This window comes from Mesoplodon mirus (assembly GCF_964341445.2).
Source record: "Mesoplodon mirus genome assembly, chromosome: 3".
Taxonomy (NCBI): domain Eukaryota; kingdom Metazoa; phylum Chordata; class Mammalia; order Artiodactyla; family Ziphiidae; genus Mesoplodon; species Mesoplodon mirus.
In genome coordinates, this window is record NC_138978.1 from 177,089,674 (window position 1) to 177,233,852 (window position 144,179).

General features: G+C 44.6%; 2 protein-coding genes across 2 annotated transcripts; one reads left to right on the forward strand and one right to left on the reverse strand.

The window, feature by feature from the left end:
* Nucleotides 1-17,474: 17,474 nt before the first annotated feature.
* ACBD3 (acyl-CoA binding domain containing 3) lies at nt 17,475-53,899 on the forward strand. The gene is made up of 8 exons (XM_082616279.1): nt 17,475-17,835; nt 34,334-34,475; nt 35,121-35,261; nt 38,102-38,260; nt 40,003-40,177; nt 45,847-46,033; nt 47,942-48,226; nt 52,013-53,899. Exons 1-8 carry the CDS (start codon nt 17,550-17,552, stop codon nt 52,222-52,224), a joined length of 1,587 nt encoding a protein of 528 aa, XP_082472405.1. The 5' UTR covers nt 17,475-17,549; the 3' UTR covers nt 52,225-53,899.
* A 65,654-nt stretch (nt 53,900-119,553) lies between these two features.
* H3-3A (H3.3 histone A) lies at nt 119,554-127,747 on the reverse strand. Its single transcript, XM_082615456.1, has 4 exons — nt 127,644-127,747; nt 125,963-126,113; nt 124,582-124,735; nt 119,554-120,213 (listed from the first exon to the last, which is right to left on the reverse strand). The coding sequence occupies exons 2-4, from the start codon at nt 126,088-126,090 to the stop codon at nt 120,085-120,087; spliced, it is 411 nt and encodes a 136-aa protein (XP_082471582.1). The 5' UTR covers nt 126,091-126,113; nt 127,644-127,747; the 3' UTR covers nt 119,554-120,084.
* Nucleotides 127,748-144,179: the final 16,432 nt, after the last annotated feature.

Genomic DNA, 144,179 nt, shown 5'->3' on the forward strand with positions numbered 1-144,179 from the left:
TGTACTGTGCAGGGGCCTCCGGACTCAGGCCATCACCCCAGACACTTAAGGGAAATGGACAAAGAGCTAGTGCTGTGTTTGGAGTTGCAGGGACAGAGGGGACAGACAGAGGTGGCCAGATGCCCAGTGGGTTTTTCACTTGTACCAAGTTCTTTGGCACCTGGCCCCTCATGGTGCTAGGATCACCGTGTGCCCCCCTTGCTGATCCAGACACTCTCCCACCTCACTGTCTGAAGCTTTGTAGCAGGCCCTGAGTGCCGCTTTGGTTGTGCATCAGGCCCTACAACAAGGCCTGGCAGACAGGAGGCAACAACCCTCACCCCCACCCCTCTGTTGGGAGATCCAGCCATGGTCTTATCAGACTGCTAATAAAAACCCTTGGGACGCAACATACTGGGCTTTTACTACAAAATCGTTTCATGGCCTCTGACCAATAATGCACTTCACGTAGACCCATGTTAAACCCTCTTGTGAGACTTAGCTCTCTTACACATCTACTTAGAAACCAACGGAGACAGTACAATCCAGGGGGAGGAAGGAGTATGCATGCTGGGCCAGGCACTTTTCTAACTGCTCTGTGCATATAACCTTCGTCGTTTCCCCAATAATCCATTCTTCATGTGCCTTTTCTCCCATTTTACAGGTGGGGAAACTGAGGCTCTGAGAATGTAGATGATCAGCCCAAGTACCCACAGCTTGTATGTGGTGGGGAGGGGTCTGCCCACACCTCCAAACCCCATGCAGTTCCCACCACCACTCTGCGGCGCCCAGCACTCCCTTCTAGACGATGGGAAAGCCAGAGCCCTCTTCCTCTGCTTCCCTGCCCTCTTTCATCCACCTGGGAGCATCTAGGAATCAAGGTGTTCCCTCGCACAAACCCCAAAGGGACCGAGTCTTGAGATGACAACCTGGTCCTCAGACAACCAATTTGGGGACAAAACAGATGTTCCCTGGCTCTTCTGGAGCCTGCCATCTGGTCAGTGTGCCCTCCCTCCTGCCCCTTCTCGGCACACCCGCCTCAGAAGTTTAGGATTTCTGAACCCACAAGGCTCCTCGTGAGCCCCAGACACTCTCTGGCCCTGTCCCCACTCCCAGCATAAGTCTCATGGGAGACATTCTGGCCTTCCGACCTGACTCATCCAGAGGTGTTCCGGGGGCACCTAACATCAGTTCAGCACTGTCCCGGGCACTGGGAACACAGCAGTGAACCAAACAGCAAAACTCCTGACCCCCATGGGGCTCTGATTTAGAGGCGACAGACGATAAGCAAAATAAGTGATTCATTATGTAGGCATTTGGTATGATGTTAATTAACTACATAGTTTGGTTGAAGTGCTATAAAGAGTAGGGAAGGGGGCTTCCCTGGTGGTGCAGTCGTTGAGAGTCCAACTGCCGATGCAGGGGACACGGGTTCGTGCCCCGGTCTGGGAAGATCCCACATGCCGCAGAGCGGCTGGGCCCGTGAGCCATGGACGCTGAGCCTGCACGTCCGGAGCCTGTGCTCCGCAATGGGAGAGGCCACAACAGTGAGAGGCCCGCGTACCGAAAAAAAAAAAAAAATAGTAGGGAAGGAGGATAGGGTGGATATGACACTCTTAAATAGGACGGTCAGAGAGGCCTGGAGCAAACGCTGAAGGTGACGGCTGTGGAGGGAAAAGCTAATGCAAAGGTCCCAGGGTGGCAGTGTGCCTGGTGGGTTGCAGGAACCCCAAGTCCAGTGTGTGAAGCAGGGGAAGCAGTAGGAAAACAGGCCAGGGAGGTAATGGGCCCAGATTAGTTAGTAGACACAGCGTAATGACTTTGGCTTTTCTTGGGGGCCCAAGCCCTGGAAAGCTTTGCTCAGAGGAAGGACTTTGTAACCATAGCTGATAGTGAGTTCTTTTCTGTGCTGAGTTCTGCATTCAATGCTTTCTTGCTTTCTTTCTTTTTTTTCTGGTCACGCTGCCGCATAATGCAGTCTTTTTTTTTTTTTTTTAATATATTTTATTTATTTATTTATTTTGGCTGCGTTGAGTCTTCGTTGCTGTGCGTGGCTTTCTCTAGTTGAGACGAGCGGGGGCTACTCTTTATTGCGGTGCGCGGGCTTCTCATTGCCGTGGCTTCTCTTGTTGCGGAGCATGGGCTCTAGGTGCGCGGGCTTCAGTGGTTGTGGCACGCGGTCTCTAGAGCGTAGGCTCAGTAGTTGTGGCGCATGGGCTTAGTGACTCTGCAGCATGTGGCATCTTCCTGGACCAGGGCTCAAACCCGTGTTCCCTGAACTGGCAGGCAGATTCTTAACCACTGCGCCACCAGGGGAGTCCCCAGCATGCAGAGTCTTAACCACTGGACTGCCAGGGAAGTCTTAATGCTTTCTACAGTTTATCTCACTTCACTCTCATAGCCACCCTATGTGGTAAGTACAATCACTGTGACCATTTATTTTATTTAAGGAGTGAAATTCACAGAATACAAAACTAACCATTTCCAAGTGTACAATACAGTGCATTTAGTACGTATACAGTGTTGTGCAACTATCGCTTCTAGTTCCAAACGATTTCATCACCCTCAGGGAAGACGCCGTGTCCACTAAGGAGTTACTACTCCTTCTCGCCTCTCCCAGCCTCTGGTAACAACCAATCTACTTCCTTTCTCTCTGCATTTGCTTATTCTGGATATTTTATAAAAACAGAATCATCCCCTGTGTGATCTTTCACGTCTGGTTTCTTTCACTTAAGTGAAATATTTTAAAGTTCATCTAATGCTGTGGCATGTATCAGCACTTCATTCCTTTCTCACGGCTGGAAAGTATCCCATTGTATGGTTGTCACCAGTTATTTTATAGATAAAGAAACTGTGGCTTGGACTTCCCTGGTGGCCCAGTGGTTAAGAATCCACCTGCCAATGCAGGGGACACGGGTTCAAGCCCTGGTCCAGGAAGATCCCACATGCCACGGAACAAGTAAGCCTGTGCACCACAAATACTGAGCCTGCGCTCTAGAGCCTGTGCGCCACACCTACTGAGCCCGTGCACTTAGAGACCCTGCTTCGCACAAGAGAAGGCACTGCAATGAGAAGCCAGTGCACCGCAGCAAAGAGTAGCCCCTGTTCGCCACAACTGGAGAAAGCCTGTGCATAGCAACGAAGACCCAACGCAGCCCCCAAAAATTAATTAATTAATTAAAAAAAGAAACTGTGGCTTTGGGCACAGGACTCAAGACCTCCTTATCCAAGCTGCTTAGTGGCCCAGCCTGGACCCAAGCCCAGGTCTGCCAGACACCACAGTCTAAGCTCCTCACCATGACAAGCCTCCATCCCTCCCTTCTCTCAACTCCGGCACATTTATAATCTCCCAGCATAGCGATACACGGTCTCCTGTCTTTTTTTTTTTTTTTTTTTTAATTTTTTTGGTTGAGCCGCATGTGGGATCTTAGTTCCCCGACCAGGGATCAAACCTGTGCCCCCTACATTGGGAGCGCGGAGTCTTAACCACTGGACCACCAGGCAAGTCCCTCCTGTCATTCTTGATCTGTGTTTGCAGACGTTTGGTTTCCGGAGGACAGGAGCCGAGACGCACACTTCTGCCCTCCCCTCAGCAAGTGCTGCACACAGAAGGAAATACAGGCTGGTTGGTAACCTGACTCTTCTACAGTTGATTCGATTACAAACCAGCACCAGCAGACGATTGGCTGCATAAATTATGGTACATTCATAAGATATAACGTGATGCAAGCATTGAAAACTGTGATGCGAACTAACATTCATTGTCATGAGAAAATGAAATATTGCCCCCTTCCACAGAGGGTGAAAAGCAAGCTACATGACAAACAATATGGAAAATATACCATTTTCTAAAAATAAAAAAATACCCAAACATATATTCACAGAAAAGCTTCTCGAGGGGCATTTTCAAAAATATTAACTCTGCTTATTTTTAGTTAATGAGATCATAGGTTGTACTCACTTCCTAAATTTTGGGGGGAAATACTCCAAGAAATCCGTTATTTTAAAAATCCTTCAGACAGATGGATTCACTCCCCAAAGAAGCCACATCAAAGGCCACTTGCTGCCCTGACCCCCAGTTCTCCGTGAGGCACAAGAGGAGGCCCCTCTCAGCGGTTTTCAAAGGTGCTCCCAGGCCAGGAGGCTGGATGGTGGAGTGTGAGGCAGGGAGGGCCTGATACCATAGGGTGGGCTGGTGTGTCAGCTGGGCTGGGGGACTTTGGGTCAAGTATGGGATCTTCCACCAGCTGGCGGTGACTTGGGTCAACACAACCCTTCAGGTTTCTCATCCATACAGTGTGGGTACTGGACTCTTAGGTCCCTTGCTTTTCCAGGACTCAAATCCTTCCCCGGCCTGCAGTGGGAGAAGGGATAATGACACAGCACAGCCACCTTCTGGAATGCGGCCCCTCTGCACTTCCCCAGGTGAGCCTGAGAGACTGCATGGGTGAGTGCCTCTTGTCTGGTTTCCTGTGCCCTCCACCCTGCTTAAATAAACTGGGGTATGTTGGTTCAAAGGAGATCTAGACCCAAGCAGAAAGAATTTGTAGCTCTAAATGTACTATCTGGAAAGAGGTCCCCAAGATATTGTGAAATGAAAAAAGCAAATTGCCAAACAAGTTGTTACTCTAAGCACACGTGTATGTTTTTAAAGAAGCTCTGTACTGTATTTACATGTATATATTTGCATATGCATAGAAAAAATTTCATGGAAAGATACTTGAGAAACTCTGACCTCTAGGAAGTGGGACTGCGGAGTTTAGGAGAGGGGCAGGGGAATTTAACTTTTCACTTTATACCCTGCAGTGCTGTGTGAATATTTTTCACCACAAATCTGTGTCATTTTGTGATTAATTTAAAAGTAAATATATTAGAAAGAAGTCAATAGGAATAAAGAATATTCCTTTATTAAGAATGAATTATTATTGGTATTTATATAATTATATTAATGATTATATTATAACAATATGATATATTTATCTTTTATATTTAAAACATACACCATATATTGAAGGTTACAAATTATAATTAATGTTAGTAAGGATTAGTACATAAAATTCAGAAGGAGTAAAAATAATAAGAAGAAAATATTGCCTGGTCCCACTACCTTTTGACTATTGAAATGTTCTCTGGGCCTCTCGCCCTGTTACACACCCTGACACAAGAGCTGCCATAGCCCTGCTTTCCAGGCAGCTTTTTTAAAGTTTGCTTTTTTCTTTTCTTTTTTTTTTTTTTTTTTTTTTTACCTTTGGCCATGCCATGTGGCCTGCTGGATCCCAGCATCCCAACCAGGGATTGAACCTGGGCATGGCAGTGAAAACACGGAGTCCTAATCACTGGACCTCCAGGGAATCCCCCAAAAGTTTGCTTTTTAAAAAATAAGTAGATTGGGCTTCCCTGGTGGCGCGGTGGTTGAGAGTCCGCCTGCCGATGCAGGGGATACGGGTTCGTGCCCCGGTCTGGGAGGATCCCACATGCCGTGGAGCGGCTGGGCCCGTGAGCCATGGCCGCTGAGCCTGCGCGTCCAGAGCCTGTGCTCCGCAACGGGAGAGGCCACAGCAGTGAGAGGCCCACGTACTGCAAAAATAATAATAATAATAATAATAAGTAGATACAGCCTTGCACACAGCCCTGTGCCATGGGGGAGGGTGTAGCTGGCACACTCTTGGTACTTATTTTAAGGCCCTTTATAATGGGGGTTTTATTTGATTATCACCTTTATATCTGCCTCAGCCGGAATCCTGCTGTCTGGCACCTGGAAAGCCGACACCCTAGTCCCTGCTCTGGGGCTTGCACACCACATTTTTCCTGGGTGTCAGGACTTCCTGTTGTTTGAAGATATGCAGTGTGATTGGGCTGCTTCTGACTCTTCAGTTTCTGCCTCTGAAGCCTCCCGTGGCAGCCTCTGGACCTGGTATTCTTAGTATCTCCCCTCGAGCATTTCTGCTTTTCTCACCCATGGGGGCGATGAACCTGGCAATCCGTGGGCAGGGCAGGGACACTCGATGTCCTGCCACTCACGGGTCAGGTTACCCAATTCCCACGTCCCGCTGGATGGTCATAGAGACAAAAAGCCAGTCTGTAATTATCCAAGCACAGAACCTGAATTTTACAAAGAAACACAGTGAGTTTTTGCACTAAAATTTCCAGGGAAGTATCTATGTATGAACTAATTTTCTTTCTCAAGAGTTGTTCACAATTTCAAAAAGCACATTACCAACAGCAACAGCATTATCCATCTGCATTTATAGCAGATGTTTTCAAGGTGGTTCCATGTATGCATGCAAGCATCTGACCACTTCATTATTGCCCTAGAAGTCGTGCTCAAACAGCCACAGTTTTGTTATTAATTGCTTTTCCTGCATTTCTCCTTTATATTATATTTAGGACATTAAAAATGACTGTGTACATATGATGTTTTATCTATGGATTTCTTTTAGATAGGAAGAGGGATACTAAAAGTGATCTGTTTTATGAAGAGGCTCGGGGTCTGATAGGGTTGAGATCCATGGCCCTTGGACCTCTAGGTCCCTTAGAGCAGGGATCACATCTGTTTGCCCCTCCACCTGGAATACATGATAGGAGATCAATAAATATTTGTTGACTTAATAACTAGTTAGCTATGAAAATAATTTGGGGAAGTTAACACCAGCCCCTTGCTCTGCCTTTTGCATATAGTAAGTGAGCAATAAATATTTCCTGATTGAATGTGTGAAAATGTTTGAGCTTTTGGGTAGAAGAGGAAGGCTGCAAAGGTTACATTTAAGATAACCTGCTCTTCAGAGATTGTGGGAGGACTTCAGGGGCTGAGCTCTATGAGTACAGTGAATTGCCTCCAACAGATTCACCAAATTTATTCATCCACTGAATAATTTATTCTGTATCTACTATGTGCCAGGCATGAGGAAGGTTGGCAGTCCTGGTGGCCATAACGGGTGCCACCTCAAAAATTCCTAAATTAGGCTTTGAAAAAAGGTTAATTTTTTAAAATTTATTTTATTGAAGCATAGTTGACTTAACAATGTTGTGTTAACTTCTGCTGTACAGCAAAGTGATTCAGTGATACATATATATAAAAGGTTAATTTTAAAAATACAAAAATAGGGAATTTCCTGGCGGTCCAGTGGTTAGGACTCCGCTGCTGGGGGCCCAGGTTCGATCCCTGGTTGGGGAACTAAGATCCCACAAGCCGGAAAGCGTGGCCAAAAAAAAAGAGTATTTGTAATACAGGAATAGAAGATTCATGTGGTTTTTTTAATATAAGAATACACAATGAAAAGATTTTTAAAATTAGCTGTAACCCTTCCTTCCCAGATAATCCTCAGTGACATTTTTTTTTTTTTTTGGCTGCGGGGCTTGTGGGATCTTAGTACCCGGACCAGGAATAGAACCCGTGCCCCCTGCAGTGGAAGCGTGGAGTCCTAACCACTGGACTGCCACGGAATTCACTGTGATATTTTAAAATAACGCCCATATAAGATTAGAACATTCAAACAGTACAGAAAGGTAGAAAATGAAAGGTTAAAACCTCCCTCATATATCCCATATATATTGATTTCTTTAGCTATATAAATATTTTAACCTAAAAGAACCATACTATAAACGTGGCTCTGTAATATATATAATATATATATATATATATATTTTTTTTTTTTTTTTTTTTTTTGCGGTACACGGGCCTCTCACTGCTGTGGCCTCTCCCATTGCGGAGCACAGGCTCCGGACGTGCAGGCTCAGTGGCCATGGCTCCCGGGCCCAGCTGCTCCGCGGCACGTGGGATCCTCCCGGACTGGGGCACGAACCCGCGTCCCCCGCATCGGCAGGCGGACTCTCAACCACTGCGCCACCAGGGAAGCCCCACAGTAACATATTTTTGAGATCTTTCCATTTTGGGGCATTTTTTTAAAATAGCTACTAGAACTCCCTCGAATGGACGCACCATTATGTATGTTGCTTGCCTCTTACTGCTGGGCACTTTGGTTGCTACTAATTTTTTTTTCTATTATAAATGCTGTTTTAATAAACATTCCTGTGCCTATGTCTTAGTACCCTTTTGAGGGGCTCTGTGTCTCTTATCAAGAGGCCAGGCTCAGCCTACAGCCATACCACCCTGGGCATACCTCATCTCTTCTGATATTGGAAGGTAAGCAGGGTCGGACCTCATTAGTACCTGGATGGGAGGCCACGTTCAAATCTTGTCTCACCTGCCCTGCCCCAGGCAAAACAAGGAGACTGCAAAGGAGATTTTGTCTCTCAAATAGCAGCCTCTGCTGGGCTGGGTCAGGAGAGCCTGCCATTAGGAGATAATGCTAATACGGTTAATAGAACTTGTGTAATAGTGGTTCTCTGGGTGGCAGAATTTTGCCTGATTATTTCTTTATATTATTATATGTTGACAGAATTTTCTATAACAAACATGTACTTCTAAAGTTAAAAAAAAAAAAAAGCAACCTCGACTGTATCTTAAATAGTTTTATGGCCCATCCTGGAGGGATGTAGCAGTATCTTTGCTGCTTCTTTTTCAAATTTTTAAATTTATTTTGGTAGAGGTGTAGGTGGTTTACAATATTATTTTAGTTTCAAGTGTACAACACAGTGATTCAAAATGTTTGTAGATTATACTCCATTGAAAGTCATTATAAAATACAGCTGTATTCCCTGTGCTGTACAAAATATCCTTGCAGCTTATTTCTTTTATACATAGTAGTTTGTATCCCATAATCCCCTACACTTATCTTGCCCCTTCCCCCTTTCCTCTCCCCACTGGTAACCACCAGTTTGTGTTCTACGTTTTTTTTTTAGATTCCATATATAAGTGATAACATACAGCATTTTTCTCTGACTTATTTCACTAAGCATTATATCCTCTAGATCCATCCATTTTGTTGCAAAATGGCAAATTTTCATTCTTTTTTTTGGCTGAGTAGTATTCTAGTGTGTGAGTGTGTGTGTGTGCATCTTCTTTATCCATTCATCTGTTGATGGACATTTAGGTTGCATCCATATCTTGGCTATTGTAAATAATACTGTTATGAACATTGGGGTGCATGTATTTTTCCGAATTAATGTTTTCACTTTCTTCGGATATACACCCAGGAGTGGAATTGCTGGATCATATGATAGTTCTCTTTTTAGTTTTTCGGGGAACCTCCATACTGCTTTCAGTAGTGGCTGCACCAATTTACATTTCCATCAATAGTGCAAAAGTGTTCTCTTTTCTCCACATCCTCGCCAACATGTTATTTCTTCTTCTTTTTTTTTGTGGGTTGGGGGGCTGTGCCGCACGGCCTGTGTGATCCCAGTTCCCCCACCAGGGATTGAACCCCGGGTCATTGCAGTGAAAGCATCGAATCCTAACCACTAGACCGCCAGGGAACTCCCAACATTTGTTATTTCTTGCCTTTTTGGTAATAGCCACTCTGACAGGTGTGAGGCGGTATCTCCTTGTGGTTTTGATTTGCAAAACCCTGATAATTAGCGATGTTGAGCACCTTTTCCTGTACCTGTTGGCAGATCTTACCAGGCAGGGCCTCCTCAGGGGAAAGGCTGTGCATATTCTGCATATGAAATGCAAGGGCCTCACGGGTCAGCAAGATGCTTGAAGCACTGGCAAACCTTCAGGGTACGGTCAGCTGTGGCTTCGGGGTCAGACAGACCTGTCTGCAAATCAAGGCTCCTCCACTGGCTCTAAACGAGGGTTTGTGACTCTGTGTACGTAGCTTAACCTCTGTAACTCAGTTTCCTCATTTTTAAATGTGGACAATGATGCTTATTTCAAGCAGCTCCTGTAAGGCTTAAATGAGAAATGTACATAAAGAGTTTAGCCTAGTCCGTGACACATACAACATGTTCAGTAGCTATTATTGGTGTCCTCCAATCATAAGTTCTAATTTTTAGAAAGTTTTTCCTCTTATTGAGCTAAAATTTGTTCCTGTAACTTCCTTGCATTGCTATGAAATCTGCATGCTCTTTTTTTTTAAATTTCTTTATAATGTTCTTTATTTTTGCATGCTCTTTCATTCATTCAACAAACATGAATTGGTTGTTTCCCTCGTGCCAGGGGCTGGGCCAGGCCTGTGAGCACAACTGAGAATAAAGACCAGTCCCTGTATGTGGGAGAAGTACCCCTCGTCCACATGAGAGTCATTGGGTTATGTAAGGAGAACAATCACTGCTTCCTTGACATACTTCTTTCCCAGGCTCAGCCTCCCTCTCCCACATCCATTTAGCTGTACTTCTTGCTCTTGTTGCTTGTTGATTTTAATCAAGGCTCAAAATTATCCCTTCTCCAGGAAGTCTTCCCAAACCGCACTAAGCAACTGTGTCCCCCTGCCCCAGTTATCTTGTCAGCCCTTGGGGACCCAGTTTCCATTCTTCCTATTTGTTTGCACTTGACAATTTTTTGGTGTGTTCCCACTTTTTTGTAGAGCAACCCAAGGCTTCCAGGCACTGTGCAAGGAAACGGAAGACAGCAGTCCCGAGCCACAGCCAGTGTCCCTCAGGAAACCTCAGTCAGTCTTTTGCTTGGCCACCAGGGAGCTAAAGCGCACGTGCAGGTAAAGGAAGGTTGCGCGGCACGAGTGTGTGCTGGAGCTGGAAGGAAGCTCAGGCTGCATCCGAGACACAGGACCACAAGTGACCAAGCCAACCCGGAAGTCTGGTCTCCCGGCTTCAGTTCTATGCTCTTTGGAGAGCAGTCCTCCAGTACACCCAAGCAAGGGCACATCCAGGCCTGAAGCTTGTTCAGTTATGGGGGGAAGGGGAACTCTTAAAGAAAAAGGATAAAAAAATTAGGTACAAAAACGAATGCTTAATTATAATGAGAAATGAAACCACAATGAAGCACAAATGCTAAAAGAGCTGATTAGTGTGACGAAATTGAAATGACACAGTCGTAACAACAGCTATTACTGTTATTTGATTCCCCGATACATCTCTATGCTTATTTTTCTTCCTACATTTTTCTTGGCTGCATACTTCTTGTTCGCCATATGATACCAATTGCATAACTTAGTTTTCTACTGAGAGAATGGAAAGGTAATTCATTCTTTCCTCTAGCATGGCTGATCAAAATTTGGTTTTTATATTCATTTCGAAAATTTTCCTCATCTGGGCAAACCTGCCCAAAGCCCCAGGCTTCATCCTGGCTCTCCAGCTCCCAGGCGGGGCCCCAGCAGCTGCTCGTCTCGCTGCCCGCATCCCACTCCCCCGACCCAGGAGATGTCTACAGGGCCGTGGGGGCAGCGGCGAGCCTGGCAGTCCCAGGAGCACCCCGCGTGGAGAATGAGCCCGGCTGGGGCAGCGCTACCGCCTCCAGCCAGCAGGTGGGGCTGAAAAGCCCCTGAAGCAGAAGCCTTAGTCTCGGAGCATCTTTTGAATAGATCCTTGGAATCAGGGGCCTCCATTCCTAAACATTTAACTTCTTCTTACTGTAAGTGGAGGATATTACTTTATAATCATCATCATCGTTATTATTATATGAATATTATTATTTGCAATACAAATGAAAATTGTCTTTCATTGCTAATGTTGATTAGATCTCAGTAATGGGATTACAGAAGCGTTGTTTTTTAGATACAAATGTCTATGTCTTTGTGTGTGTGTGTGTGTGTGTGTGTGTTTGTTGGGTTTTTTTTTTGTGTGTGTGTCTATGTCTTTGACTTTTTTTTTTTACTATAATAAAGGAAGAATGCTCTTTTATTAATCTGATGTCCATTAAATATCTCTGCAGCTGTTACATTAATGTTAGGTGTCTGGTGCATAAATGTATACACACTGCTACAGTTGATAGATTTACACTGTACACTAGTCATCCCTGTCTGACTTCTTTTATTAGACTCACTTTTACTTTTGAACCTGAAGAAATATATATCATTTCATAATGGAAAGTGGCCCTTAAGAGTGTTTTGGATGTGAAGGCCTGAGAGGAATGATAACAGCAGCTATACTGATCATATCTTATCTGTTCAGGGATTTTACAGTTTCTAAAGCACTTTCACAGATATAAGTTAATTTAGGCCTTTCAACATCTTGTGATGGAACCAAGGCAGAAACAATTTCTACCTTTTATAGATAAAGAGATAGAGGTCCAGAAAATGGTCCTAAGGTCACAACACCTAAAAAGTGACAGGTTCAGTCTCTTGCCCTTACCTACTCTGGCTGGCTCTGTTGCACATCTCTTTGGAATCCATCTCTTCCTTGTCATCTCCCTATGCAGCTCCTCTTCTCCTGGGCTAACAACAGCTTCTTTCTGAGCTCCCTACTGCCAGCTTCCCCTCCAGATTCTCCTTCCACCACCACCCAAGTTATCTGTGAAACTCCCTTGCATAAAATCCTTCAATGGCTCTCCATCACCTTCAGGACCGTCTCTGGCCTACCCTTCTAAGCTCTGCACATCTGACCCCTCCTACGTCTTCAGGCTCATCTCCTGTCACTCCTCCAAGGCTAACCAAACATGCTGGTCTCTCTTAACCCTCAGGAAGTTAGCAAATGGTATTCCCTCTGCCTGGAATTCTACTTTCTTCAAATGTAAACATGCACAATGATCATACTTATCTCCTCTCTGAAGCCATCTCTAAACCTTCCTGGCGATATGCCATTCTCTTTCTTCTGCATTAGGGAGTTCCAAACACAAATGCCTACAGTGGCTAGGCAGGTAACAATATAAATAGAGTTGGTGTAAAATGATCACTAGCACCAGCTACAGGCCCATGATAAACATCAAGGACAGCATCTATCACAATGGGCTGGGGGGATTCTCGCAAACTCGAGAACACGTGTCCCTTCTTAAGAAGGCAGCCTCTGCATAATTCCAGCTCATGGATGTCTAGCATCAATGCCAGGCCCAGTGTCACCAAATTTCTTAATTTTTAAAGGTAACTCAGAAATCTGGACTCTTACATTAAAATTCCAGATTTGGGGGGAACTCCCTGGCGGTCCAGTGGTTAGGACTCGGCGCTTTCACTGCCATGGGCCTGGGTTCCATCCCTGGTCAGGGAACTAAGATCCCACAAGCCACGCAGCAAGGCCAAAAAATAAACAAATAAAATAAAGTAATAATTCTGTTAAAAAAAATTCCAGATTTTGAAATGCTAGCAACCCATTCAGATTTAAAGCACTACAGGGACCAACTCTTGCAAGCCAAGTAAAAGACATTAGTGGGCAGGGTTCATCCAGCGGGCCTCCAGTGTGCAATCTTTCTTCTACAACTTTTTGGCTGCGTGGCTTGCAGGATCTTACTTCCCCGACCAGGGTTTGAACCTGAGCCCTTGGTAGTGAAAGCGCGGAGCTGTAACCACAGGACCGCCAGGGAAATCCCTCTTGTCTACATTTTAATGGAACATTGTACATAACAGTGGCCAAAATGTACTAAACATTCACTATGTGCCTGGCAGTTCCTTTTCTAAGTGCTTTACGTGTATTCATGCATCCAGTCTTCCCAACAGCCTGAGAGGTGGTTACTATTATTATCCCCATTTTACAAAGGAGGAAGCAGAAGTTAAGTAACCTGCTCAGGGTCACTGAGTTGGTGAGTGCATTCCAGTACTGGCAGCCCACCTGTAATATAAATGCTTCTCTCGTGATCTCACCTACTGGACCATGATTCCTTTGTGGTCCACAGCCTCTCATCTGTGTATTTCCTACAATGTCTAGTATAGGGGGCACTCCCTAAATGTACGTTGAGCTGAACTGATATTGCATGTAATAGATGTAATTATACCTTCATTCATTCACTCAGTAAGACATTTGGAGTGCCTACCATGTTTCCTGTCCTGTGTTAGGGACTGTGGGAGTCCAGGGACATAGCCTTTGGTCTCCAGGTGCTTCCAGTCAAGGATCACAAAATAATTATCATTACCAAAGGGCAGTAATTATCATTACTAAATTAGACTCACTGCAGAATTTTACCAAGGACCGAATATGAATTCACAAGATAAAGCAGGGAACGTATAATTCAACCCACTCTCTGTCTGGTGATCTAACCGTATTTCAGAGATGAAAATATGTGGAGGGAACAAAGGGAAAGGTTGATTTTAGGGAAGAAACTTCAAAAGCATTTCAGCAATGGTAATACTTCATCTGGCAAATGACTGAAAGGGATGGAGCTTAACTGAAATTCACACAACAAAGTTGGTTGATTGAAAAGCACTCTCTTTTGTATAGGAACAGACTTGGGGAAGATATTTGAAAGGCTTCAGAAAATATACCTTTTTGCTGACTCTGTGTCTCCTCACATATAAAAGACAGGAGTGGGGATATAGAGGTAGCTTCTCTGAACTGTTTATAGAAATCAACTTCTACTGTGACAAACACATTCTAACAAATACCTATTGAGATGGCTTGAGGGAGGGAGGCATTACAGAAAGGGTGAAGGACATGTCATCTTGATTGTCTGACAGGTCTGACAGGTATACGTGTATGTTAAAACTCATCAAATTGTAAACTTCGAGTACTTGCAGTTTATTTGACGTCAGTCATACCTCCATAAAGCTGTGGAAGAAGTTTCCTAGACTCTTGCTGTTCAAAATGTGGTCTGTGGACAGCAGTATCAGCCCAGAAAGCTTATTAGAAATGCAGACTCTTAGGCCTCCCTCCTGAGTCAGAATCTGCAGTTTAACGATACCCTTGTGTGGTTCTCATACACATTAAATTTGACCTCTTATAGTGAATGTCTGGAACTCATTTCCTACCATGAGTTGTTAAAGAAAAATTATATTTCCTAATCTGTTTTAGGTCACTAAGAGCAACTACCTACAGGGCATTCTTTGATAGTTACGTTAGGAAGAGGTTTATGTGTTTGATCTAGAGGACGTGCAGATTTTTCAAGAATATTCAATATGTTAAACTCTAAAACAATAAAATGTCAATAATTACCACTGTATCATATTTTACCTGTCCATCTTCCTAGGTGTGTTCTGTAGGTTTTAATATTTACACTAAGCTAACAAAATTTTTTTTTCTGATTACAAAAGAAATGCTTATTGTAGAAAACTTGGAAAACAGAATCTATAATTCCAGGAAGTAGAGTTATATTTACCCATCTCATTATCACCCTCAAAAGTTATTGAGTACTAAAGATAGAATACAAACATGTAGGGTATTTATGACTTCTTGGAGGTTAGGCCTTGTGATATGCATATCTTTAAAGTAATTAGCGCTTCTCTGGTGGCGCAGTGGTTAAGAATCCGCCTGCCAATGCAGGGGACACGGGTTCAAGCCCTGGTCTGGGAAGATCCCACATGCCGCGGGGCAGCTAAGCCTGTGCACCACAACTACTGAGCCTGCGCTCTAGAGACCGTGCTTCACAACGAGAGAAGCCACCGCGGTGAGAAGCCTGTGCACCGCAGCAAAGAATAGCCCCCACTCACTGCAGCTAGAGAAAGCCTGCGCGCAGCAACGAAGACCCAACACAGCCAAAAATATAAAACATTAAAAAACATTAAAAAAAATAAAGTAATTAAAGTTAAATCTAAAGATCCAAGCTAAGTGAAAAAAAATCACTGGGCTTAGAGTACTAGAGTTTGTTTCGAGATGTGGGTTTACCATAGATCAATGAAGCTTAAGCTTCAGGGCCCCTCACTTGCACAGGCCACTTCCAAGGCCCTCGGAGAGGCCCTGGCAATATATTTACCAGATCAAATGTTTCTGTAAAAGTTTCTAAAGTAAGATATTTAAGACCACTGTCACATTGTATTCAGACTTCCATCACTTCTCTTCTGCATTAAGTGGTACAGGAATGGCCACTGGCTTTTTTGAGACCTGGCTAAGGGAACAATGATTGAATTAGGGATACATTTCATTTGGGTTTACTGGCGTGCATTTATGGTTTGCAGTCATTTCCGGCTACTGTTAAATTATTACTCACCGTGGGTGTAGGAATGGCTTTCTGGAATACACCTACTGCCCATTATGCCAGCTCAGCCAGCACCATGTCACAGAGGTGCAGGACTAGAGGGCAAAAGAACTCTGTGATGCCTGGCACAGGAATGTGATGCCATGGGCAGCAGAGGAGAAACAAGATTTGAAAGAAAAGGAGAAACTAGCCCATAGAAAATCCTTCCGACTATCAGAAGTAAAAAATCCTTCCGACTCTAAGTAGGGGATCAAATCTCTCAATGCCTAACCTAAAATGGAGGTTTTCACTCATCAGGAATCTAAGTAATGTCATATATACAATTATAAGTGCACCATACTTATTTTTGTTTGTATGGAATCGAATGGAATATATTAGAATTCTTGCATTTGTGGGACACAAACTTGCAGTTGTACTGTAGTGAGTCTTTATGTAAAGTCACATGTTTTGTTCATCTTAACGGAGGAGATTCTGTCTTAACATAGCAGATAAATCTTGTCCTGAAAATCGCTGGAGATCCAGTAAAAACCAGGCAAAAAATTGCCATTGAAGCAGCCAGACAGCCCTGAAATATTATAGCTCATAAGTGAGAGAAAATTGACACGTCTTCCCAAATTTGACAATAACCCTAAAAAAATACACAGTAATTCAGTAATAAGTTGTGAAGCTAAAATTTATAAGCAATTAATAATAAAAAAAGAAAGGATCACCATGCTAAAGACTGATTTTTCTATTTTCCTTATAGAAAACATTACAAAGTAATTATCATAGGAAAAGCTGATCAAAAGTATACAGCCAAAAAGTGTGGGGAAAATTATCATAAATGTTGCCCATAAAGTCTAGGAACACAGATAAATATACATAATGTTGTCAAGAGCTTTTTCAATCTTTAAAAAATAAATAAAATAATTATGTTCTGGATTTCTGGACGCCCTGTAGAAGTGTGTCAGGAAGTTAATAAAAATTTTATGGTTATCTGTGTGATGTTTGTGAGTTTTGTTAACTTTTCAAAATGTCACTTGTGAGTTCTTTCTCATTCTAAATATATATTCACTTTCCTACCTCTCTGCTCGTAATTTTTGTGTTTTTTACTTAATGAGGGCCCCACAAATAGTAGGAGCTTCAGTTCCCGAAAAAACCAGGATGTGCCCTTCCACGACAGTCTCAGGAGCCACGGAATTTCTCTGCAGTCTCAGTTTCTTCTTAAAAAAAAAAAAAAAAAAAAGGGCATTTGCTCGGCATTTCCTTAGAATTGCCAGAGTTCTGCCAACCATACAACTCTCTACAAATGCGGAGGGTCTGACCGGAGGGGTAGGGCGCTCACCAGCAGTCACCCTCCCGTCACAGACCTTACTCGGGGTCCCTCTGACCCCGCCCGACCCCTCCCCTGCCAGACACCGCGAGCCGCAGGAAAGAACGGCGGGGCGGGGGCCGCTGGGCCGTAGTACCCTCCCTCCGGGAGGAAAGAGGGCCGGAGGGGGACCGGGTGAAGGTGGGCGCGGGGCGCTCGGGACCCGCGGGGCTAGGGGTCGGGGCGAGTGGTGGCAGAGGGGGGCCGACCAACGGATGGGGAATGGGGGGCGGGGCACCATGCCCGGGAGCGCTAGATTCTACTCGGCGGCGGAAGTTCCGGTGTCGGTAGGCGGAGGTCAGAGGTCAGCAGGAAGTCGATACGTGGCCGCCGCCTGTCCCCGCCGAGGAGGTGCAGCAGGCGGAGATGGCGGCGGTGCTGAACGCAGAGCGACTCGAGGTGTCCGTCGACGGGCTCACGCTAAGCCCGGACCCCGAGGAGCGGCCCGGCGCGGAGGGCGCCCCGCTGCTGCCGCCGCCGCTGCCGCCGCCCTCGCCTCCCGGGTCCTGCCGGGGCCCGGGCGCCGCAGGGGAACAGCCGGAGCCCGGGGAGGCGGAGGCTGGGGGCGCGGCGGAGGAGGCGCGGCGGCTGGAGCAGCGTTGGGGCTTCGGCCTGGAGGAGCTGTATGGCCTGGCGCTGCGCTTCTTCAAAGGTAAGCCGAGCAGGCCCCACCCCCGCCGCCTCTGCCCGGCCCCGGGGAGACTGGACCCGTCTCGTCCTCACCCACCCGTGCGGGACCGCGGTGACCGGAGCTGGGCTCTGTCCTTGGGGTTACCCGAAGTTTGTCACTACCCGCTTGGCCACTAGGTCCCACCCGTAGGGGCCTGGAACCTTGGTTTAGCAGTCCGGGTCCCGCCTCCCTGAGGTTACCGGGGCATCTTACCTGATTTAGCTTCTCGGTTTTCCAGGAGACTGGGTGGAAGAATGAGCCCTCTCTTTCCCAGAGGTTCCCGTTCTGGGATTTTTTTTTTTTTAACTGTCGCATTCGTTTTCCTGTTTCTTATGGCTTGGCACGTCAGAACCACCGATTTTTGCCCTTTTTCCACAGTGAAAGAAATCTTCCCATGGGTTTCATACATACACTTTACATTCATTCTGGAGAGCCTAGGACTTGATCATCTGGCAGTATTGAGGTGGCAGAGAGAAAGAAGTAAAGTATTAATCCCCCTTGGCTTGTCAAACTCTGAAGAGAAGGGATGCTCACTGTGTAACTAGTAACTTCTAGATGGTTAAAATTTTACCTTATAAGCAATGTCCAAGAGTGAATTCTAAGATTAAGGCCTAAAAGTACCCTCTGTACTTCTCACAGAATTAATTGTAATACATCTTGTCTTAGAGCTAGATTGTGGTGTGTGGGTTTTTTTAATTGGGTGATTCACGTAGTCAGATGGTGGTGGTACCAGTCACATGACCTTGTCAGTGGGAAAAACTGATGAGAAGAGATGCTTAGATCTTGTGGGGTAGTTGAGCAAGGAGAAACATCGGCCAATGAAACTTTAGTGGTTGCTAGTTTCCGTATACATTCCAGAACAGCATATTTATGACACTTTTCCCAGAGGGAGTACCTTTTGGAGTACATATTTTACTAGCTGAAGTTGAGTCGTTGAAAGTAGTGATACATTTGAAAGTTATTTGTTTTCTCTGAAAATGAGTCTGTGCAAACTAATGAAAGTCTTTTATAAATTTTCCAGAATATTTGGTCATTCCCCTTCATTGCATTTTTTATTGAAAAGTTTACCCTTGAAATATTCATCGTCATTGCACGGTGAGTTCAGCTCTCCGTGCCAGCTTGGGGAATTGGTAATGGCTAATGGGTTTTGGATCACTTGACCCTTAGGTCACTGGCTTGAATTTAGAGTTTCCTGAGGTGATGATATACTACCACTTATGTAAAAATCTGGTGGTTTCTGTACAATTCATATAACTACATTTTACTTAAAATTTTTATTCTTGGAACTTACTTTTCCGGTGTACAATAAGATTAAAGTATATTATAGCAGAATAACGTGTAAGAATAGAAAAGAATGAACTTCTAACTTTCGCCATATAACTAACAAAAAAATAAATGGATAATTTTATCTTCTGAGCCTGTCTTATTTGAAAATGGTAGTAATGTCTTCTTTGAAAGATTAAAACACTCTTAATGTGCAGTAAATTTAGCATTGCTTGGGAGTCAGGAAGCTCTGGATTCTTTTTGGGGGGGGCTGTGCCGCGCAGCCTGCGTGATCCCAGTTCCCCGACCAGGGATTGAACCCGGGCCACGGCAGTGAAAGGGCCAGGTCCTAACCACTGGACCTCCAGGGAATCCCTCTGGATTCTATTTACCATGTACTCCTAGACAATTAACTTTTCCAGACTCAGTTTGTTTATATAGAGAGATATAATATGGCTGGATTAAATGAAATTTGACATCTCAGATTTAAGGTTTAGTGCTCTAAACCTAACATTTTAACATGTTTGTTGAGTGGCAGGACTCCTAGGGGAACCTGTCATTTGGGACCTAGTTATCAGTCACCTTAAAGAAAAAAGCTACATTGATACTTATGATTTACTCAGTTCCGAAGTTAAGCTCTCAAAGCAATATCCAAGTACTTAAAAGGAGAAATAACAGTCTAGCAATCAAAAGCTCCCTTTCTGCATGGATCATTACATGTTAGCAATGAAGAAGCTATTAGTATATGAGGTTCCTGAGTTGGGGTGGGGGGGAAGGATCTAAAAACAGAAGAATTATGGAAGGTAGGGTGAGTCAAGTGTTGGCTGCCTTTGTTTTAATGTGTGAATTTTTCCAGCATAATACTTGGCATTTTTATCAGTCTTGCAAGGACTTTAATAAATCACTGTTTTGTGGTTTTGTATCTCACATGAATTAGAAATAACATTACACTTTATCTTTTGCTGTGGAATAAATACGAATCTTGAAAGCATGGCTATCTTTTTCCATTGAAAATAACTTGGATTGGGAATTAGGAACCCTGTTTCTCATTCTGTCCCTGTCACAGTGATCACAGGCCAGTGACTGAACCCATTGTGTCAATTACCTAACCCTCTTAGTTTTTGAAGGTAAAAGTAAAATAATAGATGAAAATACTGGAAAATGTAAGTTAGCATTCTACCATCTAAGCTCCAGACATTGTTGAATCCTTATTATGGATCAAGTTTTATATAAGGTTACCACTGTAAATGAATAGTATATTCCCTTTTGCTATTATGGAACTTAGAGTCCAAAAGAGGAGTTAAAGACCCGGTGGCAACTGCAATACAATGTGGAGGATCCAGAGAGCAAATGCCATTCCAGAGAAGGGGGAAGGCCAAGAGCCATGAAAGGGCAAGGCATGTGTGTCGGGGAAATGGCAGATAGGAAGTAGGTACTGTAGTTTGATGGAGAGAGCTGGGAAGGTAAGTTGGTGTCAGATCCGTGGAAGGACTGGAATGCTATTGTAAATAGCCTTTTTGACAGCAGACAGTGAGGAACCATTGAAGGTTTTTAAAAGGAGGAGCAAAGTTGCCCAGTTCTACTTTAGGAAGATTAAGCTGGTTTTCTTATCTCTTTGGGTTAAGGAATGAATCAGCTGGCTTTATTGTAGCCTTTATACTTCTTGGATAGAGTTAACCTGGGGAGTTGTGTTTTGGTTTTTAGAGTTCTTGGGGGTGAGTTTTTCCTTCTCTAATACTTTGTTGCCTCACTCCATTAAGCTGGTAGATGGTTGCATTAATTTAAAATTCCAGAGTGATAATTGCCACCAGTTATTGAGCAGATGTTCACTAAATATCAGGTACTATTTTGAGAGCTGTATATATACTGTTTTGTTTAATCCTCTACAAGCCCTTCAGTGGGGGTGTCATCCTGGTTTCTTAGTTGAGAAACTTGCCCTATAGGCCCGTGAGTTATCAGTAGTAAGAGGCAGAGCGGGTCCTGGGTCTGTCTGATTCCAAAGGCAGTTCTTCCCGCTCTAGGAGATGAAAAGCAAATAGGAGCCTTGCTTTTTGATGGTGTTCCTAGGAAGATATTCAAAACTACCTACCTTGTTGCCTTATCACATTTTAGAACTTCTTTACTATATTTGCTTGAAAATATTAAGAGCTAATGGGAAGAGATTGTTTTTCTGCTCATGGTCACTTGATCGAGAATCTCTTCAGAGATCTGGAAAGGTAAAGTGTGGGAGAATCATCTGCTCTAAGTTCCCACATAACATTGTTACCCGGTTTCCAATTTTGGTGGTTATGAAAAAATCCCCTCCAAAGGACTGAAGTAAATGTGCCCATCAAAAATATTGATAAATGCTAAATCTCGTTGCTACTAATACATTATTAGACCTTTTGAGAGGCCTGCATTTAGCCAACATAATGATTGTGTTTTACTCTTGGTAAATTGAAAATGGATGTGTGATTCATTAGCAGTTGAAAAATGGTAATATTCTAATTGTCTTTCCTTCACTGTAATACTTTTCCTCACATGCTATTTGGTTTGGGGTACAGCTTAAATAAGAAAGAAAAGATAAATGCTTCTTTCCCATTATTAGGTTTCAAAATAATGAGTTGTTTCCCTTAGCAGCCTCAAAAGGTGACAGTTTTCAAAATGTTATATACTCATGCATGTAAACCTTTTTTTTTTTTTTTTTTTACTTAGGCTCTTATTATTGATGCTCAAATTGTACAATCTTTAGCAAGTGGTGGCCTCTTAAGATTGGCTCCTAAGTTCCTTTGACATGACTAGTAGTCTTTTATAGCTTCCTTGGTATCTGGTATGATGAGATGTTCCAGATTCATCTTATACATTTCCTGCCTCCATAGGAATCAGCCATTTCTCCAAAGAGACATGGTTCCTGTAGTGGGAAGTGGCATTTGAAGAGCCGTAATCTGGGTGTTAGCAGTGGACGCTCATTGCTACTGGATTGGTCGTTATTTCAGTAGACAGATCTAGGGTGTGTGTGTGTGAGGGGAGTGATAAGTTTTTGAGGCTGCGATATGTGAAAGGAAGCTGTAGTTGAATTTGGAGGAACTTAAGTCTAGGACTCAGTTTCTCTGTGGAATTGTTAATGTATTTCCACTAGCGTTGCTGTCGATGACACCGTGTTACATTGCTGATAGCAGAGAAGCAATCATATGGACACACTGAATAGTTCCATTTCCTTCTGTCCTCTTGAAACATATGCATCTCCAAGAACTTTTATAAATGGCTCCATTAATGTTTTAAAATACTGTACAACTGTAATTTATTCTTTGGTAACATAATAATTAGTGTGTGCCTCCTGGACTTAAGTGGACTAGCTTCAGATAATTTCAAGTTTAATTGTTACTATTGAATATCTATTAAATGTTGAGCTTATTTTTCCCTTCTTTCTTTATTTTCTTTATCTTTAGGTATACATGGATAGCGTAGGAGGATGTAATAGACCTAAGAGACACTTATAAGAAAGAAAATGATAGCCGCCAAGAATAGTAATGCCTTTTAAACATCTGCTTTTTTTATTTGCTATTTCATATTAGATTTGAGCTGAACTAAAATTTTCCTTTGATACTGGATTCAAGGATATGTTTATATATGTGTTTGTATGTGTGTATTTTTTGTATATATTTTGTATATGTGTATATTTTAGTGTAACTGATTTTAACATTTGCCTGAGGCCTCCCTTTTATTTACTGCACATGCAGAAAAGTACACAAATCATAAATGGCGCTTGATGAATTTTTACAAAGTGAGTACACTTTGGTAACCAACAACCAGAAGGAGGTAATGTTTACTTTTATCAGTTAGCTAAAACGAGAGCTACTCTGGCTCAGTATTTAAGGAAGTTGAGTTCTGGAGTGAACACTACCTGGGGTACTTTTTCCTAGTTTTGCCACTCAGTTGTTTAAAATCTGCCTTCCTTTACTCAAATTGTTGTAAGAATTTTAAGAATTGTGTGTGTATATATATATATATGTATATAAACTCTTAGCACAGTACCTAGCAATTGGTATTCTGTGACTGCTTCTGTTGTTGAAGAGGAGAGATTACCAAGAATTTATTAGAGAGTGTGTTGAATTAATGGGGGGGAAGATCAACTTTCATTAAGCACTTTGTACATGCTAGACAGTTTCCAGAGTTTCATACTCATTAACTCAGAAATACTGCATTTATTATACTTTCTTATAAGTAGTATAAGAATGTATCAGTCAGTTTTTTTCTCAATTGAACATGGACAAGATGTGGTTTTAATATTAATATTTCTAAAAGATGAATTTTATTCAAAGTGTATTCTCTGCCAGGCAACAGTGATAGGGCCATGAAAGAAAACAGATTTGAGCTTAGGCTGCTTTGGGGGAAATTCTGTATCTGGCATGAGAGAAGGGGGAGGTGGTCCTGCTATCTTCCACACAGTTCAGACAATCCCTGGATACTGCTTTCAGTTTGAGGCATCATTCTTTAGGATTGAAGACAAAATGGAGCTCATTCAGAAGAGAGCAACTTGTATAGTGTGGGAATTCGAATCCCTGCCATCATTATCATAATAGCTGCTGTTTAGTGAGTGTCTGCTCTACTCAGGCACTGTATCAAGACTTTGGAACACATTATTTCTAACCCTCACAAGAAATGTGAGAAGTTATTATCTCCATTTTATTGATGGCAAAACTGAGGCTAAGAAAGGTTATCTGTGTCTGTGTTATATACTTAGTAAATAGCAGAGCTGGGTCTTTAGGAGGTATGTATGAGTGAATAAGCTGGGAATATTTAGCCTAAAGAATAGAGAACTCAGGGCAAATATGATGTACAGTATTTTGTGGCTTTTTTTGAGGTCTGATCTGTTAGATGTGTTTTATTTAATGCCAAGGACTAGAAATAGACCCTGTGGATAAAATTGAGACAGATCTACTCAGAATAAAGAGCTAAAATAAAAGTCACAGCTATCCAAACATGGAATAGGCTGTTTGAGACAATGAATTCCCATCACCAGGAAGAGTTCAAGCATACGTTAGCAGTAACTAGGTGGGTATGCTTTGATTTCTTTATCTTAATCTTTTATGTATCTACTTCAGGTTTTTTCTTCGTTGTTACTGTGAGGCTTATATAATATAGTTATACTATAAAATACTATACTGTAGTATAAAAATATAGGTTAAGCTGATAACTTCCATAGCATACAGTAACTCTATTCTTTCACTTCTCCCTCCCTCACATTTTAGATTATTGATGTTACAATATACATCTTTTTATATAGTGTGTCCAGTAACAAATTATTGTAGAGCAAGTGGTTATGTAGAGAGGATTTGAACTTTGGTTGTGCATTTCAGTCGTCTATCTTTAATATCCTTTCCAACCCATAGATTTTATTGGCTTTCATTTCATCAAATAAAGGCTAGAAGGAACATTGAAATAATTTGTTACCTTCCTCTATCTTAACGTCCAGAGAGAAGAGAAAAATATTTCTCAGTAAACTTACTCTGACAGTTGACATGTGAGACTAATAACCTTTTGTTTAATTAATTTCAGATGGAAGGGTAATCTTTCAGAGCTTTGGGCTTGGTAACTGTGATTATAATGCTATTATCAAATTATTTATGCTGTCTTACTAGAACTGTAAAGTTAGATACTTATGAATTTAATAGAAATGTAATCTAGAAGCCATTTCTCTCTTTATTGAGAAAATGTGTTACCACAAATTTAGTGACTTAAAGCAACACATACTGTTTTATAGTTCTGGAGGTTAGAAGCTCAAAATGGGTCTCACGGGGTTAGAATCCAGGTGTCAGCAGAGCTCTGTTCCTTCTGGAGGCTCTAGGGGAGAATCTGTTGCCTTTTCCAGCTTCGGGAGGCCAGCTGCATGCTTTGGCTTGTGGCCCCTTCCTCCATCTTCAAATCTAGCAGCATAACGTCTTCAAATCTCCGTCTGACTCTTCTTGCTCTCCCTCCATTTATAAGGACTCTTGTGATTACTTTGGGCCCACGTGGGTAGTCCAGGATAAGGTCAGCTGCAATCTTTTTTTTTTTTTTTTTTTTTTTTTAAATTTTGCGGTACGCGGGGCCTCTCACTGTTGTGGCCTCTCCCGTTGCGGAGCACAGGCTCCGGACGCGCAGGCTCAGCGGCCACGGCTCACGGGCCCAGCCGCTCTGCGGCATGTGGGATCTTCCCGGACCGGGGCACGAACCCGCGTCCCCTGCATTGGCAGGCGGACTCTCAACCACTGCGCCACCAGGGAAGCCCCAGCTGCAATCTTAATTCCCCTTTTTCATGTAACCTGACATATTCACTGGGATGTAGATTCTGAGGATTAGATGTGGATATCTTTGGGGAGGGGGTGGTATTACTATACTTAGCACATGTTATAATGTCTTAAGAGCTGATTACTGAAATTGAGCATATGAGTTTACTCCTTTTACCTTTTTATCAAAGTGAAAACCAAGGCAATTTAAAAGGTCAAGTTGTACTATAAAATTTATAAGGAAAAATAGCTAACCCCATCTCTCTTTTTTCCCATCTCCAAGACCTTCTCCCCCAAGGCAACCACTTTCCATTATTTTAACTATTTCTTCTGGTATTTGTCTCCATTTTCCTGCTTCTTTTAATTAATTTATTTATTATTATTATTATTATTTAAATATTTATTTATTTGGCAGCACCAGGTCTTAGCTGTGGCACGAGGGATCTAGTTCCCTGACGAGGGATCAAACCCAGGCTCCCTGCATTGGGAATGTGGAGTCTGGACCACTAGGGATGTCCCTGCTTCTTTAATTTAAAAAAAAAAAGAAAAGAAAAAGAAAAAAGTAACTTATACATGTATGCCTCTCTCTTCCTCCTTCTCAAACTCTTAATTTTATAATATCACATTTGTGATTAAATCAGTGTCAGTTGTTTCTGTTTGTTTTATTCATACCTGAGACAGATCATACACTTTGATTATATTTTGGTTCCTATGCAAACTCTTTGTCTTTTGTGTAGTTAGAGGTAATTATCATTTTTTTCTCTGTCCTCAGGTAAACTCTTTTTTTTAAGAGACATTTCTCCTAGATATCCTTAAATTTTTGATTCAGTCTTAGCTTTCTACCTTCTGAGTCTCTGCCCACTGTCATCCTGAAAATTACCTTCACCTCTCTGTGGTGTTGGAATTCCTTCTCCTGGAATTCCGTATTTTCTTTTAGACTTTGTTTTTTCCTGTTGGAAATTTCTTTCAGCCTTTTTTTTTTCCCCATGTTGGGAGCTTTCTCAAATGTCCGGTGATCCTTGGGTATTCATTCTTGTTAAAGGGTGAGGCACTGGAGAGCCAATTGTAACCTCGAGTACAAGCTTTTATTGTAGGTAATGAGGCAGAAGTTCCATTGGGGAACCCTCGACATCAGTATCTTTCACACTAGTATGTGTAGGTCTTTCATTTTGGGCCAGTTTTTCATGAAAATATTCCTGTCTCCTGCCTGGAGTGTATGAACCTAGTTGGCCAGCATTTAGGCACTAGGCAGGAGAAGGGAGGGTGGGTGGAAGTTGTTTACCATTTACTAGCGTAACTTTCATTTCGTTTCTCTTTAGTCCTGCAGTTCACTCTCAGGCTGGTGTTCTCCTACCTGGAGTATCTGTGATTCATGTTCTCTAGGATACACATCCAGACCTCTGCTAAGTAGGGGCAAGGTAGCCATCTGCCTGCTTGGGGTTGCCAAACAAAATGGGAGGTAGGGGTACCTGCTTTTTAGATAGTTTTTATTTATATACATATATATGTGTGTGTTTATTTATTTGTTTGTTTGTTTTACTTCTTGGCCACGCCCCAAGGCATGTGGGATCTTAGTTCCCCAACCAGGAACGAATCCGAGCCCCCTGCATTAGAAGCATGGAGTCTTAACCACTGGACTGCCAGGGAGGTCCCTAGATAGTTTTTAAACCAAAACCCCTATTTTTATCTAGACTTCAGCTTTTAAAGAACCTGGTACCTTCAATTCCTGAGCCTTTCCAGGGTTCTCTGAATTGGCTTCCTTTTTCCTTTTAGTGGGGTTTCACTGAGGATCAGGTGTAATTGTGTGTGTTCAATTCACCATGTTTAATGGGAAGTTGAATTTTATGTTTTCAATCCTTTTAATTATATTCGAATTTTTTAAATATTTATAAATCATTTAGCTTTTGCATTTATTTCTTCCTTTAGTCCAGGGTCAGTAAACATTTTCAGTAAAGGGGCAGATAGTAAATATTTTAGGCATTAAGGACCGTATATGGTCTGTGTTCATATTCTTTGTTTTTTGTTCATCTATTTCTGCTTGTTGTTGTTTGACAATTCTTAAAAAAGATAAAAACCATTCTTAGCTCACAGGCCTTAAAAAACAACTGTGGGCAGAGTTGGTCTAGTTTGCCAATCCCTGCTTTAGTCTGTCTCCTTTAGGTAAAATAGATTTTTAACCTGACTTTTGGTCTTCAATTTTATAGAAAATAAACTTTTTAATATAATTGTTACTGGACAGATGCCAACAAGTGATCCCTTTTAGTCCATTTGATTGAAAACGACTAGCTTTGTCCTCACGCTTCTCCAGGTAGTAGAGGTGGTCATTTCCTGCTTTTCACTGCTGTGTTTTCACACACTTGAATAGCTCTGCCCCTTCTTTCCAGCATAATTTACATTTGTCTTTGAGGTTGCCATGGAAAGCGCTTTTCCAAATTGATTGAATTTAATGACTTTGTACTGATTAACTCTGTAAGTGCAGGGACCGAGGTTGATGCCTCTCTTCCTTACCGGCAGGACTGAAAGAGCTTTCCTTTGGGTATATGGTCTTGGCTAAAGATCTTTGAGTTTCAGCAAGGCTTTTCTGTCTATTGCAGTTATGGTAGTTATAACTTCTTTCCTGCTAACTATGTTTAATGCCCTTGGAACCAGAAATAATTTTAGGAGAGGGAATTCCCTGGCTGTTCAGTGGTTGGGACTTGGTGCTTTCACTGCCAGGGCCTGGGTTCGATCCCCGGTCAAGGAACTAAGATCCCACAAGTCGTGGAACAAGGCCAAGTTTAAAAACAATAATAATAATAAATAAAATATTTTTTTAAAAAAAGAAATAATTTAGGAGAAAATTATAATCTTCTAATGCAGAAAAACTAAACAAAACACACCTTCATGGTGTGTGAACTAGAGCCATCTGAAGAGTAGGAGAGAAGTAACTTTTTTATGATACTATAATAGTCTGCCTAATGATATTGATCGTGAAGGGTTTTCATTTTCTGCTTTCGTTGAAGTTTAGAGTGTCAACATGATGTGGGCTGTCCTGTACTAAAGGTGGTTGGGATTCTTAGTATATCCTTCTGGGTTTTGTATATTCCTCAGGAGAGAATAATTGATCTGTTAATCTCATCCCAAAGGCTTAAAGATAAGTTGCCTTGACTTTTTAAAAACGTTTGTTAAAAAAGAAAAAAAGCATATGTGTATTTGATATAAAAGTACATATGCACATTGGAAATCTGAGGAAATAAAAAATGAATAAAGAAAAAATCTGTAATCCAATCTTTCAGAAATAATTATTAGTATTAACATTTTGGTGTGTTTCCTTTTCTTTGGTTTGTGTGTGTGTGTGTGTGTGTGTGTGTGTGTGTGTGTGTGTGTGTGTGTGTGTTTAAGACAGATTTAGTTCCCAGCTAGAATAATGATGAATAATTTGAAGATTCAGTAATACGTATTAAAGGAAGGATTATAGAGCAAGTCTTAAAACTAGCAAATACATAAAAGATTCTATGGAAAGGCCAGTAAAATTCACAAGATTGGATGTACTGTTGTGCTCATTTTCACAGAACTTGACTTGTACAGTCAGTTTCTTCTTTAGAGAGATTTGTTGGGTGTGGTTTTGGTGTGGTGAGTGCCTGTTAACAAAGCGTGTGCTTAGTGCTGGCGTTCATGGTGGTGAACAAATTTATGTGAGTGCTTGACAGAAACTTATACTTAAAAACATACTCCCCTTTTGAAAAATTAATTCCGTCAGGCATAAAAGGGCAGATGTTAAAATGACATCCAAAAATCCTAAAACCCCCCTCCCTCTGTTGATGAGTCACCTTTTAGGGTCAAGGTTAGACTAACACCTTGCTGAATAACGGGTAGTTTCCTTGTTGACTCACCCTCTCCCATGGTCCCCGATTCTAGTTTGAAATAAAGGAGCAAATTTATCACCTCATAAGAAATGGACCCTCCCTCCATTAGAATAACTTTATAGTAGTCATATTTTTAAAATATTTTTTTCATACCCGTTAGCTTCAGAACATCTTCCTAAAGCAAATAAGAATTCTTGTGTGTGTATGTTTGAAAACTGCTGTATTACATGACTACTCAGAAAAGTGTTTGGTCTTCTAGTGAATAAAGTTTCCATCTGATTTTATCTTTATTTGGGTCAAAGTAACCACTTTCATAGAATTTAGACTTTTTTTTTTTTTTTTTTTGCGATACATGGGCGTCTCACTGTTGTGGCCTCTCCCGTTGCGGAGCACAGGCTCCGGACGTGCAGGCTCAGCGTCCATGGCTCACGGGCCCAGCCGCTCCGCGGCATGTGGGATCCTTACGGACCGGGGCATAAACCCGTGTCCCCTGCATCAGCAGGCAGACTCTCAACCACTGCGCCACCAGGGAAGCCCTAGACTTTTTTTTTTTTAAGGAAAAAACAAAACAAAATCTCAGGGATCCTGATTGAACAAAACAAGGAAGTTATATTCTGCTATGCACTCTACCTCCACTGTTTCCCAGGCTCACTACACCATTTTTTTTCTTGAATGACCAGCAGCACATTTTTCTTTTATAAGGCTCAAGATAAAATGAATAGTTAGGTTGGTGCCTTTTTGGTTTTAAAAAACAAAACCTTTCTACATAATAATCTTTCAATTAATAGGCTAAGATCAAGATTGGAGCTGTTTTTCAGATCATCACTTTTGGGGGAAGTAAGAAGAAAGTTGTCTGTGCTAAGTTTCTCTGAGAAACTTAGCATAAGAAATTAGCATAAGAAAACTTTTGGTGATTAATATGTACAAAATTAAGGTAGATGGTAAAGGAAGCTTATGGGCATCTTTAAAATTGGAGAAAGGCTTTTTGGTAAAAAGTTGCCACTATTGTTTCACATTTTTTAGCACCCTAACATCTTAGAATAAAGAGTTCTGGTAAGCTAATTTTGTAAGAAAAATCTTAACTGTAATTTTTAAAAAGAAAAATCTGTATGTGTAGTCACCTATTTTTACATAGTTATAAACCTAGTATTTAATTTTTTATTCTAATTATTTAAATTAATACATCATAAATATATTCTCTGAAATGCTATATAGCCCTTATATTGTTATTTTAATAGCTGTATAATCTATTCAGTGGATTACTATAAGCATTGCGTTATTGTTGAATAAATAGATTTTAAATTTTAAATAATGCAGCAGTGAACAGGTATAACACCGTGTTTCTTGCTAAGATAATTGTTCAAGGCTGTATTTAGAAAAGATTCATTGGGAAGTGAATGAAATAAGGAGCACCTCTTTTAGGCTTGTTGGGTTTTATTTTTTATTTATTTTTTAAAATTAACTTATTTATTATTTATTTATTTATTCATTCATTCATTCATTCATTCATTCATTCATTTATGGCTGCAATGGGTCTTCATTGCCGCACACAGGCTTTCTCTAGTTGTGTCTAGCAGGGGCTACTCTTTGTTGCAGTGCGAGGGCTTCTCATTGCTGTGGCTTCTCTTGTTGTGGAGCACGGGCTCTAGGCACGTGAGCTTCAGTAGTTGTGGCACACGGGCTCAGTAGTTGTGGCTCACGAGCGCTAGAGCACAGGCTCAGTAGTTGTGGCACACGGGCTTAGTTGCTCTGCAGCATATGGGATCTTCCTGGACCAGGGTCCAGGTCTCCCCTGCATTGGCAGGCGGCTTCTTATCCACTGCGCCACCAGGGAAGTCCCTAGGCTTGTTGGTTTTTACATGAAAAATAATGTAAAGATGTATTTTGGTTTTGTAAGCTCTCATCTGTTTTGCTTTATTTTGATTAAATAATATGTTGGAATTAAACGTAACTACTGGCCCAACCTAAAGAGTTGTAACAAGTCATATTACCTCTCTGACATAATTTATTTTTTCCTTAACTCTAAAATAATCATTCCTTTATCTCAATATAATTTTTAATAATTTGTTTGCAGTATATATATACATCTGAAATATGCACCTAAACACAATTATATACTGTATTGCCAAGCTATACATTTTTAATTGAGCTCAGTAGTTTGTAAACTCCAGGAGGGCAATGAATCCTCATGTCTAGCGCAATGATTTGCGTACAAGGGCTCAATAAATATTTATTAAGTTGAATGAATGAATGTAAAAAAGGGCTTATAATTTCCATCATTGATTGAAATAGACTTCTAAGAGTTAGATTTTAAAATGAGGATTGCCTTTTAGTTGGTAAATATAGACCTATGGATAATCCTGTTCTAAAAGCTTTAGAGGAAGTTCCTACTCTTCGTGATAATTGTTTAGTGATAGTGTTTGCTCAGTAGCAAAGACAGATGGAAGGTCCACAGGTTTCTGAGTTGTTTTGATTTTTATTACATAAGTTAAGGTCAGAGTCACAGTTTTGTCTTTTTTCCAAATATTACATGAGTTTGTTCTTGTTGAGAAAAATGCAGATAGAAGTGCGTATGTATAATTCTCTTCAGTTCCCACCCCCAGTTTTGGCAATCACTTCCCCAGAGGCAGTACCTCTTAACAGTTTAGTTTGTTCTTCCACATATTTTCCTTTGAAAGATTAAAATGTTTCTAGTTTTGGGACTTACCTGGCGGTCCAGGGGTTAACACTCCACACTCCCAGTGCAGAGGACACGGGTTCGATCCCTGGTCCGGGAGCTGAGATCCCATATGCCGCACAGTGTGGCCTAAAGAAAAAAAAAAGAACTATAAAATGTTTCCAGTTTTCAATTTTCTGATCGCCACTCCTGATCTTAGCCCCCTCCCACTTTCTCATTCTTATCTTTTTAGTGTGACTCCTTCTAGATATTTTTCTTTGCATTTACATTCATATAAATGTACCTATAGAATATATGTTGACATGATGTATTTCATCAGTTCTAAGACTTACTATTATGTAATTTAAGAAAGAAAAACTGCCAATTATAACTGTAAAGTACAATAGATTGTAAAAGCGAATCTGATTTTAGAGATGTTAAAGTGTGGGTGCAGAAGTACTTAGAATTGAGGATATATATTTTGTGCTATGATTGTACGTAGTTTTCTGCAGCTTGCTTTTTTCATTTAACAGTGTTCCCTTTATGTGCTTCATTTATACCACAGGCTGAATATGACACATTATTTAGCTGTTCCCTTACTGATGAACTTTTAATTTGGTTACAGTAACAAGAAAAGAGTGCTGCAAGAATATCCCTATATCTACCTCCTTCTGTGTATTTGGGAGTGCTTATCAAGGGTAGATGATGAGAACTGGAATTATTGGACCATAGGGCATCTACATTTATAAATTTGGAATATATTGCCAAATTTCCTTCCAAGATAACTGTAACAGTTTATACTTTCAACATTAGTGTATGAGAATGGGTACCTGTTTGTCCTGTTCTTACCATCTCTTGATGTTACTTAACTTTTTTTAACCTATCTGATGGCAGAGAGCGTCTTAGTATCTAATGGTTTCACTTTCCATTTCCTTGACTAGTGAAATTGAGTATCTTGGCATGCTTATTGGCAACTTCTGGTGTTTTCTTCTCCTCTGAGTTTCCTGTTTATATCCTCTAAACCATATTCTTCTCTCATCATCAGTGATTTTCTTTTGGTGACCTCTGTGTACATGGATAAAATCTGTAGGCAATATATACTACTTTCTACCTCCTTTTTTGTTTGTTTTGAAATTTGGTAATCTCTTATTATCATTAGAATCAACCAGTAATTAATCCTACCATTTATCAAAGAAGTAGAACTATTCTATAAGGACTTCCCATTTACCCAGTTTCATACTACTTTGGAATGTTGTTGGTGGTAGTTAAGTCTCTACAGGTCAAACTGGCTTCTCTCATAATTGCCCATTGGAAATCTGCCAGAGCCAGCCATAATACGAAGGAAGTAAAAGGATCTAACAGTTATTACCATTAATACTATCCTGTTACCTCTGAAGTATCAGGACTTTTCACTTTATTAGTAAACAGACTAAGAGGTTAAATGGTCCTACAGCTAGGAATTGTCTGAGATGAGATCTAAACCTAGGCTGTCTGATTCCAAATCCCTTTCTACCACATCATAGTGCCTCAGTGGGATGGATACTTTTTTTTTTTTTTTTTTTTTTTGCGGTACGTGGGCCTCTCACTGTGTGGCCTCTCCCGTTGCGGAGCACAGGCTCTGGATGCGCAGGCTCAGCAGCCGTGGCTCACGGGCCTAGCCACTCCACGGCATGTGGGATCTTCCCGGACCGGGGCACGAACCTGTGTCCCCTACATCGGCAGGCGGACTCTCAACCACTGCGCCACCAGGGAAGACCCGAATGGATACTTTTTGAATATACCCTTTCAAAGTATATGTAATTCTCATGTTAAAAGTGCCTGATATAAAATTATTTTTTTAACTACTTTAAGAAATGATTGCTTAACATTTTTTTTCCTTTTTTTTTTTTTTTTTTTTTTGTGGTACGCGGGCCTCTCACTGCTGTGGCCTCCCCCGTTGCGGGGCACAGGCTCTGGATGCGCAGGCTCAGCGGCCATGGCTCACGGGCCCAGCCGCTCCGCGGCATGTGGGATCTTCCCGGACCGGGGCACGAACCCGGGTCCCCTGCATCGGCAGGCGGACTCTCAACCACTGCGCCACCAGGGAAGCCCACATTTTTAACATTTGTAAAATATGTCAAGTGGTACACTAATATGTGTGTCCTTACTGTAGCTTGACAGATTGCTTTTTCTTTAGTAGCGGCTTTTTTTTTTAAATTTAACTGTAGTTGATTTACTCTTTGTAGTAGTTTTAACATAAATATCAGTACTTAAGCTTTATTTTTAAAAAGTTAATTCAGCATAAAGTGTTTCTATCTTGGCTTTGACTATTAAAATTTAGTACTTGAAATTAAAGTCTCCCTATAGTGGTGTTTATATATATCACAGGCAATTTGTGATATACCTTACAGCAAAATTTCAACATATGATGCTGAAATTATGTATTTTGCCAGTGCTAATTGTTTTCTTTGTATTTATTTTTCTTAAAGAAAAAGATGGCAAAGCATTTCATCCAACTTATGAAGAAAAACTGAAGCTTGTGGCACTGCCTAAGCAGGTTCTTATGGGTCCATATAATCCAGACACTTGTCCTGAGGTTGGATTCTTTGATGTGTTGGGCAATGACAGGAGGTAACGGTATTTTATTGTATAATGAATTTAACGAGAGTAATGTTGAAAAGGGTACAAAGTAAATTGATTAAGATGTAAATAGCTGGCTTGTTAGCTTTAGAATAAGAACTAAACAAACATTTTTGCTTGCAGCTTTTGGAGTCTTCAGACGTTTATCTGTTTTTGGCTCGGAGATGTTTATGGCTAAATATTGTGGAAGAAGTTTACTCATCTGTTTATGAATATACGACAAGTACAGCTTCATTTGATTCTTCCTAAATAATATTTAAAAAGCCATTTACAGTATAGTAATTGATTCCCTTATTGGGACATACAGAGTTGTGACAAGAAAGAATATATTAATTATTTTATTCAGTTAAGGCTAACCTATGATATAAGAAAAGTAAAACTTTGATACCTTTTACTGGTATGGAAATTATCAGCAGTGCAGTTAAACTGTGGTTTACGACAGTAAGTTTGGTTTGTATGTGGCATATCTAATTTAGTAAATCAGTACATGCTTGTTGAAGTTTTGAACCTTTTGTTTATAGTAGAATCATTCTTCATTTTATTTATAATTGAGACTTGTTCATATTTAGGTTTAAATTAAATCAAATTCTCATTCTATTAAGAAGAGGAAGTAACTTTTCTTGTTATTCTTTACAGGAGAGAATGGGCAGCCCTGGGAAACATGTCCAAAGAGGATGCCATGGTAGAGTTTGTCAAGCTCCTGAATAGGTGTTGCCATCTCTTTTCAACGTATGTTGCATCCCACAAGATAGAGAAGGAAGAGCAAGAAAAAAAAAGGTGAAGTTTGAGGGCACAGAATACTTTACCCTTGAGCAGCCTACTGCATAGTATACTGATGCTTTTGCTTTATGGAATGTCTGTTTTAAATCAGGTGTCTTACTTCCATTGGATCCCCACTTCTTATGGCAATTGCTCCAACTTTCCGATGGGAGCAGGTGTTTTTCTTATGAGTTTTGAGGGGAGAGGGTTTACTCCTTCCGTCGGGCCATACCTTTAAAAGTAACCACCCGTCCATCACGGCAGCATCCCTTTTGTGTTACTGCACTAGGTTTCTGCGCAAGCACAGTGAGCTCAGCCACCCCCCTCCTCCTCACCCTCTGGTCTGATATGCCCTTTGCCGCTGCCTCCCTTGGGTTTCTAGAATATTCATACTCCATAGCATGGTTATCAGCTGTGCTACATGGTAGACCTTACATAGGCATTTCACATGGGCTGTGGCTTCCAGATGGCTGATTATTTCCTGAGGTTGCATGGGGAGCTGTTGAATGTGCTGTTTCTTTGTTTATGGGATTCTCTGTCATGGTTGTGAACTCAACAGAATTACAGTGAGCCCTTTATTTATTTATTTATTTTAATATTTGTTTATTTGGTTGCACCAGGTCTTAGTTGCAGCAGGCGGGCTCCTTAGGTGTGGCATGCAAACTCTTGGTTGCGGCATGCATGTGGGATCTAGTTCCTTGACCAGGGATCAAACCCGGGCCCCCTGCGTTGGGAGCATGGAGTCTCAGCCACTGTGTCACCAGGGAAGTCCCCCAGCACTTTATTTATCTAGAGGTTATATTTTCAAGAACTTTGACAGTCCAAAATTTCTAGGTAATGAAAATAATGCTGTAACACCAATTTTCCCTCAGATTATATTATACTTACTTTAGAAACAGTTGGTTCTCTGGTTTCCCACCTTAACCTGGAATGGAAATAACATTAGAAGAGAAAATAGCCTAACAGTGAGGGAGGAGACAGAAACCATGAAAAATAGATGCAAGAATAATAAAAGTGTGGCAGTCAGGGCTAATGTGAAAGTAAACTCTCCATCACTGTATTATGACATGTACAATTTTTATGCTTGCAGTTATAACGCCTGAGTTACCAAGAGACAGAGTATTGGGTATAATTTATTTCTCTTTAAGAGAATAGAAAATATCTTAATACATTTCCAGAAGATACTTATCCAAAGGAAGATAGTTTTTAGCCAGAGAAAAAGTTTTGATTCTTATGAGAATGGAATGAGGTTCCTTTACTGGAATTGATTTATGTTGCTGCAGTCCATTGTGTAGTGATATTGGATCATTGAGGTGTAGCTGTGTCTTTGGAAGTAGTATATATTGCTTTTTAAGGTCTTTTTTAAAAAAAATTATTTATTTATTTATTTGGCTGCTCCGGGTGTTAGTTGCAGCATGCGGGCTCTTTTAGTTGTGGCATGCAAGATCTAGTTCCCTGCAGGGATTGAACCCGGGCCCCCTGCATTGGCAGCACAGAGTCTTAACCACTGCACCGCCAGTGAAGTCCCTTAAGTTCTTTTTTAATGATAAATTGAATATTTAAGTTACTGCTCAACATGTAAAACTATATTTTTCCTTTTAAAAATATACCTTTGTCATGAGATGAGGTCCATGTAGAATTCTTTTAAAGCATTTAAGACTAGACTTCCTCTATCCTGAAGCTTAAGCTCTGGTTTATGGAACATCTTGCCCTGTGTACTATCTGTGACATATAAAAAGTAGGTCATGTTATTGCTGTAGTTTGAGACTTGGTTGTGGCTCTGGTGTGTTAATCACTTATAGAAGTTTGGGGAGAAAAGTGGGGTAACCCAGACACTTCTCATGGAGGGCCATGAAATGGGGTCTTCTCTGAGACCCCTCAGAAGTCTTCTCTTTCATCCCATCTTCAACCTCCCTGCACTCCTCACAACTCTTGGCCCATATGGCATCCATTCCTAGTGCAACAGAGTCTGCTCTCCCTCGGGAGAGGGGCTGTGGTGGTGAGCAAGAGCTGGGTAAGGGCTGCACCTAGATCCCCAACTGTTCTTTTCTTTTTTTTAATTAAAAGCTTTAATTTTGTTTTAATTTCAGAAATTATACACGAATATAAGCAATATAAATGATTTTCCATTTATGGCAGTATATGAAGCACAAACTGAAAACCTTCCTTCCCACCTTACTTTTAGTCTCACTCTTCTCTCCGTAGATAATAGCGGACAGATTTCAGGTATATCTTTCCAGGCCTTCTTCTATTTATTTACCTGCTTTTTCCATTAAACATACATATTAAATGTCTTTACATATTGTGCCATGTAGTCCTATTCTTTTTTTATGGCTACATGGCATTTCAGGGTTGATTATTCATTTTTCTACACATGTATTGCGTGCTTATTCTTTCCCACACTGTGGTAAGCCCTGAGGATATAGCAGTGTGAGGTGGGCAGTCTCTGCCCTTATGGAGCATGTACTTTAATGAGTAAGGCAGATGTATTGCTAACTTTATCACACAAATTTAATTTCAACCACAGCAGGTAGTATGAAGGAAAAGCTTGTGGTTGCTGTGAGCATATCTTAGAAGGGAGGTTTCAGGGTATCGTAATGTTTTAAGTGGTACCTTAACTAATGGACTCCTTTTTCTGTTGCTGTGCAGCAGTCATTGTTTTTGCTGTGATCTGTATATTTTGAGATTGACTCCATATGATAAATTTCTCCTCATGAAGTATATGTATTTCAAATTGTGATAAAATTATCACGATTCTCTAAAAAGCTTGTGTCAGTCTTCACTGGGAAGTAGTCTTAAATTATTTTTAAACGGGATTCTTTGTTTAGGGTTCATTCTCTCTGTCCTTTACCTTGTAGGAAGGAGGAGGAAGAGCGAAGGCGGCGTGAAGAGGAAGAAAGAGAACGTCTGCAAAAGGAGGAAGAGAAACGTAGGCAAGAAGAGGAAGAAAGGCTTAGGCGGGAGGAAGAAGAGAGGAGGCGGATAGAAGAAGAGAGGCTCCGGCTGGAGCAGCAAAAGTACGCGTGTTGTGTGGCTTGTGTTTCACGACGAGCAGTGGATTGCCACACTGTTGTGCCTGACCATTTACCATTGTGTGCCTTGGAATAGTTCTCTGAGTTGTTTGACTGGGAAGGCGACCAGCATTAGCTCCTTGCCATTTGTACCAATAATGTGTTACCAAGGAAGGCCTCATCTTAAGCATCATTTGATTGCGAATGAAGAATGTATTAGAAGGATTTGGGATTTGCTCCCAGAACCCAGGCACTAGAATAGGAACTGAGGTTGCTTGCTTGCTCTCTGTCTTTGGGTCTACACAATCTCTTGTCTTTGCTTCTCTCAGCTATGTCTCTGTTTCATTCTTCCTGTTCTCTGCAAATTGTCACTCTGCTTTGGCATATGCAAGGCTATCCTAGCCAAGATTTATGTGGTCTTTGTTTTCATGCATCTGACAGAGACTGGCTGGCCTATGAGAGACCCAGTTACAAATTCCCAGGCCAAAGGATCTAGTTGGTTCAGCCTGTGTCGGGTGTCTGTTCCTAGTCTCCTAGTACAGAACTTGGGAGCTGAAGCCGTTTCTTATTCAGTAAGGGCTGTGAGAGCAGCTGTCTCAGAAGGGACTGGTTCTTCCAGAGGGAGCTGTGGGAATAAGGAGGAAGGGATTAACACCCATAAAACACTGTGGGAAGAAGGCCTAGGGTTCTAGAGGTGGCATGGCATGTAGATTAAACCAGAGGACACGCGGGTCCATTGTTTTCTCCCCACTATTTCTGAGTAGTTCCTCAGAAAAGCTTCAAAGTGACCCAGGGCCTCAGTCTACCTTGGAGAGAGACTATGACTGCTACTCTTTTTGAGGGGAGAGGGGTGCCCTAGATGGACCCAGTGTCATGTTCTATTCAGGAGTTTGAGATTCTGCTTTGTTATTATCTGTTAACAGATGGCTTTGAGGTGTTTATGTTTGGTCACATGACTGAGTTAAGCATGTGGTTCCTCTGGGAAAAAAAAAAAGAAGAGCAATAGTTTACAGAAATCAGTATCTCTAAACCAAGTGTGCCCAGATATTATCTTCAGCATCCCTCTTTAAGGCAGGCTTTACATTCAATGCCAAGGGCACTCAGATTTTCACTGGCTTTCTTTATACTTACCAGAGCCCTCTGTAGCATCTTTTAGCTCTTCTGCCTCTTCATGTATTTAGGTAGAGAAACCATGGCCAACAGTTACGTATCTCATCTCTGCCACAGATGATGACCCATCCTCTTACAACACCATGTTTCAGGAGTACAGGCTGGAGCCAGACTGCCTAGACTTGAGTCCTGGCTCTGGCATCTACCAGCAGTGTAATCTCGGGCAAGTTACTGAACTCCTCCACTTCCTGCTTTGTGAAACCCTACCTCAGAGGGTGGTCGTGAGAACCAAGTGGGGTAGTACATGGAAGTGCTCTGAACACTGCATGGCACATAGTAAGGGCACAGTGAATGTTAGCAGTTATGACGGTGACGATAATGATGGTGATGACGATATGCTTATTACTCTCCCTCTTCATCCCAAATTTTCCTTGAAAAACCTATGTGAAAAAGTAGGGGCCAAGTTTATTTTCTTATTCTTTCTCTGGACCTAGGACACATGTTGATTGGTATACATTACTACCTTAGTCATTTTTAAGAGTCATGCATTATAAAAATCAATAACAGGGACATTTTATTTTGTCATGAACAGTCAATCTCCTGAAGTCAGACGAGTGTATATTTTTTAATGTCTTTAGGCAGCAGATAATGGCAGCTTTAAACTCGCAGACTGCCGTGCAGTTCCAGCAGTATGCAGCCCAACAGTATCCAGGGAACTACGAACAGCAGCAAATTCTCATCCGCCAGTTGCAGGAGCAACACTATCAGCAATATATGCAGCAGTTGTATCAAGTCCAGCTTGCACAGCAACAGGTACGATAGATAACCCCCGAATTCAGCCATAGAGAGGGTTTTTACTTTCATTGGAACGCAAGTTCTTTTTTAACAGTTGCTGATGAATTTTGCATTAGTTAGCCTCTCGGGTATAACGTAACTTTTAGATGACCTTTATTAAGGGAGATTTTAACATTGCACTGGCAACTATGAAAGGAAGCATATGATACCGAAGCAACAAATGATGTGGCCACTATTATATTGTCATAACTGTATTTGGGATTTGTATGGACCTAGTGTTATTCCAGTGAGTTTGACGTAGATTCTAATAGTGATCCTGGAACCATGAGGACTTGGGTGATTAGTGCCCCCACAGGCTTTGGTTCCACATAGGAATATGTGGTTTAGGGGAAGGACATGCGACTGGAGGTCACACACTACTTGGATTCTGTCCTGGCTTCGCCATTATCTTGTTTGATCTCAGGCAAGTTGCCTATTGCTCTGATTTTTCCACCTTTTCTCCCAGTCAGTAAGAATGGGCTATAAAGTCCTGGTACTTGTTAACCTCATAGGACTATCAGAGGAATAAAATGAGAAAATAGTTACTCTGTGAAAGTATTTGGTGCATAGGGAAGATAACTGATTTTACATTCATTTTTTTACATCTTGCAGAGGCATAAAATGCCTCCTTAAAAGTTAACCTAGCTAAGTTTACGTATTTAATTAATTTTCACTTATAAAGTAGTTACTACCTGTCCAAATACCTGAGTGAAGTAAAGTGTTGCAGGGAATTGCCTGGCGGTCCAGTGGTTAGGACTCGGCACTTTCACTGCCAGGGGCCCAGGTTCAATCTCTGGTCGGGGAACAAAGATCCTGCAAGTCACAGGGCATGGCCAAAATAAACAAAAAACAAAAAAAAACCACAAACTATGTTTCTCTGTAAATTTAATAAAATATTTGTTTTTAAAAAAAGGAAGAGAAGTGTTACATTATAGTTGCTCCATATTTCTTGTTAGGTGAAGTAATCTTTGTTGTTTTGCCAAGCTCTTTAAATTCCTTGAAAATTAATATCCTCACCTAAAATACATTTTCCCCTGAGTCTTTAGCATTTAGTGAGCAGCTAAAAGGCACTGCAGGTTTTGTATAATCCATGAGAAGAGGAAAAGGATGTCAAACTAGAGTTACAAGATAATAAGTGGTATTTTGGAGGGATTTCTTTTCTGTCCTCTAAAGCCTGTTTCTACTTTAGCATATCACTCCCTGTTTCCTGCTTCTTTGATGGGCATTGAGATAATTTTTTAATAGGCTAGCTCATTATACACTGTCCTGCTTATAGGTTGCTATCACTTAGTCATAACAAAGTCAGGCATATAGGGGAAAACCAAAAACCTTTGAAACAGAATTGGAAAGCCATATTTTAGATTGCAGTGAACAAAGTCAAGTTTATCAAATTGATTGGTTGTCTCTGGAAAGAGAGAAGGAGAGGGACTGGGGAAGGAGCAAAGGGAACTTCAGTCCCATAAAGTATTAATTTTTATATAAATACTGAGCAAAATAACAAAATGGGAACACTTGTTAATTTGGGGGTGTGGTTACATGGGTGTTCGTTACATTGTTCCTGTGCCTTTCTGTTCTTTTAAAAACTTCCTGGAATCTAGGAATAAACCTACCTAAGGAGACAAAAGACCTGTATGCAGAAAATTATAAGACACTGATGAAAGAAATTAAAGATGATACAAATAGATGGAGAGATACACCATGCTCCTGGATTGGAAGAATCAATATTGTGAAAATGACTCTACTACCCAAAGCAATCTACAGATTCAATGCAATCCCTATCAAACTACCACTGGCATTTTTCACAGAACTAGAACAAAAAATTTCAAAATTTGTTTGGAAAAACAAAAGACCCCAAATAGCCAAAGCAATCTTGAGAATGAAAAACGGAGCTGGAGGAATCAGGCTCCCTGACTTCAGACTATACTACAAAGCTACAGTAATCAAGACAGTGTGGTACTGGCATAAAAACAGAAAGATAGATCAATGGAACAGGACAGAAAGCCCAGAGATAAACCCACGCACATATGGTCAACTTATCTTTGATAAAGGAGGCAGGAATGTACAGTGGAGAAAGGACAGCCTCTTCAATAAGTGGTGCTGGGAAAACTGGACAGGGACATGTAAAAGTATGAGATTAGATCATTCCCTAACACCATACACAAAAATAAGCTCAAAATGGATTAAAGACCTAAATGTAAGGCCAGAAACTATCAAACTCTTAGAGGAAAACATAGGCAGAACACTCTATGACATAAATCACAGCAAGATCCTTTTGGACCCACCTCCTAGAGAAATGGAAATAAAAACAAAGATAAACAAATGGGACCTAATGAAACTTCAAAGCTTTTGCACAGCAAAGGAAACCATAAACAAGACCAAAAGAGAACCCTCAGAATGGGAGAAAATATTTGCAAATGAAGCAGCTGACAAAGGATTAATCTCCAAAATTTATAAACAGCTCATGCAGCTCAATAGCAAAAAAACAAACAACCCAATCCAAAAATGGGCAGAAGACTTAAATAGGCATTTCTCCAAAGAAGATATACAGACTGCCAACAAACACATGAAAGAATGCTCAACATCATTAATCATTAGAGAAATGCAAATCAAAACTACAATGAGATATCATCTCACACCAGTCAGAATGGCCATCATCAAGAAATCTAGAAACAATAAATGCTGGAGAGGGTGTGGAGAAAAGGGAACACTCTTGCACTGCTGGTGGGAATGTGAATTGGTACAGCCACTATGGAGAACAGTATGGAGGTTCCTTAAAAAACTAAAAATAGAACTACCATATGACCCAGCAATCCCACTACTAGGCATATACCCTGAGAAAACCATAATTCAAAAAGAGACATGTACCAAAATGTTCATTGCAGCTCTATTCACAATAGCCCGGAGCTGGAAACAACCTAAATGTCCATCATCGGATGAATGGATAAAGAAGATGTGGCACATATATACAATGGAATATTACTCAGCCATAAAAAGAAACGAAACTGAGCTATTTGTAATGAGGTGGATAGACCTAGAGTCTGTCATACAGAGTGAAGTAAGTCAGAAAGAGAGAGACAAATACCATATGCTAACACATATATATGGAATTTAAAAAAAAATGTCATGAAGAACCTAGGGGTAAAACGGGAATAAAGACACAGACCTACTTGAGAATGGACTTGAGGATATGGGGAGGGGGAAGTGTAAGCTGTGACAAAGCGAAAGAGAGGCATGGACATGTATACACTACCAATCGTAAGGTAGATAGCTAGTGGGAAGCAGCCGCATAGCATAGGGAGATCAGCTCGGTGCTTTGTGACCGCCTGGAGGGGTGGGATAGGGAGGGTGGGAGGGAGGGAGATGCATGAGGGAAGGGATGTGGGAACGGATGTATATGTATGACTGATTCACTTTGTTATAAAGCAGAAACGAATTAAAAAAAAATTTTTTGAAATAATAAATAAATAAATTTAAAAAATAAAAAAATAAAAACTTCCTGGAGTATAGAAGAGAGATTATGTAAATACATAATTACAATCTATTATATGTAATAGATGTATATTCATAGGCAGTGGGATCCCGGGGTAGGGAGTTGTTCATTCTGCTAGAGAGTTTCCAGAAAGGCTTGAAATGGAGAGGGACCATTTGAGCTGACCAATTGATCATCCACAGAAAAGCTTTTTTTGCTTTCCTGTCATGCAGTGAATGTTCTGAGTGTGCTGACTTGTTTTGGTTGTATGCCCTTTTTCTTGAAGCTGGTACTCTTAGAAAACTGATGTGGAAATTACTGAGAATCTAGGCCTTGGAAGAAGGTATTTTAAACTCTTAAGTGTTTTGCCAACCTGCACTAGCAGCGGAGAGAGGCGTTGCTGTTTAAGTAACTGGTTTGTAAATGATATGCCAAGATATATCATTATCCCTAAACCATGAAACTATATCATAAAGGCTTTTTTTCCTGTGTTTTCTCTCTTTTCTTTTTTAACTGTTGTAAATGTATGCTTACTTATTATAACTTAGTGTTTTAGTTTAAAAAGTTACTGAAATGCCCCAACACTCAACAGTAGATTGGATAAATAAATTTTGTATTTTCACAGTGGCATATCCTGTCGCAATGCAAACAAACAAAATACAGTTATAATTACTTGTGACTTAATAGATGAACCTCACAAACAAATGTTGAGTAAAAGAAGCCAGGCACAAAAAAGAGCATATATTATACAATTTCCTGTATGTAAAGTTCAAAAACAGGCAAAGCCAAATCTGTAATATTACAAGTTAGAATAGTTGTTACCCTTGGGGGACTTTCTGGAAAGGGGTACCAGGAAGGGTTCTGACATGCAGATAATATCTTATTTTATTTTATTTATTTTTTGGCTGAGTTTGGTCTTTGTTGCTGCGCGCGGGCTTTCTCTAGTTGCAGCGAGAGGGGGCTATTCTTCTTTGTGGTGTGCGGGCTTCTCATTGCAGTGGCTTCTCTTGTTGCGGAGCATGGGCTGTAGGTGCGCAGGCTTCAGTAGTTGAGCAGGCAGGCTCAGTAGTTGTGGTTTGCGGGCTTAGTTGCTCCGCGGCATGTGGGGTCTTCCTGGACCAGGGATCGAACCCATGTCCCTTGCATTGGCAGGCGGATTCTTAACCACTGCGCCACCAGGGAAGACCCACAGGTAATGTCTTGATCTGGGCGTTGGTTACATGTGTATGTTTGGCTAATGAAAATTGATCAAGCTGTACATTTATGATTTGTATACTTTTCTGTATGTACATTATAATTCACAGTTCCCCCAAAAGTTACTCAAGTAATACTTAGGCATTTCTAGTAGTATTAATATTTATTCATCTTGATAGGAGAGGGATGTCCTAAAGTAGTTGTCCTTTAGATTTAAGATGTTTTTATTCTCCATTTTGACTCAGAGGACATTTTGATTTCATGTTTATGAATATACATATTTTAATCATAATTATGTAAACAGTGATGAATTTTCATTAAGAAAGTCTTTTGACCTCAAACTCCATTTTATAAGCCTATTTAATTTTTAGGTCAATACTTTTTACATGATTAACAGTTTTTAGTTTAATCGTGATAAGAATTTTTCTGTATATAGTTTAGAGTGAAGATTTAATTTATTGATTATTTTTGTCCATATTTGTTGCTTTGGGGGCCCTTATCAGGTTTCACCAGTTATAGCTTCTGCCTGTATGAATTTTCTTCTGTGACCATTTATTTCTACCAAGTTTAATTTTTCTGATTCAAATTTTATGTATCTGAATTTTATCAAGATTTTCTTTTATCAATTTTAAGAACAGATATTACTGTGTTCAGTTTTTACCTATAATAATTTTATTTTGGGTTGATTATTTCTACCTACTTTAATTTTTCCTGGTTAGTTTTTCTAGTGATCCTCAGGTCACAAAAATGAGATCCTCAGTTACAGTTTTTTTGTCCATGTTAATATTTTGACATTTTTAGCTATCAGTTTGATATTGTGATACTAATATTCATTATAGATAGGATAAAAACTGATAAAGTTTATTAGTAATTTCTTGGAGCTTCTTGATGGGGCAAAAACATAGGGTCAGAATGCATTTCAGGGCAAATGTCCGGTTTATTAACCTTCCTGGTCAGTGTATCTTCACTTTTTCTTGACTTATAGGCAGCATTACAGAAACAACAGGAAGTAGCAGTAGCTGGGGCTTCTTTGCCTACATCATCAAAGGTGAATACAACTACGCCAAGTGATATGATGTCAGTGAATGGACAGGCCAAAACCCATACTGACAACTCTGAAAAAGAGCTTGAACCAGAAGCCGCAGAAGAAGCCCTGGAGAATGGACCAAAAGGTATGGTTTGGCATATGTGCTCTTCCATCCACATGCTGTAATTCAGACTTCATGAAAAGCAAAAGTCAGGAAGTCAGGTTAATTAGCTTTTGAGAGCAATTACATATTTGTGAGAGTTGAATGCTTTTTCACTCTTTAGTCTGAATCTGGTGCTTCTGGTGACTCTTTGAATAGTTTAGAAGAGCAAATCAGATGTCCTTTGGACACTTTGGTTTGTCTTGTTGTATATATTGGTTATCTGTTGCTGTGTGACACGCTGTACCTGAATTTAGCAGCTTAAAGTAATAAACATTTATTATCTCTCACAGTTTCTGTGGGTCAGAAATTTGAGAGCTGCTTAAAACTGAGTGGCGGTGGCTCTGGTCTCTGACGAGGCTGTAGTCAAGATGTCGGCTGGGACTGCAGTCCTGTGAAGGCTTGACTGGGACTAGAGGCTCTGCTTCCAAAGTGGTTCCCTCCCCTGACTGGCAAGTTCGTGCTGGCCGTTGGCAGGAGGGCCTCAATTCCTTGCCCCATGAAGCCTCTCCAAATGGCTGCTTGAGTGACCTCAACACAGTGGCTGGCTTCCCCCAGAGCACATGATGCAAAGGAAAACAAGGCAGAAGCGTCAGTGTCTTTTATGCCCTAGCTTTGGAAGTAATACATCCACACTTCTGCCATATTCTGTTGGTCCTGATGCATTTTGGGTGGTAACCTTACAAGTACATGAATACCCACAGGAGAGGATCACTGGGGGCCATCTTGTACACTGGCTGCCATATATTTACAATATATTTTTGAGACAAAAGTACCATGTTACCAATAAGAATTTAGGTTTTCAAAGGTCTGCTTACCTTTTCATGGGCAGCTCATTCATTCATTCAGCAATTGGTTGAAGATTTTCTGAGTGTTGGGCTACAGTGGTGAAGCAAAATTACACACATAGAATGAAAATTGTGGCTATGGTAGGTACTGTGCTGGAGAGAAAGGTCTCTTATGATGTGAGAGCACATAATATGGGGGATGTGACCTAGTTAGAGAGGTCACCAGAGGTTTTCCTGGGGGAAGAGACACTTGAGCTGAGAGGTCTGAAGCAAGAGTAAGAGTTCACTAAGTAAAAAGGAAGAAGAGAACATTTCAGTGACGGTGATCGGAGACGGTGGTGTGGTTCATAAGAAAGTTGATTTCAGAGTTCTTCCTTGTTCTTTTTAGAACAAGTTACAGAAAATAGTTTCAGAAAAGGCCGTGAAATACCCTGGTTCACACAGCCCCCCCCCCTTTTTTTCCTATTAAGAGTTTACCAGTATTTTCAAATGAATCTTTTGTCAAAGGCTCTGTGAATAACTCTGGAAAACCTGTTGAGTACACATAGATACTGCTCAGTAACAAGACTTCACCCATTTTTACTCAGTCGCTAGCGGTTCCATTCCTATCCACGTTTTTCTCTTTCTTTGAGTTCTTTTAGAATAGCCCCTCCCCTAGAACTTTGGTTTACTCTGAGGTCAAGACTTTTTTCTGACAGAGAGACTGAAGTCAAAGCCCAGCTTTCTTTGTTCACAACCAAAAATGTATTTATTTCAAGTCCAGATCTCTCTTTGTTAGAATGTTTCCCTGTCTCCAGCTAGGAAGTTTCCAAGGTCATTCTTCAATGCCCATATGCAATTAGAGTGTTGGAAAATATCCTTCTTAAGACTATGGATTGCATTCGTTACTTAAAGTGGTATGATGACCTCTGAATACCTGTGGCGTTGTTAAATGTAGTAATTTGGGGGGAGACTTCCATGGGGAGGCTTTTAAAGTCCTCAGTCTAAGGTAGACCAGATTGCAGTTGGTGCCTTCATGTGGCTGAGCAGGTCGTCCTATGCAAATGTTGCTGCCTACTGGTGAAGGCTCATCCTCTTTAGCCTTTGTAATTCCTGTTGCCTTTAGAATCTCTTCCAGTAATAGCAGCTCCATCCATGTGGACACGACCCCAGATCAAAGACTTTAAAGAGAAGATTCGGCAGGATGCGGATTCTGTGATTACAGTGGGCCGAGGAGAAGTGGTCACTGTCCGAGTACCCACCCATGAAGAAGGATCATATCTCTTTTGGGAATTTGCTACAGACAATTATGACATTGGGTTTGGGGTGTATTTTGAATGGACAGACTCTCCAAACACTGCTGTCAGCGTGCATGTCAGTGAGTCCAGCGATGACGACGAGGAGGAAGAAGGTAGAGCCCTTGGTCCATATTCAGTAGCTGGGTTGTGTGTTGGCAAAACTGCTAGCCGTTCAGATGTCAGCCAGCCGTATGCTTCCTAATTAACACTTCCTGGACGGGAATAAGTAGCTTTGTTATTGGGACCTTGGGCTGAAAAGATTGTGAGAGAAGCTAGCCTCTTAAGGGACTGGGGCCTGAACGTGAATTTTTTTTAACACCAGGAAGGTCTGTTTGACAGTTTATTTTACCGCTTTCTGAATGCTGTTTTACTTCCAGCCTTGTGTGTTGAAAAGCCAAATGTGCAAGGCCATTTTGAAAAATTTTAAAAGAGCAAGCAACAAATTCTGCCAACTCTGAAATTTATTTAAATTTATATTTCTGATATCAGCTTTTTAGGTTGTTATTCTAAGATTTATTTTCTCTAACTAGACAAAATAGAGTGTTTCCAGTGACCATCTAAACTATCTTGGTCTAGGAAGTAGGTTGTGAAATGTACTGCTTACTAATTGAGAAGATGGTCTCTTCAGTTTTGTTACTATCCAGAAAAGTTAGAACGCAGGGCTTTTGTACACACCTAGTAAGCACTTAAGTATTTGTTGACTTGACTGAGAGTAATATGGAAAGAGTGCCCTGACTGGGAGAATGGAAAAGCACCTTCAATTCTTGGCCCTAACTAACCTTTCAGGTGACTTGTAAACAAACTGCTTATTCTTGAAGAGTGCTGGTAATCACAGAGACTCCATTGGGATATGTTTAAAGAGGTAGTTGTTGGAAGGTGCATGGAGGGGGGGCTAAAAGTTCAATCAGCTTTTGATATACAAGTTCAGTTACATCACCAAGACAGTCTAGGCCCTTTAGGGTCGTGTATGGCAACACACACACATGGGCCAGTGTCATTTAGGAGCTACTTTGTCTTACATAGCGTTTTGTTTTCAGCAAATCTTTATTTCTAAGTACCACCAGCAAGGTAAAGCATTGCCCATAAATACTACTAACGGAACCAGAAAGAAAAAAAATGTAAGAATGGGGGGAAAAAAAAGCAGAGGTGAGAGAGAGACCTGAGATTGCAGGGCAGGTGCCACTACCATTGTCTTAAGTGCCCCTCAGCAACATCGGGACCAGTAACTAAGCCATTTACTAGCCTTTCTGATGCACATGGGGACTCACTAAAATCAGATGGTTTGCAAATGTTTGGGAAGGGAAGTTTGTTTTTTTTTTCTTTTTAAATTTATTTTTTATACAGCAGGCTCTTATTATCTATTTTATACATATTAGTGTATACCTGTCAAGGGAAGGGAAGTTTTTGTTGCATGTGCAAATTACTGTACTTTGTGAATAGTAAGAGGATTCTCTGTTAAGAAATGGGTTGAGGTAATATATTTCTCCTGGCTTGTAAGCTATAGGTAGCTTTTAAAGGAGATTACTTCCTAGTCCGAGCCCTCAGCTGATTATCATTTTGGGGTTATTGCTGTTGGGAAGAGCACTGGCAAAAATGGCTGGAGTCCAGTGCCTGACTAGAGGTAACACATCCTTGACCTTTGCTCTAATGTATGATAGCCCTCAAATGGAAAATGGCATTACCTATCCTTGTGCTGTTCCTAATCATAAAATGACTTGCAACTAAAACTAACCCATTAAAACCTCTACATTAACAGTAACGACAGTGAGGGGAGCTCCCTGGTGGCCTAGTGGTTAGGATTCCGGGCTCTTACTACCATGGCCCGGGTTCAGTCCCTGGTCAGAGAACTGAGATCCTGCAAGCTGTGTGGTGCGGCCAAAAAAAAAAAACAAACAAAAAAGCACAACACTGAGGATTTATTGCTCCCCAGAATTGTTTCCTAAGAGTGAGCCTGTCTCCTTTTTGAAGATTTATCTCACAAATGGCTTTTAGCCATATGCCTCCTTATGGAGGCTACTGTGCCACCATGTCTTATCCACATTGTGTATTTTATTTTATGGGGGGTCCTTTTAGCTTGGTTTAAGATGGAAGAGGAGTCCAGTTTTTATGTTTGTTGCTTTAGTTTTTCTCCATTAGGTCTTGAAAGATTGAAAGATGGAGGAGTTTGTTTTCTCTGAAGAAAACATAATGGTAATCCATCCTCCTGCTGTAATTCTCCACTTGATTGTTTCCAGGTCTCAAGTCTTTGCTTAGATTGATGAAAGATGCATTGTTCGTCTATCCCAGTAACCTTTAGTTTTACAGATTTTGAACAAAATTTGGATCTTGAATTAGTGGGGCCTGATAATCTGTTTCATGGATATTCTTATGGGCAGTAGTGTATAATTTGAATGGCTTGTATTTCTCATTTGCAAATGGAGGACATTTAATTTTCAAGTAGTATTGCTGTGATAAAGCAAATCTAATTTGGGCCCGTTTATAAGTGTCATCTACTTTTTCTTTTTTTTTTTTGCGGTACGCGGGCCTCTCACTGTTGTGGCCTCTCCCGTTGCGGAGCACAGGCTCCGGATGCGCAGGCTCAGCGCCCATGGCTCATGGGCCCAGCCTCTCCGTGGCATGTGGGATCTTCCCGGACCGGGGCACGAACCCGTGTCCCCTGCATCGGCAAGCGGACTCTCAACCACTGCGCCACCAGGGAAGCCCTCATCTACTTTTTTTAAATCAACTTTTCATTTTAGAATAGGTTCAGATTTACAGAAATATTGTAAAGATAATACAAAGAGTTCCTATATACCTGACAACCCAGTTTCCCCTATTATTAACATCTTGCATTGTACTGTGGTAAGTTCATCATAGCTCACGGACCAATATTGATACATGATTAACTAAAGTCCATATTTATTCAGATTTCCTTAATTTTTCCTAATGTTCCAGGATCCCATCCAGGATGCCACATTACAGTCACCACGTCTCCTTAAGCTCCTCTAGACTGTGAGAGTTTCTTAGACCTTCCTGGTTTAAATTCCTAATAGTGGCCCATTGACAGTCGTCACATAATTGACTCATGTCTCTGTAATTCATTCTGCCATGTTATAAACCTGAAAGTCTTTTAAAATCTATGCTGAGTATTCCCTTGATCTATTTTCCTTGAGGCTGTTTATATTTAATATGTTAAACTGAGACTTTTAAACTGGTTCATAGTTCTCATTCCTATAGGTTTCTACAGGTTTTTTGTTTTTTTTCCTAACCTCATATCATTACAGTTCAGAAAACTATTAACTGGGGCAAACCTAGAATCAGAGCTTGTTTTTTGCCACTGAGATCATCCCTGGGTTTCACAGGCCTAGTGAAAATAATTGAATTTTCAGAGTGTCTGTGAATGTCTACCTCTCTAGTGTGGCTTTTTCATTTTACTCTTTATATTTCAGATAAACAGAAAATAATAGTCCTCCTAAGCTCCCTTCCCACCTTCCTAAAACAAGAGAGGACTTTCATATTGTTGAGAAGAGGAGGATCCGAGTAACATTTTCCCTGGTCTCACTCAGATCAGTGAGATTCCACCTGTTGGGAGGAATTAGGAATTGAGTGGATGTGGAAGGGAAAAAGTGGGGCTCAGAAATGGGAGCAGTGGTCAGGGTACAGAGAGGGAGAGAGGATGCTGACTGTTGCCACCAGCAGATGTTTGCCACTGGGCTTCCAGGGCCCAGACAATGCTTGGTACATAGCCGCTGCTCAGGTATAGAAGAAATCAACATGTCCGCCTGCAGAAAGTTGTAGAATGGATTGAGAGAATTCCTAATGAGCAAGTTCTCAAAGAAAGGATGGAGTTTAAGATGCCTGAGGCAAATGTGGTTTTCCTGGATCTGTTCACACTGACATGTCTCCATTCTTTCTCATAGAAAACATCAGTTCTGAAGAGAAAGCCAAAAAGAATGCCAACAAGCCTCTACTGGACGAGATTGTGCCTGTGTACCGACGGGACTGTCATGAAGAGGTGTATGCTGGCAGCCACCAATATCCAGGGAGAGGAGTCTACCTCCTAAAGTTTGACAACTCCTACTCTTTGTGGAGGTCAAAATCGGTCTACTACAGAGTCTATTATACTAGATAAAGATGTTACAGAGTCTGGAGTCTAGGGTTGGGCAGAAGATGGCATTTAATTTGGAAATATCTTTTGACTTTTGTGGAGCATTGCAGTCTGTGTTTACCCTATTGATTTCGGTCTGATGGTTTGTGACTCTTCTTGGGAATCAGGATTTCCTTGAAACTCTTGAGCATTAGTACTTTGGGGTTAAAGGGACTCCTCAGACTCATCCAGCCCTTTGGTGCTGACCAGCAGAGTCACAAGTGGATGCTGACGTTACATGAGCTACATGTTAAATTTTTAAAGTCTCCGAAATAAAACAGCTCAACATTGACCCTACCTGGCTGATGGTTAGTGCATTGCTGCCTGCTCTGTGTTTTATGAGAGCACTTAGTTCTTTACAGTGCCCTCTGAGTTGAAATCCTTTGTTAGTAGTCTACATGAGGTACATCTGACTTTGCTTGAAGGTCACCATTTTTAAAACTTAAAAACTTAAGACCTCACGGATTATAATAGAAAAAGAAATTGCCTCAACTTGATCTTGTTCTGAATGACCCAGATTGTTTTTGCTTTGGGTGCAGCTGCTCAGTTCGGAGTTATGTTACAGATAATTATTTTCTGAATAATCTTAATATAGAATGTTCAAACCTGATTGATAATTGAAGTATCAAGATACATAGAACACTTCAAACATCCATCTTAGCAAGTCTCCACAAACTCTTGGCCATTTTCTCTTCATCTGGTATTCATAACTACCAGTAGCAATGCAAAATTAATTCATTTTTGCCTTGATTTGGCTTTATAGAGCATCTCACATTGAAACTGTTTTCTACACAAGCATATAGTTAGGGATTTTGTAAACTTAAAATGACACCTACTGAATTAAAATATATAAAGTCATTTAAATATAACTCAGTGTATGGGGAATAACATTGCACTAATATGGAAATCACTGCCAGAGACAGTCCATTTTCTTTTCATTTGATACTACTTAGGCATACACCCTACATGATTCCAGTTGGGAATTACGAGAAAGAGTTGGAAATGCGTATGCCTGTACTTAAATTTTTTTATAGCTTTAATCTGTATTATGTTTTCATTGATGGGAAGAAGTACATCTTTGTTTTCCTTACTGAAAACAAATATGGATTAATTGCCTCAAATTTGTATAAGTGATTGACTCGTCTGGAGATTCTTGTTTTCAGAAGGGAGGGTGGTATAGATAGAAAAATCACAAAGATGGCAATATACACATAATGCTGTTATTATATGTTGTTACTGAAATACTTAGATTTTTAAAATTTCAAATCACAAATCACTTCTTGTAGGAGGGTTTCCATTGATTAGCTGCAGTGTATACAATTCACTACATATGGGGCTGTTTGGTTTTTGTGTGCTGCATTTCTTTCTGTTTATCAATACCTGGTTTTGTACATATCTAACTCTGTACTCTTTTGGTTGTTCAGAAACTGGATTATTTTCTCCTAAGCGATGTTTAATGTGTGTTTTTTAATTTTGATTTCAGTAGTCCTAGCTTATGGATGTCCGTACTGTTACACCAGAAGGTTTGTCAAGCTGTCCATCAGCTCTCATGTGTACATGGTTTAGAAACCTTGGGGTTAGGCACTTCCTGGCTTTTTTTTTTTAATGAGAAAACACTGTATTTAAAATGTAAAATAAACTTCTAAAAAGCAGGCACTAATATATATTTCTTCCAGCCTTTGATTACAGATTTTTCCTTGCACATGTTAAGATGAATTATCCTCCAAAAATATTGTTCTTGGGAGCGCAGTGTATGTTACTTGACATAGCGGCAATTCCTGTCACATGTTCATGTCAGAATATTTTTGGTTTTAAACTTTTTTATTGCCTTTGGCTGTTGATTAGTATATTACAAGTGCGATTTCAAAAAGATCTTGAAAATAATATATTTAATCAATTAAAATGTTTATCTGTATCTTGTTGATGTTTCATTAATATAGTTACTCTTTGAAGCATTAGTTCTGTATTTCATCATTTGGGTAGGACAAGAAATGTTTTAAATGATCTTTTCTGTTTTAGAAAGTTAAACAGCAAAAAACTATTTCTGGCTAATTATTTTGTTTCTGCTGTGAATTACCCTAGTTTGTTAAAATAGGTTAACAGTTTTTCAGACTTCTTGATTGAAGGGAAAACGCCGACTTTTCTTATTGACAGTAACATTATAAAAGTATTTCCCCTTCCAAACTATTGGTGTACCATGTTCCTTGAAGATGGAATATGCTCCTTTAAAATATCTCCTGAGGGGCTTCCCTGGTGGCGCAGTGGTTGAGAGTCCGCCTGCCGATGCAGGGGACACAGGTTCGTGCCCCGGTCCGGGAAGATCCCACATGCCGCGGAGCGGCTGGGCCCGTGAGCCATGGCCGCTGAGCCTGAGCGGCAGGAGCCTGTGCTCCACAACGGGAGAGGCCACAACAGTGAGAGGCCCGCGTACTGCAAAAATATATATATATATATCTCCTGAGGTGTGGCGCCTGGGAAGCAGCAATGAGAGGCATGCCCCAGTCAGTGTGATGTGGAGTGCCACAAACTACTCTAAAAATGACCCCACTGAAATGCACGGTCACTTGGACATTAATTTTTTTTTCCCCTTTGGAAATTTGGAGAGGCTAGATGAGGTTACCATCTTTTTTTTTTTTTTCCTCTCTGTGTAGTTTGTTGCTACGATGAAGGCAGATCATGGAACAGTTAAGGAGAGTTGTTGATGTGTGAGCACATCTTAGAAACCATGCTACCGAGTCTTGACCATCTGCTTTATGGAAGAGAAGAAACAATTAGTTCAAAATAGCAAATGATTGCTAATAATTCCTTGGGACTTAGAGTGCAGTAGTCTATAGCCAAAGCCATCTTTGTTTGTGTCCCCAGCTCCTTCTCAGTTCAGCACTTCTGTCAGCAACCTAAAAATGTATGCATGTATTCCTAGGGTAGCACAAATCCTAAGTTCATTTCCATTCACTAACTTCAAAATGTGTATGAATAAATATTGGACTTTAATCTCCATACATTTGCCTAGGGTTCCTCAACTTTCTTACTGAAAGTTTTTTAAGACCAAGTTGATTATTGTCCTTTCAACACCCTTATTTTGAGTTTATTACATTTTTTCAGTTGCTTATTATATTGCTTGATTTGTTTTGTAATTAGAGATGTAAGCACTAGCTCTGTTTTTATTAGTTGACATGTCACTTGTAAGTTGCAAATTGATTAGGGTACTTAATTTAGTACAGAAAACTAAGTGGCTGACTTTTTCAGAACTGACATTGGCATTTGGACTCAGGCAGTCCAAACATGGGGTAAACCTGTAAACTGAGCAGTTAACTCATCTGTGTTGAAAGCTTGTGCGTGGTTGCTTAGTTCAACCCTACGGTGAACTGGTGATTTGCAAGTCTGTTTCTGAAAAGAGCAAGTACAAATTTGATTACAAATGCCAATTTTTTTTAACCTTTCTTTATGGCATATCTGTACAATTATAACAATTTTTACCCTTTTCTAAGATCATTAATTTAAATATATCCAGTATGAAGATAACATAACTTTGGGGGGGGGGCATGGCAAAATGCAGAAATATAAACATGTTTTTCAAAAGGTCTACATTTTGGAACTTAAAATTTCAGGTTGCGTTTTAGAGAACATTTCCTGTTAGTAGGTGTGGGTCTACTGTGTTCTTTCAATCTGCTCTATGTTCTTCTGTGGAGTGGCTCTTGGACTGTTTTTGTTAGTGAACATTTTTGGTTACTTCTGATTTTTTTCTTATAAATGGTGTTCCAGTGAACACTCTTTTATATGTCTCTGCATATGTGCATGACTTTTTCAAGAGTAATACCAAGTAGTGGAATAGTGGAATTGCTGAATAAGTTCTGTGCTTTTTTTTTTTTTGGCCGCATCGCGTGGCATATGGGATCTCAGTTCCCCGATTGAACCTGCGCCCCCTGTATTGGAAGCACAGAGCCTTAACCACTGGACTGCCAGGGAAGTCCAGTTCTGTGCATTTTTTATTTTAATTGTCCTCCAAAGTGGCTGAACTAATTTTCCCTCTAATACACTATGGTGGGTAGCATCTGAGAATACTGTTTTTTCTCTTTTAACACTTGATATTATCAGACTTAAGTTTTGGTTAATCTGATGGGTGAAAAATGGAATTTCATTTTGTGTGTTTCCCTGATAACCAGTAAGATTAAGCATCCGTTTTTATTGTTATATGTATTTCTTCTCCTATAAATTGCCTCTTTATGTCCTTTACCAATTTTCAGCTGGGTAATTTTATATTGATTTATTAGCATTTAAAAAAATAGTTCATATACTTATCATACATTATATGTAAGTATTTTCTCCCAGTTTATTGCTAGCCTGTTAATTTTGTTTATGGTGTTTTCGGTGTGTGTATGTCTGTTTGGTCATAGAAGTTATAAACTGTGTTGTCAGTTTTATTCAGTTTTTTCCTTTATGGCTTTTGCTTATTTCCATATATATATGAGTTTGTCTGTGAACTTTGTTCCATTTATCTGTTTGACCATGTATGTGCTAATACTACACTTTGAATACCTGTAGGTTTAAAATATATTTTGATACAAGGTGAATCTCCTCTGTTCTTTTGATGCTTTTTCTTGGCTATTTTTGTACCTTTCTTCCATATGAATTTAATCATTAGGGTGTCATATCGATATTTCATGAAAAATCTTGTTGGGATTTACATTACAATACTGTGTTGAATTTCTAGATTAATTGGCAGAGATTCAGCCACTGATTTTTAGTGTAGTTTAGATTGCCTTTCTAAAGAAAGGTGGATAGTTCTTTGTTCTTTTTTTACTTATTTTTTTATTTATTTTTTGCGGTATGCGGGCCTCTCACTGTTGTGGCCTCTCCCGTTGCGGAGCACAAGCTCCGGACACGCAGGCTCAGCGGCCATGACTCACGGGCCCAGCCGCTCCGCGGCATATGGGATCCTCCCAGACCGGGGCACGAACCCGTATCCCCTGCATCGGCAGGCGGATTCTCAACCACTGCGCCACCAGGGAGGCCCCACCTGTGTGTATTTTTATATTTATTATTTATATGAGTCTGATATATACAGAAAATATATATGTATTCATACTATATATGTACAACAGCTTATATAAAAATTAGCTTCTCACCCTGTCCCCAGCCACCCAAGGATTCACACTTTGCTCCCTGAAGGCAACCAGTATTACCAGTTTCATGTGTATTATGCATATCCAAGTAAATAAGTACATATTTATAAATTCTCCCCTACTGTATATACTCTACAACTTTTTCCAACTTAAAAACTCACTTTTGTAATCTTATATCAGTACATACTAGCTTCATTCTTTTTTTTTAAGACTCAGAATATTTATCTTTTGCCTATTATTATTTTTTATTTGTTTATTTTTGGCTGCATTGGGTCTTCGTTGCTGTGCACGGACTTTCTCTAGTTGCGGCAGGCAGGGGCTACTCTTTGTTGCGGTGCACGGGCTTCTCACTGCAGTGGCTTCTCTTGTTGCAGAGCACGGGCTCTAGGTGCGTGGGCTTCAGTAGTTGTGGCATGCGCGCTCAGCAGTTGTGGCTCACGGGCTCTACAGCGCAGGCGCAGCAGTTGTGCATGGGCTTAGTTGCTCCGCAGTATGTGGGATCTTCCCGGACCAGGAATCGAACCCTTGTCCCCTGCATTGGCAGGTGGATTCTTGACCACTATGCCACCAGGGAAGCCCCCATTCTTTTTTATAAATATATATGTCATTAGATAGACCAGTGCATCTTTTTCTCTTTTTATTAGATGAAAATCACATAACATACAACTAATCATTATAAAGTGTACAATTCAGTGACATTTAGTGCATTCACAGTGTGCAACCACTGCCTCTAAAATTTTTTCATCTGCCCAGCAGAACACCCATACCTGTTAAAATCACACCATTTCCTGCTCCTCCCATCCCTTGGTAACCGCTAATCTGTCTTCTGTCTCTATGGATTTGCCTATTCTGGATATTTCATATATAAGGAATCATATAATACGTGACGGTTTGTGTTTTTCTTCTTTCGCTTAGCATAGTGTTTTCAAGGTTCATCCAAGTTGTTGCATGTATCAGTACTTCATTGCTTTTTATGGCTGAATGCTAATCCATTCTTTGGCTAGACCACAGTTTATCTGTTCATTTGTTGCTGATGGACATTTGGGTTGTTTCTACATTTTGGCTGTTTGTGAATAGTGTTGTTATGAACATTTGTGAACAAGTATTTGTTTGCTTGTTTTTGGTTCTTTTGGGTGTATATCTAGGAGTAGAATGGCTGTGTCATATGATAATTCTATGTTTAACTTCTCGAGGAACTGCCAAATTGTTCTCTGCAGCGGCTGCACCATTTTACATTCCCATTGACCACAAATGAGTGTTCCTATTTCTCCACACCCTCTCCAACACTTGTTTTCTGTTTGGGGATTTTTTTTATGGCCTCATAGTGGATGTGAAGTGGTATCTCACTGTGGTTTAGATTTGCATTCCCTTAACAACCCATGATGTTGGTTATCTCTTCACGTGCTTGTTGGCCATTTCTGTATCTTCTTTGGAGAGATGTCTATTCAAGTCCATCGCCCATTTTTAAATTGGGTCATTTGTCTTTTTGTTGTTGAGTTGTAAGAGTTTGTTATTATTATGAATATTAAACCCTTATTAGATTTGTAAATATTTTTTCCCACTCTCTAAATTCTCTTTTCACATTGTTGATAATGTCCCTTGGATACACAAAAGTCTTTCATTTTTATGAAGTCCAGTTTTACCTTATTTCTTCTTTTGTTGCTTGTGCTTTTGGTGTCAAATCTAAGAATCTACTACCAAATCCGAGGTCATGAAGATTTACCTCTCTGTTTGCTTCTAATAGTTTCATAGTTTTAGTTCTTACATTTGGGTTATTGATCCATTTTGAGTTAATTTTTGTATACGAAGTGAGGTGGGGTTCCAGCTTCATTCTTTGGCACTTGGTTATCCAGTTGTCCCAGCACCGTTTGTTGAAGAGACTGTTCTTCATTGAATAGTCTTGGAATCCTTCTTGAAACTCAGTTGGAATCCTTGTTGAAAATCCTTGTTGAAACCATAGATGTTTCAGTTTATTTTTGGCCTCTCAATAAGCGGATTGTACAACTTCAGTAATAAAGGATATTTAGGTTTCCAATCTCTGCCATTAGAATTTTGCAGTAAATGATCATGTACCTATATCATTTTGCATACGTATCTCAGGGTAATTTCATTTGTTTCTTTAGTAAATCTTTAAATCTCGGATACTTTTTTGGTGCTATTGTAGATTATCTTTTTTTATCTTTGTCATTTTTTAAATATCAAGTTTATATTGAGGCTTATTGAGGTATAAATTAAAGGCACTAAAATGCACCCTTTTGAGTTGTACTGTTAGGTGTTACGATGCCAAATTTTTTTACCTCGTCCCATTGGAGTCAGTCCCCTTTCGCTGCCTCCTGGCAACCACGGGTCTGATTTCTGACCCTGTAGATTTGCCTTTGCCAGAATGTCATATAAGTGTAAACAGGTGGAGCTTTTTGTGTCTGGGTGTTTTTATTAAACATAATGCATTTGAGACTCATCCTTGTAGATATACAAGCAGTCTATTTCATTGCTGAGAAGTATTCTCTTGTATACCATAGAAGTATTCTCTTGTTTATCCATTCATCTGTTAGTGATATTTGGGTTTTTCTAATTTTTGGTAATTAGGAATAAAGCTGCTGTAAACATTCATGTATAGGTATCTGTGTGGATATATGTTCTCATTATTCATGGGTTAATATCTAGGTGTGGGTTTGCTAAGTTGTTTAATAAGTATATGTTTAATTTTTTTTTTTAAACAAACTGCCAAACTGCTTTTCAAAGTAGCTCTGCCATTTTGCATTCCCACCAACACAGTTCTGTCTAGTTGCTCCATATCCTCACCAGCACTTTGTATGTCATTTAAAAAATTTTAGCCATTTAATAGGTAGTATCTCATTGTGATTTTCATTTGTAGTTCACTAAGGACTAGACGTTGAGCATCTGTTCATGTGCTTATTTGCCATCCATATCTATCATTTGATGAATTATCAGTTCAGATCTTTTGCTCTTTTTTGACTGGGCTATTTTCTTACTATTTACTTGTAAGAGTTCCCTATATTTCAGGATACAAACCCTTTACAGGAATGTGTTTTGCAAATATTTTCTCTCATATTTTGGCTTGTCTTTTCATTTTCTTAACAGTACCTTTAGATGAGCAGACATTTTAATGTAATGAAGTTTAGTTATCAGCTTTTTTCTTGTATGATTTGTGGTTTCTGTGTCCTAAGAAATCTTGGCCTAACTCAAGGTTTTCTGCTATATTTTCTTCCAGAAGTTTTATAGCTTAGTTTTACATTTTAGTTTTATGGTCCATTTCAAGTTGATTTTTGTCTATAACGTGAGGTAACAGTTTTTTTGTCTTTGTACATAAATGTCCACTTATTCTACCACCATTTATTAAAAAGACTCTCCTCTTTTGAATTGCCTTGGCACCTTTGTCAAAAATTAGTTGACCATACACAGGTTTCCCCCACTGAAAGTAGAGCATTCCTGTGAAACCTTTCATAAGCCAAAGTGGCATAAAGTGAAAAAGCAGTTATGTTAGGACATACCTTGCTCACATGTACAAAACAAATCGAGGTAAAGTGCAGATGTTCACAGACACAGTTCACAGCTCTGGTGGCTTGATGCTGAGTGTAGTTCCCAAGGAAGGAGCTTGGCAGTGCCACTCTCACTGTTCGGGGTGCACACTGCCTCTATAACAGCTCAGCTCCCTGCAAAACACTCCTTTTAAAAGAAGTAATGGGCTTCCCTGGTGGCGCAGTGGTTGAGAGTCTGCCCGCCAATGCAGGGGACAAGGGTTCGCGCCCCGGTCTGGGAAGATCCTGCATGCCACAGAGCGGCTAGGCCCGTGAGCCATGGCCACTGAGCCTGCGCGTCCGGAGCCTGTGCTCCACAACGGGAGAGGCCACCAACAGTGAGAGGCCCGCGTACCGCAAAAAAAAAAAGGAGTAATAAGAGTAGACATCCTTGCTTTTTAGTCCATCTTAAAGAGAAGACATTTAGTCTTAACCATTAAGGATGATGATAGCTATCGGTTTTTCTTTATCAAGTTGAGAAAGTCCCCTTCTGTTGGTTTGCTGAGAGGTTTTTGTTTGTTTGTTTGTTTTAATTTATTTTTGGCTGCATTGGGTCTTCGTTGCTGTGCTGGGCTTTCTCTAGTTGCTGTGAGCAGGGGCTACACTTCATTGCGGTGCAACGGGCTTCTCATTGCGATGGCTTCTCTTGTTGTGGAGCACGGGCTCTAGGCACCCAGGCTTCTGTAGTTGTGGCACATGGGCTCAGTAGTTGTGGCTCGCGGGCTCTAGAGCTCAGGCTCAGTAGTTGTGACACATGGGCTTAGTTGCTCCACGGCATGTGGGATCTTCCAGGGCCAGGGCTCGAACCCGTGTCCCCTGCATTGGCAGGCGGATTCGTAACCACTGCACCACCAGGGAAGTCCGAGAGCTTTTATTATATGTTGAATATTGCCAAATGCTTCTTCTTTGTCTATGGAGATGAGATATACATGACTTTCCTTTATTGGCCTATTGATATATTGAATTATATTGATTGCTTTTCGAATGTTGAGCCAACTTTGCATTTCTGGGATAAACCCTACTTGGTAATGATCCTTTTTATATATCACTGGATTCAATTTTTAATATTATGTCTGTGTTCATGAGGGATGTTGATATGTAGTTTTGTTTTCTGATAATATTGTTGTCTTGGTTTGGTTTCAGAGTAATGGAGGCCTCATAAAATGAGTTGGGAAGTATACTCTCATCTGTTTTCTGGAAGAGCATGTGTAGGCTTGTTATTATTTCTTCCTTAAACGGTGGTGGAATTCTCCAGAGAAGCTATCTCAGCCTGGAATTTTCTTTCTTTTTAACTGTGAACTTACTTTTTTGATACATACGTAGAGCTATTCAGGTTATCTATTTCTTCTTGAGTGAGCTTTGGTAGTTTGTCACTTTCAAGGAGTGTGTCCGTTTTACCAAACTATCATTTACTGGTATAAATTTATTCATAATATTTCCTATTGTTCACTTAATGTCTGAGGATCTGTTTAGAGTTGTCTCCTCTTTCATTCCAGTTGGTATCTTCTCTCTCTTGATCTGATTGGCTAGTGATTTATTTATATTTTTAGAGAATCAGCTGTTGGTTTCATTGATTTTTTTTTTAACATAATCGATTTTACCTCTTACTATTACTTATTTCCTTTTGCTTGTTTTGGGTTTAATTTGCTCCCACCTCTCCACCCCCAGTTTCTTAAGGTAGCTTATTAGGTTATTAACTGGAGATCTTTCTTTGTCTAATCATTTGAAGCTATGAGTTTCCCTCTAAATGCTGCTTTATTTACATCCCATAAATTTGGTATACTGGTAAATTTGGTATTTTTGCACTTATTTAAAATATTTTCTTATTTTCTGTGTGATTTCTTCTTTGATATATAAGCTATTTAGAAGTGCATTGTTTCATTTCCAAATATTTGGAAATTTCCCAAATGTTTTCTGTTGTTAATTTCTAATTTAATTCCATGTGGCCAAAGAACATATTTTATATGATTTCAATCCTTTTTAATTTATTGAGACTTGTTTTAGATCCAGAATAGTCTCTCTTAGTAGATGTTCCATGTTCACTTAAATAGAATGTGTTATCTGCTCTTGGTGGTTAGAAAGTTTTGTAAATGTCAAGCAGGTCAAGTTGGTTGATGGTAGTATTAAAGTATTCTATATCCTCACTGATTTTATGTATGCCCTATCAATTACCAACAAAGGAGTGTTAAAGTCTTCAACTAAATTCTGAGTTTGTCTATTTTGAATCCTTTTTTTTGGTCGATTTTTGAATTATGTATTTCGAAGCTCTATTATTGGGTGTCTGCATTTATGATTGTTATGTCTTGATGGATTGACCTCTTTTTTATTATGTAATGTATCTCTTCACTCCTAAGTTTTATTCCTTGTCCTAAAGTCTGTTTCATCTTGTATTAATATTGCCACTTAAGCTTTCTTTTGATTAAAATTTACAGGGTATATCTTATTCCATGTTTTTACTTTTAACCTGTCCATGTCTTTATATCTAAAGTGGGTTTCTTGTTGATAGCATATAGTCGGATTTTTTTTAAAAAAATCATTTGCTCTTAATGGGAGTGTTTAGACAATTTACATTTAATGTAATTGTTGGTAGATATGCATTTAAATCTATTATACTCTTGCTGTTTTCTCTTTGTTGCATCTGTTCTTTGGATGGTTTTTCCCCTCTTTTACTGCCTTCTTTTGGAATTCTCCTACTGACTTATTCTTTTGTTTTTACTTTTTTTGGTTTACTTAGTGTTTGTGCTAGAGTTCATGATACATGTCTTTAATGTGTCACAGTCTACCTTCAAATATATTATACCACTTCATGTACAGTATAAAAACATTACAGCAGCATACTTCATGTCCTCCCTAGTGGCTTTAGAATAGATTTTTGCCTGGGCTATGAAGGAGAGAAGGATTCCTGGGAAGGAGGTGGGTTTTCACATCTGTTCCCCCAGAGCAGCCTATCACTCCTGCATGCATGTTCCGCCAAGGGTGGCTCTCTCCATCCTCCTGGTCTGTACCATTGGAGGCCCAACCCAGAAAAGAGCTTGCAAGTGAGTGTGAGTTCTCCTTTTCTGGTCCTCTCTGCTGTCAAAATTGACACACTAGCCCACACTTGGCCTTTAAAAACTTGTTAAAATTTTAGTTCATTTCTTCTTCTTTATCTCCAATGGCACCCACCTTTTTCTTCCATGATCAGCATAATATGACACGCTCAGTGCAATCCCTTTCTCTGCTTGGATGTGTTTATTACCCTTTGGAATTCAGTTTATTTGGTTCCTTTGTAATAGCTCTGAGATGGGCCCAAGGAAAGTTATGATTTTTGAATATTATTCGGTTTTTCTTCCATTCTTAATGTATTTCTACATCTTAAGAATGGTGAACCTAGAAAATATATTTTTAAAATACCTTTTTTCGTGATTTGTTGCTAGTTGTTTTGCATATTGATCTTGTATCCAGGAGTCTTTTTAAAAAATATTTATTTATTTATTTATTTGGTTGCACTGGGTCTTTGTTGCGGCAGGCGGGCTCCTTAGTTGTGGCATGCGAACTCTTAGTTGCGGCACACATGTGGGATCTGGTTCCCTGACCAGGGATCAAACCTGGGTCCTGTGCATTGGGAGCACAGAGTCTTAACCACTGTGCCACCAGGGAAGTCCCCAGGAGTCTTTTAGAATAAGCTATTCTATCTTGAAAAGATTTCACATTTTTTCTCTCCAGCCTTAGAACAAGATTATTTGATACTGGTATTGAGAGATGACAGTTGTACCAATCTGGTGACAGATTGATTTTTTATTTAGTTTATTTTTATTTTAGTAAAATATATATAACAAAATATTTACCATATTAACCATTTTTAAGTGTACATTTCAGTGGCATTAAGTATATTCATGTGTTGTGCAAACATCACCAATATATCTAGAAATTTTTCATTATCCCAAATTGAAACTCTTTCCCCATTAAACAGTAACTCTCCCTTACCCTCTGCCCCAGCCCCTGGTAATCACTAGTCTACCTTTCTATCTCTATGACTTTGACTCCTCTGTATACTTCATATAATTGAAATCATGCAATATTTGTTCTCTTTGTTTCTGGTTTATTTCAGTGAGCATAATGTCTTCAAGGTTTACCCATGTTTGGCATATGTCAGAATTTCATTCCTTTTTAAAGCTGAATCTTATTCCATTGTATATCTGTGTATACCACATTTTGTTTATCCATTCATCCGATGATGGACATTTGGGTTGTTTCCACATCTTGGCTGTTGTGAACGATGCTATGAACATGGGTGTGCAAATATCTCTTGAGGACCCTACTTTGCAACTCTTTGGGGTATATACCCAGAAGTGGAATAGCTGGATCTATTTTTCACTTTTTGAGGAACATCTGTACTGTTTTCTACAGTGTCACCATTTTACTTTTCCACCAGAATGCAGTGTACAAGAGTTCCAGTTTCTCTCCAGTGCCTGTTTTATATATTTATGAAACAGCCACCCCAATTGGTGTGAAGTGGTATCTCACTGTGGTTTTCATTTGTATTTCCCTAATGATTAGTGATGTTGAGCATCTTTTTTTTTTTTTTTTGAGCATCTTTTCACATGCCTGTTAGCTACTTCTATGTCTTTGGAGAAATGTCTATTCAAGTCCTTTGCCCATTTTTTAACTGGGTGGTTTGGTTTTTTGTTGTTGAGTTGTAGACGTTCTTTATATATTCTGGGTATCAATCCTTTAACAGATAAATGGTTTGCAAATATTTTCTCCAATTCTTTGGGTTGGACATACTGATTTTTTGAAGGCTTTTGCTTTCTTACCTGTGGCATAAGCAAGATTGCTGAACCTTTTTTTTTTTTTTTTTTTTTTTGCTGTACGCGGGCCTCTCACTGCTGTGGCCTCTCCCATTGCGGAGCACAGGCTCCGGATGCGCAGGCTCAGCGGCCATGGCTCACGGGCCCAGCCGCTCCGTGGCATGTGGGATCTTCCCGGACCAGGGCACGAACCCGTGTCCCCTGCATCGGCAGGCGGACTCTCAACCACTGCGCCATCAGGGAAGCCCGAATCTTTTAAACAGTAAGTGCAGAGGGGATAGAAAACAGATAACACTCTCCACATCCATCCACTGGGCTTCAGGATTATATTGAGAACTAGCTTCAGAGTCCAAGGTCTGATGAGGACAGCTCTGTCACAGCCAACTGGTGATTATACTTTGAGCTGTGCATGCAGTAAGCCTCTCCTCTGTGGTCTCAAAGACCTTTATTTGGCTACTCTTCTGGAGCCTTTTGTCTGCCTTTTTTTGGTTTGTTTTAAAGGCCCTTTTCTCAGCGATCTGTGAGGAGACTGAGAGGTTTCTGCCTGTATCGTCCCCCCACAGTGATTGTCAGGAACTCCTCCGACTTCAGCCGTTTCCAAATAAGGCAACCAGCAACACCCTGGAGCCTCAATTAATTGTCTCTGGGGACAGCTGCCCGTCCCCAGAAACCTTTTGCCATGAACTGGCTGTGAAAGGGGAACAGAATCTTTCCTGGAACAGATTCATTTAGCTCTTTAATATAATTAAATCCCTTAAAGAATTAAAACTTCTGTGGCCAACACTGTCTTTATGTTCCATTTATTAATATCCTGTGAATACTATTTCTGCCTAAGGGATTGTATACCTGTGTAGCATCTTGGGGAAGTCTTTATATTACACAACAAAGCACTGAGTACACAGGCAATCCATGGGGATCACAGAAAATTAAAGTGAAGATTTTTGTTTCTTCTGGCCCAAAAATGGGTGTACCACAGAATCTCTGTAATGCTTTCTGGCTTCACGTACTAACTGCCAGTATCTGAACAGGCTGCCTCCCTCTTTTCTCAGTCTCCCTGTCTTTCCAAGACAGCCCTACCCGCCTACCCTGCCCCCAGTGTGTAGGGCACACACGTGCTGCCACCAACTGTGAGGTTAACAGAGACGCAGCTTTTCTGGACTGACTTGTATTTCTTATCTGTGAAATGGGAGGTTTGGACCAGATGAACTGATCTCTGAGATGTTTTGTGACAGAACTTCCCTCCTGGGCAATTCTTTCATGCTGGGAACAGACATATTTCCTCCTGGTATCCCTACTACGAAGGTCTCCATCCTGGCCAGAAAGAGCCCCAAATTCTGGAGACAAATTTAAAGGAAGAATGAGTGGCTAAAGCCAAGCTCCAGAGTTAACAACAGTCCCCAGAGAGGGAGTGGGCACTGCTGGTGGAGTCCTGCTGCCAGGTCAGGGCAGCATGATTGGGGTCAGAGCCACCAGACTGCGTCCCTGCGGCTGTCCCGAGGGTTGCTGACTCACGGAAATTTCTCAGGCTCAAAGCCTCAGAGCCCAGGGAGTCTGCACTTTTATTTCACCACTCCCCTTTAACAGTAAGTTTTAAAAAAAGGAAACGGCGCACCTTCATAAAAGCATATAATCATTTGCAGCAGAACCAAAACTAGATTTGGAGCTACCCAGTCATCTTACTTGGAAACTGTTTTTTAATACTCTTGGTTTCTCCAGTCATTTTACGAGAGGCCTTGGTATGTATGCTTCAGTGGGACTGTACTATTTTATTTCACCTGTAAATGTAGACCCATGACACTCCCCCCACCTTTCTTTTGGATAGTTTTTTGCATGGCTTTTATGGAAGAATTTTCTTCTGTCCAGTGGGTGTTATTGTTAAAGCCAGCTCTCGTGGAGCCATGCTGCTAACCAAAGTTAATGACAAGACCTGCCTCCATAAAATGAGGGTTTGGAGGAGGAGGAAAGCAAAACCCTCGAATCTGTTCCTAGACTTGGGCTGACAAGTGCTTCTGGAGAGAAAGTCTCCTCCCTCTCGAGGGTGTTGGTCCAGGTCACGTGGCCTCAGGGCCCCTCCACTTCTTTGCACGACCGGCCCTTGCTCCCCTACGGCAACAATGACGGGCCTGCCGCTGCCCCTCGACCCCCAACTCCAGCAAGTGAGCTCGCTTCCCGCCAACAAGTGAGAAGCCCCTTCATCTCCGCTCTGCATCACCTCACGTTGCTGCCTTGCTTCCCACCGATCCCGTTCCATCCCGTCCCCCAGGGCCTCCCTGCATCATTTAGGTTCTCTTCTGGCCTGGCCGCCTTTCTCTTCCCATGTAGGCATGCTCACATTCCATCTCAAAAGGAAAAAGGCTCATGTCCCCTGAGCACTATGAGCTTTTGCCCAGTCTCCCTTCCATCACAGGCACAAGCACAGGCTCAGTAGTTGTGGCTCGCGGGCTGTAAAGTGCAGGCCTAGTAGTTGTGGCTCGCGGGCTCTAGAGCGCAGGGTCAGTAGTTGTGGCGCACGGGCCTAGTTGCTCCGCGGCATGTGGGATCTTTCCGGACCAGGGCTCAAACCTGTGTCCCCTGCATTGGCAGGCGGATTCTTAACCCCTGCGCCACCAGGGAAGCCCCACCCTTTAAACTGAGTAGGTCTGGGGTCTTAGTCACATGGGAGAAGGAGGGGGGAGGAGGGTTGAGTGACACTTAGAAACAATGGGCCTGCTACTCCTACTCAAGGTGGTAAAGGGAGATGCCGCAGTTACACGATACTATCCACATACCTTCTGGATTCTCCTGTGGATGTGTCGGAAACCTTCCCCTAATCTGCCCTCCTCCTCAATCCCCCATGTCAGCAAACTGTGTCCTCTTTAGAGTCTCCCCTCATCAGCCCCCAAGTCCTGTTGGTTCCCACGCCAACGCTGTCCTCCCAGGGCCGGCACCTGTTCTCCCTCCACCCTTCTCCCGGCCTCCCCATCCACCCATCCATTCTCTGCAGCGCAGCCAGAGAGCTTTCCAAAAGGCAGATCTAATCATGTCCCTCAGCTTACAACCCTTCGGATCCCCACAGGATTCTAGATAAAAGCCAAACTATGAAAGTCGGCTAATTACAAAGCTCAGCAGCATCGGCTCCACCTCCCCACTGCTCCCCACTTGCCTCCAGGACACACCCCCAGAATTCATCCCAGTTACCCTGCAGGGCCTTTCCTCTGGGGACACTTCTACTTCCCCTGGCCAACTCCTGGTGACCTTCAGGACTCTGGAGCCCCCTCTGCTGCCCCTGTCCTTGCATAGCCTCCTACCATAGCCCAGGCACTGGGACCAAATCGGCTCTTACCCCGCCTCCTCTGCAGACTGGAACCGAGAATCCTAGAGCGCCTTTCATCTGTGTGTCTCACGGTTCCAGCACAGCATCGGGCATCCATCACGGGATGAAGGTCATCCCTTCCCAGGAGGGCAGGAGGCAGGATGGCAATAAGAGAAGAGAGCAAGTCTTTTCAGAAGACTTGACAGACTTGGGACGTCGTGATGGGTTTGTTGGGTGACACTGGGTGGCATGGCTGAAGGGGAGTAGCGCCCAGCAGGAGCCACCTGGCAGAGCTCACTGCCACCAGCGCTCCAGTGCACATGCAGTCACTGGTCCCCAGCCTGTGCCCACAAGCTTCTTTATGGGCATGAATTGGGGCGGGGGACGGTGTTGGCGGACGAAGGGCAGAGGTGGTCCCTCCATCCCCTCAAGCCAGGTTTCCCCGCGGCGGCCCAGCCTGCCCTGTGCTCCTGGATCCCCACTCCCACCTACAAGGCCTCTGGGATCGCCCTGGTGGCGCCTGGCGGTGGGCAGGGGAGAAGACCCGCGGGTTAGTCGGTGTGTCCACTCTGGTAGGTCTCCTTGTGAGTCGGCGCTGCAGCCAGGGAAGCAAACAGGATCAAGCTCGGCAAGCTTGCTCGCTTGGGGCCCTGAGGCCTCCCCTAGCCGGGTGCTTCCTGCCCCAGGGCCACGCTCTCCCTGCCTGGCTCACCTCCTTTTCCTCTCCCCACACCCGCCCCAGTCTCTCCCCAGCATCCCATAGCTCTTCCTGGATTTTCTGAGCTTCACTGCATGAGGGTTGGGTGGGGAATAGGTACAATCCCATGAGAGGCAAGGGGTCCCTTGCCTCTGTGAGGGAGGATGGTTATAGAAGCCAGTAAAAAAGGAAGTGGAGGGAAAGGTTAGGGGGAGACCGTCCCTGAGTGGAAGCTACCATCTGAAGTTCAAGTGCACCTGACAGAAGAAGAAGAATGGCTAATGCTGAGTGTTCATTTGCTTCGTAGCAACTATGATGCTAAGTGCTTTAAGCATGCGCTCATGTACTATCCCCATTTTACAGGGGTGAACACTGAGACTAAAGAGGTGAAGTAATTTTCCCAGTATAGACAGCAAATACTTGGCAGAGCTGAGATTCAAATTCAGCCGAATGTCATTAAGACTGTGGTTTCCAGAGTCAGACACTGCCTGAGGTCAAACCCCAACTCCGACCCCTCGCTCTGTGGAAACTTGGGCAAGTTACTTAAGTCTCTGTACTTCTGTTCCCTCATTTGTAAAATGGTGATTAGAACCTACCTCAGGTCCCCACTGAGGAGTGAAGTTAATACCTGAAAAGTGCTTGGCAAAGGGCCTGGCACGTGATAAGTAATCCACAAATGTGGTTATTATGGTTCATCGCCATTATCAGGCTGCAGCCCTGGAAGTGGCCAGCTACTGTTCTGCTTGGCTAAGCGGACCTTAGCTTAGTCACCCTAGTCCAGACACAGAGGGAAACGCCCTGCTAGAGTTGCCTTCTTGCTGGAGCCAGAAGGTGACACGTGTGTTCTTCTTATCCAGTCACTTGTTGGGAGATTGCGTGGCTGTCACTAGACCCTCAGCCCCGGGACCGGGACCTCCCACACTCCTGGTGGGCTCTAGTATCGCTTGCTATCAGGACCACTGTTACTGATTTTCCCTTTTGCTTCAGGCTCCAGTACACTTCAGACCACACTGAGCCTGTCTTTATTTAATATTTTGTTCAGGATGGATTGTTTTGCATGAATTTTCATTTTTACAATATTACTTTGAAATGTCTATCTTGATAACTGGCTTTATTGGCAACCCCTTAAATTCTGAGCCTGAGGCAAGTGCCTCACTCACCCTCATCCCAGCCCTGGCCCAAGGAGCTGATTGAGTGCCTCACAGCATGGCAGCTGGCGCCCCCGGAGCCAGTGACCCAAGAGTGAGCAAGGAAGAAGCTGCAATACTTCTTCTTTTTTTTTTTTTTTTTGCGGTACGCGGGCCTCTCACCTCTGTGGCCTCTCCTGTTGCGGAGCACAGGCTCCGGCCGCGCAGGCTCAGCGGCCATGGCTCACGGGCCCAGCCGCTCCGTGGCGTGTGGGATCTTCCCGGACCGGGGCACGAACCCGCGTCCCCTGCATTGGCAGGCGGACTCTCAACCACTGCGCCACCAGGGAAGCCCTGCAATACTTCTTAAAGCACAACCTTGGAAGACACTTCATCACTTCTGCAATATCCTATTCATCACACAGGTCAGCCCTGTTCAATATAGGAGGGAGTACATAGGTACGTGAATACCAGGAGACAAGAATCATGGCACCATCTTGGAGGCTGGCTGCCGTACCAGGTCTCCTCCCCAGAGTCTCAGTGGCTGGGAGAGGCCTCCACAGACTGGAGCCAAGTCCTCCCTTCTTTACCACATTTCCTTCTCTCAGACCCTGTGCAGTACTGACCAGGCTGGGCTATTGGGGCCTGCGTAGGATCCTTCTCGCTGGTCCAGGGAGAAGCACCTGACCCAATCAGCCCTCCCCCAGAGTTTCTTAATTTGGGAGAGTGAGTTGATCCCCTGGTGGAAGATGTGACCTGTGGGTAATTATGTCCAGCTGGATGGAAAAATGAGCCATGAGAATCGAGAGAATCCCAGGCCTCAGCTCCCACTGTCCATGAGGCCAAATGACATCCTTGCTCTGCTTTGTCCATTGTCTGGGTTTTAGAACCAATAATAAATTCCGGCTTCCTCCCAAGTGTATTTGAGTCAGGTTTCTGTCACTTCATCACCTCTTTGTCAGTGGCCTTCCGTGGAAGATGATGCTAGGGGGTTGCTTCTCAGAGTCTGGCCAACGCTACCTGCATCCAAATCACGTAGGGCTCTTGTCGAAAATGTCGGCGCCTGGGCCCCATCACAGACTCTCGGGGGTGGGTCCAGGAATCTGCAGTCTTCACACTGAAGCTTGGGGCCCTGCAGTAAGGCAGCAGCCACTTTCTAGCTTTCCTCTGCCCGGGCCTGCAGCTCCTGGTGGCTGGTGCTGACGTGGACTGAGACGCTCAAGATGTGGAGGGCCCATGAGGGGGATGTGGGTTCACAGCGTAGGACCAAGTCGGGTGAGGAGATGTAGGCATCCAGGCTGAGCTGGGGCCAGAGCCTGAGGTAGGAGGGAGCACTACCCAGGAAGGCGGCTGGGAGGGGAGAAGCTTCTCGTTCTCGACGGGTGGTCTTGACAAGTCATGTCAACACACAACCTGCTTCCCTGCTCCCCCCACCCCGCCCAGTTAAAAGAGGAGGTTGGCCCAATGATGGCAAAGGTCCCCTCTAGCTACAAAGCTCAAGGCCCTGGGAGATGGGTGGTTTCCCTTGCAGAGGCTTGTCCTCAGGGTTGCTTCCTGAGGGGTGGGGACCTGCAGGCTCCCTCCCTGGCCGAGGGCTGATCTCTGCTGTTTGTTTGTTCACTTCGCTCCTCCCCAGGGGCTGAGGCTCCCTCTGGGAAGCAGGTGCCAAGGAGCCTGGGCACTTCTGGGCTTAGCCTTGTTTCCATAGCACCCAGCCACCCTGCCAGGAAGATGTGGGTTTCTCCTGGTTGACACCCAGAGGGCCTTGGCCTCCTCCATTTCCTGCCACACTGCTGGATCGCACAGAGGATGAAGTAGTGGGACATGCAGTAAACTGGGATTTGCAGGTCCCGAACTCAGCCTTTCATTCAGGCCAGTCCTTCTGGAAGTATGGGCTCCAACCAGCAACAGGGAACAGGGAACTTGTTAGAAATGCAAATTATTGGACCCAACTCTAGACCCACTAAATTCTAGGGGTAGGGCCCAGCCATCTGTGTTTTAATAAATCCCTAGGTGTTTCTGATGCACATGAAAGTTTGAGAACCACTGCTTTATCCGTGTGCCTTGGACTCTGCCAGTGTCAGCACTGAATGTCTTGAGTCCCAGAAACCTTTCAGTTCCCGGCAAACCGGGATGGTTGGTCACCCCAGCTTTAGGTCTTGTGTTTCATTTTCTGTTGCTGTGAAACAATACCACCCCCAGAATAGAGTGACCCAAAACAATATTATTTTGTTAATGAATCTGCAACTTGAGCAGGGCCAGCCCATCTCTGCTCCACTCTGTGTTAACTGGGCCGCTCAACGTCTGGGGTTTGCTGCGTCATCAGAAGGTCTGGCTCCTGGGACTTCCCTGGCGGTCCAGTGGTTAAGACTCTGTGCTTCCACTGCAAGGGGGCATAGGTTCGATCCCTGGTCAGGGAACTAAGATCCCACATGCTGCACGGTGCAGCCATAGAAGGAAAAGAAAAAACAAAAAAGTAAAAAGGTCTGGCTCCTGTGCTGAGACTGGAATAGTGAGGCCCCTGGCATCTCTGGCTACACGTGGTCCCTCCAGCCTAGTGGCTTCAGGGTAGATGGCCTTTTACCTGCCGATCAGGGATCCCAGAGGGCATGTCCCAAAAGAGAGAATACAAATGGGAAGCCTGTTGGGCTTCCCTGGTGGCACAGTGGTTAAGAATCCGCCTGCCAATGCAGAGGACACGGGTTCAAGCCCTGCTCTGGGAAGATCCCACGTGCCACAGAGCAACTAAGCCCGTGCGCCACAACTACTGAGCCTGCGCTCTAGAGCCCGCGAGCCACAACTACTGAAGCCCACGTGCCACAACTACTGAAGCCCACGCACCTACAGCCCGTGGTCCACGGCAAGAGAAGCCACCGCAATGAGAAGCCCGCACACCGCAACGAAGAGTAGCCCCCGCTCGCCGCAACTAGAGAAAGCCCACGCGCAGCAACAGAGACCCAACTCAACCAATAAATAAATAATTAAAAATTAAAACTACCCCAAAAAACCAAATGGGAAGTCTGTCATCAAACATCACTTCCAAAGCAGTCACAGGCTCCCCAGATTCCAGAGGAGGAAACAGACCCCATGCTCCACGGAGGGTGTGACGTCACCCCTGTGTGGCTGGAGATGCTCATCCACAGTCAGGAAACCCACTTAGCCACACCTTGTCTCCTGCCCCAGCACAGAAAGTTAAGGGAAGGGAACTCTGATCAGCCAGAGTCCATTCTTCCTCCCTGCTTCCTTCTTCCGACTCTACAAAGTCCATCGCGCACCTACAGTATGCTAGGAACTGGGGCTGGAGGCTAATGTTTCTCTGCAAATTCATTTACTATTTAAAGAGTCAGGCCTGAGGTCCAGTCCTGGGAGCCTGGGGCAGCTTCAGATGCTGGGAGTGGAGAGCCTGGACACTGCTAGGGGGGCTGAGCAGCAGGGTGGGCTCTGAACTTAGGGACAGTGAGGGGGTGGGAGAGAGAAGAGGGAGGGAAGGAAGGAGGGAGAGAGATTCTGCTATTGCTGCTGCTGCTTTGAAGCTTTTCTAGACAAATGGCGAATTATCCCACGCGGATGAGGGCTTTAGGTGTTTCAAAGCACCTTCCCTCACATCATCCTATTTGATTCCAAATGGACCATTAGAGCAGTGCCATAACATATTGCAATTTGTCCAGTGTCTATTTCCTACCTGACGGTGAGCTCCTTCGTGGGGCAGGACTGTCTACAGCCATCTCGAACCTTCAGTGGCCAGCAGAGAGAATCCTTGTGCCATCCGATCCCATATTTTCTCCAGGAGCTGGGTTCCTCTGCAGGTACTAGCAATATGGAACACGGGGCTGTATTACTGGAACTCCCGCCCCACCCTGCCCCGCCCCCGGCCACTGCAAGCGCTGTCTAAACTTGTATGAATGAGAAGAAAGCAGCCCCTCCCCTGGGCTGTCACGGCCAGTCCCACAGCCTGAATTTCAGCCCCTGTGTTGGCCAGAGCCCCCGGGCAGGGCTTAAGCTGTGGAACCATTCACGGCTGCCCCGCCCCCCACCGCGCGACCTCCAAGGTGTTTAAGTGAGGCAGCTGGTGCCTTAGGAAAAGCTTCACCTGTCTTCTAGGGGCTAAGGGGTCAGACGCTGGAACCACTTCCCCTGCAGCGACTGGGGCTTCCGAAGCCCAGGCCTCGTCTTACTGGCTTTGGCGCCATCTAGTGGACATGTCTGGGTCCCCCTGGCCCACAGACCTTTCTGTAGCCCAGAAGCAAAACCAGCGACCTACCTGGCCACACGGGTGCCTCTGGCCTTTTTGAGTCCCAAATCCACAGGCCAGCCGCTCTCCCACGTGGCTTAGCGTGCAGTGGGGTGCCTGCTGGATGCCAAGTCAACACTTCTTCCCCTGAGATAGGCGGGGATTCACACGGAGATTCTCCCCTTCAAATCCCAGCCCTGCACTCGAACGCGTGCACAAAAGTGCTCATAACTAGGGGCTTCCCTGGTGGCGCAGTGGTTGGGAGTCCACCTGCCGATGCAGGGGACACGGGTTCGTGCCCCGGTCCGGGAGGATCCCACATGCCGCGGGGCGGCTGGGCCCGTGAGCCATGGCCGCTGAGCCTGCGCGCCCGTGAGCCATGGCCGCTGAGCCTGCGCGTCCTGAGCCTGCGCGTTCGGAGCCTGTGCTCCTTAAGGGGAGAGGCCACAACGGTGAGAGGCCCGCGTATCAAAAAAAAAAAAAAAAAAGTGCTCATAACTAGAGCAGAATGAAACAACCCAAATGTCCATCGAGGCAGTGAACACTGTAGGAAAAAGAAATATGAGGGGCAGAGGGAAAGGTTAGCAGCTGGCAAGAATCCTGTCAATCAAGGCTCACCTTCTCCTGCTCCAGAAATTGCCTCATGGAGAGAAAAGTAAAATAGGAAGAAAAATAACTTTCTTTTCAAAATAGAAAGGGGAGGGAATTCACCAGCGGTCCAGTGGTTAGGACTCGGCACTTTCACTGCCATGGGCCAGGGTTCAATCCCTGGTCGGGGAACTAAGATCCCGTAAGCCACGTGGTGCAGCCAAAAAAAAAAAAACCAAAAACAAAACAAGTAAAATAGGAAGGGAAAATATTTTGAATGAGATTAGCACAAGTAAGATGCCTGCAATGGGAAATGCTGAAATGAGAAACCAATCAGGTGCTCCTTTCATCCAGCAGCCATCAGGAATTTACTGTTGCAGCTGCAGTAATGGGAAGTTCACAGATTTTTTTTAAATTTAATTTATTTACCTATTTTTGGCTGAGTTGGGTTTTTTGTTGCTGTGTGCTGGCTTTCTCTAGTTGCGGCGAGTGGGGGCTACTCTTCATTGTGGTACGTGGGCTTCTCATTGCGGTGGCTTCTCTTGTTGCAGAGCACGGGCTCTAGGCGCGTGGGCTTCAGTAATTGTGGCACGTGGGCTCAGTAGTTGTAGCTCGTGGGCTCTACAGCGCAGGCTCAGTAGTTGTGGCGCACGGGCTTAGTTGCTCCGCGGCATGTGGGATCTTCCCAGAACGGGGCTCGAACCCGTGTCCCCTGCACTGGCAGGCAGATTCTTAACCACTGCGCCACCAGGGAAGCCCCAAGTTCACAGATTTTTAATTTCCTTCTTAGGGAGTGATAGAAAAACCGAATGAGAATGCTCATAACTTTCTCAATCATAACTTCCCACTTTCATCTCCTTCTCCCTTTCTAGCTTCCCATCCAACTGTGTTTAATGTTTAGAAGAAAAGGTAACCACCTTTCGAAGACATCCATGCAGGTACACTCAGGATTGGAGAAGTGTGCTGCCAGCTGGCGGGTGGTCCAGCAGGTGCTGGAGGACGTTCCCAAATGCTTTTGGAAAAGCCAATGAACTCTTTTGATCAAGACCTTGTTTGTTTTTGCTTTGGTTTTTGGTTTGGGTTTTAACCCCACCTCGTGGCTTCTGGGACCTCAGTTCCCTGACCAGGGATGGAACCCAGACCATGGCAGTGAAAGCGCTGAATCCTAACCACTAGACCACCAGGGAACTCCCAATCAAGACTTTGTTTTAATTTTAAAACAAAAACACTGATATTTCATCCTCCCAACTCACAGGGATTTTATGGGGATTCAACCTGAGAGGGATCGAAGCATTTTCAAAGGTGGGGGAATTCCCTGGCAGTCCAGTGGTTAGGACTCTTCACTCTCACTTCTGAGGGCCCGGGTTCGATCCCTGGCTGGGGAACTAAAATCCCATAAGCTGCATGGTGCAGCCAAAAGCAAAACAAAAAAACATTTTCAAAGGTGGGACAGAACTGCAAGAAATAAATGACCCAAACAGGGAAGGAGGAAAGTCACTCCTCCCAGAGCGTGCCGTCCTAGGATGGCTGTCAAGGGGGTAGAATTAGAGAAAGCATCAAGGTAGTGTGAGGACTGGGGCATGGGTCTGGATCTTCTGGTGACTCTCAGTGGCGTCTTTTTTTTTTTTTTTTTTCAGTGGCGTCTTAAGCAAGGCACTTTCAATTCACTGGCTATGTTTTCCGTAACTTTCAATAAAATCATCTGGTTATAATAGGAAAAAAAAGATGGTAAACACTGATTCTATGGAATGTTATGTAGTGGCTAAAAGGAGTATGCAGGACTGGAAACATCTTCAACAAGCATATCACAGATCAACATACACAGCACAATTCCAGTTACTAAAAGAGACCAACCCAAACCTGACCTACGGTTTACACATCAGTTTGAAAATGTATAGGAGGACGGGTCAGGACACACGGCCTGGTGAGGGGGGGATGGGGGAGTGTGAAGGAGGCCTTTCGTTTTACAAACCTTTACTGTACATCTTTTTCCGTTTTTAAGAGGTAAATAAAAAAACAAACAAAAACCTTCTGTTGCCAGTATCTGAGTCCCTGCTGCTTTTGCAAAAGGAACAGCCGGCTCCCCAGTGGCTCCGCCCCCCTCCCATCAGCATGTCCTTCTCAGCCTCACACCTGGCAATTGGAACCGCGCTCTGGCTGTGGCTGCCAGCCCCTCCCCACGACATCATCCCCAGCCAGGGGGTAACTTCAGAAGCTTATGTGGTCCGGCTGCTCCTGTTGAAGACCCTGCACAGCTCTCAGCAGCTGTGAGCACTTGGTGGGCTGTCAGCGCCCACACCGCCTTCCCATTGGGGGCAACCTGCATTGTGCAGGGCCTTTCCCCCCACTTCAGAGGCTGAAGGGCTCCAGCTCTCACCTCCCCCTCTCCTGGGCAGTGGGAGCTCCCCCAGGAGCAGAGCCTACAGCTGAGTAACGGCAGCGGGGGCTGAGTCCCAGCAGCGCTGCAGCCCAGTGGTGGCGTCGGCTAACTAGGCTCCCTTGGTCCCTCTTCGTTTTCTGAGCCCCGGTCCCCTGACTCCCAGGCAGCTCCTCGAGCTCCTAGTTCCCGCCCAGTAACTCCTTTTGGGAGTCCCTTTCAAGTGTCACAGGTACCTCACTGTGTGAGGGACCCTGATAAGTGTGATAACCTGTGGTCCATGCAGCTGGTGCAGCAAGAAGTTGCGTCAGGACCCAGATGTTTCGAGTCAGCAAATGTGCCATTCTAAAGGCAGTTTCTACAACCACAGGAGATGACTTTGCTGGGTTTTCAAGGTATATATGGGGACATGAAGGGCTTGGTGAGCTCCCACTTGGGCCTTTCCTGGCTTGGCAGGGCCTCACCTGGAAAGGCCGACCATGGCCACCACCACTGAGCACCCCTCAGGGAGGAGCTGGAGAGATGAGCAGCCAGATTGGGCAAACATTTGCTGGTGACGTGTCCTCTGTGGGTATTGCCAAGTCAACTGTCACTTTTACAAGCAGTAAGCTCCAGCACTCAGAGGGGCCACTTCCCGGGTGCTCTCATCACCCTCTGAGACCCTCTGCCAGCCCTCAGACCCTCTTCAAACTCATCCCCCGCCCGGCCGACCTTCTCCAACCCAAACACAACCTGGAGCCCCTCTCCTCCAGGCGGCTCCTGACTGCCCCGCAAAGCCCCTGGGCTGCCAGGCTCAAAACAGTCCCCTCAGATCTTTCCAGTCCTCTCTGCTCAGCCGGAGTTCACGCAGCTCAAGTCCCACCTCCACCCTGCAGCAGACACTTAGACATTTATTTATTGAGCCCCTACCATGTGCCAGGTTCTGGAGCGTGCCTAACTCGTCCCCCATCTCCCCCCGCTCTGAATCTTCCAGCAGCGCCCGGCTTCTGCACCAACTTCCGCAGCTCCCCGGGAGAGCCCTGTCTATTCAGCGTCGGTCCCCGGACTGGAAGGCAAGGCCCGACCGCTGCACTCGCTGAATCCTCCCCTCCCCTGCCTGGGCTGCAGCCGCCCCTCAAGTAAGTGCTTGTCTTCTCAAGGCAGCACCTAGGAGCTGGGACCAAATCCCCAGAAGCAGCAGCAGCAGCAAATCACATTCTCCCAGCTCTGATTTCACAGTCCAGGAAGCGGCGCCTCTGACTGGGCTCTGCAAATAAAGGCGATTTTTAAAAACCAGAGGGTGCAGGGGATTTAGCCAGCAAACTGCCTCCCGCACAGCGACTGGGACGGCCCTTCCCCGCCTCCGGGCCTGGACCCCCCAGGGACAGGGAGCGGGGGCGGGAGGGGTGCGGCTCCCACGTCTGCGGGAGGCTCACGCTGGCCCCGCAGACCTGGGTTCGGGTCCTGGCCGTGCCGTGTGACGAGCAACCAGTCACCTCCCCTCCTAGGGAAGGTTTTCTCGGCGGCCGAGACGGGCGATCACACTCCCCTGCTTTTCTCACCCGCGAGGGCCGAGGCGGGGGAGGCGGCGGGCACCGGGCGGGCGGAGGGGCGGGGCTCGGCGGCGGACAAAGGGCGGCTGACGCGGCGGGCCAGCCTAGCCGGCTGGGCCCGGACCGGAATGGGGGTGGGGTGGGGGAGTGTCCTTCTCGCCCCCCGCCCTGCCCAGGGGCCCCGCGGCCGCGCCCCTCAGCGGGTGGCCCAAGCGGAACCGCGCGCCGCCGCGACAATAGCTACCATTTCCGCTCGGCGCGGCTTCCCCTGGCTTCTGCCCACGGGTCCTGAGCGCCTGGGCGCCTCTCTCTCGTTTTATAGACCGGGTGTCCCTGTCGATTTCATTGATTTTACAGAAGTTCGGTTTTACCCCAAACGTGCTTCCTTTTTGTGGAAAAGGGGAAGCGGGCGCGAGGCCCGGACGCCGCTTCACGCGGGGGGTCCTCGGCCTCTGTCGCCCCCGCCCGGAGGCGGCGGCGCGGGGGACCAGCGATCCCGCTTCCGCCCGCGGCGGCCACCAGAGGGCGCGTGGCGCCGTCCCCTGGTCCTCCCGCGTCCCGGCCGCCGAGACCCGGCAGAGCGCGCGACCCAGGCTCGGGCCGGGGGACTCCGAGGTCCGTGGCGGGCGGGCCACCCCGCTCCTGCGCAGGGCAGCGGGGACGTGCTGGCGGGGGGCGACCGGCCTGGTCTGGCGGGGAAGGGCCTGGAGGGGGTGTGTGTGCCTTGGGGGATAATCGCGCAGACCCTGTCCCGGCCCGAACCTCCTGAGGCCACCAGAGAACCAAGCTCGGTCGCCGTGTGACCTCGGGGCAGGTGTTGGCCCTCCTGGGGACTCGGTTTTCCGCCTGTGGACGGGGAATGAGCACTGCCCCTCTGCGTGCGGGGCGCGGTTGCGAGGCACCCTGAGGCCACCCGGGAGGGGCCCGGCTGGTGGGCTTTCCCAGAGCGGCACCGACGAAGTGGTACAAACTGCCTCGTTATTGTATTTAAAATCGAAAGTGGGTGAGAGTGGGAGCCAGATCCTCTCATTCCCAGGTGCACCTACCCCCCGGCGCTGTGATGTTGTCGCTACCCACCACCAGCCTGGGCCGTCCCGAGCAGCCCTTCCTTTGAGCACACTCCGTACAGGGAAATCTGGCATCAGCTTAACAAAGGGATTCCTCCTCTTACAAAATCACTTGCAGTGGGATTTCTCTCAATGAATAAGTTGTAGGAAAGTGTCCCTTGTAAATAGAATATCTATAACAGCCCAGGGGACTTGAAAATCAATCCTTTTGTAAAATAAATACTTCCCTGGTAATAACAGATACAGGGCCAAGGGCGGGCATGTGATGGGGGAGCTGACTCAGGGCTCAACTGATAGGTGCCCTGACCTGCTGCTTAGGGTTAGTTCTTTCCCACTCGCTCTGTAGACGGGATTCTGCCTCACCTGGCCTGAGGATACTAAAGCTGGGCCCCTTCCTGCCTCAGTTTCCCCTCCTGACCCCACCTCCTCCTCCCTCACCCCCAGGACAGATTATCTGGCTGCTCCATGTGCCTCTGCGGGAAGAGACCTAGAGCCAGCTTCACTGGCCAGCCAACCCATGTATGCTGACCAGGGCCTCCCACCCTGCCTGGGCGCTCCTCTTGGAGACTTTGGCTTGGGGACACCCACCCATTCCCTACTCCCACTCACAGAATTCCTGAACTCAGTGGGGCATCTCTCTGGATGCTGGTGGATGGAGGAGATGGCATCCAGGACTTCGTGTGAAGTGTGGACCATCTCTTGGTCCACCAGCCCCAGGCCACCCTGCTGCAAGGAAAGACCCAGCCACCACCCAGCGTTGGGCAAGGAGGTGACACAAGCCTTCTTCTTCCCTGGGCCATTTGGTGCTGGGCAGAGACCGACCATAGCAGATAGCACTGCTCACTCGCTGCTTTTAAATCCTCTGACCTTTGTGAATTTTTCGTCAAGTCCAAAGAGCCAGGCGAACACACAGGCGCTCACCTCCCTTGGCTGATGAGAGGCAGAGCCAATGAAGTCAGGGTTTCCCATTTAGGGGAACCACCCACCACCCCAGCAGCGCTGGGCCTCCCTGGCCAGAGGGCAAGGGTCAAGCCTGGGAAGACTGTGGGGAGGGGCACACGACCTGGGGCCTCAGGGAGGAACCACCCGACTGCCTTCACCATGGCAGCCCCCTCCCCTCCTCCGCAACTGGGGCGGGCTTGGAGCCTATTCAGCAGCGATGGGCTCCATCCCCTGGGCAGCATGTGCAGAAGGCACCTCAGGAAGCAGATTTCAGTCATTGTTTTCTATTTATTCTTCACTTATTTGTTCTACACACAGTTCCTGACACCTTTTTTTTTTAATTATTTTTTTTTTACTTCTTTATTGTTGACACCTATTTTGAATTAGGCTCTCCAGTAGAGGTGGGGGTGGAGACCTAAAACGTATTTCTTTTTTTTTTTTAATAAATTTATTTATTTATTTTTGGCTGTGTTGGGACTTTGTTGCTGTGTGTGAGCTTTCTCTAGTTGCGGCGAGCGGGGGCGACTCTTCGTTGCAGCGCGCGGACTTATTGCAGTGGCTTCTCTTTTTGTGGATCATGGGCTCTAGGCGTGCAGGGTTCAGTAGTTGTGGCACGTGAGCTCAGCAGTTGTGGCTCGTGGGCTCTAGAGCGCAAGCTCAGTAGTTGTGGCTCACGGGCTTAGTTGCTCCGTGGCATGTGGGATCTTCCTGGACCAGGGCTCGAACCCGTGTCCCCTTAATTGGCAGGCAGATTCTTAACCACTGTGCCACCAGGGAAGTCCAAACATATTTCTTAAAATATGTATTATTTATTTATTTTCCTTATTTTTTTTGGCTTCGTCGTGTCTTAGCTGCAGCACACGGGATCTTCGCTGAGGCATGCGGGACTTTTTTGTTACGGCACGCGGTCCCTTTGTTGAGGCGCTCAGGCTTCTCTCTAGCTGTGGTATGCGGGTGTTCTTTTCTCTAGTTGCGGCACCTGGGCTCCAGGGCGCGTGGGATCTGTAGCTTGCGTCATGCAGGCTCTCTAGTTGAGGCACGTGAGCTCAGTAGTTGTAGTGCGTGGGCTTAGTTGCCCCGCAGCATGTGCGATCTTAGCTCCCCGACCAGGGATCGAACCCGCATACCCCACGTTGGAAAGCAGATTTTTTACCACTGAACCACTAGGGAAGTCCCCCTAAAACATATTTTTATAGGATTCATGGAGAGTGCTTCTTACTTCCTGATACTGAGGCGAAGAACTCTGACTTCACCACTTATCAGCTGTGTGACCTGGGGCAAGTCATTCAACCTCTCTGAGACTCAGTTTCTTCATCTGAAGAGTGAGACCAAGGGCACCTTGGTCGGATACCTCCACTATGAGTCTTGGCCATAAAGCTGTGAGAGGTCCCTGTAGAACTTTCTCTGGCCACAGGAGAAAGACAGCCTGAGGCTCTGGGGGTGCAGATTAGCTCAGACCCTCCTCCCTGAAGGCCCTTGGTCTCCCTCCATCTTCCCTCCCCCGCCAGGGCTCCTCCAGCCCACCAGGCCTCCTCATCAGTCTCTTCCCTATTGTCTGGAGACATGCAAGCGTGTGCTGCCCGCGTGATTGGTAACTGATTGACTGAATGCCAAGGACCACCGAGGACTCCTGACCAGGACAGGGGCGTATCCCACGACAAAAGAAAGGGGTCCTCCAGCTCCCCCCAAGTCAGGAGGCCCCCCCACATCCCAGCTCTGCCTCTGGTGGCTGTGTGTCCTCCTTTCAGGGCCTTACCCCATCCCATGAGGGTCCGCTCCTCACACCTCCCTGTAATCAGCCATCAGCCAGGAGAATTCATCTGGACCCTTCATCTCCTTCCTTAGAAATACACCCCCCAACCCAGGAAAATTCCCTATCACAGCGGGAAGGGCTACCCATCCTCCTCCCAGCTTCCTCCCCACCAGAGTAGCCCAGCCGGCAGCCAGGGCTCCGGCCTTTAAGGAAAAGCCGATGTCTCCCCTGCCCTGCCGCTCCCTTTCCTCCCTCTCCTCTTCTCCCTTCCTCCATGCAGTGGGCAGCAGCCCAAGGTCAGAGGGGAGACAGATGCCACAGGCCTGCTGTCCCCCACAGCAATTCTAATCACCTTGATGAGCCTAGACAGAGGCCGCCAGAGGCGAGGAGACTTGCGTGGGGCTGGCACCATCGAGAAGACACACGGTTCAGCTCACCCACATTCATCATCATTATTCTTCACCTCCTCTCTGGTATTGTCAGGGGCTTCTTTAATGAACCTTCTAGCAGACAGTTGATGCTACTCCTCCAAGAAGCGACATTCCCCTGCTGAAATGCCCATCTGATGAGGGAGAATTCTCTCCTCCCCCCACTTCTGACCTAGTTCTGCAAACACTAAAAGTCATCTGGAATACAGCTGGCATTTGCCCCCCACCCAAAGGGCAAGAGAGGAGCCCTCCCCTCCAGGGACAGGGTTCTGTCCTCAGGAGCTACATGGTGGACGGGGTCAGGTGGACCCAGTGTGGAGAGATTTCCCAATACTTGGGGTCCCTGACCAGCTGGAGCGGAAGGGGAGAGGGCTTTGGGACACACCAGAAGGATGAGTCGATGCCCTGCCAGGCCCAAGAAAGGGAGGGCATCTGTGCTTCCAGGGAGATGAGATGTGCGTAAGGCCACCAGCACCTCTCCTCACTGGGGCAGCCAGAGCCATGGGACCCAGAGGAAATGGGGAAGGGGGACACCATCCTGTCTGGGCCCAAGACAGGCCTCAAGCAGCACACTAATGCCTTGAGAAAGTCAGGAGGAGCTTGATGGTGGGACCCAGGCAGCTGCAGGTCATGCTGTTCCAACAAGAGGGACATCCCCAGCCCTGGGTCGGCAGTGACCAGTGTCACAGCTTTCCACTCCCTCGCACCTGCTCAGGGCTCTCCCCCGTCTCAGCGGCCCTCTCCACTAGCCCCCAGGCCTCTATTCCGCCTCGGTCCCTCCCGGTTCATTCTCCCCTGTGCTCCCTCCAAGCCAACTTGTCAAGGCCCAGCCTCCTGTTGCTGGTTCCTCCCAGCCTCTCCCAGGCCCTCAGACCCACTCTGGCCCTGCCCTCCACTGGCCTTGGCTGTAACTGCTATCCACACCCAAGAAGCTAGCGCTCATGTTGCCTTGTGGGGTGTTGTCCTTATGACACATCCAGATGGGGGCATCCTGAGGGCAAAGACTTTACATTCTGAGAGCTTCCCATTCTGAGAGCTTAGCTTCATGGACCTCCAGTGAAAAAAATGGGCTTTGGGGACTACAGTTACAATTCTGGATGAGCCCTGTGATGGTTTTAAAATGTGTTCACAAGTGCTTTGGCATATCTCCCTTCCAAAGATGGAGCAAAATCCCCTCCCCTTGAGTGTGAGCTGGACTTGACCTAATAACCTGCTTATAATGAATTGGATGTGGTGGAGGTGACATGTGACTTCTGAGACAAGGTCATAAAGGGCATTGCAGCTTCCCCGTGACACCCCCCGCCCCCCGCCCAGATCACTGGCTCTAGGGGAGGCCAGCCAGCATGTTGTGAGGCCACTGAAGCATCTTCGGAGAGGCCCGTGTGTGGGTAGCTGAGGCCTCCCAACAGCAGCAGCACTAACTTGCCAGCCACGTGAGTCAGCAGCCTTGGAAGCAAACTCGCCAGCCCCACTCGAGCCTTCAGATGACTGCAGCCCTGGCTGACATCTTGACTCTAATTTCATAAGAGATCCTGAGCCAGAATGAAGCTACTCCTGAATTTCTGAGCCACATAAAATGTGAGTGATAATAAATGTGCATTGTTTCAAAGCCACTGAGCTTTAGGGTAATTTATTATCCAGCAGTATAAAACCAATAAAGCCACTTATAAGCTGAGTGTGCTTGAGTGTTCTGAGCCTCAGTTCCCTTATCTGTAAAATACAGATCATAGATGTACCTCACAGAGTTTTGAAAGGATTAGAAATAAGACATGTTAACACTATGCAGCAGGCCCCTAATATGTGGTAGCTGAATATTAAATAATGTTGAACCCCTGTCTGCCCATCCCTTCCACAAACATGCACTGGTTTCTTGATAGACAAGGCATCAAGTCCTGCTACAGTCAAGAGAGTACTGCCTCCAGGGCTGGGACTGGAGGTGCTCCTGACAGGTGGACCCATAGTCCCGCTGGCAGGGAAATGTTTGTCGTGTAGCTCGGAGCTGAAACCTTTCAGCTGGAACACAGAGCTGAGTCTGCCTTTACAGACAGGAGCAGGGTTGCTGGGGCCTGGGAATAGAGGGAGTTTGTCCCTGAATACCTTTTTTGTGCCTTTTGAATTTTGAACTATGTGAATGTATCATCTACCTGACAAGTAAATAAGTCAAATACTTATAAAAAATGAGGCATAGGGACTTCCCTGGTGGTCCAGTGTAAAGAATCCGCCTTCCAATGCAGGGCACGCGGGTTTGATCCCTGGTCAGGTAACTAAGATTCCACATGCCGCGGGGCAACTAAGCCCGTGGGGCAACTAAGCCCACGTGCCACAACTACTGAGCTGGTGTGCACCTCAACTAGAGCCCATGTGCCACAAACTACAGGGCCCATGCACTCTGGAACCCGCGAGCCACAACTACAGAGCCCACGCACCCTGGAGCCTGTGCGCCACAACTAGAGAAGAGAAAACCCGCATGCCACAACTAGAGAGCCCGCGCACCATGACAAAGAGCCCGCGCGCCTCGACAAAAGATCCCGCATGCCTCAATGAAGAGCCCGCGTGCCACAACTAAGACCCGATGCAGCCAAAAAAAAAAAAAAAATGTAAGGCATAACAAAAACAAAAAATAAATAAATCACAACAGAGTAACATATTGTGAAAAAAAGTAAGGCAACAGCCCCACATGGAGTTACTTATGCTGGGCCCGATGTCACCAATCCGAGACTTAATTACAGTTTTGGTTCTCCCAGAGATGGAATCTTAGACCAGTCCATCAGGAAACACCCAGTCGGCACTAGTGAGGTCATCTGCCTGGCAGAGCCCTGCCATTCCCTAAAAGTGACCTTGCCATAGCCAACCTGCTTTTTGGCCTCGTATAACTGTTCCTGCTCCCTTCTATAAAAGTCTTCCCTTTTGTACAGCTCCTCTGCTAGACTGGATGCTGCCCAATTTGACTTGATTTTTGCTCAAATAACTTAAAATGTTTAATGTGTCTCAGTTTATCTCTTAACAATACAAATCTTAGAAAATCCACCAATGAAAGGACCAAAGTGTGATGATCCAGGCAGGGTTCAGTGGTCGTGGATGGAATGCGGGGGGCATACAGAGAGCAGGGGGAGCGAGAGGGGGAGACAGAAGCAATGGAAGCCAGGAGCCCCCTCAGCCTTCGGGGCCCAGTGTCCCCCACCCACACTCCCACCCCGCTCCCCCTGTGCTCCCAATCAACCTCCTGCCGCCCTCGGTTAGGACACCCAGGGGACTGTCCTAGAGCTAGTCACTTAGCCGGCTCCCTTCCCGACCTGAGCCCTGAGTTTCTGGTACCTGAGAATCGTATCTTGTGGTCTCTTTTCCCCAGGCCTGACCCACTTACCGGTGAAGGGGAGGAGAAGAGAGAAGGCCGTGCAGAACTGGCTTGGAGCAGAAGTCTTCACTGTTCTGTGAGGGCAGGCAGACCCCAGCTGTCCCCGCAGTGCCTCAGCAGTGGAGCTCAGGCCTCTGGGCTGTGCCTGTGGTCCGAACACAGGCATCCTTCTTGGTCGTGGCAATAAGGGACCTAACACTGGTGACCAGTGCACTGCAGCCCCTGGAGGAGAGAACAAGGAGGGCTCTTTTCACCAGTGTGTAGTCTTCCTCACATCCTTCGTGGTCTGGAGGCTGCCTGCAGGCCCAAGGCTGCACCACTCCAGAGAGACCCGAGACAGCCCTGGCTCTCCACACATCCTTGGCTGAATGCATGCCTTGCACGCATGTGGAAGAGACACAAAAGGGTCTGGCAGAAAGTAAAGGTGGGGTCAAACTTGCACAACTGCCTGAACTTTGAATGCATTCCCCTGACCTACACACAGATCCATCAGCGAAGGGTGGAAGCCTTACTGGTCAAAAAGTGTGGGCATAACCTCTGACCAATCACTGGCTCACAGGGACAGCCTCTAGACAGGCCAGATTAAACATCAAAACAATCTAGAGGCAGGACAGGAATAAGGACGCAGATGTAGAGAATGGACTTGAGGACATGCGGAGGGGGAAGGGTAAGCTGTGACAAAGTGAGAGAGTGGCATGGACATATATACACTACCAAGTGTAAAATAGATAGCTAGTGGGAAGCAGCCGCATAGCACAGGGAGGTCAGCTCAGTGCTTTGTGACCACCTGGAGGGGTGGGATAGGGAGGGTGGGAGGGAGACGCAAGAGGGAGGAGATATGGGGATATATGTATATGTATAGCTGATTCACTTTGTTATAAAGCAGGAACCAACACACCATTGTAAAGCAATTATACTCCAATAGAGATGTTAAAAAAATTTTTTTAATTAAAAAAAACAAAACATCAAAACAAGAAGGAAAAATGGAGTAGACGGAGCAGTAGCTGCACACTTCGGGGAGACAGACTCCACAGAATTGGCCTGAGCAAGCCCATAAACAAACACACCCAGCAGTAACAAGGGCGGGCAGGAGGGGTGGGGTGGGGTCCAAGTCCAGAGCCACTACAACATATGACCTCCAATAGCCACTTGTCAATTAAAAAAAAAAAAAATACAGGATATGCAAAGAAACAGAAAAGTGTGCCCTGTCATCTGAATAAAAGGAGTCACTAGAAATTCACTGAGGGGGCCCAGATGTTGGGCTTCGTCTCTCTCCTTCCCTCCCTTTCTCTCTGTTCCAATTTCCAGGGAAGAGCCTGATCGGGCCAGGTGTCCACCCCAATCCTATCACCTGTGAGAGAGGTGCAGGGGTTGGGGGGGGCGGGTAGAGAAAATTTGTAACGTCATAGCAGGTAGGAACTACCTCGAGCCCACAGGGATGAGGATCAGTTCCCAGAGAAAAGAGGGGTCATTGATTCCAATCCAGGCAGTGTTAAAAAATCAATTGAGACATATTGAAAATTGTAAGTTTGTTTGAGCAAAAACCCATTTGAAGGGGGCAGGGTTAAACTGGAAGTGGTTAGGAGCACTCCTCCAGGAGCTGGGGAAAGACAGAAAGACAGACTTATTTGTGGAAGCGAAAAAAGGAAATCATTTGGTTGGCTATAGCTTACAGCCTAGTTGGCTGTTTGTGATGAGTTGTCTTTATAGTTCTGATTTCATAACCTTGAAGCATTTACAGGCTTAGATTTTGGTCTGCCTAGGTAGCCCCCAAAGTATTAGAGCCACAGTCAGTCTAATGGCCTCCTTGTTTAAGTAATTTAACAGTAGACACCCACAAAGGTGTCTGCCACCCTTGTTTCCCTTCTGAAAAGGTAAGCAGTGATGCCCACAGGAGCCCAAAGTCACTCGAATTTGTTTCCTCCCATCAGAGGAGAGCAGCACCCGGTAGCCATTTCTCAGGCAGGTGCTTTGCAAACATCCATTCTCCCCACTGTGGGGCTGCGTGGGAGTTGGGTGGGAGATGGGCAGTGGGAAGAGGGCTCATCACCCCTAAGCTCCTTTGTGGTTATCATGCCTCAGAAATCATGCCATCATTTTATTTAATAATATAAATTGCACTCAAAGAAATGGCCGTTGAGTCTTCTTCCTTTTCTTCCCTCTATTCCCTCTGACTCTTCCTGCCAATGATCAAGATTGGGCTGTACGTCCACAGGGCATGGGTGGGGGGAGCCCTGACAACACTCAGGGTGGGCCCTGTGTGAAATGCAGCTCCCAAGTTTGCAAGGGAAGACAAAAGAACTAGGTCCAAGAAAAATAAAAGGTATTAAAATAGGCTTAGCTACTTTGGGGCTTTCCTTTGTATGTATTTTTAGCAAGGATTGTGTGCCTAACTCTGCATTAAAATAGCTGATGCTACCAGTCATTGTTTCAGGCCCTTGCACACTGCAGCCTGGCAGGCTTTCTGCAGCCAAAAGTGAAGGCAGCTGGCAGGGCTAGCCCACCCAAGCGGGGGAGAGGGCATCTGTTTCACCGACAGCGCCCCCCTCCCTCACGAAAACCTCAGCGGTGGGAATGCAAACAGAAGCAGGGTGCTTTGGGTATGGCCCAGGGCTGGGAGAGAAAGCTCACAGGAGGCAGCCATGCTTGAGGACTTAAGCCTCCAAAAAGCACGCCCTGCTGACTGTAGCCAGCAGAGGCTGGAATTCCTCCATTGGATCACCAAGGCTGGCATTCCAGCAAGACAGATGTGGCAGCCAGCTCTCCACACGCTCCACCAGGGGGTTTCCTATGAGTACTTGTCCCGGGAGATGTGGTCAGGGAAGGCTTTCTAGTCAGCAAGTCCTACCTTAAGATGCCTGAATCTGTCACATCCTCCCCTCTGGTCCAAGGCCGGTGGGGCTCTGGCCACCTGGGAGAAACACATGTAGCTGGGGAGGGGGTGAGAGGGTGGAAGGGGGAGGGGATCCTGGAGACTAGAGTGAGAAGGTGCCTGAGACAAACTTCCCCTTGCCCAAGGGTTTCCAAGTCTTGGCCCTGGAATGAATGACCTCCATGCCGGGCTGGGCAGAGTGCCTCAGCAGAGCGGGGCTGAAAATACTGAGAAGGATTCGCTGCCATAGTGTCTACGACTGACTTTGCAATACTAGGGACAAGGCAGTGCCGTGTTGCTGTGTGTGAGGACTTCAATTTTTACAGTGGGGATGTTAGCATTTGAAGTAACCTTTTCAGGAGCCACACTTCAGAGGTGGCTATGCCAACCGCTTCATATCTCTTCATCTACATATGCACCTGAGGGATGTTAAAAATAAGTTTTCTTTGGCGAAACGACTGGTGTTCCGGACGTGTGATTGGCTAGGAAGCCTGAGCAGGCACTTCTGTGGTGAAAGGGATTCTGAAAAGCTGGCAAGTCCAGGTGCTGTGGGTCTAGAGTTCTACTCGTTCCCGTGGTTCCCCTTAGGGGACGATCCTGTGGGCGGTACTATAGGAAGAACAGCGTTGCGTTTGCTTCCAAGGGACCACTTCTTGCAAGTATGTCAAAAATCGGGGACCTCGCTGTGGGCCAGCAGCACTGCGAGCGCGAGGAGGTTATTGAACTTCTCTGAGCTCCGTTTTCTGTAGACTGGGGATAACGATGAACTTGCAGGGGGGTTGCGAGGGGTATCGAGCTTTTAAAGATCAAGTTTCTGCAGCAGCGCCCTCGCACTCTGTGGCTGGACCAAGGTCAGAAAGGGCGTCCCGACCTCTTCAGGGCTCTGGGCCTCACCGTCGCCGGTTCCCCGCGAATGCAGGCGGCGGCCGAGCCGCAGGGACCGGGCGGGCGGCCCCTCGCTTGCGGGGACGCGCCCTCCAAGCCGGGGTGCTCCCAGCGCCGCCTTTCCTTCCTCCCCGCCCGCGTCCGCTCCGCGCCGACATCTGCTGGTAGAGCGGCCCTCCCCGCTCCCTCCACCGCCCCCGCTCTGGGAACCCGGAGCTGGCGTCCCGGCTCAGGTCGCAGACTCGGGGCCCGCCTCTCCCCCCACTGCCCCCAAGCGCGACGTTCCCGAGGTCACCCGCCACTGTCGTGCCCGCGCCCCACGGGGGTCCGGGCAGCTCCTGCCTCCGGCGGAGAGGGACGTGTGTCGGAGGCGCGGGGACTGCCCCTCGGCCCCACCGCCTTAGGCCTGCCGAGAACAGTCGGCAGCGCTCAGCAGCTCCCTCTCTCGCGGCTTTGAACTTGGCCCTTCCCCCACCCCACCCCCACCCCCAAGCACTTAAAGCAGCTGCCAGGAACTGAAATATTAATAGGTACAAACTTCCTGGAAAGATTTGCTGCCCCAATATAGAGAACCCCGCCTTCCTCCACCAAAATAAATAAATGAAGGGCAGCTCGGGGCACGCGGCCGGGGAGCCTGGGAGCCTGGAAGCCTGGAGCGGCTCGCGGGCGACCCCTCCCCTTGGTGCCGGGGCCGCGGCTGGCGCGCGGGCGGCGGGGCGCCCGGGAAAGGATCTCCTTTGTGAGCACGGCCTGGGCGCGCGCCGGCAGCGCGGACGTACTGGCGGCGGCGGCGAACCCGGGCACGCGCCCGCGCCGAGCTGCCTCGGGCTCCGGAGACCTCGCCTCCGGCTCCGAGGGGTGGCTCGGGCCTGCACTGTCCCGGCGGGACCGAGGACTGAGAAGGTTCGCACGCCGCTCTGCGTCCTCGGCTGACCTCCCGGGCCTCACCGCCCACGGCCCGGCGGTCAGCCCCTTTTCGCGGAGCGGCGCACTGGCGGCCACGTGACGCGCGCGCTTCCCGAGCCCGCAGCTCCTCCTCCCGGGACAAAGCCCGGCCAGCCCTCCGCGCTCTTCCGTGGGGTCAGCTGTCATTTAGGATCCTCTACACAAATCCCCAGCTTGAGTTTAATGACACGTTTTGCTTTCTCAGAGTTCTTCGACATTCGGATCTCCCGGGCTTCCCTGGGTCGGGGGGGAGTGGTGACGGAGGAAGCCAACCCGCCTCTGCCTTTCTGCCAGCCTCTCCGGAGGAGATCACAGACCCGCCGCTTTCCCAAGACTCTGAGCTTCCGGCGCCGGCTCCCATCTTGCAGATAGCAAAGTTTCAGTGCCCACCCCCGACCCACCTCAACCGGGGGAGTGGTCTTTCCCACCCCCCGCTGCTCCCCAGTTCCAGCTTCAGGCTTCTCAAGGTAGCAACTGCCCTTGGATTTGCTCCAGCTTTTCTCCCTGACCGGAAGTCATTCATCTAAAATATTTCTTGAGCTCCTGATAGGTTCCAGGTATTATCCTAGGCGCCGGGGTTAGGGCAGCAAAACAAACACATACGAAAGTCCCTGCCCTCCTGGAGTTTATATTATAATAGAAGAGACAGAACGGCATAAGTGAAATATAGAATGTGTTAGTAATTGGGGCTAAAGGCAAAAAGGCAGGGAAAGCGGGTATGAAATGTACATGGAGGAGAACAGCGATTTTTGAGTGAAGGACTGAGTGAGCCAGCCACGCAGATATCTGGTGGCCTACAGTGTTCCAGGAACAGCCAGGAGGCTGGAGCAGAGTAGGGGGAGGCACCTAGGAGAAGCTGGGGATGAAGGGGTCAGGGTGGATGATCCGATGTGGGAGGGCCTTATGGGGCCATTGTAAGGACTTGCGCTTCTCCCCTGGGTGAGGTGGGAGCCCTGCAGGGTTCTGAGCAGAAGAAGGATGTGTCTGACTTCTTTTAAAAGCAGCGTTCTGAATGGGAACAGACTGCAGGGGCAGGACCAGAGCCAGGAGGCCCTTCAGTAATCTAGGAGCCATGAGGGGGCATGTCCAAGGCTGGTGGCAGCTGAAATGACCAGAAGTTGTGGGATTCTGGAAATACTTCGATGGGGAGACTGACCAGATATGAGGTAGGAAAGAGAAAAAGGACAAGGAGAGTACCAAGGCTTTGGCCTGAGCAACAGGAAGAAAGAGTGGTCATTAACCAAGATGGAGAAAACTGGCCTTGCTAGTTTGGTGGGTGGGAGTAGACCTCTCTGGAGCACAGTTTTGAACAGGTTAGGTTGGAGGTGCCCATTAGACATCCAGGTGCAGGGTTGAGTAGACACTGGTTAGACAGGTCTGCAGTGCCAGAGGAAATGTACAGGCTGGAGATAAAAATGGGAAGTCATCAGCAAGATCTGCTGGTATTCAGAGCCATAATTTTCTGAGATGATCTAGCTCTGTGCTGTCTGATGCAGTAGCTGCTGGCCGTTTGTGGCTACTGAGCACTTGAAATTAGTGGAAATTGTGCAGCTGAAGAGCTAAATTTTAAATTTTAGTTAAATTTTAAAAACTGATATTTGATTGAATTATTGGAAAATTTTTAATAAGTTTGGAACAACTTGGGTATACAGATCTACTTTTTCAGCTGTAGAGTTTATAAAATCTAAATTCAGATCAAGAACTTCCAGTGGGGCTTCCCTGGTGGCGCAGTGGTTGAGAGTCCGCCTGCTGATGCAGTGGACACGGGTTCGTGCCCTGGTCCGGGAAGATCCCACATGCCACGGAGCGGCTGGGCCTGTGAGCCATGGCCGCTGAGCCTGCGCGTCCGGAGCCTGTGCTCCTCAACGGGAGAGGCCACAACAGTGAGAGGCCCGCGTATCGCAAAAAAAAAAAAAAAAAAAGACCTTCCAGTGAAAATTTGGTGTCCACATTGAGATATGCTGTGTCAAATATACACTGTTTTGAAGATTTAATACAAAAAGTTAAACGTCTCATTAATAATTTTTATATTGATTACATGTTTAAATGATGCTATTTTGGATATATTGGGTTAATAAAATGTTATTAAAATCAGTTTTACCTGTTTCTTTTTTACTTTTTAAAAAATGGCTTCTAGAAAATTTTTAATTACACATGTGATTGATATTAAACTTCTATTGGATAGTTTCAATCTAGGGAGGGAATGTGGTTAGAGAAGAGAAGGGGTCCATGGATTAACTGAGCCCAGGGGCACTCCATGATGTAAAAGCCAGCAAGATGCAGAGGAACCGGCAGAAAGCCTGGGAAGGAGCAAAGAGACAGGAGGAAAACCAGGCAGGTGAGGTGTCCCAGAAGACCCTAGAAGAGGGTGACACCAGGAGGAGGGAGTGAGCATCTGGCAGAACGTTGCTGCAGGGTCAAGTGATGAGGAGAGAGCGTGGACACTGGGTCCAAACCAGGAGATCACTCACTGGTGGTGCTGGCAAGGGCAGTTTTGGAGAAGCAGTGGGTCCAAAGCCTGATTGGAGCGGCTCCAAGAGAGGAGGGGAGGAGAGGGATGGACAACTCTTAGCAGAGTTTGCCTGTAAAGGGAGAAGGGAGAGGGAGCTGAAGAGGGAGGTGGGACAGAAAGGGCAGATGCTATGGTGTGGAAGAGTCTGGAAGCTTTTATGGATGAGGTGATACCTGAACTAGGCCTGGAAGAATGGGTAGGATTCCAATGAGCAGAGATGAGGCAGAAAGAACATTACAGGAGGAGTAAAGGAAATAAAGCAGATGTCTACAGAGCAGCAGGGAGTGTCGTGTGGCTTGAGAGGGACTCATGGTGAGGGTGGGGGAGTGGAGGGAAATGAGGCAAAAAGCTGGGCTGAGGCCAGACTGGGTAGAGATCACATTCTGCAGGAGGGGGGAGCAGTGGATCTGAAGCTACCAGAGCTGTGCTCTAGGAAGCAGGGTGCAGGCAGAGGGTGGAGGCAACTGGGAGGGAGCCCACACCTCCCCCTGCATCCTTTGTCATCCATCTTTCGGTGTCTAGGCAGGAGCCAACCTGCTCTTGACCCTGGCACTCACCAGGCTGAAAAGACTGGCCACTGAGCGCCTGTGGGCTTTCCACCTTGCCAAAGTCCTGGCTGCTGGCCGATGGGCCGTCACTGGCAGTGATCTGTGTCAGTTCTGGGTCAGAATTCTCTATGCCCTCTCTTCCCATGCCGCTGTGACTGGTGATTGTCCAGATGGTGGTTCTTCTAGCAGCCTGGATCCCTGAGACGCTAAGTGGAGCGGAGCCCTGCCATCGCCCTCTCCCCCTGCACTGGGCATATAACGTGACTGAGCAAGAAACTTTTACTGTGAAGTCATTGGAGTTTGGGGGCTGATTTACTTCAGTAGAACCGAGCCTAACCTGACTAATATCCCAGCTCTGAGGGGACCTTCCCTCTCAGCAGCACAGAGGTGGGCTCGGCATGGATAGAGCAAGGGAGACATCAGGAGTTAGTGCCCTGGGGAGGATTTGGCGGGGATGTCTCCAAGCACAGGGCTCACTACCGCTGCGGGGCCACTGCTGGGCTGAGCCTGCATTGCCTGGGCACAGACACCAGCGCTGTGGTGGGCAGGAGGCACCTGGAGAGGATGCGGGGATCCCGCCTGTAGATGGTCAGCCAAAGGTGGCAAAAGAAGGGGGAGTGTCCGATTCACCAGCTGCTCAGCCCAGCAAGGACCCTGTCCCAGGAAGGAGTGAGGCTGGAGACCAGACTCCACTCTCAAGGGAACAGCCTCCTCCTGCAGCCCTAGGCTGGGAGCTCTGAGCAAGGCAAACTTGACCATATTACTTCCCCACTTCAAAACCAAGGGAAGGTCCAAGTACCCTAGTGGAGATGTCAAGGTCATTTACAACCCGGCCCCTTCCTTTTGCTTATCCAGCCACTCCCTAGACTGTCTCCTCCAAACTCCTTGAGAGAATGCCTAGAATGCCCCGCGCCCACCCCTCCGTGGCCCCGACCTGCTCCGGCTCTTGCCACGCCACCGTCTGCAGGCTCTGCCTTTGATTCACGCTGACCTGCGCTCCTCTCTCTGCTGGAAGCAGGGCCCTGTCGTTATGGCCTGGAGGCCCCCGTCCACAGTCTCTGTCACCTGTCTGAGTTGCAGACAGGGAATGGTTCCCTCCACAAACTCTGTGCCAGGCATGGTGCTGGGTGCTGGTTCAGAAGTGAGCAAAATAAACGTGGCCTTGCCCTCTTGGAACTGACCGTCTTGGGGGCAGATGGATGTTAAACGCATAATCAGACAAATACACCTATAGATTCGACCTGGAAGGGAAAAACAAGGTGGGAGGGATCTCTTTTCTTGTGGATTGGGGATTTCGAGGGAAGGTCTCTTGGAGGAGGTGTTTTTTAAACTGAGGCTGAGGCTGAGGGGTGAGGAGGCCTCAGCAGGCAGGGGCAGGGAGGGTGCAGCTGGCAGGGGGAGAGCGCAGGGTGGGTAATGAGCAATGCCAGGAAAGCCTAAACTGCAGGCCCTGCAAAACCCAAGGTGTTCTTGTTTCCCCTGGCACTTCCCTCTCTTGCTTTTCTTTTTTTCTCTGTCTCTCCCTTTTTTTAAAATATTTACTTCGTTATTTGGCTGCCCTGGGTCTTAGTTGTGGCACGTGGGATCTTCGTTGCTGCATATGGGATCTTTAGTTGTAGCATGTGAACTTTTTAGTTGCGGCATGTGGGATCTAGTTCCCTGACCAGGGATCGAACCCAGGCCCCCTGCATTGGGAGCACAGAGACTTAGCCACTGCAGGGTGGCCCCCTCTCTTGCTTTTCTTTCTCTGCTCCTTGCTGTTCTCCCACCAGCCCCAGCTCCCCTGCCCGGACTGTAAGAGGTACTGCAGGTACACCAGGTACTGTGCCCAGGCCTCTGCACACACTCATCCTCCAACAACCCTGGGAGACAGGTGCAATGGTGCCCATTTTACAGACAAAGTAACTGAGGCTCAGAGAAGTTAAGAGACCTGCCCAGGTCACTGACCAGCAAGTGCTGAAGCGCATATTCAAATCCAGGCCGGGTGTTTGTGCTGCCTTCTCTGGCCCGCAGGGCTCTGGAGCTTGGCTTGTGCCCCAGGGCACTGCCTGGCAGGGGTGAAATGCTCTCCTGCCCTCCCTGTACCCTGGGGGGGTTGTGGGCGTAGAGGAGGCTGTGACCCCAGGGCCAGGCTGCCCTCTGGGGCCCTGCACCCCACACATTGGTAATGCAAGGCCCTGAAGGTGCAGGCTGTGTCTGGCTAAATGGTCACAGCCCCAAACCACTCAACGGCCACTGTTTTTGCTGCCAGGCCCAATTGTGTCTACCAGCATCTCAAAGAAAGTAAAAGTGTCGCCATAAATCAAGGGGGCAGGCCCTCATTCAGGCCTGATGACTTGCTGACATCATTTCTGGGATTAAAATGGAGCCCAGGTGAAGGCAAAACAGCCAGGTCCAATCGCACGAATGGAACGTCGGCGGTGGCAGCAGCTGGATGGGAGGGCAGGAGCCGGGCCTGCCGGAGCCCTGCCGGAGCCCTGCCATCCAGGTGCTGCCACCCCCGACGTTCCATTCATCCGCAACAGTCCCTGGAGAGGTAGGGGCGAGGGAAGCTCCGTTTCTACAGCAGAGACACTGTGGTTCCTGAAGTCACACGGCCCGCACACGCCGAGCTGGGGTTGGAACACTGGGCTCTCTGACCCGAAGCCCACATTTCTTTCCAGAGGGCCTGGCAGCGGCCGGAAAAGGGAGCCAAGGCCCCGGGTGGCCACCTGTGGGAGCTGAGTCCAAGCCCCATGCTGGAGGCCTTCTTAGAAGCTTCTTTCCGGGTCGAACGTTTTTGCCAGTGTCTGGGCATCTCAATACGCCGAGTGTCACTACACTGATGGTCGGGTCTCGAGGTTGGTGACCTCCAGAGGATGAGGAGGGAAGAGGACAAGTGTAGGGCTGCATAGAGGAGACTCCCGGGGATGAAACCAGCTTTCCAGGAAGTGAAAGCAGCCTCACTTTATGTTTCTGAGATCGTTTACTGCCTCCAGGACCAGTCTAGGAGACTGTTGGTCACTAACCTCTTAGTTTGTGTGTGTAATGGTAGCGGTGGGTGGAGGGGTGGGCGGGTTGACCAGTCTCCTGAAGTCCTGTCAGTCTGCTCTCTGTAGACAAGGACCCTCTCCTGCTGCATCCTGCTGGACCCTGCACAGCTTAACTGACCAGAGTAGTTTCTAGAAGCAGTGCTTCCTAGGTACCATAAAAAAAGAGAGCACTGACCCTTCTGGTTCCCCAAGAAGGGGTAGCTTTATGAATTTAGGTACCTGAGCCCGAAGAGTCACTGTTTCTTTTTTTTTTTTTTTTTTTTTTTGTCAACTGAGGTATAGTTGACGTACAATATTATATGTTTCAGGTGTACAACATAGTGATTCACAGTTTGTAAACATTATGTTCCATTTATAGTTATAGTAAAATATTGGCTATATTCCCTGTGTTGTAAAGAGAGTCACCATTTCTTAAGCAACCACCATGTTGAGAAACTATTCTAGACATTTCATCTTTTTAAAATAACTTTGTTGAGTCCTATTTTACATATCGTATAATTCACACATTTTGAGTGTCCAATTCAATGAATTTTTTAGTAAATTTATCAAGATGTGCAACCATCAGCATAAATCAGTTGTAGAACATTTCCATCACCCCAATAAGATCCCTCACACCCATTCACTGTTAATTCCTGTTTTCTCTCTGCCCTGGGCAACCACTATTTTCTGTCTCTATATAGATTTGTCTTTTCTGGACATTTTTTCAAAATTGAAGCATAGATGATTTACAATATTGTGTTAGTTTCAGGTGTACAGCAAAGTGATTCAGTTTTATGTATAGATATACATTTTCAGATTCTTTTCCATTATAGATATTACAAGATATTGAATATAGTTCTCTGTGCTATACAGTAAATCCTGTTGCTTATCTATTTTACATATAGTAGTGTATACCTGTTAATCCCATACTCCTAATTTATCCCTGTCTTCCTCCCTTTCCCGTCTGGTGACCAGAAGTTTGTTTTCTATGTCTGTGAGTCTGTTTCTGTTTTGTATAATAAATTTGTTTGTATTCTTTTTTAGATTCCACATATAAGTGATATCATATATTATTTGTCTTTTCTGGACATTTCTTATAAATGGAATCATACAATATGCAGTCTCTCGTGTCTGGCTTCTTTCACTTTGCAGAATGTTTTCAAAGCTCATCCATGGTATAGCATGTATCAGTACTTCATTCCTTTTTAGTGCTGAATAGTATTCCATCATTTGGATATACCACAGTTTGCCTATGCATTCACTGGTTGATGGGCACTGAGGTTGTTTCCAGTTTTGGGCTATTATGAATAACGCTGCTAAGAACATTTGTGTTCTTTACGTTAAGTTTGTGTTCTGATACTTTAAATCTGTTATTACTAATCCTCCCAATCCTGTGAGGTGGGTATTATCATCCTCGCCTTATAGATGAGGATACTGAGGATAACAGATATTAAGTAACTCATCCAAGGGCACACAAGTACCATATTTCATCACTTCTAGAAAGTACTTTTTCATATTTTCATATTTCTGAAACCAGGATGCATCTAATGAATGGCTCATCATAGCTCATTCACCAGCATTTCCCCTTTTCTCATTGGTATGTAAAATGTATTTTACAATCAAAGGCATCTTAAATTTGATGAGCTATGGTATTAAGTGGCTGATCCTAGTAGCCTCCCTTATATATAGTTCACCCTTGTGTCAGGACTCTTGGGTGCAAGTGACAGAAATCCAGCTCAAAGGGGAACTTACCCTCAATAATTAGGAAGGATCCTAGGAATAAGTCATTGGACTGAAGGAAGAGCTGCAGAGACACTGAAAGTAGGACTCAGCACTGTTAGATCTCTGTCCATATTTCATCTCTGCTCATCTTTGCCTATGGGTTCTCTTCCTCCATGGGGGAAACCCCAGCTTAATAGTCCTGAGAGTAAAATAACTCCCAATCCCTCTCTACCTACCTGCATCAATCCTAAGGAAGAACTCTGATCGGCCTTGCTTAGTCACATACCCATCACTGGTCTAATCACTGAGGCCTGGGGAATGGTGTACTACAATGGCCCAGGCCTGGCTGACATGCCTTTCTTCTGGCCAGAAAGTCTGTTACCAGAAGAAGGGGAGTAGGAGTAAGTGAGCTGGGTACCACCACCCTCACTCCCTTAGGCCAGTTTCACACAGCATCACTCAGTATCACTGCAGACGTTACAGACTAAGAGGTATTTAGAAAGGACATCTGAAGTTGATGATTCATTCATTCTCTTGTGAGGTAATGCTCTAAAGAGTTTAATTATACTTCCAAGAACTGTGTTGTCTGAAGGATTTAAGAAGGCAATGAAATATGCATGTAATATACTAGACGTAATTATGTTTAAACTTCTCATCAAGTAAAGATTTGTTTGCAGACAGTTCTCTAATAGAAACAGGAAAGAATCTCTTAGGATACTAAACCTGTGAATTTGCCATGTTGAATTTAAGCCCCAAAGTACCGGCTTATATTTAGCTCTACTTTTAAACTGCGTACTAGCTCTTCTGCATCTCTCCCAGAAAGATCTGTCATCTTCCTGTCTCCAACTTTTGGCTCACTTTCCCTTTATCTGAACTTCCCATACCCCATTTCCATCTATCCAAATTCTACCTTCGATTTAATGCCACTGTCTCTGCAGGAGTCTTCCCTAATAGTTCCATCTGAAGGCAATTTCTCCTTCTTCTAGGTTCCCACAGCTCCCTTGCTGGGACCAGTTACATGGCACTCATCAGAAGAGACCTTAGAGCAGGATAATTTCCTCAGCATTGGTTGCGATTTTCCTCCCTGTGTTTTAATTCCCATTTTAGGAAAGTAGCCAAGCCCTTCTGTGCCTTTGTCTCAGGGAAGGTTAGGCCACAGGGCTTGAGACACTTCCAGTAGTATTTGGGTAGAGACTAAGCTGCTATAACAAAGAGACCCCAAAGTATAGTCATTCAAACAGGATATAAGTTTACTTCTCTTTCATGTGCCAACGTAGAGGAGGCCAGCTGAGGCTCAAGAAGGATAAACTGCGCTGCTCCACAGGATTATTCAGGGCCCCAGGCTTCCTCTAAGCTGTTGTTCCTCCATCTCCTAGGCTGTTATCCTCATCTGCATGGTTGCAGCTGGGACATCATCCCATCTATGATCCAACCCATTGAAAGGGGTTTAGAAAAGCACATGCCCAAGGCTTAGCAGTAGCGCACCTCACTCACTCACATTCCATTGTCTGGAATTAAATCAAGTGGATACATCCAGCTGCAAGGAATGCTCAGAAATGGCATCTCTAGCTGGAGCAACGTGTGCTAACCTAACTCGATTACTCTAGAGGAAGGGGAGAAGATATTTTGAGGCATAACTAGCAAGTGACTGCATTTTCCTTTCTGGCTTTAGTTTTCCCAAAGCTGGTGAGGTTGAAGAGATTATGCTGGGTGCTCCAGGGGGTGGGGAGAGGTGACAAGCAGTAAGACCCAGAGAAGAGAGTCTGGGGAAAGAAGTTACCTGCTGTTCCAGTTATCTGTTGCTGCATAATATAATACCCCAAAACTTAGCATTACACAATGACACCATTTATTTTGCTCACAAATCTGCTACTCGAGCAGTGTTTGGTGGGGACCGCTTGTCTCTGTTCTGCTCGTCATCAGCTTGGACCTGGACTCAAAGGCTGGGGCCTGGAATCACTGAGGCCTCAGTCACATGTCTGGTTGATGCTGGCTGTTGGCTGGGACCTCACTTGGACCTGTAGGCGAAACACCTACACGTGGCCTTTCCATGTGGCTGTTGGGATTTCTCACAGCATGGGGCTTGGGTTCCAAGAGCAAGCATCCTGGGAGAGAGCCACAAGGAAGCATATTGCCTCTTCTAATCTAGCCCCAGAAGCCACGCGGCATCAATTCTGCCACATTCTATTCACTAGAAGCGAGTTGCCAAGGATGGCCCAGGTTCAAGTAGAGGGGAATTAGATTCTACTCTTTGATGGGAAGAGTGTCAAAGAATGTGTGGACCATGTTTGGAAATTGCCACAGGTTCCGTGGAGCCTACTTGCTGTCAGCTGCAGTGAAGGGGGTAGTGTTTCAGAGAGCTGGCTGCTTGTAACACCAGGGAAGGCAGATCCTAGATGTGGGAGGCCCAGCCTCACCTAAGAGGCATGGAAGCAACAGCACCTTCAGACCCATAGGGTCCTTGTGAGCTGGGGTCATGGGAGTCACTGCTGATACCACCAGGGACCTATGACCAAAGATTGGAGACCATGTGGTACCTGGGCACTGCACATGACCCTGTGATCCTGGGACGTGTACTTACTAGGATGATTTCCATCTTCAGTAACAGCGAGTCCAATTTAAACTGATCTGAGGGCCGGGACTTCCCTGGTGGTCCAGTGGTTAAGACTCCATGCTTTCACTGCTGAGGGCACAGGTTCGATCCCTGGTCAGGGAACAAAGATCCCGCAAGTCGCATCACACAGCCAACGAAAAAGAAAAAAGAGTTAATAAACTGACCTGAAAAATAAAGCGACCCACTCCTAGGTATTTACTTTAGAGAAATGAAAACTTATATTCACCCCAAAACGTCTATACAAATGTTTATAGTAACTTTAATAAGTCATCAATCTAGAAACAAATGTTCTTCAGTGAGCAAATACATAAACAAATGGTTCATCCACACCATGAAACACCGCTCAGCAAAAGGAACAAACTATGATACAGGAAATGACATGGATGAATCTCAAAGTCATTGTGCTGAGTGAAAGAAGCTAGCGTTGGAAGTTTACATATTGTTCAAGTCAATTTATATGGCATTGTGGAAAAGGCAAATCTATAGGGATGGAGAACAGATCAGTGACTGTCAGGGGCAAGTGGTTGGGTAGACAGTTCAACTACAAAGGGCGAGCATGAGGGAATCTTGCAGAGTGATGGAGCTGTTCTGTACCTTGATTGTGGTGATGGTTACATGAATCTATATATAAGTTAAAACTCAGAAGCGTACACACACACCCTGTGAAAAAGGTCAATTTTTACTGTATGTAAATTCAAAAAATAAAATTATGCTTTTCAACAAATGGTGCTGAAACAACAGGACATCCACATGCAAAAAAGTGAATGTGAGATGTGGCACATATATACAATGGAATATTACTCAGCCATAAAAAGAAACGAAACTGAGTTATTTGTAGTGAGGTGGATGGACCTAGAGTCTGTCATACAGACTGAAGTAAGTCAGAAAGAGAAAAACAAATACAGTATGCTAATGCATATATATGGAATCTAAAAAAAAAAAATAATGGTACTGATGAACCTAGTTGCAGGGCAGGAATAAAGAGGTAGATGTAGAGAACGGACTTGATGACACAGGGTGGGAGGGCGAAGCTGGGGCGAAGTGAGAATAACATCGACATATATACACTACGGAATGTAAAATAGTTGTCTGGTGGGAAGCAGAAGCATAGCACAGGGAGATCAGCTCGGTGTCTGTGATAACCTAGAGGGGTGGGATAGGGAGGGTGGGAGGGAGGTGGAAGAGGGAGGGGATATGGGGACATGTGTATGCATACGGCTGATTCACTTTGTTGTGCAACAGAAACTTACACGGTATTGTGAAGCAATTATACTCCAATAAAAATCTATTTTAAAAAAAAGGGAATATGGATACAGACCTTATACCCTTCACAGAAACTACCTCTAACTGGATCACAGACCTAAGTATAAAAGGTAAAACTATAAAACTCCTAGAAGATAACACTGGAGAAAATCTAGGTGAACTTGGGTATGGTGATAGCTTTTCAGGTACAACACCTGACACTGGTTTGTCCCGTGGAATGGCACGTGAGAGGCTGGGCTCAAGCGGGTTCCGAAGACACAAGGAGGTTGTGTGTGCCTGTGGCTCAGATGCCTGTAACAGAGACTCTTTCTTCATCGCCTGTCTTCCCTTAATCCCAGGACTTCATAGAAAGTTCCTTGTGACCAGTTGGCTGAGAAGGAAAAAATTCAGGTCTGGTTTACAGAAGGTTCTACACGATCTGCTGGCACCAACAGAAAGTGGACAGCCGTAACCCTACAGTCCCACGCCAGGGTGGCTCTGAAGGACAATGAAAGAAAATCCTCCTAGTGGGCAGGACTTCAAGAGGCACTTTGCCCACTTTGTCTGGGCTGAGAGACGGCCAGAAGTATGGGTCTATATGGATTCATTGGCAGGGATGTGGAAGGAATATGATTGGAAGGTTGGTGACAAGGAGGTCTGGGGAAAAAGTATGTGGATGTGTCTCTCCAAACAGACATGGAATGCCAGGATATTTGTGCCCCATGTAACTGCTCACTAAAGGGTATTCACTGCAAAGCAGGCTCTTGCCAATCAGGTGAACAAAGCACGTTCTAAGGATGTCAGTCAGCCTCTTTGCACAGCTACCCCAGTGCTTGCTCAATGGGCCCATGGCACCAAGTGGCCATGGCGGCAGGGTTTGAGTCCAAGTCTATGCACGGGCTTCCCCTCACCAATGCTGACTTGGCCGACTACCGTCTCATCAGCCAGAAGCAGATACCAACACTGAGCCATACTGGGGGGCCCAGCCAGCCACCTCGTGGCAGGTTGATTACATCGGACGCTTTCCATAATGGAAGAGGCAGAGATTTGTGCCCAATGGACTATACACACATTGTGGATATGGACGTGCCTTTCCTGCTCACAGTGTTTCTGCAGGCAACCCCGTGCATGGAGCTGCGGAGTGCCTCGCTCACGGCCCTGCTGCTTCACACAACACTGCTTTGGATCAAAGAAGTCACCTCACGTCAGAAGAAGAGCAGCAAAGGGCTGATGCCCGTGGAATTAACCAGTTTAATCACATACCCTATCACTCAGAAGCAGCTGACCTAATAGAAAGGTGGGATGACTGACTGATGACCTAGTTATGGTGCCTGTTGGGAGTCACCACTCTGAAGGGATGGGGTTCTGTCTCACAGGCTACAGTGGATGCTTTGAGTCAGAGACCATCACGTGGTGCTGTTTGTCCCACAGCCACGACAGCCGGGCCTGGGAATCAGGGCAAGAGTGGCTCCTCTTGCTTTTTTTTTTTTTTTTTTTTTTTTTTTGTGGTACGCGGGCCTCTCACTGCTGTGGCCTCTCCCGTTACGGAGCACAGGCTCCGGACGCGCAGGCTCAGCGGCCATGGCTCACGGGCCCAGCCGCTCCGCGGCATGTGGCATCTTCCCGGACCGGGGCACGAACCCGTGTCCCCTGCATCGGCAGGCGGACTCTCAACCACTGCGCCACCAGGGAAGCCCTCCTCTTGCTTTTGTCACACCTAACACTCCACTCGTGGTCCCAATTTCTGTATCAGTCAAGGACCAGTCAGGAGATGGAAGCCACAGTAGTTTTTTTTTAACAGAGAAAATTTAATATAAAGAACTGTTCATTAACACGACATTGTAAATCAACTCTACTTCAACAAAATAAAGTTTTAAAAAAAGAACTGTTAAGTAGGTAAACATTTAACTAGTAAGTGAAAGAGTAAAAAGAAAGCTTTAAGGTATCACAAAGGGAGCAACTGCAGGAAGCAGCCACCACCCTAGAGCTGGGAGAATCAAAGTGGTCAGAATGATGAAAACAGAAACTCACACGAGAGGCCGGGAGCTGACACACAGACCTCAGAGAACGGGGTACTGCTCGGCTGGTGCTAGCGTCTCTGAGCTGGGAAGAACGGCCCTGTGGGTCTGGAACCCAATCTTCCGAGGGGTGTGCGTTGTCCAAATAGTGCTGAGATCTCCGGTAGGTGAGGGGGGCGGGGGGTTGCGGTGGTACGTGATGAGGAGAAACTCTGCAAACTCGGTTGAGCCGCTGCCACAGCAAAGAACTGCTATTGCTGGGCTGAAGAACTGAGACCGGGGTGATGCCCCCAGAAACTGGAAGCAGATGGAAAGCCCACAGGAAGCCTCCAGGAAGAAGTCAGTCCCCTTTGCCCCCTCTAGGCTGGCAGTCTCCTGCCCTGCTCCCTGGTGCGGTCTACAGGGGAGCCAGCGGGAAAGCAGAGGTGCTGCCCCGCATTGCAAAGTGGAAATGGCACAGGGCAACCCAAGGGGTTGGGGTGCATTGGTCATTCCCGTTTGGAAGACCCTGCTTACTAAACCTGTGGCTGGGTCCATGTTTGTCCTTATATGCTTCCCAAAACCTAACAAAGGTTTCATCCATTTCTTAATCATCTAAATTTCTCCTTCTACCAAGATTGAAGTCAAGACCTGTCTTATAATTCTGATTCTGCCCCTCAATAGCTGTGTGATTGGTGTCCGTCATTTCATAACTCTGAGCTTCAGTTTCCATATCTCTAAAATAGGGAAAACAATACTTATTCCTCAGGGTTGCTCTGACGACATGAGAATGAAAGCTTAGCGTGGTGCTTGGTCATGGTGAAGAAGATATTCAAGAACATCTCTTCATCCTGAATATGAAGCCAAATATCTCCCTTTAAATTGTCTGTCAACCATTTGCAACATTAAGTTCCAGGGTCCTAGAACTCTTGGGTTAATTCATCGTTCTTTATTTCCCAAGAGCAGGCTACTGGGAGACTTCCACAGTGTCCCCACCACTCAACCAGCAGATGGAAGGGAGGGAGGCTCTGGGGAGATCCCAGGTGGCACCTACCTGAAATCCCCAGGAGTGGAGGTGGCATCCTCTCTCTGGGTGTGCCCTTTCCTTAGAAAATTATTCCCCTGCTGTGCTGAGGACTGTTTTATTTTATTTTATTTTTATTTATTTATTTTTGGCTGTGTTGGGTCTTCGTTTCTGTGAGAGGGTTTTCTTTAGTTGCGGCGAGCGGGGACCACTCTTCATTGCGGTACGCGGGCCTCTCACTATCGCGGCCTCCGTTGCGGAGCACGGGCTCCAGACACGCAGGCTCAGTAGTTGTGGCTCACAGGCCTAGTTGCTCCGCGGCACGTGGGATCTTCCCAGACCAGGGCTCGAACCCATGTCCCCTGCATTGGCAGGCAGATTCTCAACCACTGCGCCACCAGAGAAGCCCCTGAGGACAGTTCTGACCTGCTCTTTCTCTCAGACTCATTGCCAAGTGCTTGATTCTGTGAGGAGGGAGGAAATGGTCCTGTTAAAACCTCTGGGCAGGGGCTGGGCTGGTACAGAGGCAAAGCTCTGTTGAAGGTGGTATTCGTGCTGGGGTCCCCTCCCCAGGTCGCCCCAGGCCTCCTCCCCAGCAAGTGGGAGAAGCTGAGCTGGGCCGTTAAGGCACCCTTGGGAGACAGCCCCCATCTCAGGACCCTTCTACATTTGGTGTCCCCAAGATGACTCCTCCAGGACTTAGGATTCCCTCTCCCCCAGGGGCAGCTCCTCAGGCCTTGCCCCGACCTCATAACTGATCACTTTGCGACAATCCCACATGACTGATTCCTAAGTAAAATCCCATCCTAAAGCCTCCCCGGTTGCCTCTCCTGACCTGTATAAATCTTGCTCATCCTCAAGGGCACGAGGAACGCTAACCTGGACGACCGCCCCCCGCCGCTTCCCTCAGCACTGGCTCCCCTCTCCTGAGTGTCCCCTAAGGACTCGCTTTCTCCGGACTGGGAACCGACTGGTCATCCTTTCTCCTAGCTCCCAGCGGGGCGGCTGAATCAAAGACCGAAGCTCCGGGTAAAAAAAAGCTTAATCCGGAGCACTGGGAATCGGGCCGGTCCGGGCGAGCCAGGGAAGCGGTCTCCTCCGCCACAGGGGAGGCTGGGGCGCAGTGACTGCGCCTCGGAAGCCTGCGGCGTCCTGGCGTTTTCTCCGACAGCCCTGCTTCCTGATCAATTTCAGCCACGTCCAGTTGGGTTAAAGGCTGAAGCCCACCTTCGAGGGGCAGAAGGAGGCGGCTGCCGGAGACGACCGCAGGCGCGGCGGGACCAGCAACTCCTGCTCCCCGGGAGCCGCGGCAAGAATAAACGCAGTTCACATGCTCATGGCTTCTCCGTTCATAAATGTTACATTTTCATCCACAGTTTTCATCTGAGGCAGCTGAGCACTAACTAGCTTTGTTTTTCCAAAACGCCAAGTGTAACCCCTCGGCGGGACGTGCGGCGTCTTCGGGGCCGCAGCTGCAGCTCGCGGGCCTCCAGATGGCCACGGGGGCGGGCCGTGGGCGGGGAGGCCCTGAGCTCGGAGCCGTGTGGGCCGCCGGCCCCTCGTCGAGGGAAGGGGCCCCAAACCTGAGGGCCGGGAGAAGCTGCGGGGACAGCGAGCCCGGGCCCTGACCCCCGGGGAGGCTGAGGTCTGGGAAGCAGGCCTCATTGTGGGCGCGTGTGGCCCTCGCAGGGACGACAGGGGGCGTCCAGGATCTTCCCTCCAGGGGGTGCGGGCGGGGAGTGCGCTGCAAAGCCGGGACTCCGAGCGCTAGCTCACCTTCCGGAGCTCCAGAAGAGCAGCAGGCGCGGAGGGGCGTGGCCTCGGAGGGGCGTGTCGGGATTCCTAGGGGCGTGGTCTGGGCGGGGCGGCCTCCAGTGACAGCGGACGAAGGCGGCGGTGGTGCCCGCCGGCCTGGCGTTAGGTTGGAAAGGGCTGGAAAGATCAGCTTGGCGTCGTAGGAGGGTCCCTCAGGCGCTGGACAGTGGGTGGGGAGGGAGAGATCGCAGGGAGAGATTCCAGGTCAGGAGGCGATTTCAGAAAAGTGCGGAAAAGGAAAAGCCCTCAGTAGAGCAACAACAGGGGCAAGGAGCGAAAGGAGTGGGCTCGAGAGGCGAAAGGCGTGGAGGACTGGCCTCCCAACCTGAGGTAGACGGGGTGTGGGCGGCGAGAGGCAGGGAGGAGTCTGAGCCCTCGGTTCTCGAGGCCCCGTCCGTGCCCCGTCACCCGCTGGCTGCTCCCGAGGGCGGGCTGGCAGCGGCAGCTTTTCCCGCACCCGATTTCCCGAGACTGGGCAGCGCTCCTCCGGAATCCGTCCTTGGCAGCCGCCGCTTCGGGCGCTGAGAGCCGCGAATCGCGCAGGAAGTGCAGGAAGGACCCTATGCGCGGCCCTCTGCTGACCAGTCTGGAGCCAGCGCGGTCGCCTCGGCTCAGCTGGCCGTGAGGCCACCGAGTTCCCCAACACGCTGTCGGGCCCCACTGGGGCTAAGCCCGGGCCTGGGACGTCTTGAGGGTGCCCGAGGCTGGTGACAGAAGTCCTGGCCACCTCTCTCTCTCCCCACTCCGTCTCGCTCCCCTACACTTGGAATCAGAACTGCTTATTTCAAGTCCAAATGTGATGATGATAACCAATTAAATCTGTGCATTGATCACTCACTGTGTGTGCGTTCTGGCTCTGTGCTAAGCATTTTTTCATGCTTTTTCTCATAAATTCCCCTCCTCTCCTACCCCTTTCGTCATGTTGGCCAGCACCACCTGTACTATTATTTACTTATTATAATTTTTAATCCACTCAAAATGTAAAGAGGTGCTATCTGAAATCCCAGGTTTGATGTACAATGTTTATTTTACTAGTTCATAAACTATCTATCTATCTATATATATATATATATATATTTTTAAATGTTCACTCATGGGAGTTCCCCAGCGGTCCAGTGGTTAAGACTGCGCTAAGAACTGCACGGGGTGGAGGTTCGATCCCTGGTCTGGGAAATAAGATCCCACATGCCCTGCGGCGCGGCCAAAAAAAAAAAAAAAAAAAATCACTCATAAGCCACATGAAATCACCTCATGTCCCACCAGTGGTCCCTGTTTTTTGGACTGGTAAACTGAGGCTCATGGAGGTTAAGTGCCCCGCCCACGGTTGTGGCATTGGCCAAGCTACTGCCCTACTTAACTCCTGAAACTGCCCGCAAACCAGACACAGGCGACTACAAAAGGATACAACCTGGAGCGGTCCAAACAGAAGGATTCTCACAAAGGGGAACCACAAACACAGGGATGTGTCCAAGACACTAGGGCTGGGCAGGGATGGGAAGCTGGGGATACTCAGCCTCACTTCTCCCATCTCTGAAATGGAGGTAGTAACAGTCTCCTTCCTGAGGTCCTTGTGAGAACTGAGATAAAGCAGAGTGTTTAGTACAGTGCTTGGCTTGGCACATAGCAAGTCCTCAATAAATCCCTCCTGTTGCTATAAAAAGTTGGGTAAGGAGCTCTGAAGCCATGCTAGTGAGTGAGTGGCTCCTCTTCCAGAATATCTAAGATTCCACAAACTCTGCTCCCCTTAGGCCACCACTGTTAGCGGTTTGGTGCATATCTTTCCAGACCTTTCCTATGCATATGCATGTAGTCTCTGTGTATATATGATGTGTACATACACACACGATTTACAAGTGATTTGCGACAGGCTCCTTAGTTGTGGCATGTGAATTTTTTTAGTTGCGACATGCATGTGGGATCTAGTTCCCTGACCAGGGATCGAACCTGGGCCCCCTGCATTGGGAGAACAGAGTATTATCCACTGCACCACCAGGGAAGTCCTGGCTACACAAGTATTTCTTTTTTTTTTGCGGTACGCGGGCCTCTCACTCTTGTGGCCTTTCCCGTTGTGGAGCACAGGCTCTGGACACGCAGGCTCAGTGGCCATGGCTCACGGGCCTAGCCGCTCCCGCGGCATGTGGGATCTTCCTGGACCGGGGCACGAACCCGTGTCCCCTGCATCGGCAGGTGGATTCTCAACCACTGCGCCACCAGGGAAGCCCTCATTATAAATTTTAACTAATTATTAATGTATAGAAATTATATCGACTTTTTAAAAACTGGAGTATAATTGACTTACCACATTACATTAGTTTCAGGTGTACAACATAGTGACTCAATGTTTTATACATTACAAAATGATCACCACTATTTACTTTTGTATATTTTATTACCTACCATCTTATTGAGATCTCATTAAAACCAATAATTTTGTAATTGAGACTCTTGGGTTTCCAAGATAAATATTATTTGTTAATAATAACAATTTTATAATAAACATATCAGTGAATATTTATTGAGCACTTACTATGTGCCAGGAACGTTCCAAGCAGCTGACGTGTTTTAATTCATATAATCCTCACAACCCCAATAGCACAAACATACAAAACACACAACAGCAAACAAATATTCTATCTCTCCCATCTTACAGGGAACAAAAACAAAAACACTGAGCTCCACTTTCCTCTTCATTTACTTTCCATTTCTCTTTATTTTAAGCAAAACTCCTGGAGTTACCAATTCATTTCTTCTAATTCTTTTTAAAAACATTTCCAACTGATTGTTTTGAAAATTTTAAGCCTATAGAAAAGTTGAAAGAATGGCACAGGGCCTCCCTGGTGGCGCAGTGGTTGAGAGTCCGCCTGCCGATGCAGGGGATACGGGTTCGTGCCCCGGTCTGGGAGGATCCCATATGCCGCGGAGCGGCTGGGCCCGTGAGCCATGGCCGCTGGGCCTGCGCATCCGGAGCCTGTGCTCCGCAACGGGAGAGGCCACAACAGTGAGAGGCCCGCATACCGCAAAAAAAAAAAAAAAAAGAAAGAATGGCACAATGTAAATTTACCAATTGTTATTTTACCATATTTGTTTTATCTTTTTCTCTATATATGTTTTCTTTTTTTAATTGAAGTATAGTTGATTTACAATGTTGTGTTAATTTCTGCTGTACAGCAGACTCAGTTATACATATATATACTTTTTTTTTTTTTTTGCAGTACGCGGGCCTCTCACTGTTGTGGCCACTCCCGTTGCGGAGCACAGGCTCCGGACGCGCAGACTCAGCGGCCATGGCTCACGGGCCTAGCCGCTCCGCGGCATGTGGGATCTTCCCGGACCAGGGCACGAACCCGTGTCCCCTGCATCGGCAGGCGGACTCTCAACCACTGCACCACCAGGGAAGCCCCATATATATACTTTTTAAATATTCTTTTCCATTATGGTTTATCCCACGACATTGAATATAGTTCCCTGTGCTATACAGTAGGACATCATTGTCCATCCATTCTATATGTAATAGTTTGCATCTACTGACCCCAAACTCCCAGTCTATCCCTCCCCCACCTTCCCCTCTATATATTTTGGGTTAAGCTGCAGCTATTACGACTCTTCACTCCTTCAGCATGAGTGAAGAACAAGTACATTCTCCTCTATAACCTTAACACCATTATCATACACCAAAGAAATTTGAAATTGATATATTATTTAACATATATTCCATACTGAAATTTGCCCAACTGTCCCCAAAGTTTCTTTTTAACTTTTTTTTTTAATCCAGGATCCAATGAAGGATTGATTAACATGCAATTAATTGTCATGTCTCTTAAGTCACCTTTAATCTGAAACAGTTCCCGGCCTTGTTTTGGTTTGTGAAATGGACATTTTTGAAGAGTCTAGGCCAGTTGTTTTGTAGTATGTCTCACGCTTTGGATTTAGCTGGTTGTTTCCTCATGATTATATACAGATTAAACATTTGGGGTAAACGTTTGGGTAACGTTGTGTCCTTAGGGTTTTACATCAGGGATTTATAATGTCAGTTCGTCTCATTATTGACAATGTGAAGTGTGATCATTTTGCTTAAAGCCCCGGTCGCTCTTGAATCCACTCTAATCAGGTTTTGTTCCCTCGATTTCACCAACATTGTTCTTATCAAGATCACCAATTACCTCAACGTTGCCAAATCCAATGGTCAACTCTCAGACCTCCCTCTTCCTGACACAGCAGCAGTATTTGTCACAGAGACCACTCGTCTTCCTTGGAGTACTTGCTTCTTCGGGCTTACAGACATCACAGACGCCTGGCTTTCTTCCTGTCTGCCCACTCGTCTCAGTCTCCTTCGGAGTGCTCCCTCGCTCCCTAAACTCTGAATGCTGAGTCCCTGAGTGCTTGGACCTCTTCTCTAATTTCTATCTACACCCACTCCCTTGGTGATCTCATCCAGCTTCTTGGCTTTTAGACCATACATTTACTGATGACTTCTGAATTTCTGTCTCCAGCCCAAACCTCTCTCTTAAACCCCAGGCTCGTATCCAACAATCTACTTGAAATCTCCACTAAAGTCTAATAAGCGTCTCAATCTTAACATGTCCATAACTAAGGTCCTTATATTCCCCTCCAACCTGCCCCGTCAGGTTCCCTTGTCTCAGGCAGTAGCAACTTCATTCTTGCAGTTGCTCAGGCCAAAAACCTTGGCACCATTAACTCCTCTCTTTCTCATGCCCACACCCATTAGCAAGTCCCAGCCATCCTACCTTTCAAAAATAGCCAGCATGCCACTTCTCACCACCTCCACTGCCAACACTCAAGTCCAAGCCACAATAACATGTCACATTTAGGTTACTGCCAGTAGCTTCCTAAGGGGTTTTCCTTCTTGCTCTACCTTTATTCTACTCATTTTAAAACTTAAGTTTAAAACTTAAGTCACACCATATTATTCTTCTGCTTAAAACTTTCCCGAGGCATCTCCTCTCACTCAGCGTCCTTACTAGGACCTCTAAGTCCTGCAGGATCTGGTCCCCATTGCATCTCTGATTTCTCTCCTACTCTGCTCACTTCTTCCACTGCACCCATTCCTGTCTCCCTGTGGTTCCTGAACACACCAGGCTTGCCCCCAGCAGGACCCCCAGTAGGGCCTGGAATATTCTTCTCTCACATCTGTGTGGCTTGCTCTCTCATTTTCTTTAGGGCTTTACTCCAAAGACACCTCAGTGATGCCTTCCTGGCCTAACTCCCAACACCCACCTCCCTTGTATCACAACACTTTTCACCCATGTTACTTTTTCTCTTTGGCACCTACTGCTATCTAATAAACAATGGACAGTCGTCCCTCTGTGTCTGTGGGGGATTGGTTCCGGGACCCGTCTCACACACCAAAATCTGCTGATGCTCAAGTCCCATAGTGGGCGCTCCGTATTTGCAGATGCGGAACCCAGGGTAATCGAGGGCTCACTGCATATTTATTGAAAAAAAAATCCACCTATAAGTGGACCTGCACAGTTCAAGCCTCCATTGTTCAAGGGCACGAGTTTGAACTCTGTGGGTCCAAGGATATGCGGATTTTTTTCACTAAATACATCCTACAGTACCACACGATCAGTGGTGGTTGATTCCCTGGATGTGGAACCATGGCCGTGGAGGGGCCAACTATGGCACTTGAGCATCCGAGATTTTGGTATCTGCGGTGGGTCCTGGATCCAATCCCAGGGGATTCGGGGGAACAACTGTATTTTCCTTCTTTATCTTTAAGGATTATCCTTGTCTATTTCCCTCACTAGAATGTAGCTCCATGAGGACAGAGAATTTTAACTTTGTTTTGGTCACTTCAGTATTCCTTCAACAGTGCCTGGCACATGGAAGGTGCTCCATAAATACTGAATGAACAAGGCATCAGGTGGACCTGAACTCCCCCCGCACTGCTGGTCTTGCAGGGTCTTATTTCGCCGACCAGGGATCAAACCAAGGCCACGGCAGTGAAAGCCCGGAGTCCTAACCACTGGACAGCCAGGAAACTCCCAGAGCCGGAACTCAGCTATGAAGCTATACTGCAAATAATTATTTCCTTTAAAAAAATACATTTTCTCATTGACTAGAACTTTCCAAAGAATGTTTAGCGATAGTGGTGAAAAAAGTACTCATAATGACTTTAAGAGAATGCCTCTTACCTATGGTTTCACCACTAGTTATGTACTTACTGATTCAACTGACTTTGTCGTGATAAGGGTGTTACCTAAATCCTATTTCACTTAGACACCTATGCTTAATGGCATAAGAATGATAACTATTCAGCAGGGTTTTAATAGAAAATGCGTACTACTTAGAAAGATAGGAAGTTGGAGGCATTTTTCTCTACAACTTTGCAAGAAACAATATGTATGCTGACTTGCTTTACCGGAATTTAAAATTCTAGCCCAGCATTTATTGAATATTATGTGCCAAGCCTCACGTTTTCACGTTTTCACTTAATCTTCAAAACAATAAATCATTTACTATATTTTAAGGTTATACAAGCTTAATGTTAAAATCTGAAGGACAGCAAGAACGTTCATTCTAGCATGAATGCAACTGATTTTTATTTAGGTTTACTATGTACCAGCACTGGGGCTACAATGGAGAAGACAATGAACCCCTGTTTTGTAGCACATTCTAGTAGGGGTAGAGTCAGGAAAAATGCAATGTAATTTCAGATTTTGATAAATAAGGAAATAAAGCCAAGGGATGTGACAAAGGGTATGTGGGCAGAGGGTTTGGCTACAGCTTAATAAGCAAGCGGTGGAAAGAGATTGACAGGGCCAGATCCTGCAGGCCTGCCTCATGAGCCAGTTTAGACGTTACTCTGTGAGCAATGGGAAGTCACTAGATATCTTTAAGTGCGGAAATGATCTGAAATGATTTATGTTTTAGAAACATTCTCTGGGGGCTGTGTGAAGAGGCCGGAGGGAATGAGTGGATGAATGCAGACTGATTTAAGTTATGGCAATAGTCCATAACTTAGCTGCTGATAGCAGCTCAGACTAGGATGGTAGAAGGAGGAAGTGGAAAGTTTTGGATGCACTTTTGGAGAAAGTCAACAGGATTTAATGGAGGTGAGGAAGAGGGAGGAATTAAGGGGGTAGCTCAAGACTGAGCAGGTGGTGAGCAGCATGTTTTCAAATGAAGAGTTTTCTTGTAATTTCTATAATCTGTCCCTCTCATTCCCAATTTTGTCTCCTCTGGCCCCCATTTGTTTCTGCTGTCAAGACTTGCCTTAACTTCTTCTAGTGTCCCCGACAAATTAACTGCTCTTATTTGTATGTCTCACACGTAGAGCATGGGAATTAGAGAGGAAGGCCTTGGATTTAGTCTACCAGGAAACAAATTCCATCCCCTCTATTTATTGTGTGATCTTGGGCAAGTTTCACCTGTAAAATAGTGTATATAATAGTACCCACCTTACAGAGTTGTTGAGAATTTAGACTGGAGCAGCTTTACACCTTTACATACTCAGCATCCAGCAGATCCTCGATATATTCAAATGTGCAAAGTTGATTTCCTCTCAGATTCTAGGCTGTCAAGATGAGAAGGGCAAGAGCTTGGACATTGTTCAAGCACTAACCCACCTGACAGTATTTAGCCAAGAGAAGATTTCCTCCCCTCATTTGCCTAAGAGAATGACATTTCCAAATTCCTTCCTAGAAGTTCTTCCAGCATTCCCTGATTTCCCTAAAACCTTATCTAAAGTTTTTATCTTACCACATGATTTCATAGGGTTTTTCATCTGTAAATGTGTCTTAGATTTTAGGAATATTTTCTGGAAACTTTTACATATTAATCAGCTAGTTTCATAAGATACTTCATATTCAAAAGCTGGTTACCACCTTGTTACAGATGCTAAAAACTGAACGATAATGAGTGGTGAGTTTAGCTATGGTCCCCACATATCACTTTGGGCCCGACTCTAATTCACTATAGATTTTTCCTAGGTAAATTCTCATGTAGCCAACTCCAAAGTATAGCAGGTAAGAGGATTTTCAGCCCAGGTTAATAAGCATCAATGGGAGTGGCAGATCACACTCATATCTAAGTCAAAGAATAACCCTGACCTCAAAATTATGAATATTGTTTAGACCCTAGTCAAATAAGAATAATCCTCCCAAATTTCATTGCCTCTTTAGTTAAGTAGGAAAGAGTTACCTACCTTATAGGAATAAGAGAATACATGTCAAGTATTAACAGCCCATGGTATACTGAGACAAGCTCAGTACATTGACCAGACATCCGTGTACCTGCTTTGAGTGCCAAGTTCATCTATTCTGTATCAAACATACTTCAATTGGCTCTTAGTAGCTTATACTGCAGTGAACATATGCTCCTGCCAATACTCCAAGTAAAACTAGTGCCTGCCTGTAGAAGCCTATACAAACGATCACACTAAAACTAGGATACCATGTCAACAAATTAGAAACAGGCTCTCAAAAAATCTCATATTTCTCACATTGATTTTATAATGACCTAAAATCTAAAAATGAAGTTACTGCTAAAAAGGAGCTTAACACCAATGTTTATGTTTATAAGCCCAATGTTATATCTTATTGACATGAATCTGTTCTTAGCCCATTGATTAGTTCATCTCAGTTCACTTCCAGAGCAGCTTCACTCATATGCTACAACTCATGTCACAGTTTCCTGTGCTATACTGTATGTTCTCATTAGTTATCTATTTTATACAGAGTATCAATAGTGTATATATGTCAATCCCAATCTCCCAATTCATCCCACCCCCCTTCCCCCTTGGTATCCATACATTTGTTCTCTACATCTGTGTCTCTATTTCTGCTTTGTAAATAAGATCGTCTATACCAATTTTTTCAGGTTCCACATATATGTGTTAATATACGGTATTTGTTTTTCTCTTTCTGACTTACTTCACTCTGTATGACAGTCTCTAGGTCCATCCACATCTCTACAAATGACCCAATTTCGTTCCTTTTTATGGCTGAGTAATATGCCATTGAATATATGTGCCATATCTGCTTTATCCATTCCTCTGTTGGTGGACATTTAGGTTGTTTCCATGTCCTGGCTGTTGTAAACGGTGCTGCAAGGAACACTGGGGGAGCATGTGTCTTTCTGTTCTTGTTTTGAATTTTTTTTTAATTAATAAATTTTTGGCTGCGTTGGGTCTTCGTTGCTACGCATGGGCTTTTCTCTATTTGCAGCAAGCAGGGACTACTCTTTATTGCGGTGGGTGGGCTTCTCATTGCAGCGGCTTCTTCTGTGGAGCATGGGCGCTAGGCACACAGGCTTCAGTAGTTGTAGCACACAGGCTCTAGAGCACAGGCTTAGTAGTGGCGCACCGGCTTTGTTGCTCCGCGGCATGGGGGATCTTCCCCAACCAGGGATCGAACCCATGTCCCAATCAGGCGGATTCTTAGCCACTGCGCCACCAGAGAAGCCCCCTTGTTTTTTTTTTTTTTTTTTTTTAATCATCATTGGACATTTTCCTTAGGTAGCAATATGCTGATTTTAATGAATAAGAATTTCTTTCTTTCACTTGTTGTTTAATTATTGTGCACTTTAAACATTGTTCTGTTTTACATTGTGTGTTTGTGGTATTATTTTTTATTTTTTATTTTTTTTGTGGTACACGGGCCACTCACTGTTGTGGCCTCTCCCGTTGTGGAGCACAGGCCCTGGACACGCACGCTCAGTAGTTGTGGCTCATGGGCCCAGCCACTCCACAGCACATGGGATCCTCCCGGACCGGGGCACGAACCCGCGTCCCCTGCATCGGCAGGCGGACTCTCAACCACTGCGCCACCAGGGAAGCCCAGCCCCCTTGTTTTGAATTTTATTTTTTACACAGCAGGTTCTTGTTAGTTATCCATTTTATACCTATTAGTGTATATATGTCAATCCCAATCTCCCATTCATCACACCACCACCCCTCCCCCCCTGCTTTCCCCCTTTGGTGTCCATACGTTTCTCTACATGTGTCTCTATTTCTACCTTGCAAACCTGTTCATCTGTACCATTTTTCTAGATTCCACATATATGCATTAATATACAGTTTTTCTCTTTCTGACTTACTCTGTATGACAGTCTCTAGGTCCATCCATGTCTCTACAAATGACCCAATTTCGTTCCTTTTTGTGGCTAATATTCTGTTGTGCATATGTACATCTTCTTTATCCATTCGTCTGTTGATGGGCATTTAGGTTGCTTCCATGATGTGGCTATTGTAAACAGAGCTGCAAATGAACATTGTGGTACATGACTCTTTTTGAGTTAGTTTTCTCAGGGTATGTGTCCAGTAGTGGGATTGCTGGGTTGTATGGTAATTCTTTTAGTTTTTTAAGGAACCTCCATACTGTTCTCCATAGTAGCTGTATCAATTTACATTCCCACCAACAGTGAAGAGGGTTCCCTTTTCTCCATACCCTCTCCAGCATTTATTGTTTGTAGACAATTTTTTAATGATGGCCATTCTGACTGGGGTGAGACACCTCACTGTAGTTCTGACTTGCATTTCTCTAATAAGAAATGTTGTTAAGTCTTAAAAGGTTCACCATCCTCATTTCACATTAATCACCCCAATGCTAAATAAAAGTGCTAAGAATGAACTATAGGTGCTTGATTAATAACTTCAGGGTTAATATACAATATCTTAAAATAGCCAGCTCTCTGATGCACTAATTTTTGAGCTGAAGACTGTTACAATTGCAGTTAAATTACCATTAAATATTCAAAGTTTAATAACAGAGATTATGTTTATAAATGTACTTTCACTACTTTTACAGATTTAACTATTTTCGTGTGATTCTGCTGGCCAGCTAGGTTTGGGAATTGCTGGTTAAAAGTACACATATCCATAGTCAAACTCTGGTTTTGGAAAATAGATATACCATCTTCAAAAAAAAAAAAATTTTTTTTTTTTCTGTGGTACGCGGGCCCCTCACCGTTGTGGCCTCTCCCGTTGCGGAGCAGCGCAGGCTCAGCGGCCATGGCTCACGGGCCCAGCTGCTCCGCGGCATGTGGGATCTTCCCGGACCGAGGCACGAACCCGTGTCCCCTGCATCGCCAGGCGGACTTCTCAACCACTGCGCCACCAGGGAAGCCCACCATCTTCAAATTTTTAAAAATTTGGAGGAAAGCCAGTAGCTCCAGTTTCCTTCCCATACGAAGCTTATACTTTCCTCCTCTCAACAGTTTCAGATAAAAAGTGACAAAACACTTGATACTAAAATTATTCTGAATATGGAAATTTCAAGTAAGTTAATTGTACAGATAAGGTTTATAGTAAAGACCAAAAGCAGGTATAGTTTAATGTATTTTAATAGCAAACTTACAGGAACAGCACAGAAGACAGACAACATTAAAAACATGTACTTGCATATAGGACAACTCAGTTAGAAAAGTATAGTGAATGGATGGAATCTACTGTATGATAAAAATGCTACAAACACCATTTAGTTGCAGTCAATAAGAAATTTACTTGTTTTAAAAAAATCCAAATGCTGGCATTGTCCAGAAAAATTTAACAGGTTTATTTATAATTGTTATAAAGTTGAACTGCTGAAACTTGTTCACTGAAACATTTTGACTTGCATTAATGCTTTATGTCCCCGCATTTATATTAAAAATTCACACACAAATGAAAATGGGAAAACTGCCAATACCTGATTTCTGTCCCCCATTTTTCCACCTGCAATCATATACTTAGGTACCTTTTGACCCCACGGGGAAAAAAAAAAAAAAAAATCTAACGTTCAGAACTACCAATAACAGGAAGAGAAATTTTTTTTTTTTTTTTTTAAAGAATGAAATGTTTCCCATCATAGTGGATTCTTAAGCACGTTCTCCACGTATGCGGCGTGCTAGCTGGATGTCTTTTGGCATAATCGTTACACGTTTGGCATGGATAGCACACAGGTTGGTGTCTTCAAAAAGGCCAACCAGATAGGCCTCACTTGCCTCCTACAACAGGAATAAAGAAAAAAATATTAATATTATCAATAGTTAAGTTACATCTGTATCAGTTAAAAAGATGAGGTTTTTGAGCCCTTTAAAAACCTGTTTCAGAAGATGTTGACTATTTTACCAAATGCTTACATTTTAAAATCTGTGCGACGAGGCTGAAAGGCAGCTTATGAAAGTGAAAACTCAAGTCTTTATCAAATAATACAAGTCAAATAATTTCACTACTAAAAAAGTTTAATTTTTTAAATGTTATATGTGATTTTTAGTAAACTGAAATGTGTCTTGAGTAAAGCAAAAAATCCAACTTAAATTCTAACATTCATTCTCATCCTCAGAAAGATAAATGGAATCATGTATCTAATCCAAAGTAATATACTCTCCTACCCTGTTGTGTCCTCCTTTTTCTGAATCTTACTCACACTTCATTATATCTGTTTGACCACTGGTTTCCATCATATGGTCCTCACCTACCTTTCCTTTAACACCTCAGTTTTACCACTAGATTGCTATTGGGTCCCAGAACACACCAGATTTGTGTCTTACTTACATACATTGACCTATTTTGCTGAGATATGCCCCTATGCCCCCCACTAACTGTACCTTCCTCTATGCACCCCTATCTGTAATGGCATTTTTGCTACCTCCCAGCATTAACATTGATCCCTCTAGTTTTTCTCATTATACTCTTAAGACTTTTCTGAAGGCATCTTCTTATCCCTACTTTCACTCAAAAACTGGTAGCTACATGAATCATTCACCAACACTTGGCATGTAAAGAGGAAAAAAGGGGAGCTTCTACTTATAATTAACTCTTAAATTGATAGTACATCTTACAGCTGTCTGAAAAGCTGAAGAATCCTTTAGTCTAGGTTAAAACATCTGCTTACTCATTTTGAAATGAACCTACTGTTTTACCAGTCATCAGCCCAACTGTTTTAGTGGATTAGGAACACACTAAATGAAAGATGTTATTTGGCTTCTCTATTAGCAAGTTATTTCTCTGTTCGAGATATATTTAGGGGAAAAAAAACAGATTTTTGTAATTGCTATTTTTGTCCTAATTAAAAAAATTATTTCCATTTTGGAAACTCTAGGTAATAAAACTAAAAGAGAAATACACAGAATACTTGAGCAATTCAAGCCCCACAATACTACATAACACACAAGATACAGAGATGGGAAGAACCAGTTTTGCTTTTTACAAACATTTTGACTTTGCCAATAAAACTTGAGGTTCTGCTTTTAAAAGCACTAACACAGCAATAATTAATCAAAATGGTTTACGTTATTCCATCTTATGAAAAAAATTATTTCCTACATTTATATCTTCATTCTTTTTAGCCTCATCTCTCTCTTCTATAAAAATCTGTTTCACCCAAAGTTTACTATCCCTACATGTCTTTCCGTAGCATTTGTTATCAAGAGCTAAGTCTTATTTACCTACCCTTTATGGACTACCTAAGATTATTCCATGAAGGAGAAAGCAAACACTCCTCCTGCCTCTGGTTCCCAGGTGCAGGTAACTTTGAACTCCTAATTCCTTGGCAATCACATTGGCCTTGTACACTAGTCATCTTTTAATGCCCTTAAATTACTTAACAGAGATCTCTAACCCTAACTGAAATTTGCATGTTTTCCTTTTTTTTTTCTTGGCCGGGATATGTGGCTTGCGGGACAGTTCCCTGACCAGGGATTGAATGCGGCTCCTCAGCTGTGAAAGCGCGGAGTCCTAACCGCTGGACCACAAGGGAATTCCCGAAATTTGCATCTTTTCTATGCAATTAGTTCTGTGTATCTTACCTATTCCAAAAAATATATTAAAAGCAGAAGTCCTTAATGTTCAGGGATTAATTCTTGGGATACTCTAGAAATGGGTAAAAAATTTAGGAAACACAGCATACTGTAGCCTACCTACTCTTACAGGTTCACAACACACATCAGATACTAGGACTGAAGTTCCTCAAGAAAGAAACTAGTTTCTCTTTTGTTTCACCCAGCGTATCTCAGGATTACGCAAATCTAGAAGGCTTCCGCAAAACACAGCACTATGAGCTGCTATACAGACAAGCCAACAGGTCCTGCAATTCTGAGACCATTTAAGAGTGGAATAATGACCTACTGGCTCCCCTAGTGCTACTCAAATGTGGCATGTGGCAGCTGGGCCTCTCACTGCCATCTTACAACCTGGCTATAGGTTTTATGGAGTTGTGTCTGGTCAGCTCTGGGAGAACAGTCAATATTCAGGGAATTTAACCATGACTCATATATTTCTAACTCTATTGCCAGTGTCCCAACGTCTCCTAAACATTAAGGCCATGATGGGAATTAAAGACTGACACATTAATTTATAGCCCAATGAACGTAATTTTGAGATAACAGCAAAATAAAAAATATCTTATAACTGGAAGGAAATGTTAATGTACAACATTTTGAGTATATTCAATATCTGACTCTTCCACCACTTCAAACCACCAATGTCCATTTTTAACACGATACCTTAGTTCAAACTCTCAGATATTAGGGGCAAAGGCTAAATTTCAAGTTAGCTAATTCTTGATTATCTATGGCAAACCTAGACTAAATTCTCTCCCATCCTCACTGGACTACCTCCCCTCCTCATTTAGTTGTATTAGAAAAGTTGTAAACTGTAATTCTAAAGGCAAAAATAGTGACTTTTGGAATTCTATTTCAACTGCTCTCTTCTACTGCCCTATTTCCATTAGCAAATTCTCCATCTTTGTATCTTTAAGAGAACTTATGCATAAAAAAAGCAAAACAAAATAAACTTCTAACAAAGATTACTCTTCCAATAAAGAGTTACCTAATGCAAGAGTACTACAGGCAGCAGAATTGAACATTTTGCGCAAAACCAATACAACCACACTTACTGACAAATATAAAACACACACCTTAATAACAGCAATGTGGAAGTTTACACACGAATTTTAAAAAGACAATAGTCTTTTACTCAGACTATTTAGTAATCAATTTACAAAGCTCTATCATTGACACTTAAGCTCAACAATGTTGGACTTTCAAGTATAGTGTGTTCTTCAAGCATAGCCCTGCTAACTCTAACTACAAAACAAAATTGGCAGCTTTAGATCAATGCTTGAGAATATCAATATTTCTATATTTAAAATTAGTGGGGAAAATGTGATTAGCAATTATAGTAATAAACAAAATGGGATCTAAAGATAGTCAATGATTAAAACAGAAAATAAAGGTTTTAAATAACAGCACTGGAAGATTTCAGTAGTTTGAAATTTCAGTTATTTCAATTCATTGAGAATTTAATGGATGCCAACTCCTGGAATTCACCAATCAAATGAAGTTCAGACTAACCATAGAAACAGCTCAACCAATTACACTTCAGGGTAGAATCCACCTATCAAATCTTCCTTACACATAAAGGAAAAGCTTGGCAACAGCAGCCTTGAAAAATCCTCCAATGGAGTGTATGTAGATTCTGGACCCTCCCCCAAAAGAGATTCCGATTCAGGTCTGTGGAGGTGCCTAGCAATCTGCAATTTTAATCGCCTCTAACCCCACGCTCTGAAGGAGGTGGCAGTCTTACCATACTTTGAGTTACAATGATCTAACGAATGCCAAACTCGTTAACATTATAGGTTACTTAAGTGATCGATGTTAATTATACCTACATACCTAATCAAATATCTTACTTGTGGGCATTTCAAGTTTTAATCTTGGCACAAACCACCAGTATTTCAAATATATAACCACAGCTAAAACAGTACTTCTCAAAGTTCTGACACACTGGAGCTAAGATTAAATTCACTGTTTCCCATTTAAGTGGAAATCCATACATAACCCCCTTTAGCAAACTACAGGTCTTCCAGTTTCTCTTTACAAGCCTAGTGTCTTTTCCTCCTTATGGCCAACCTAATCCTAACTACCACTCATGCTTCTTTACCTCAATGCACAATTCTTTTATGCTGCCTGTTCCCATCCCAGATATTAGGTTCTCTCCACTTGCAACTGCCTCTTCAGGCCCAGGAAGCCATTTATTCTAATATTCCTTTTATATCAGTCACTGTTTGAAACTAATTACCAATACAGACCTTTAGCCCCATGACTTCTTGATGTCCTGCAGCAACTGTAAGCCAAACCAGAAGGTTCTTTTTCCCTTTAAACACTGCAACGTCTAAAATTTTAAAATCCTATGCCTGCTTGTATGACCTCAAGCAGCTTAACCTTTCTGACGTCTTAACAGTGAAACAGATAAGACCTACCTCATCCGCTTGTGATGATTAAATTTAACAAGCATATGCAAAGATTTAGAATTGTTCTTGGCACAAAGCAGGAACCGCCAACTCTTAGAGCCTTTCCCACCCGCCACTTTACCTGCAAAGCACCAATCGCTGCACTCTGGAAGCGCAGATCTGTTTTGAAGTCCTGAGCAATTTCCCGCACCAGGCGCTGGAAGGGAAGTTTGCGAATCAGAAGTTCAGTGGACTTCTGGTAACGTCTAATTTCACGGAGCGCCACGGTACCAGGCCTTTAAAACAAAACACAATAAAGACATGGTTACCAAATACATAAAAAACACAAAAGAGTGGTCATCAGCTTTAAAAAGACGCAGTCACTTTTCAAAAAATAAATCACCCAACTATTCTTCAGCTTCTGTATCAAATTTCACTTATTAATTTATGACCTGAATATTCAAGTCTGTTAAGAGTAACACAACAATACCTTTAAAGCAAGAAGCATGATATTAAAGTAGATTCCTGGCAGGGGGGTTTAATCAAAGTCCCCTTTACTTTCTTCCTCTTTAACATATATCACTAACTTGTTATAATTACGACTTGGGAAAGTACTAGGCCACAAGTAAAGAGTTGGTCAAAACTGTTCACTCTTCTCAATTTGGCAGCACTCTCCTTCTTCCCACTGGCACCCCCAATTCTTCTAAAACACCTACCAGCACAACTCAGTAAGTTTCCTTTAAAAAGTACGTTTATGGCATTTAAGTTTGACTTCCCAGAATACCTTTGAACACTGCACATCCCTCATGAATGATTAGATGTGAATACTCTTTTATGGTGTATCTTCCATATGGAAGTTTTCCTTTTTTCTTTCTTTCTTTTTAAAACTAATTTTAAGCAAGAAATTTACCTCAATTCTGACTTATTTCTTCCACTTTTATTTTAGGCTAACTGTAAAATCATTTGCAGAGCGCACCTAAATACAGACAACTTCTGCCCTCTAATGGCAGATGCCCTTAACAACACTGCTCAGGGTAGTTCAAAACTGTGCTAACAGAAGGAAATAAACGAATTCGAGTAAATGAAGGTCTTAGCTAAAACAAAATGACCCCCAATCTTGATCAAATTACTTTACCAAGAGAAAGAGTATCCTCCAAAATGTATTTAAAAACAACACTATACTATTTAAAAAATATACATTACACCTAACAGCTAAATAAAATGTTACCCTATCCCATTAACGTTATTAGTGATACAACCTCTCCTTTGGGCTATGGGCAAGATCATGGCTTCAAAATTAAACATGTTCCCAATAAAACCTAACACTAAATTTTATACATATATATATATATATATATATATATATATATATATATATAAAAGTATTAGTAAATATTCAAAAGGAAAAATTATCAGTTTCTCTAAAGCAAAAAGTATGATTATACATCTTTTTATTAAATTATATAGATACTGCTTCGGGAGATAGGCTTTGTCCCATTTTTTCCCTCCTCTTGTTTTAATACCTGTAACGATGAGGTTTCTTCACCCCTCCAGTAGAGGGCGCACTCTTGCGAGCGGCTTTTGTAGCCAGTTGTTTCCTCGGTGCTTTACCACCGGTCGATTTGCGGGCAGTCTGCTTTGTACGAGCCATGGTATAAAGACCTCCTTACTTACCTACCAGCATCAAAACACAAAAATCACCATATGCAACTACCAAACATACAAGTTTTCCTGCCACTACCACCGCCCCCCCCAAATCTGGAAATTATGATCAGTATAAAAAAATGTCTGTAATGTTACATAATTTGAAAGTGTGCAGATTACGTCTACCACCCAAATATGACTTCCTGAAACAAACTGTAGTACTAGAAAATTGTTAGCATTAACACCAATCATCTCTCAAAAAAGCCAAATCTGAGCGATAAACGGCAAAACAAAAAGACCCCTGACAGCCTTCGCTTCAGTTTCTTTAATTAAAGTAGAAATTAGAAATGTCTGTAAATATTCGATCCACTAACAAGTCAAAAGAACGAAGCCTCAAACCACAGAAAGGTCGAGTCAAATTACAGCAAAAAAGGTTTTGGTCACCCCCCCGCCGCCCCCCCTTTACGTCTGGCAGTCGATAGACTGCTGTAAATATCTGAAAACATTCTTGCTTTTGCATCTCTACAGTTCTGTTGACAAAAAGCCGTCTCAAAAAACAAGAGAGGAACAACAGCTACCACCAGCGAGCATTCTACAAAGCACCGTCCTGGCGTCCAGTCCTCAGAAGCTTCGCAGTGAAATAAAAAAAAAAAGTGCCCCGCACCCAGGCTTTAATTAACGCACGGGACCGGCCGACCAGTCCACCCCAAGCACCACATAAACTTTTGGTTTCGCCTCCTCCGGCCCCTCGGCACAGGGTCCCCCAGCCTGCCCGCCTCGCTCCCAGCGTCTCGCGCAGGCACAAACTCGGCTCCCAGACCAGAACAAAATGGAAACAATCGCAAAACGTATCCGATTCCCTACCAAAGAGACAAAACACCAAATTGCTCGAAAATAGCCCGATCCCCTGCCACGTGCCGCCCTCCAAAATGCAAAAGTTTTTTTGTGCATTTCAAATGCATCAAGTTTCCGCTTCTCTAAAAAAGGAGAAAAAAATGTTTCTCTTTAAAATTTTTTCCTCCTTTTTTGAAATGGGGAAGAGAGAAACGGGGGAAAAAATATGGTCGGTGACCAGAGAAGAGAGACAAGATGGTGAAGCTTAGCAACAACTGTGGGGAGGCAGCAAAAAGCGAGTTACCCCAGGGTGGGAAGCAGAGGCGATTTCCACCCTTTTCCCGCTCGAAAACTGGGGTCCGGGGTCCGGGGGCGGTAGTTAAGAGGCCCGCGCGGGTCGTGGTGAAGGTCTGGGGTCCCGGGAAGGGGCGGCGGGCGGGATTTCACCGAAGAAAGAGGAGCCAGGGGCGCGGGGAGGGAGAGCAGGCTCGGCGACGCGGCGGTTGCTGCTGTTGGGCTGAGGCGGCGAGAGACTGGGGAGCCGCCGGAGCCGCCGCCGCCTGAGGGGTGCGGGAAACTCGCTCCTCACCTCCATTTCTGGGCCAAAAAGTTTGTGGGCCAAGCCGGAGGGACCGTGGGTCCCCTCACCGCACCGCCGGGGCCCGGCCCGGGGTTGACGGCAAGCGGGGCTCGGTTCCGGGGAAGCGGGCAGACGGGGAAACTTACCCCCCTTCTCCTTCGGCTGGAGCTCAGCGAGCTAGAGGCGGCGCTGGCGTCGGAGAGCGACAGCGGCGCGGCGGCGGCAGCGAACACAATTGAAAGATGGCTGACACCGAGGCTATCCCCCAACACACGCCGCCCCGCCCCCGCGCCGCGCGCCAACCAATCACACACAATGGAGGGAAGGCTCGGCCCCGCCCTCGCCCCCTCGCTCGCGTCCCGCCTCTGCCCCTCCCCCCGCGCGCCCGTTCGCTGGCGCGCGCTCGCCCCTCCCCCGCGCGCCGCCTGCTCCCTCCTCCCGGCCACCTCGCGCCGTGTGTGTACAAACACAAAAGACACGCCGAAGGGCCGCCGGCTCCGGCCGAGACGGCCGTCAGCCCGCCCCCGTTTTAACGCCGGCTCTCCGGCCCCGCACTCCCACCCTGCTCCGTGCGCACACGTCTTGGAACTCGGGAAGCCCGGGTTTGGGGCGCCGAGGGGGAAGTGAGGGGGGGAGGGGCGGGCGGGAGGAGGCGCAGTCGGTGAACACCCGGCCTGCGGGCGTCTCGGGCCGCGGCGGGGAGGGCGAGGGAGGGGGCGCCCCGCTCCGGCGCGGGCCCAGGCGCGCGTCCTCGAGGCGCCCCGGGCGGCGTGGGGGCGGGGAGGAGGGCACCGCCGGCCCGGTCGGTGCACCCCAGTTGAAAACACTACCCAACAGGAAGCTTGCAAATAGCAGCCTAGCGTCCCGCGTCCACTTTGGGATGGGGCTGCTCTAGCCGCTGGCAGGGCTGCCGGACTGCAGCCTTCACGCTCTCTCTCCGGGCCAGGTGCGGCCGGCCCGCCCGTAGACAACTTTAGTCACTCAACACACCGGCCCGGGCCATGGCGGGCCCCGCGGTGCGGGCTGTAGGCAGTCCGCAAGGGCTCTGCCACCTAGGACGCCCGGCCCCGCGCAGGTGGCATCTCCAGGGCCGAGCGGCCGGGGCTCGCCTTCTTCCTGGGCCGGGATGCCTGATGCAAGATGGCTGTATTTTGTAAGCCTCTAAAACAATGTGTGGAATACACAGCTAACTGCACCAGAGCCTGACTACCGGTCCTGGCAGCTTGTCCTACTAGCAAGTTCGGCCTTTTAACCTTTTCAGTATTCGGTAGAATTGCCAAATACTGGATAGTCAAGTGTTGTCAGCAGCTTTTGCATAGTTTAGATGCGGCGGAAAACGGCAGAAATAAGGAAAACATGGTTTGGGGGTTATCACATTTATCCAGTTAACAATTCTCAGTAGCATAGGAAACAGACTTCAGGTTCAAGTCATCCACGTTGTCAGCTCATTGGCCTTAGAATATCTGTACCGTCCCTAGATGGTTTTGACAGCACTCGCAACTCTGTGTGAAGGTTTTCAATAGAAGTGTCATGAAGACATCCCATAGGATAGTGAAGGAGATAAATTTCACAGATGGAGGGCATAACTACTATTGGTAGTCTGAAGATCTTATAAAGCATCTTAGTCATAAACATTATCCTGAAATGGATATATGGAAATCAGATACGAGAGATTATCCTGAAACGGATATATGGAAATCAGATATTGAGAGAGGGAGTAGATTTGTCCAAGGACACTTGAGTGATGAACAGACCCAGGAGAAACCAAAAAAAATCCAGACCTCCTGTTTCATTATTATTTAATGAATGTTAAGTGTCTGTGGTTGATCTGCAGAATACACGCAATCTGCAAGCCTATCCTAAAAGCACGTATGCAAAAAAGCTTAGGCTGAGCTGCTAGCGAAGACTTCCTATAATTCGGGCCAAGAAGAGGTTTCTTTGCTTGTTTTTGTTTTGTTTTGATGAAACCAAAATATTTGTTGGTTTTTTTTCTGGGAGTTTTCCAGGAAGGCTGTTATACATCAGTTAAATTCATCATATCTTCAAGAAATGTTAAATGACACTGGTAACGTTCTCTTTATATGCTAGATTTTTCCATAGCTTCTATTTTTTGTCTTCAAAATATTTCTAAGGACAGGAAAGACTATTTTAGGTGAAATAGTTCTGATCATGGATTATCTGAACCTACTCAGCTGTCCATCTGTAAAATAGGAGTGATATTTATCTGTGTGAAGATAGGCCACAACTTTTTTCTAGTTGTAGGATCAAGTACGTTTAGCACCTAGGTAGGTGCCTGGTTACCTACCTAGTGGCTTCTGGAAGTTTTCTCACTGAGTGAATATTTATTGGGTGCTAACTGTGCTTGGCACAGTTCTGGGTGCTGGAAGACAGCAGTGAACAACACAAGCCCTCATGGGGCTTATGATCTCTGGAAGCATTGCTTTGCACAGGGAAGTAGCACTTGGAAGAGGGAAGGAAAGAGGTCCTTTGGAGTCCTAAGAGTGGCAAAAACTGTAGCTGAGGGGGGAAGAGGACTTTAGAGTCAGATGACGGGGGAAGGAAAGCTGTCAGGGCAAAAAGGGATTCTAAAGGGGGTACCAGGGTCAGTCCTGAATTGGCTCTACTTCTAGAACTCTTGGGCTAATAATGGCTTCAAAATTTGGAGTTTAAAAAACAATGGAGGGACTTCCCTGGTGGTCCAGTCGTTAAGGCTCCATACTCCCAATGCAGGGGGCCCGGGTTCGATCCCTGGTCAGGGAACTAGATCCCGCAGTCTGCAACTAAGACCCAGTGCGGCCAAATGAGTTTTTTTAAAAAGGAAAAAAAAAAAAAAAAAAACAGTGGAAAGGAGGGGAGCAAAAGCTGTTAAGTTAAAACGTTTTCCCTAGAGTAGAAAGCTTATGGTCACTAATTCAGACTTGTCTATGAGTAAAAGGTTTAAAAGTAGAGTGGAAAGGACTTTAAAAACACCACTACTGATATCCGTTTAGCTCGTGAGTCAGTCCAATGCAAAGATTACTGCCTCAAGGAGCTGTTGCTTCTGGCCACTCAGTTGCTGTACCCACGCACACTTTATCACACTTCCTCTTTATCACGTTGATTTAAACCTGTCATATTTGTTTACTTGCTTGTTACCTGTCCCTTCCCCAGAGAATGTCAACTCTAGGACAGCAGTGGCCTTACCTCTTTCTTTCCACTGCAGCAGCACTGTCACCTCTACGCCGCTCCACCCCCAGTGTGGGGCTGTCCCCATTTGTTGGATATTAGGTGATCTCATCCAGTCCCATGGAATTGTCAAACATACACAACAGGAGGGTAGTATGGCGACCCTCTGGGTGCCCATCAGCTAGCTTCAGAAATGATCTACTCATGACCAATCTTGTGTTTCATCTACACCAGTACTCATTCTTCCTACCTCCCCCCACTCAAAGGATTTTGAAGCAAATTGCAAGCTTTACATCATTTTACCTGTAGATATTTCAGTATGTATTGTAATCATTGATGAATGATTCATACGCCCATTAAATCTCTTACCATGTATGACTCTATTTGCCCTTTGTTGAAAACTATGTCCTGAGACTTTGGATCTCAGTCCTCCTCCCATAACTATCCCTCTTTCAGTGTTGCCCAGTAAATGGCATTAAGAGTTACTTAACTGCTCAAACCAAAAAGTGTAGGCATCCTACTTAAGCCTCCCTTTCTTTCACTCCCATAGTCCTATTGGTCCTACCTCTGAAAAGCTTCTCAGAATGGCCTACTCCTTTCCTCCTCTCCTCACCTCTCACCTGGCCCCCAGTTACTTCCTATATGACCTTTCTCTTTCCACTCTTGCACCTCTGTATTCCATTCTCTACACTGCATGCAGACATTAGATTTATAGAATGTAAATCAGATGAAGTCGCACCCTTGTGTAAATGCATTCAGAGGCCTCCCACTGCTTTTGGTTAAACGCAGGGCCTAGCGTCACTTCTGCCCTCTCTAGTGGTATTCTGCTCCAGCCCTGCTACCTTACCTTTCAAGCTCTTCCCTCCTGAGGATCATTTCACTGTGTTTCGCAGCTTGAATGCTCTCCCCAAGCTTTTCACAAGGCTGGCTCCCTCATCTTCTAAGGCAACTTTTCCACTTTTCCATGTCTCTTAGAGAAAGATCCTCTTTGTACGGTACACTGAGGAAAAGCGAAGGGGATGTGGAGCGATTCAAATAGAACTGGATCAAAACTTTCATTATGCATTTTTATATTCCATAAGCACTATGAAAGAAAATAATTACATTTTAAAGAAGGTAATAAATATCAAACTTGTGTAAAACTCCCAAATAAAATGTTTTCTAAGTTTTTAATGGGAAATGTTGAGCTTACATCCATGAGCATAATTTTTTATATCAGGTTTTCTACTTGAAATGGCCACATGCCATTCCTGATCAAGATTTTAGGATGAAGAGCTCTTCAAATTCTTGATGATCTTACTGAAAAACTTCAAAATAATTGTTTTCAGTCATTCAAAACAGTGTAACTGTTGAAGTTATCTATTTAAAATTCTTGCCTTTCTTTCATTGACAAATGTAAACTTGGAATTTCTTGTGAATGGACTTTGAATCTAATTAAGCTTTTTAAAGGTCAAGTATTTTAAAATTATGATACAGCTCAAATTTGTAAAATGCACATATTGATAAGCAGTCACCCTGTAGGTGCCTTGGTCACCACCAAAAAGAGTCTAAAATAGTGAGAAGTACCTGGTAAGAGGACAGAAGTTCAAATCTGCACCAGCAGCCCTGTTCAGCCTCCTTGTCCCCAGCCCCGACTGGCTGCATTTTGGGCTACACCAACGCTCCTTGGGCATCTGGCATGGTCTTCCTCTGTCTCCTTGTCCATGATGGGCAGTGTTCCCTGCTGCAGAACTAAAGCAAGGATGAGGGGCTAGAGCCCCTCCTGGGCTGTGCTCAGCCTATCACATGGAACAGTGGGTCGTGGGCACCGCTTATCTGCTCAGCTCTGTGCCAACCATGGGGCACAGGTCAGACCCATGCCTCTCAGGCTGCCCTCCAAGGAGCCTCGGAAGGGGCTGCTCACAGCCAGGAGCCCTGGGCCATAGGGCCGAGAGGACCTATCTCCTGGTACCTACATAGCCCAGAGTGAAGACCCCTGGATGGCTCTGAGGTCTCAGTTCCAATGTCACCCCTCAGAGAGCCACCCTGCCTTCCTTGAGTCCCTGTCTTCCTTGCCCCCCACCCCTCATGTTATACTCGGTCACATTTCCATGCTTATTTCCATCAGCAGTTCTCACAACCTGATGTTTTGGTTCATTTGCTGATTAGTGGTCTCCCCAACTAGACTGTAAACTTGATGAGAGCAAGGACCTTGATATTTTATACACTTTTCCGTCCCTGTCAACTTGCATAGTACCCAGTCCATGCTGGACACCTAATAACTATTTGATAGATAAATAAACAAAAAGTGACCATAGTTTATGGAGTTTTATAACCAATTTTTAAATATATTTTGTTTGCAGGATATTCACATCTGAAAAAATGTACCTCTTAGAGTTAATGAGCTATGATAACTTTCTCAGTATTCTCATCAGAATAAGGAAGGTAAATATTTTTCTCATGGTAAAGTTGTGAGGATGAATTGTGCTTTTGACCAGGGCTAACTGTCACTATTAATGTTTTATAAATTTTGAGCACTCATTAAATGACTAATGGCATCTATTCTTATGATTATTTTCTGCTCACCAAGCAGCCTTGGGATTGCAGTTGGGCTCCTTATGTAGATTGGAGGTGCCCTCCCCAGTATCCTGGAGATTGTCACATTTCTTTGTAAATGAATAAATGGGTGTCCCAGTTCTACATCAGTCTTGGTGTAGTGAGTTGGTGTAGGTCTGCCCTGAAGAAGGACGGCCAAGAGGTTAAGTGGTTTCTAAGACCACAAGGCCCAGAGCCAGGCCTTTGAACCATTGTGAATTCATACATATAAATGGCACCTGGTGAAGCTTTTTGGACATTAGACAGCCTTTGAGACACTCCCCAACCCCTTCCTTCAAACTCCAACATTCTAATATAATGATCTTGACACTTGCTAAGTATTAATAAACAGGTGAGAAAATTCTATTTCATAAAAAAGCCTTTAAAAGAAGAGAGGATTCTCTCTTTTTTAAAAATCCCCCCTTTTCCAAGAACTGGATTAATTGTCCAAGTTCAAAGAAAAGTAAGGTTCAAGAAGTATACTGCCTTTGGGACTTCCCCGGTGACGCAGTGGTTAAAAATCCGCCTGCCAATACAGGGGACACAGGTTTGATCCCTGGTCCGGGAAGATCCCACATGCTGGGGAGCAACTAAGCCTGTGAGCCACAACTCCTGAAGCCCGCGCACCTAGAGCCCATGCTCCACAACAAGAGAAGCCACCGCAGTGAGAAGCCTGTGCATCACAATGAAGAGTAGCCCCTGCTCGCTGCAACTAGAGAAAGCCCATGTGCAGCAACAAAGACCCAACACAGCCAAAAAAAAAACTACTACCTTCTCCTCTGGGAAAAAGAGGAGTTATGCTTCCTTTGACAGACAGAATATTCTACTCTGCAGAGCTTGCCTGTCAGAAGAACAAGGACTTGAATTACCAGGGAGCCCTGAACTGCCTGGTACCATTTTTTAATGGTTCAAGCAGTGGTGTTCCCCTTTTCTAGTATCAAAAAAAGAGTAAATTCTTTCTTCTATAATCCCCTTTCTCACTCCTAGCATTTATAAGAATACCTCAAATACCAGACAAGTTAACTTATCCCTAGTATATTAAGATTTTTTCTGTTTAATAGACTATTTTTTCCCAATTATATTAAGAATTTAAATTATGGAACACATGGGGACTTCCCTGGTGATCCAGTGGCTAAGACTTCACGCTCCCAATGCAGGGGGTTCGGCTTCGATCCCTGGTCAGGGAACTAGATCCCACATGCCGCAACTAAGTGCATGCTGCAGCTAAAGATCCTGCGTGCCACGACTAAAAAGATCCTACACGTGGCAACGAAGATCCCACATGACACAACTAAGACCCGACATGGCCAAATAAATAAAGAAATATTTTTAAAAATTATGGAACATATGTTATCAAACCTTAAGTATGAAGTCTTTACCTGGAAAGGAAAATTTCTAAGTCACCTCAGTCTAAACATCCATGCACCTCTGCTGTATTCTTAGATGCCTTGTCCTACCCTAGGCTGGAATGAGAGAGCTTAGGGCTCATATGGCTCCCTGTTGAGACCGTAAGTTTCCCTAACACCGCTTCCAACACTGACATCCACCCACAGCAAGACCCATCCTGGGCACACTGTCCCCTCATAGAGGGGACTCTTTCTACTCAAGCTCAGCTCGGCTAGGGTTTCCAGAAAACATGGTGCCTGGGACATATTTATACTAAACAATACTTTGTTGTTTTTCTGACATTCACATTTAACTGGGCATCCTGTATTTTTATTTCCTAAGTCTAACAGCCCTTACCCATGCTAGGGGGATATTCCTCTCAACTTTCCATGACCCCAGCTCCCATTGCTCAAGCTTCTCTAAGCTTCTTTAGCAACTGAATCTGGCTTCCTTTCCTGGGCCGGCAGGGCTGGTGTCTGCTGGCACTCTTGCCACACCCATATTACCCTTTCTAGAAAGCAAAGTGTTCCATGTAAGATCTCCACACTCGAGGAGTTTCCAGGCCTTCTCGGGTCTCTTCTGGGGCCTTTAGAACCCTCCACCATCATGGCGAAGTGCCGTAATAGCTGAGGTTATTACTCTGTTCTCCCTCCTAAATATTCTGCCGAGAAACTACCCCAGGAAGCAGTCTGGAGTCCTTGTCACATCCTGCCAGTGCTGTAAAGTTTGACAGGCTATCTGAGTTCAATTCCTACTTAGTCCTTCCCCCCAGCAGAACCTACCCAATGATGACTGACACCCATGGCACAGCCAGGATCAAAGGAGACCAAGTAGGAAGGGAGGAGACTTTGGAGTCAAACAGGACTGAGTTTGAATCCTAGCTCTGCCACTAACCAACAGAGCGTTAACCTTTCTGGGTCTTAGTTTCCTCATCTGTAAAATGAGCAAAATTACCTTAAAGTGTAATAATAATCCTACCTTGCCAGGTCACTAAGGGTCAGAAAGAATAAATACAGAGCACCTGACCCAGAGTACGGGCTCCACAAATGACCATCGTTGTGTCAAACCTGTCTTTACTGCTTTCAAAAGGTATGATCTACTATGTATCATTGCAATTTAAAGTAGCCGTGTTAATAGTTCCCAAACACGTGGGCAAACTGTAACCTTTTTTGAAGCATGAAGGTGCAGGTTAGCTTTAGAGAATTTGGCATGCTTTGTTTAGCTTCAGTCCCCTGATAGGTAGCTAGTCAGTGTGCCCCCAGGACATAGTATGGGCCCAGTACTTCTACATAAGGTTTAGGAAGAAGCTTAATTAAGCAATAACCACATTATTAGAAGCCCCACAATGTCCCCCAGTCTCTGAGGTGGAACAGTAATTGCAGAATCAGGAGGGAGGAAGATCTTTCTAGGCTGGATCTATAGGAGTGTTAGCATCTCAGAGAGAGACTGACTCTGCCTAGGTGATGTTTTGGCCTGTGAGTAGTGTCCTTCCCTGGATATTCTCTCTGATGACCCTTGGGGGTCAACAAGGACACCCTGCTGCTATTCCCCTAATTCTATGGAGGAGGCTCTCCCTGACTCTATATATATGACTCAGTTATCTTGGAATGATATGTTTATGTTTCCTCCAAGAGTGATCAGCTTTTCCTTGCCTCTGGGTTATCTTGAACACCAAAAGTAGCTTCTTCACACCTAGTTACCAGGATTCACTGATGAGAGATCCGTTGTCATTTCAGAGGCAAAGTTTCTCTCCCTGGGTTCCTTAAACTTATTAGGAGATGAAGAAACCCCGACACATTAAACATGGTTTATACAAAGATTATTAAAAATCTTTTTGTGTGTGTGGTAAGCGGACCTGTCACTGTTGTGGCCTCTCCCGTTGCAGAGCACAGGCTCCGGACGCGCAGGCTCAGCGGCCGTGGCTCACGGGCCCAGCCGCTCCACTGCATGTGGGACCTTCCCGGACCGGGGCACGAACCCGTGTCCCCTGCATCGGCAGGTGGACTCTCAACCACTGAGCCACCAGGGAAGCCCTGTACAAAGGTTATTAAAAATCTTTTATATGCATTATTGCCCCCTACAAATTTTCACACGTGGGCATAGACTCCCTCCATTTCCTAATCAGACCAGTGCTGGGAAAATGTAGAAGTTAATATATGTGCCAGGAAATGGGAAAAGAAAATTGAAAAACATTGATTTAAATAATTCTGGTTAAAAAATAGTAGGTATTTGGACTGAATTGATCTTTTTTTTTCTTACTTTATTGCAGTATATGCTTTCCAAATTTTTATTTTTATAGTGAGACTGTATTACTTCTATAGTTAGAAAAAATGGAAGTGCAAAAACTGGGAAAAGGCACCCACGGCTCCTGACAGAGTGACTGGGAATGGCAGACACAGAAAAATGGCTCTGCTCTGGGGTTTGCTTCTGACAAATGTGTGGCCAGGATCTGCCCACAGAGCTGAACAGGATCTGCTAGCTGCTCGCTAGGTGTGAACAAGGGCAATTCGGGCCGGTTCAACAAGCATCTATTGAGTGCCCACTGTGTGCCTGGCACTATGCTAGGCACTTGCTACAAAGGCAAAAAGATAGCCCTTGTCCTATTGAGAAAGGGATAATCTCAATATGGTGTGACGTGTTCTCCATTCGAGGCATTTCAGGAGTTCTGTGGGAGCACCAAGGAAACCTCGGGGTCAGGGAGCATTTGGGAAGTGGTGACGCCTAAACTTTTTAAAAAATATTTTCAACATTTTAAAATATTTTCTTATAAGGAAGAAAATTATTACAGATAACTACTTCTAACAGTTTGTATTTTCAAATATTTTGACTTCTTTCTATACATCAACATGCATAAACATGATATTCATATGCAAACTTTTCTTTTGTCACTTTTTACAAAAAATAGGAATTAGCCCTGAAGAATGAGTAGGAATAGAGCAGGTGAAGAAGAGATGGAAGGGTGTTCCAAGTAGAGGGAATAGCATGAGTAAAGGTAGTGAGGCAAGCATTTTCATAAAACCAGGACACATATATCAAGACAGGAAGTCTCAGGAGAGGAGGCTGGAAAATGACCAGAGACTTGGTGCTAGATGGCCTTGTCTGTCAACCTAAGACACTTGGGCTGTGGGGAGGGTTAGGGAAGAGACATGATCAGGTTTTCTTGTATGCATATCACGTTGGCAGCAGGGTGAGTGGTGAGTTTGAGAGGGTTAAGACTGAAGGCAAAGAATTTGCAACAATATGGATGGACTTTGAGGGTGTTATGCTAAGTGAGGTAAATCAGAGGAAAACAAATACTGTATGATCTCACATATGTGGAATCTAAAAAGAAAACCTCCAAACCCCAAACCCCCAAACCAAGCTCCTATGTACAGAGGACAGACTGCTGGTTGTCAGAGGTGAGGCATGGGTTGTTGGAGGCATGGTGTGTGTGTGGGGTGGGTGAAATGGGTGAAGGGGGTCACGACTTCCAGTTATAAAATAAATAAGTTATGGGAATATAATGTATAACATGGTGACTGTAGTTAAACGTACTGTACTGCACATTTGAAGTTGCTAAGAGAGTACATCTTGAAAGCTCTCATCACGAGAAACAAAGTTTTGTAACTATGTGTGGTGACAGGTATTAAGTAGACTTATTGTGGTGATCAATTTGCAATATGCAGCTTCCCCTTGAATTACACGGGGTTGGACTGCGCGGGTTTACATATAGGCGAATTTTTTTCAATAGTAAATACTACAGTACTAAAACAACCATGGTTGGTTGAATCCGTGAATGTGCAATTGTGGATACGGAGGGCCGATTGTAAAGTTCTACACCGATCTTTGAATGCCGGGGTGTGTTACCCCTAACCCCTGAGTTGTTCAAGGATTAACAGGATATAAATATTGAATCATTATGTTATACACCTAAAAGTAATACAATGTAATATGTCAATTATACCCCAATTAAAAAAATTTATCTCTACTCAACAAGTATAATTGAGCATCTAAGAAGTACCAGACACTTAAAAAAAAAAAAGACTGAAGGTAAAGAAACTCATGAGGAGACCTCAGGAATGCATATTTATTATTATTATTATCATCTTTGGCCATGCTGCATGGCTTGCAGGATCTTAGTTCCCCAACCCGGGATTGAACCCGAGTCCTTGGCAGTGAAAGTGTGGAGTCCTAACCACTGGATTGCCAGGAAATTCCCAGGAATGCATATTTTTTATACTTAAGGATATAGTCAATTTCACCTCCCTAATCAAGAGGAATTTCGCTTTTTAGCAAAAATAGTTTAATGATTTGATTGTATCAAAGTCTAAGGGATTAAACATCCCTGCTTATCCTGTGCTTTCATCTGATGGGCTCCATCATCATCATCATCATGTAAAACAATAATAATAAACATAGATAATATTTATTGAGCATTTATGGTATGTCAGGCACTGTGCTGAGTACATTAGATATGTTTTCTCAAATAATAATAAGTATATACTATTCTGCCCCATTTACAGATGAGGAAACAGGCTAAGGAAGGCAGGACTAGCAAGTTGCAGATCTGGGAGCCCATGCTCTCCTGCCCACATGATTTGCAAACGTTTATTTGACTAAGATTAGTCACAGTTATTGGAAATTCACCTTGAACATCTTTCAAATGGCCACATTTCATAATATTTTTACCTACTAAGAACTGGTCAGTTTTTCTAGGGTGTCATGCAGATATACTAAGAACCTCACAATAAGTTGCTAAAATCCAGAATGTAAACCATAATGCTTACTATTAAAAGCTGCAGTAATTTTCAGAGAGATTAGCATCTAAATGCAAGAATCATCCAGTAAAGAGGGTGAATATCAACCATTGGCCATGTATCGGCAGCCTATTAGCCTAGTACTTAGTAAATACCCTTCTATCATTTTAGAGGTACAGTGCCTGAGCCTGGGGAGCCCCAGCCAAGAAGCCTCAGCTCACTCTGCACCCCTGGAATATGGTTTTCAGAGCTGCCAAGTGAGGCTGAAGGGCCAGCACATTGGATCCAAGCCCATTAAATGGACAAAACCAATGTGAAGGGCCTGGCTCTTTGTAGGTACCCTGTAAATACTATTTTCCCCTTCCTTTGTCAATGAATTGCTGTTTAGTTGTATCTAGCCACTATTTATTGTTGTATTAGAAAATAATAGAGTCGTTCCCATATATTACATCCATAAGTAGCGTTGAAAAGACCAGTGTGTGGCAACAATGCTTTCCAAGGTATTTACATAGAAATCAGACCTTTCGTATGAGGCAGTGTGCCTGGAGCTGTCTGGATTTTGGCTTCAGAGTCAAATCCACCAAAAGACTTTTCTTCTGAAAAAGTTCTCCTAATTGGGATTGCTGCATGACGTTTATTTGCCTGCCATAGTTTTATTTCCTAGCAGTCCTCAGACACATCATTGGAAATTGTGGTTTAGAGCATCATTTAAGTGCTTTTTATTTTTTCCTACTCATCTGGCTTAAAAGATAACCTTTGTCAGTTTACCATCGTCAGTATATCATCTGTTTATAATCCATTTTGTACCTGTACTTTCCCTTCTAAAACAGGGGGCCGTTACTCAGTGAAACTATCATGAGAATCGTTCCAAAACTTCACCTCAACACATCAGTTTGTTGGTGGTGATGACGTGGAACAGACACCCTCATGCATTGCTGATGGTTGTGTATGTTAGCTCAACTCTTTTGGGAAGCAATTTGCAATATGTATTGAGAGTCATTAGCATATTCATACTCTGAGTCTGGAATTCAACTTGTAAAAACTAAACTAAATTAAAAATATAGAAAATCTATTACAATGGTATATATTGTGGATTTATTAACATTAGTGAAAATTATAAACAAATATAAATATGATTAATGTATTTTAGCAATCTTCTGAATGAAATATTACCCTTTCATTAAAATGCATGCTTTAAAAATGTTTATTAGCAATGTTTTTTAAAAAAATGTAATGTTGATTGGAGAAATCAGAATATAAAATTGTGTATTTATTTTGGTAATATGCTGGGAAATTATACACTGGTATATATAACTATACAGCAGGATGGTGGTATTGTGGGTGCTATGTTTTTCTTCCTAGTTTTGCAGAATTTTAATAATATGATTATATTATTTTTATAGTGGAAAGATTTTTAATAAAAAACTCTTATAAGTACAATTAGAACCATATGACATTATGATGAGAATTTTTAGAACTAAAAACCCCAGGATACATGGACTGACTTACGGTCTGGCAACAGGACACAGGATTTGAAACTGGAATATTCCTGCAGATCCAGGACATGTATGTACATGTAAACTGGCAGTGATGGCTGTAAGCCAAAAGTGAATCAGGTGACAGGGCTTTTGGAGGGAAGCCCTCCTGGCACTATATTGTCAGTGACTCAAGGCCACCCACGGTGCCTTAGTCCCAGGGTGGTGCAAGCTGTCAGGGGACCAAATAAAATCGATACCCTCCTGTGGCTAAAAACAATGAATCTTTTGAGCACTTGTCCTGTTCCAGAAACTTCTCTGTTGGTGGTGTCATCATTCTATACAAAGGCAAGTCCTAACTAACATAAACACTGGTACGGAAGCATTACAATGCCTTACCCATAATTTAGAAGCTTTTTGGTGGAATTCAGATAATGACATTCTGCTACTTTTCCCCTCTCCCAGCGCATTCACCGAATTTGTCCTGGAAAAGAGCCTTCCTCCTAGCCCCTGCGTTAGCGCATCCAGGATGGTGCCTGGAGACCACACCAGATGCTCATTGCTGTTGCTGCTTTCTGCTCTCCCCCGCCCCACCCCTCTCTTTCTCTCTTTCTCTCTCTCGCTCTCTCTCTCTCTCACTACTGTTACATACACTCCAAATTAAGTTTTCATAAAAAGGGCTTGCTGAATGTCCTGAAGACTGATTCAGTCATTTGTTCATTTATTAAAGGATTAATTTAAACGGGCATAATTTATTACATACTGGAACTAAAGACCACAGAAAAACATCCCTTCCCCTCCCCCTCAGTTTATAGGTTAAATTAGAGTCACAGAAACTGCTGGGGAAAGAAAGGGGGGCAGGGTAGGGGTGTCTGTGCGCTTAGAACCCTGATCCCATGAGCCCATGTAGAAAGGGCTCAGACGGGGAACTGCCTGCAGAGAGTGGGCGAGGAAGGCCTGAGGAAGGCTGGTGACTTACTCTTAGTGCTGAGATTAGCTGGAAATTTAGAGGGAGATTCAGAAAGGGGAAGGAGAAGACACTGAGGACAAATGTCACATACTAGACAATATTGTTTGCTACGTGAGGGAACAGTGGGACTTTCACTTTTTCTTCCTTGATCCGCCTCTGGATTTCTCCTTAGGGTGGTTCTGCTAATAGAAAAGTGTTCATGGCCACCTGCCTAGGAGGCTTTCTAGGAATTTATTGACCAGAGTTCTTTGATGCCTGAGATTTGATGCTTACCAAGAGTCAGTCTGAACAAATTCCTAAATATTAGACCTGAAGACAACATTCACAGGGGCAGTAGATGATGCTAATCGCTTCTTTCCCTACCAGAGACTGGCAATAGCACAGGCTACCTCTAGCTTGTGGGACCCTAGCTCCCCGACCAGCGATCGAACCCACCTCCCCTGCTTTGGAAGGCGGATTCTTAACCACTGGACCACCAGGGAAGTCTCTAAAAAAATTTTAAATGAAAAATATTAATTACAAAGCAGTCCTACATTAGAAAAACATTTGGAAAAGAAAGAATAGATCAAGAAAAGAAAAATCCACCCATAATTCCATCACTCTATTATGATCTCTCTTAGCATGCCCAAAACTTTTAGTTATTAGTTCAGCTTAGTGCTCTAGTGGGTACATAGGGTCAACATGAAGGTACCCACAGAGTCTAAACTTAAAAAAAAGACTAGTTTTTGAGAATAAAATTGGAGAAATTGTTGAGATTAGCCCTCCATAGAAATGGCCCAATTCATCACACTGTCTGAAGTAAGTTTGCTGAGAAATTTCAGCTTTCTCATCGGTAAAATGATACTTGAATTCCATTCCTTTTAGAGTTGTTGTGTGATTAAAATGAAATAGTTTCCTAAGCTTCATCCCTTCATGTACAACTGGATGGCCCTCAGGCTTCTCCCATCAGAGATCAGGGTCAAATCACTTTGTTATGGGCTGAATTGTGTTCAGCCCAAAATCTACATGCTGAAGTCCTTACCCCCAGTACCCTGGAGTGTGACTTTATTTGGAGATAGGGTGGCTGCAGATGTAATTAGTTAAAATGAGGTCATACTGGAGTAGGGTGAGTCCCTGATCTCATAGGATTGGTGTCCTTATCAAAGCAGGAAATTTGGAGACAGACACACATACAGAGAAGAGGATGTGAAGAGACAAAGGGAGAAGACGGCCATCTACAAGCCAAGGGAGAGAGGCCTGGGAGAGATCCTCCCCTGACAGCCCACAGAAGGATCCAGTTGTGCCCACACCTTGATTTCAGACTCTGGCCTCCAGAATTGTAAAACAATATCTCCTTCTTATAGGAGGCACATTTACTCACTCATGATTGGTTCCAGGGAGGAACTTCCTGGATAAGCTGGGCAAGTCAGTGAGAGCTCAGCCTCTGTCATGCGGCAGTTGGTTTCCAGGCTGCCAAGGCCCACCCAACACCCAAGAAGTTTGGTGATATCCATGTGAGGCCTGTGAGTTTTGGAACACGGTTTCCCGCCATCTCTGGCACAGTCTGATCCTAGCCTAGAATAACCCACATTACCTTCCCTCTCTTTTTTTTTTTTTTTTTTTTTTTTTTCTTTTTGCGGTATGCGGGCCTCTCACTGTTGTGGCCTCTCCCGTTGCGGAGCACAGGCTCCGGATGCGCAGGCCCAGCGGCCATGGCTCACGGGCCCAGCCGCTCCGCGGCATATGGGATCCTCCCAGACCGGGGCACGAACCCGTATCCCCTGCATCGGCAGGCGGACTCTCAACCACTGCGCCACCAGGGAGGCCCTACCTTCCCTCTCTTGACCTAGACTTGACCACCATTCCTGAGACAACAAACATAGGCGTCATACCTTCTTGAGATTTTGCTTCATCAGAACTTCCTCTGGCCAGAGGCAAGCCAGCTGTGAACCACTGATTATGCAAACCTGCAAACTAGAAACTCTACAGAGCGTGACAAAGGATGCAGAATGTGGACAGAGCTCCAAAGAAATGGCCTGACTTTTCCTTTCCCAAGGCAGAACATTAGGAGATACAGATAGGACATCTTATCCCAGAATCCTCTTTCACCTTCTTGTGGTTAACTTAACCTTCCTTGGTTTCTACCAAGATAATTTTCACTATGAAGAAGAGGGCAGCTGCGTTAAGCAACAGAATGTAGTTTGGAGGTGGGAAGAGTTAGGAGTATAGAGTCAAACAGCTAGGGCAGACAATTGGGGCAACCTAAATATGAACAATATATTACATGATATGGAATTGCTGTTAATTTTATTGGTAATCGTATTGGAGTTATGTAGGAGATTGTTTTTATTGTCTACAAGGAGAGGGAGAAAGGGAGAGGACAGAGAGAGAAGAAAG

What these genes read in the sequence shown, in the direction of transcription:
- H3-3A (XM_082615456.1), bottom strand. Translation starts at nt 126,090, where the DNA reads ATGGCTCGTACAAAGCAGACTGCCCGCAAATCGACCGGTGGTAAAGCA. An exon ending in AAGAAACCTCATCGTTACAG is followed by an intron (nt 124,736 to 125,962) that starts GTATTAAAACAA and finishes TTTGTTTTAAAG; the next exon opens with GCCTGGTACCGTGGCGCTCC. An exon ending in CAGCGATTGGTGCTTTGCAG is followed by an intron (nt 120,214 to 124,581) that starts GTAAAGTGGCGG and finishes TTCCTGTTGTAG; the next exon opens with GAGGCAAGTGAGGCCTATCT.
- ACBD3 (XM_082616279.1), top strand. Translation starts at nt 17,550, where the DNA reads ATGGCGGCGGTGCTGAACGCAGAGCGACTCGAGGTGTCCGTCGACGGG. An exon ending in GGCGCTGCGCTTCTTCAAAG is followed by an intron (nt 17,836 to 34,333) that starts GTAAGCCGAGCA and finishes TTTTTCTTAAAG; the next exon opens with AAAAAGATGGCAAAGCATTT. An exon ending in CCTGGAGAATGGACCAAAAG is followed by an intron (nt 46,034 to 47,941) that starts GTATGGTTTGGC and finishes TGTTGCCTTTAG; the next exon opens with AATCTCTTCCAGTAATAGCA.